The 144,179-nt window shown below is 44.2% G+C and overlaps 3 protein-coding genes across 8 annotated transcripts in view; 1 reads left to right on the top strand and 2 right to left on the bottom strand.

Moving 5' to 3' along the window:
• The window catches only part of LOC121530752 (Golgi phosphoprotein 3), a 25,217-nt gene extending 3,972 nt beyond the window's left edge, over nucleotides 1-21,245 (bottom strand). For both annotated transcript variants that reach the window (XR_006658030.1, XM_041835971.2), the window contains exons 1-3: nucleotides 20,351-21,245; nucleotides 16,949-17,080; nucleotides 6,924-7,038 (exon numbers count right to left, since the gene is read on the bottom strand). Coding sequence is in view for 1 of the 2 variants with exons in the window: in XM_041835971.2 (XP_041691905.1) it covers nucleotides 6,924-7,038; nucleotides 16,949-17,080; nucleotides 20,351-20,566 (463 nt within the window). In the remaining variant the exon portion in view is untranslated. The remainder of the gene's footprint in view (nucleotides 1-6,923; nucleotides 7,039-16,948; nucleotides 17,081-20,350) is intronic.
• Nucleotides 21,246-39,976: 18,731 nt separating this feature from the next.
• LOC121530751 (zinc finger RNA-binding protein) lies at nucleotides 39,977-89,178 on the bottom strand. Of its 4 annotated transcripts, none has more exons than XM_041835968.2 (21): nucleotides 89,085-89,178; nucleotides 88,785-88,866; nucleotides 75,702-75,981; nucleotides 74,483-74,663; nucleotides 70,403-70,723; nucleotides 68,460-68,608; nucleotides 68,232-68,318; nucleotides 65,424-65,624; nucleotides 62,798-63,074; nucleotides 55,835-56,010; nucleotides 54,423-54,542; nucleotides 51,288-51,433; nucleotides 50,805-50,979; nucleotides 50,281-50,495; nucleotides 49,614-49,764; nucleotides 49,221-49,380; nucleotides 44,861-44,958; nucleotides 43,820-43,915; nucleotides 43,477-43,588; nucleotides 42,466-42,563; nucleotides 39,977-41,589 (listed from the first exon to the last, which is right to left on the bottom strand). In XM_041835968.2, the coding sequence occupies exons 1-21, from the start codon at nucleotides 89,119-89,121 to the stop codon at nucleotides 41,407-41,409; spliced, it is 3,345 nt and encodes a 1,114-aa protein (XP_041691902.1). In that variant the 5' UTR covers nucleotides 89,122-89,178; the 3' UTR covers nucleotides 39,977-41,406. The 4 variants fall into 4 exon arrangements, with proteins under 4 accessions (XP_041691902.1, XP_041691903.1, XP_041691904.1 ...); XM_041835969.2 differs by having other exon boundaries at nucleotides 70,403-70,711; nucleotides 75,690-75,981; XM_041835970.2 differs by having other exon boundaries at nucleotides 70,520-70,723; nucleotides 75,690-75,981.
• Nucleotides 89,179-93,943: 4,765 nt separating this feature from the next.
• LOC121587290 (activated RNA polymerase II transcriptional coactivator p15) lies at nucleotides 93,944-103,188 on the top strand. 2 transcript variants are annotated; one of them, XM_041904202.2, is made up of 5 exons: nucleotides 93,944-94,064; nucleotides 101,257-101,332; nucleotides 101,442-101,573; nucleotides 102,402-102,509; nucleotides 102,726-103,188. In XM_041904202.2, exons 2-5 carry the CDS (start codon nucleotides 101,261-101,263, stop codon nucleotides 102,876-102,878), a joined length of 465 nt encoding a protein of 154 aa, XP_041760136.1. In that variant the 5' UTR covers nucleotides 93,944-94,064; nucleotides 101,257-101,260; the 3' UTR covers nucleotides 102,879-103,188. The 2 variants fall into 2 exon arrangements, with proteins under 2 accessions (XP_041760136.1, XP_041760137.1); XM_041904203.2 differs by having other exon boundaries at nucleotides 101,260-101,332; nucleotides 102,402-102,510; nucleotides 102,728-103,188.
• The last annotated feature ends 40,991 nt before the right edge of the window (nucleotides 103,189-144,179 follow it).

Genomic DNA, 144,179 nt, shown 5'->3' on the forward strand with positions numbered 1-144,179 from the left:
TTACATTTCAGTCATTCAGTCCCAAAATGTTTTGCTTGTCAGCACTCAAGTTTTCAAGATATGTAACTTTCAAAACACAGAAATCATCCCTGTATGGATTATTTTGTAAACCTATAGGGGGAGAAGAGTGGTGTTAAGACCTATAGGGGGAGAAGAGTGGTGTTAAGACCTACAGGGGGGAGAGAAGAGAGGTGTTAAGACCTACAGGGGGAGAAGAGTGGTGTTAAGACCTACAGGGAGGGAGAAGAGTGGTGTTAAGACCTATAGGGGGAGAAGAGTGGTGTTAAGACCTACAGGGGGAGAAGAGTGGTGTTAAGACCTACAGGGGGAGAAGAGTGGGGTTAAGACCTACAGGGGGAGAAGAGTGGTGTTAAGACCTACAGGGGGAGAAGAGTGGGGTTAAGACCTACAGGGGGAGAAGAGTGGTGTTAAGACCTACAGGGGGAGAAGAGTGGTGTTAAGACCTACAGGGGGAGAAGAGTGGTGTTAAGACCTACAGGGGGGAGAAGAGTGGTGTTAAGACCTACAGGGGGAGAAGAGTGGGGTTAAGACCTACAGGGGGAGAAGAGTGGTGTTAAGACCTATAGGGGGAGAAGAGTGGTGTTAAGACCTACAGGGGGAGAAGAGTGGGGTTAAGACCTACAGGGGGAGAAGAGTGGTGTTAAGACCTACAGGGGGGAGAAGAGTGGTGTTAAGACCTACAGGGGGGAGAAGAGTGGTGTTAAGACCTATAGGGGGAGAAGAGTGGTGTTAAGACCTATAGGGGGAGAAGAGTGGTGTTAAGACCTATAGGGGGAGAAGAGTGGTGTTAAGACCTACAGGGGGAGAAGAGTGGTGTTAAGACCTATAGGGGGAGAAGAGTGGGGTTAAGACCTATAGGGGGAGAAGAGTGGTGTTAAGACCTATAGGGGGAGAAGAGTGGTGTTAAGACCTATAGGGGGAGAAGAGTGGGGTTAAGACCTATAGGGGGAGAAGAGTGGTGTTAAGACCTACAGGGGGAGAAGAGTGGTGTTAAGACCTATAGGGGGAGAAGAGTGGTGTTAAGACCTACAGGGGGAGAAGAGTGGTGTTAAGACCTACAGGGGGAGAAGAGTGGTGTTAAGACCTATAGGGGGAGAAGAGTGGTGTTAAGACCTACAGGGGGAGAAGAGTGGTGTTAAGACCTACAGGGGGGAGAGAAGAGTGGTGTTAAGACCTATAGGGGGAGAAGAGTGGTGTTAAGACCTATAGGGGGAGAAGAGTGGTGTTAAGACCTACAGGGGGAGAAGAGTGGTGTTAAGACCTATAGGGGGAGAAGAGTGGTGTTAAGACCTACAGGGAGGGAGAAGAGTGGTGTTAAGACCTATAGGGAGGGAGAAGAGTGGTGTTAAGACCTATAGGGGGAGAAGAGTGGGGTTAAGACCTATAGGGGGAGAAGAGTGGTGTTAAGACCTACAGGGGGGAGAAGAGTGGTGTTAAGACCTATAGGGAGGGAGAAGAGTGGTGTTAAGACCTATAGGGGGAGAAGAGTGGGGTTAAGACCTATAGGGGGAGAAGAGTGGTGTTAAGACCTACAGGGGGAGAAGAGTGGGGTTAAGACCTATAGGGAGGGAGAAGAGTGGTGTTAAGACCTATAGGGGGAGAAGAGTGGTGTTAAGACCTACAGGGGGAGAAGAGTGGTGTTAAGACCTACAGGGGGAGAAGAGTGGTGTTAAGACCTACAGGGGGAGAAGAGTGGTGTTAAGACCTACAGGGGGGAGAGAAGAGTGGTGTTAAGACCTACAGGGGGGAGAGAAGAGTGGTGTTAAGACCTATAGGGGGAGAAGAGTGGTGTTAAGACCTATAGGGGGAGAAGAGTGGTGTTAAGACCTATAGGGGGAGAAGAGTGGTGTTAAGACCTATAGGGGGAGAAGAGTGGTGTTAAGACCTATAGGGGGAGAAGAGTGGTGTTAAGACCTATAGGGGGAGAAGAGTGGTGTTAAGACCTATAGGGGGAGAAGAGTGGTGTTAAGACCTATAGGGGGGAGAAGAGTGGTGTTAAGACCTACAGGGGGGAGAGAAGAGAGGTGTTAAGACCTATAGGGGGAGAAGAGTGGTGTTAAGACCTATAGGGGGAGAAGAGTGGTGTTAAGACCTATAGGGGGAGAAGAGTGGTGTTAAGACCTATAGGGGGAGAAGAGTGGTGTTAAGACCTATAGGGGGAGAAGAGTGGTGTTAAGACCTATAGGGGGAGAAGAGTGGTGTTAAGACCTATAGGGGGGAGAAGAGTGGTGTTAAGACCTACAGGGGGAGAAGAGTGGTGTTAAGACCTACAGGGAGGGAGAAGAGTGGTGTTAAGACCTATAGGGGGGAGAAGAGTGGTGTTAAGACCTATAGGGGGGAGAGAAGAGAGGTGTTAAGACCTACAGGGGGGAGAGAAGAGAGGTGTTCGATGTGACGTACAGTTGAAGTCGGAAGTTTACATACACCTTAGCCAAATACATTTAAACTCAGTTTTTCACAATTCCTGACATTTAATCCTAGTAAAAATGCCCTGTCTTAGGTCAGTTAGGATCACCACTTTATTTTAAGAATGTGAAATGTCAGAATACTAGTAGAGAGAATGATTTATTTCAGCTTTTATTTATTCCCAGTGGGTCAGAAGTTTACATACACTCAATTAGTATTTGGTAGCATTGCCTTTAAATTGTTAAACTTGGGTCAAACGTTTCGGGTAGCCTTCCACAAGCTTCCCACAATAAAGTTGGGTGAATTTTGGCCCATTCCTCCTGACAGAGCTGGTGTAACTGAGTCAGGTTTGTAGGCCTCCTTGCTCGCACATGACTTTTCAGTTCTGCCCACAAATGTTCTATAGGATTGAGGTCAGGGCTTTGTGATGGCCACTCCAATACCTTGACTTTGTTGTCCTTAAGCCATTTTCCCACAACTTTGGAAGTATGCTTGGGGTCATTGTCCATTTGGAAGACCCATTTGCGACCAAGCTTTAACTTCCTGACTGATGTCTTGAGATGTTGCTTCAATATATCCACATAATTTTCCTTCCTCATGATGCCAATCTATTTTGTGAAGTGCACCAGTCCCTCCCGCAGCAAAGCACCCCCACAGCATGATGCTGCCACCCCCGTGCTTCACGGTTGGGATGGTGTTCTTCGGCTTGCAAGATTTCCCCTTTTTCCTCCGAACATAACGATGGTCATTATGGCCAAACAGTTCTATTTTTGTTTCATCAGACCAGAGGACATTTCTCCAAAAAGTACAATCTTTGTCCCCATGTGCAGTTGCAAACCGTAGTCTGGCTTTTTTATGGCGGTTTTGGAGCAGTGGCTTCTTCCTTGCTGAGTGGCCTTTCAGGTTATGTCGTTATTGGACTCGTTTTACTGTGGATATAGATACTTTTGTACCCGTTTCCTCCAGCATCTTTACAAGGTCCTTTGCTGTTGTTCTGGGATTGATTTGCACTTTACAGAACGCGTCTCCTTCCTGAGCGGTATGACGGCTGCGTGGTCCCATGGTGTTTATACTTGCGTACTATTGTTTGTACAGATGAACGTGGTATCTTCAGGCATTTGAACATTGCTCCCAAGGATGAACCAGACTTGTGGAGGTCTACAATTTGTGGAAGTCTTGGCTGATTTATTTTGATTTTCCCATGATGTCAAGCAAAGCGGCACTGAGTTTGAAGGTAGGCCTTGAAATACATCAACATGTACACCTCCAATTGACTCAAATGATGTCAATTAGCCTATCAGAAGCTTCTAAAGCCATTACATCATTTTCTGGAATTTTCCAAGCTGTTTAAAGGCACAGTCAACTTAGTGGATGTAAACTTCTGACCCACTGGAATTGTGATACAGTGAATTATAAGTGAAATAATCTGTCTGTAAACAATTGTTGGAAAAATTACTTGTGTCATGCACAAAGTAGATGTCCTAACCGACTTGCCAAAACGATAGTTTGTTAACAAGACATTTGTGGAGTGGTTGAAAAACAAGTTTTAATGACTCCAACCTAAGTGTATGTAAACTTCCGATTTCAACTGTATGTCCATAACTCAATAACAGCCAAATAAAAAAAGGCCTTGGGGGAAGAGAGAGCGAGAGAGAGAGCAAGTAGTTATTCCATTGTATTGCCTTTTGTTTGTCTTATCTCAGTTGTTGACTTGTTTTTATTGTAAAGTGTCTCGCCATTATAAACACTTGGAAAGGCTAAGAGCTAGGTGTGCCTAACAAGTGAAAACATTTCTAATCAATCAAAACGGAGAACTTGAAGTTCTAGGGCAGCTTGTCTCAGATTATGGTTACGACGGCTACAGCCGACTGCCACACAATCTGGGCTTTGAATGTTTGCTATGACGACGAGTCAGGTCGTTTTCAGAGGAATTCTAAACAACAGAACCACAGCCAAAACATCAGATGTGCAAGTTGTGCAATCACACAACTAAAAATGGATAAGAGCAGCGTCTGGATAAGAGCAGCGTCTGGATAAGAGCAGCGTCTGGATAAGAGCAGCGTCTGGATAAGAGCAGCGTCTGGATAAGAGCAGCGTCTGGATAAGAGCAGCGTCTGGATAAGAGCAGCGTCTGGATAAGAGCAGCGTCTGGATAAGAGCAGCGTCTGGATAAGAGCAGCGTCTGGATAAGAGCAGCGTCTGGATAAGAGCAGCGCCTGGATAAGAGCGCCTGGATAAGAGCGCCTGGATAAGAGCGTCTGGATAAGAGCGCCTGGATAAGAGCGCCTGGATAAGAGCGCCTGGTTAAGAGCGCCTGGATAAGAGCGCCTGGATAAGAGCGCCTGGATAAGAGCGCCTTGATAAGAGCGTCTGGATAAGAGCGTCTGGATAAGAGCGCCTGGATAAGAGCGCCTGGATAAGAGCGCCTGGATAAGAGCGTCTGGATAAGAGCGTCTGGGTAAGAGCGTCTGGGTAAGAGCGTCTGGGTAAGAGCGTCTGGATAAGAGCGTCTGGATAAGAGCGTCTGGATAAGAGCGTCTGGGTAAGAGCGTCTGGATAAGAGCGTCTGGATAAGAGCGTCTGGATAAGAGCGTCTGGATAAGAGCGTCTGGATAAGAGCGTCTGGATAAGAGCGTCTGGATAAGAGCGTCTGGATAAGAGCGTCTGGATAAGAGCGTCTGCTAAATGATGTAAATGTAAAAAAAGGGTAGCCATAAACATTAGTTTAAATCTAGCTTCAGACATAAAACAGACCTGCCAGAGAGACTATAAAAACCGAATAAAGCCTACTATCACATTTACATTTTACATTTTAGTCATTTAGCAGATGCTCTTATCCAGAGCGATTTACAGTTAGTGAGTGCATACATTTTTCATACTGCCCCCCCACCGTGGGAAACGAACCCACTACCCTGGCGTTGCAAGCGCCATGCTCTACCAACTGAGCTACAGGGGACCTATCACAGATGGTAACTAGGCCGTTGTAGTACTCCGATCCAGGACTCGGGCTTTGGGACCACCAGGGGCTGGACTCTACCACAAGGTTGAGTGACTACATCACTGCAGTAGATCTGCCTGTAACATTTTAAAAAAACATGACATTTCAGATGTAAAACCCGTTGTTGGCTGAGCTGATTTTCTCCTGTGTTTTTCGACAACCCCAGACCCTTGAACCTTAACCCCTCCCCCAACCTTGTCCAGAAGCTGTTTATATGCCCTTTGACCTCAGAGATGCCAGCCAATAGAGTGCCACTTCCTCTTCCTCCTGAGCTCTCACGCAACAAAGCCTGTCCGTCTGGGTTAATTACTTAAATCAACACAATGTAAAAGATACTGTGTCCTGCGTCATCTTTACAGTAAGCGTACTTGGGAGTATGATCGTACTTGGGAGTATGACCGTACTTGGGAGTATGACCGTACTTGGGAGTATGATCGTACTTGGGAGTATGATCGTACTTGGGAGTATGATCGTACTTGATCGGTGGCATGATAAGAGAAGATGTAAATAATGATTCATTATTACCAAAAATAGAAAAAAACATGTATATATTACAGAGACCACTCTGTTAGTAGCTAACCTGTCTGTTTGGTGGTTAGCCTGGCTGAGACCACTCTGTTAGTAGCTAACCTGTCTGTTTGGTGGTTAGCCTGGCTGAGACCACTCTGTTAGTAGCTAACCTGTCTGTTTGGTGGTTAGCCTGGCTGAGACCACTCTGTCAGTAGCTAACCTGTCTGTTTGGTGGTTAGCCTGGCTGAGACCACTCTGTCAGTAGCTAACCTGTCTGTTTGGTGGTTAGCCTGGCTGAGACCACTCTGTCAGTAGCTAACCTGTCTGTTTGGTGGTTAGCCTGGCTGAGACCACTCTGTTAGTAGCTAACCTGTCTGTTCGGTGGTTAGCCTGGCTGAGACCACTCTGTCAGTAGCTAACCTGTCTGTTTGGTGGTTAGCCTGGCTGAGACCACTCTGTTAGTAGCTAACCTGTCTGTTTGGTGGTTAGCCTGGCTGAGACCACTCTGTTAGTAGCTAACCTGTCTGTTCGGTGGTTAGCCTGGCTGAGACCACTCTGTTAGTAGCTAACCTGTCTGTTTGGTGGTTAGCCTGGCTGAGACCACTCTGTTAGTAGCTAACCTGTCTGTTTGGTGGTTAGCCTGGCTGAGACCACTCTGTTAGTAGCTAACCTGTCTGTTTGGTGGTTAGCCTGGCTGAGACCACTCTGTTAGTAGCTAACCTGTCTGTTTGGTGGTTAGCCTGGCTGAGACCACTCTGTTAGTAGCTAACCTGTCTGTTTGGTGGTTAGCCTGGCTGAGACCACTCTGTTAGTAGCTAACCTGTCTGTTTGGTGGTTAGCCTGGCTGAGACCACTCTGTTAGTGGTAAACCTGTCTGTTTGGTGGTTAGCCTGGCTGAGACCACTCTGTTAGTAGCTAACCTGTCTGTTTGGTGGTTAGCCTGGCTGAGACCACTCTGTCTGTTAAAGTGTGGCTCTAACGCACTCACCACTGAGCAGCTCAATCCAGCTCTGCACCGTCTCTGGCGGCTGGGTCTCCTTTACGTGTTTGAGAGCCTCGTCCAATAGCACGTCCCCCGTCGGAGCATCTGACTTACAGATCACCTGGAGACACAACAGAACCACACAGTCAGAATCAGAACCCAACTAGGCTATAGGCTACATACAAACACGGTCAGAATCAGAACACAACCATACTGCCATTCAATGGCTTAAAGATCACCTTCATTTGTCTGAAATGTTCCATTGGAAATGTGTCTTCTGCTCTGCTCTCAACCTCCCAGCCCAACACAACACACATGCTGGAGAGGAGCACAGGGTCAGCCCCAGTGCAACAACCCTGGAGCTAATTTTGGGGTTAAGTGCCTTGCTCGAGGCCACAACTGTATCCTTACCTGGAGAGAGAGCGAGCCCTCTACACGGAGTGAACTGGCTTCATTTTGTTTGGGGAGAAAATTCGGAATAATTCAAGTACTGGATGCAATGCAGTGGTCTATCTTACTGTAGGCTATTTGAAATATGAAACAACTGAACTAAGCCTATACGAGTTAGTTTCAGATCTCCATTCCTGACCTCATCCATCAGGTCTGACGACTTGCCTGCCATTCATTCAAAATGCCTTGTCACTTCAGTTAACATGAATGTACTTATTTGTCTAGCTAAGCTGCTAGCTATTTGTTTTCCACTCCAGTGTCACAAAAGCTGTCTATTCTGTTAAAAGCTATCTATGCCACCCAAAAAGCTAACTTTGTGCAACAGGAAAATAAATCTGACTCAATGCGAGTGCTGTAACATCTCTAGCTAGCTAGCCAGTAGCTAACTAGCTAAGTCTCAACTCTAACTAGCTAAGTCTCAACTCTAACTAGCTAAGTCTCAACTCTAACACGCTAAGTCTCAACTCTAACACGCTAAGTCTCAACTCTAACACGCTAACGTTAGCTTGCTAACTTCAATATCTAATTCTGTGAGACACAATAATAGCTACATCCATGTATTGTTGGTAAGCTGCTCTCTGTGCCAACAACCATTATATAGCTATAGCTTTATAGCCCTGCAATGGACTTAGCTAGCTAGCTAACTAAAGTAGAGGACTTGGCTACATTATTTTCTATTATTAGGCAAGCTATCTAGCTAGACATCTATCAAGATGCTGTGGTGAATTATTATTAATGAACTGTAGAGTTTAATGGACTATGAGGAAGAACTGGGTTAATCAAGAGCATAAAGTTAGCATTCTTTGTTACTGGGCCAAGAATTGTATTGGGTCATTTAATTTCACTGTGTGGGTGAGTAGAGGGGGAACTTGCCCTAGAGTCAGATTGCTTGCTCTTACTTAGATCCATGGTTGTCTTATCTGATGAGACACTGAAACTAGCTTGTGGCCTATTGTCTCTCTCTTCAAAACACAGTGAAAGGAGCGGCACCAGGGATGAATGGAGTTTGGGCTAGACCTTTGTCTCCTTGGTATCTTCTTGACTGATTACAGCATGAGGGGGTGAGGTTTGTGTATGATTCAGGAATTTAGGGCCTTGTCATGTTTAAACTAAAACATGAGTGTGTGTGCAAGACAGGGGAGCGAGTGATTGGTTGAAGTAATAGTTCAGCCGTCCTCAGGGACAAAGGAAGTGGGGTGTGGAGTGATAAAGAGCGGGAAACTGAAGAGGGAGGGATTTAGAGCTAGAAGAGTTGGGGATGATGGTATATAATGAAGGGGGAACGGGGTGCCACTCTGCAGACTGGTATCGGCTTTGTTGAAATTTTAATAAAGTCATTACTTGATGCAACAAAAACTCTGTAAGACCTTATTTGTAATGAAGTATAGTGGTTGTTTTCCACAACAATGCCAGCCCATAATCCAAAAAAACCTAATATGTCTATTACTACTAGGTGAAAGTGGCATGCGTATCTGTCCATTATTGTTTTTATAATATCGATGAGGACGAGTATTTTAGAGGACGATTTGGCTTTAGACAATTCATTAGCCTAGCCATGGGCGTTCATGCACCGTCTGCTGCCTAGGCTAACAATTCATATTCCTCTTGGGGTCTGTGGGTTACAGTCAAAAGTGAAATGTGTCCCATCAACATTGTGCTGATACATTTCAACAAATGCCTGTGCAGTATGGAGGACTAAAAGTGCCACAATTAAATAAATAAATACACCATTAAATAATTACTTAAATGTGTCATTAATTAATTCAAATTAGAATTAAATACATAAGTGTAATTAAATGTATCATTAATTAATTCAAATACCGATTCATTTTATGTAAAATACATATATAATTATTTCACTATTTACATTTACATTTCATGATCCTGCATTGCAGTGATTCATGAATTACTTAAAACTGTCAAACTGACCCATCAAAGTCAGTGGGCGGGGCTAACGCGAATCTAGTCTGATCCATTGCTTTGGTCTGAAGTAGAGTAGGCCAACCTGGATAGAGACAATGGAGGATCTCCGTGAACTTTCCAGGGAGTTGGTTAGAGACATTTTAAACTTAGCAGAGGATGTAGAAGCAGGACCTGCTGACATTATCCGGAATTGATTTGTCTTGGCTTGATGCAGAGGGTAACCAATCAGGCGTTAGGTTCCGCCTACCAACTTTTGATGGGTCAGTTTGACAGTTTTAAGTAATTCAGGAAGCACTCCAACGCAGGACCATGAAATGTAAATGTAAATAGTGAAATTATTATATATGTATTTTACATAAAATGAATCGGTATTTGAATTAATTAATGACACATTTAATAACACATTTATGTATTTAATTCTAATTTGAATTAATTAATGACACATTTAAGTAATTATTTAATGGTGTATTTATTTATTTAATTGTGGCACTTTTAGTCCTCCATAGTGCAGGGGAGTAATGTGTTGTCCTATTTTCCAGACAATAATGCTCGACATTTTTCCTTGAGTGGACTACATGGGGAGCCAGCTAGTGTTGTCATGGCAGTCTATCAGTGGACTACATGGGGAGCCAGCTAGTGTTGTCATGGCAGTCTATCAGTGGACTACATGGGGAGCCAGCTAGTGTCGCCATGGCAGTCTATCAGTGGACTACATGGGGAGCCAGCTAGTGTTGTCATGGCAGTCTATCAGTGGACTACATGGGGAGCCAGCTAGTGTTGTCATGGCAGTCTATCCCTCTCTAGATGGACAATATACTGGATAAAAGACGTGGATGTCTCCAAAGAGGAATTTAATACAACTTTATAATCCTACTCCCTTTTCCAACACCAACAAATACACAGAAGTTGACACAGGGTCAGCAGCAGTGCAGAGCCCCTGGATGGAGAGCAATTGTGTGTGTGTGTGTGTGTGGGGGGGTTAGGTGCCTTGCTCAAGGGCACAATGACAGGAGATGGTACATGGGATCAATGACCAGTCTGCCTCTCAACCTCTGATTCCAGGTACTGTGGACCCAAAGGGTCCTAAGGCTACACTGTGATTGAAATGATCAACGTATCAAGCTTTGATCATTTGAATCAGATGTGTAGTGCTAAGGCAAAAACTAAAACGTGCACCACTTTGTGTCCCCGGGACCAGGAAAGTACGGATATTATCAACAAACTATCTGTTGATAATAGTGCTGAACGATTAGTGCTTTCTGAGGTCAACAAACTATCTGTTGATAATAGTGCTGAACGATTAGTGCTTTCTGAGGTCAACAAACTATCTGTTGATAATAGTGCTGAACGATTAGTGCTTTCTGAGGTCAACAAACTATCTGTTGATAATAGTGCTGAACGATTAGTGCTTTCTGAGGTCAACAAACTATCTGTTGATAATAGTGCTGAACGATTAGTGCTTTCTGAGGTCAACAAACTATCTGTTGATAATAGTGCTGAACGATTAGTGCTTTCTGAGGTCAACAAACTATCTGTTGATAATAGTGCTGAACGATTAGTGCTTTCTGAGGTCAACAAACTATCTGTTGATAATAGTGCTGAACGATTAGTGCTTTCTGAGGTCAACAAACTATCTGTTGATAATAGTGCTGAACGATTAGTGCTTTCTGAGGTCAACAAACTATCTGTTGATAATAGTGCTGAACGATTAGTGCTTTCTGAGGTCAACAAACTATCTGTTGATAATAGTGCTGAACGATTAGTGCTTTCTGAGGTCAACAAACTATCTGTTGATAATAGTGCTGAACGATTAGTGCTTTCTGAGGTCAACAAACTATCTGTTGATAATAGTGCTGAACGATTAGTGCTTTCTGAGGTCAACAAACTATCTGTTGATAATAGTGCTGAACGATTAGTGCTTTCTGAGGTCAACAAACTATCTGTTGATAATAGTGCTGAACGATTAGTGCTTTCTGAGGTCAACAAACTATCTGTTGATAATAGTGCTGAACGATTAGTGCTTTCTGAGGTCAACAAACTATCTGTTGATAATAGTGCTGAACGATTAGTGCTTTCTGAGGTCAACAAACTATCTGTTGATAATAGTGCTGAACGATTAGTGCTTTCTGAGGTCAACAAACTATCTGTTGATAATAGTGCTGAACGATTAGTGCTTTCTGAGGTCAACAAACTATCTGTTGATAATAGTGCTGAACGATTAGTGCTTTCTGAGGTCAACAAACTATCTGTTGATAATAGTGCTGAAACGATTAGTGCTTTCTGAGGTCAACAAACTATCTGTTGATAATAGTGCTGAACGATTAGTGCTTTCTGAGGTCAACAAACTATCTGTTGATAATAGTGCTGAACGATTAGTGCTTTCTGAGGTCAACAAACTATCTGTTGATAATAGTGCTGAACGATTAGTGCTTTCTGAGGTCAACAAACTATCTGTTGATAATAGTGCTGAACGATTAGTGCTTTCTGAGGTCAACAAACTATCTGTTGATAATAGTGCTGAACGATTAGTGCTTTCTGAGGTCAACAAACTATCTGTTGATAATAGTGCTGAACGATTAGTGCTTTCTGAGGTCGGTTCAGTTTCGGTTCTATTATTTTAAAAATAATCATTTTATTTTTTTTACATTAAAATGCACTGTGGGTTGAATGCTGCAACACAGAACAAAAATTATTAAAAAGTCCCTTGATGGTAGTGACTGTCCATTACTGCTTATCACTTATTAACCATCGGTTATTCACATTACTTTACTTTGAATAAAATATTTCAGTTGTTGTGTATATTACATTTGTTGACTTTATTATTTCATTCATTCAGGTTATTCCGTGTTTTTGTCCACCCACCTGTACCTTTGTAATACAACCGTAGAGAGGGAGATTTGAAACGGGCTTCAGATCATTGAACTGGTCTTCCTAAAGCCTAATTAACAAGAACAGCAGTACAGTAAATGTGAATCAGCTTTCAGATAATTCACAGAAAGTTGTGTCTGTCTGTTATGGTCTTTGTGCATGACATCTTATACACAGGAGGGCCTGTGTGGGTGCAGGTTTATGTTCTAACCAAGCAATAACACACACACGATTCAACTAATCATGTCTTGATTGACGTCTATGATTAGTTGAATCAGGTGTGTACTGGTTGGCAAGAACAGAAGTCCACACTGATCTCTGTGGATGTGATTGGACACCCCCCTGTTATGAGTGCTACTTTCATGATGAATAGCAATGATCAGTTCATTTTAATATCTTTAGGGGAGATTCATATAATATAATTGTGCATAAGAAATGTCAGTTTGTAAGTTAACATTTGAAAATGAATTCAAAATTGATTATTTAAAAAGGAGGTGGGCTTATTTGGGACACCTATGGGTTTAAAGGGTACATTTTATCAAATATGTTTCTGTCTTATTAAAAACGGTTGCAAGTGATGTCATAAAACTTCACAACACATTTAATTTTATCTCCACTTTAAAACGTATGTTAAAAATGTCTAAACTAAGATTCTGGTGAGCTTTAATGAGTACATTTACAGCCTCAATTTAAAATAGATTAAATTGAAATGTTGTGTCACTGATCTACACACAATACCCCATAATGTCAAAGTGGAATTATGTTTTTAGAAATTTTAATTTAATTATAAGTATTCAACCCTTTTGTTATGGCTAAATAAGTTCAGGAGTTCCATGGACTCACTCTGTGTGCTATAATAGTGTTTAACATGATTTTTGAATGACTACCCCATCTCTGTACCGCACACAGATATGGTGGTAGATAAAAAAAAAAAAAAAAAAAGCAGACATTGAATATCACGGAGCATGGTGAACTTATTAATTACACTTTGGGTGGTGTATCAATACACACAGTCACTACCAATACACGCAGTGTCCTTCCTAACTCAGTTGCCAGAGAGGAAGGAAACCGCTCAGGGATTTCACCATGAGGCCAATGATGATTTTAAAACAGAGTTTAATGGCTGTGCTAGGAGATAACTGAGGATGAATCAACAACATTGCAGTTACTCCATAATACTAACGTAATTTACATAAATGACTAAGTAAAAATATGGACGCCTGTACAGAATAAAAAATAATACTGGCCAAAAATGTGGCAAAGAAATTAACTTTTTGTCCTGAATACAAAGCGTTATGTTTGGGGCAAATCCAACACAACACATCAATGAGTACCACTCAATAACTTCAAGCATGGTGGTAGCTGCATCATGTTATGGGTATGCTTGTCATCGGCAAGGACTAGGGAGTTTTTTGGGATAAAAAGAAACAGAATACAGCTAAGCACAGGCAAAATCCTAGAGGTAAACCTGGTTCAGTCTGCTTTCCAACAGACACTGGGAGACTAATTCACCTTTCAGCAGGACAATAACCTAAAACACAAGGCCAAATCTACACTGGAGTTGCTTACCAAGACGATACTGAATGTTCCTGAATGGCCTAGTTACAGTTTTGACTTAAAATTAAGCTTGAAAATCTATGGCAAGTAGGGGTGTAACGATTCGTTTTAACAACGATTCGATTTGTATCACGATTCGTGGTTGTCGATACGATTCAAGGACGATATTGGTTCATTTAGAACGATACGATCCGAAACGATTCAGTGACTTGAAATCGATTCAGTAACCTTTTAGCCAAAAATTCAACCAGTGTGACTGAAATAAATACCTGGATACTGGACAGTGCAGGTGAAGTTTCCTAGATTCCTGTTTCTTGTAAGGACCGCAATGGTGGCTTGATAATTTCTCGCTCGTCGGCTTCTCCTCTGTTGTCCGCCATGCTTTGTTTTGTTGTCTTGGCGCCTTTGCGCTGCTGCTGGCGCGATGACATCACGGATAGGCAGACTGAATCGAGTAATGTTTAAAGCCTTTATCATTAAAAGTGCTAAGAAAAAACATCCATATAAAGTCTGACGTGCTTAAATCCAATGGGTTATTTCCTAGTATCGATACAATCGATTTATTACATTTTACATGTTAGACCGATATATGTTGTCCAAAAGGCCAACTCGCCGAGCACAGATCGATGCAGTTGGATCATAGGAATATAAATCGATACATCGATGTAGTAGATGGATCAATACACCCCTAATGGCAAGACATGAAAATCGCTGTCTAGCAATGATCAACAACCAACTTGACAGCGTTTGAAGACATTTTTAAAAAAAGAATAATGTGAAAATATTGTACAATCCAGGTGTGCAAAGCTCTTAGAGACTTACCCAGAAAGACTCACAGCTGTAATCACTGCCAAAGGAGATTCTAACATGTACTGACTCAGGGGGTTGAATACTTATCGAATCAAAATATATTCCATAATCTATTTAAAAGAAACTTTCGATTTTTGCTTCCACATTAGAGTATTTGGTGAAGCTCGTCGAAAATAATTGACAAATAAATCTGTTCGCTCCATTATCCTTGCCGCATTTTGACATTATTAGTATGTGTAGATCGTTGACAAAAAAAAAAAGACAATTCAATCCATTTTAATCCCACTTTGAAACAACAGGCCAGCGACAAAAAAATCTAAGCGTTATCCATTTAAAACTCAGGCTGTAACAACAAAATGTGGAAAAAGTCAAATGAGTGTGAATACTTTCTGAAGGCACTGTATCAGAGGTGTACGTCTAAACTAACGTGGACAGACATGTGACTAACTATCGGAGTGTAGCAGTATAACATTTAAGAGGAGTTCTAAGAAGAATTAGGAGAGTTCTAGACATTCTGAAGATTCCAGAGAGAGAGAGAGGCAGAGAGGCAGCGAGAGAGGCAGCGAGAGAGGCAGAGAGAGAGAGAGAGAGAGAGAGAGAGAGAGAGAGAGAGAGAGAGAACGACCTTGGATAAGGATAGAAGGGAAGGAGAGTACATCTGAAATGGCATCCTATTCCCTGTATAGCGCAATACCATTGGGCTCACTTTTCAGAACTTTCAACTGGAAGAAGTCGGTGTAAGCGCTGCTCTGCATTTTTAACAACGCTATCAACAATGCAGGTCCTACAGGCTCTAGTTTTGTCACACCTGGACTACTGTTCAGTCGTGTGGTCAGGTGCCACAAAGAGGGACTTAGGAAAATTGCAATTGGCTCAGAACAGGGCAGCACGGCTGGCCCTTGGATATACACACAGAGATCTAACATTAATAATATGCATGTCAATCTCTCTTGGCTCAAAGTGGAGGAGAGATTGACTTCATCACTACTTGTATTTGAGAGAGGTATTGACATGTTGAATGCACCGAGCTGTCTGTTTGAACTACTGGCTCGGACACCCATGCATACCCCACAAGGCATGCCACCAGAGGTCTCTTCACAGTACTACATAGAGCCATGACTACATGGAACTCTATTCCACAATGTTTAAAATAAATGCACACATTCACACACTCCTATTGAATAATACGCATTCACCTGTATTGTGGATAGACCAAGGCTACATCTTGATTTACCCAGTTTATCAATAGAGATTTACCATTCAAATTAATTATTACCATTATGTTGTTTTGTAGTTAGATTGGTAAAAACAAAGTCAAATTCATAGCATGATTGGTATAATTAATTAAATTAATGAATAAATGGCTGTCTCAAAAAAATGGACATTAAAATTTTTCAAATGTAATGATATTGAACTAAAAGATGCCCGACGATTGAACAGAGCAGTAGCTGAGTTTATCTGTCTGGATCTAGTGCCATTCTGGGACTTTGGCTAATATGCATTCTGTTTTCGTTTTGGTATCGAGTATCGTGATACTAAACCTGGTATTGAAGTCAAAATTCTGGTCTGGTAACAACACCTGAGCCCATACACCAGAACCAGAGACGTTTACATTTCTATGTAGGCTATTTATTTTGTTAACTCATCCAGCATAACGTGGCTTTATTTTGTTAACTCATCCAGCATAACGTGGCTTTATTTTGTTAACTAATCCAGCATAACGTGGCTTTATTTTGTTAACTAATCCAGCATAACGTGGCTTTATTTTGTTAACTAATCCAGCATAACGTGGCTGTATTTTGTTAACTAATCCAGCATAACGTGGCTTTATTTTGTTAACTAATCCAGCATAACGTGGCTTTATTTTGTTAACTAATCCAGCATAACGTGGCTTTATTTTGTTAACTAATCCAGCATAACGTGGCTTTATTTTGTTAACTCATCCAGCATAAGGTGGCTTTATTTTGTGAACTAATCCAGCATAACGTGGCTTTATTTTGTTAACTAATCCTGCATAACGTGGCTTTATTTTGTTAACTAATCCAGCGTAACATGGCTTTATTTTGTTAACTAATCCAGCATAACGTGGCTTTATTTAGTTAACTAATCCAGCGTAACGTGGCTTTATTTTATTTGCGCAACACAGGACAGAAGTGTTGTAATGTCATGTCGCCAGGGTTGTGGGTTCGATTCCCGCGGGGGGCCAGTATGAAAAAATAAATAATAATAATAATAAAATGTATGCACTCACTAACTGTAAGTCGCTCTGGATAAGAGCATCTGCTAAATGACTAAAATGTAAATGTAAATGTAATCCGACTATTGGCAAGGAAGTGCAACACCTTCGCTGGCCACACACACGCGAGATGATAATTGGTTAGTGAACATACACACAGAGCAGCCGTTTGGTCAGGATTCCCTACCTTCCTGGCGAGCAGGCTTTTCCTCCTCATGCCACAAGCCTCCAGCTGTAGGCGTCCTCGGACGGCCAGCTCTATCAGCATGCAGCCGCGCAGACCTGACGAGATGCAGTCGTTCCAGAACGACGTGTAGCCCTTAGAGAAGAAGAAGAGAAGAACAGGGGGTGAGCTCGCGTGTGTGGGGGGGCATGTATGAGAGCATACAACCACAGAGCCCTGATGAACGATGTGTAGCCCTCAGAGAGAACAGAACAGTCACTACACTGTAGAACTGGGCGATATGGACAAAAATCCATATCACGATAAATTGACTGAATTATCATGATAACGATAAATAGAATGATATGTACACTACCAGTCAAACGTTTTAGAACACCTACTCATTCCAGGGTTTTTCTTTATTTTTTTCTAATGTAGAAAATAGTCAAAATAAAGAAAAACCCTGGAATGAGTAGGTGTTCTAAAACTTTTGACCAGAAGTTTATTTTTTATTTTTTTATGATTCACGGGCCTACAAAAGGGGAGGGGCCACGGGACCCAGACTCCAGATTTCCGGACACTGCTCATCTCCATTCATAAGACTGTAGCTGATTGAATCAAGGTTTTGTACCACTCCTTTTTTAGGGGGTCACTCGTCAAAACGTTTGAAAACCACTGGAATTTCAAAATGTATGCACTCACTAACTGTAAGTCGCTCTGGATAAGAGCGTCTGCTAAATAACTAAAATGTAAAATGAATATATGATAGTGGCAACAAATGGAGTTGGGTTGGATATAGTAATGGTAGGCTACAGTATTTCTTACAATCTTCTATTTTGATTGGAATTGTGTTATTGTTAATAAGTGCAGAATTTATTCCACTTCAAAATAGTCTTGCAAAATACTTTACTCATCAGATGGTGCTGCTCAACAGTTAACATTAACCTAGCCCAGTGGTGGTCAGTCTGAGGGGGAGGGAGGGAGGGAGCAGCGGTGAGGCTGCCTCTCACCCGACTCACCGTCCCTCCTCTCTCCCTCCCTCCGCTGAGAAAAGGGGACACAGTCTTCCAGCTGATGGTGAAACTCAAGTCGCACTCCATTATTTCTGCCTCGTGCACCAATTCATGGTGTTACTCCTATGACCAGAGAAAGTGAAATATTCCTCGATATATAAAAAGACAAGCCGCTAATAACAACAGAAGCTTATCGGAACACTTTGCTGTACTCGTTCATTACAGCTGCAGTGCTGGAAGTAGGGAGAATGTGCTGAATATCAACTTAAACGTGAACTTATAAAAACAGCAGCTCTTCGCTGTATTCGTTGAGTCCGTCTGGTCATGGTTTTAAAATCTCACAGTATCAACTTTGCTGCGCGTTCGAGGCTTCTTTTTTACAGTCTATAGCTCGAGGAAACTGTGCAGACACGGTGATCTGTGTTATCTGATTTTGCTAGCAGTAGGCCTAGAGGTGCACTCGATTTGCTCTCTGGGCCTGCTGGGTAGGCAGAGTTCTACCTTCAGACACATGAAATGAACACTACCTTCCGGGCACTAGGGTTGCTGAATCAAGTGCACCTACCGTCAACAGTGCGAAACGAATAAAAACAAATATGAACGCAAAGGCTTTATCGTTGTTGTTTTTTTACAGAAGTGTTTGGTGATTGACAAAGAATGGAGACCGATCGGTTGGTGACCACTGGTCTAGAGCCTACCTTTTCTCCTTATGTTATATTCTGAGGTAGACTGGCTCTGCCAGCCAAAACAGCCAAATACTCCATCTAAAAGTGAATTGATTCTCAATTACAATACGGTTCTAGAAACATAACATGCCAGGTCGCAGTTGTAAATGAGAACCTGTTCTCAACTGGCTTACCTGGTTAAATAAAGGTGAAATAAAAAAAATAAAAAAAAATAAAGCCCTTTACTTTCATATCACATCAAAACGATGTAATAGTGTTGCTTTCGTCCCTCTCCTCACCCCAACCTGGGCTTGAACCAGGGACCCTCTGCACACATCGACAACAGTCACCCTCAAAGCATCGTTACCCGTCGCACCACAACAGCTACGGTCCTTGCAGAGCAAAGGGAAACATCTACTTCATGGTCTCAGAGCGAGTGAAAAGCGGTTTGCGGAGCTTTGTTTGAACAAAAGGAGAAAAAAGACCACCCACTAAGTTTAATCAAACTGCCCAAGGACCAGGTTAGATGAACCTCATGATTTCAGGCTATTATGCCACGATGATGATGGAAAGCTTTGGGCTCTGGTTACTCCATAGATCGGTGTGTTCGAGGCAATTCATCACCGGTAAGTCGATAACACGTGTATGCAGCTAACTAGCTATGTGTATTGCATCAAGCTTGCTAGTTAGCGTGTAGTAAAGGACTAGTGAGATGTATCCGTCTAAATAACAGCTATAATATTCTTCTGCATTTGGATATTTATGCAAACCTGGAGATTCCACCAAGTAGGTGTAGATATCGCCATAGGCTACTTTGGGCCATTAGCCCAGCTATTCTCCAGGAAGTTGAAAGAACATATAGGCAAGCCAACAAGAATCAACTTTTCTAAATCCCTTTCAAGGGCAGGTAAAGACGCAGTAGTAACGCAACATATCTAACTAGCTAATTAGATCGAGATGAACTTCTCTCGCTAGCCAGCCAGCTGACACATGTTAACTGGCAAAAGGACTAGGGGGTAAACAAACAGTGACGTAAGTATGGTGCGACAGCTTTACCGTCAGCAAGTCGAGTGACAAGTTAAGAGTGGCAGAATAAGTATCATGCAAATCATTTGTTGTTGTGACAGCCAAGTGTGTTTATAACGACACCCGAGGCTGCTGAAAACGTTTATTTAAAACAACAACAAAAAAGTCTTAGTAGTTTGCCGCCCAAGTTAGGCTAATTACATGGGAGTAAAGGGAGTAGCCTATTGCTGTACCCTACTGGTCAAGTTAAACCACGCCTCGCCGTGTGTATCTAGATAGTTTTTTGAAAATTGATTTATGCTGATATTATAAAAGAGGTTCCTTATGCTTCCAAAACCGTATCGCTAGCGTTGTTCAGACCAAGCGTCGGGGCTCTTAACAAAACTTCCCCCTTACAGAAGACGCCTTGGTCCAATGGCATGATCAAGGGCTAACGTTAGTCTCTTTTTGGCACTAAAAATTAACTACCTAGCTAAAACCTTGTCAATGTAGCCAGCAAGTCAATGTAAACGTAACTAGATAACTAAATAGGTAGGTAACGCTAGTTAGCTGTGCAGTTAACTAGCTAGCATTAGCTAGTAATAATTTGATGTTGACTAAATGTAACTAGCTATCGCATGTTAGTCCATTTTATTTGACGTATTTGAATAACGTTAGCTAACGTTACCCAACCAGCTAAATATGGTTTTAGTTATAAAATAAATACAAAAATGTAATTATACCTCGCGGTCCTTCAATCCCAAGAGTAGCACTTCTTCCATCAAAGTGAGTCGAGTTTCTTTGGAGTCTCCCTTGTCTTGTTCCTCCTGCTGCTCTTCCCCGCGGCGGGGCTCGAAGTCCTCATCCCCGGACCCTCCGTCCTTGTCGGCGGTAGCGGTACGAGAGGCCCCGGTCCGCCTCTGCACTAGGCCCGAGCTCCGCTGTGTCAGGGAAGTCATGTCTACAAGTTTCTAACGATAACGACGAAACCAACCCAGCTCACCTCGGGCCTCTCACTGCCCCGGCCGTGATTTAAACCACTTTAATTTGCCGGACACATACAGCTACCCGACTCCAATGATTGTTTTAGCCCTGGTAATGACAACTAGACCCCAACCAATGTAGCGACATATAAGCAGTATTTCCCTCAGCCTCCACTCTCCCCGTCCACTGGTAGTTTATCCAATATGGCGATGAGCGATGACGAGAGCAGTTGATGTGGCACTTGAGTTGAGGTAGTTAGAGCGTCCCACAGGTAAAGCCAGGGGAGGAGAAAACCAGACGTGTCGGGAGCAGGGGACAGGTTCCCATTTGGCCGACGACAGTCATTGGGTGACTTTCTCCAAAGTGCTAATTTTATGATGAAATAGAAGTCTGTAAGTCGCTCTGGATAAGAGCGTCTGCTAAAATGACTAAAATGTAAAAGTCAAATATGTGAACGCTTTCAGGTATGATGTCCCTAGGTCAACCTACAGATATGATATAGAGGTATGCCCCGCAGTGTTGCCAACTCCTCAGTAAGGAAAGTAGCTATTGGCTGTCCTAAAAGTCGCTAGAAGGCGCTAAATTTGCATAATTGGCCATGAGCATGTAACTGTGATGGACCCTGTAGGAGAGAGGAATAACGCTGTAGGAGAGAGGAATAACGCTGTAGGAGAGAGGAATAACGTCGTGGGAGAGACAAAAAGTGAGTAAAAAACACCCTAAATATGTTTAGAACTACAAATGAACTTTCTTCTGTCGATTTTTTATTTTTATGTCACAATTCCAACCCTCCTCCTTTATCCGGGCTTGGGACCGGCAAAAGGGACCCAAAAGAGACACTGGCGGAGTTACTTCGTTTTTTTTTTTTTTAGTTTAGTTTTCTTAAGTTTGGTTTGGTTTCTAACCTTATGGTCCACTTAGGAGCCTACAACAAGTCACAGTAAAACATGAACATTTTTTACCATAACATAAAAAAAAAAAATTTGTATACAATCTACATTAACAATCTAAATGGACCAAAAAGAGACAATATAAATTAATGGCAATGGCAATGTGAGAAAATGATGGTAACTAGTCTGGCCCTAATTCAGGTTATTTTTAATTTTTTCCAGACCCCCCTCCACACACACACAGGCTGTGCTGGCTCACAGAAAGAGTGGGTCATCGTCATTTTGGTCAAGGCTCTCTATGGCAGGTTCAGCAACTGAGGGAGCTGACTTAAATGAGTAAGCAGCTGATGTGCCAGAAAGCTGCAAAACAATATCAGGCAGCTGGTGCTCATAGCAAGCCTCACCAGACAGCTTCAGTCCATATTGAATGTACAGGATGGAGTTAAAGGGTCTGCAAGGACATTCGATTTCTAAGTTTGCTTTTTACCACACTCATCTGGCTGAATACTCTCTCGACTTCAGCATTCGAGTGTGGCAAGGACAACACAGACACAGCAGCCGTGGCAAGTTCTTGAAACGGGTTGATATCAGCTGCATCCCTGAACTTCCAAATCTCTCTCCAGAAGCCCAGTGTGTTTTTTGTCTCATTCCATTTACTAAGATGGATGGTACGCCATTGCTGGACAATCTTGTCTATCTCTGCAGGGGAGTAGCCAAGGAGCTTGGCTATTTTTTCTATTTCTCCAGGGCTCTTATTGTGCTTTAGAGTTTCCTCCACATTGAAAACTGACATGTACTGCAATGCTTCGATGTTGTCCGGCAGTCTCACCCTCAACTCATTAGTGAGGGAGATGGTGAAGGCTACACACCGCTTTCGGACGTTGTTTTCATCCTCAGGCGCAAGGTGGAGCTCAGCTGCCTTTGACTCAAAAAGGTAAACAAGGTACGGTTTGGGACTGATGTATATCCATCTATTGGCCCTTTGAGTACATCAACATTTGCCAGTGGATTCAGCACCCTGCTGCTCACAGACTTGATCAGGCTAACCAAGCTGTCAAGTAGCTTAAGAGGATATACTTGCTATCCTTCGAAAGCCTTGATGGCCAACTGTACCTCACCCAGCACTGACTTCAAAAAAGTCAGATACAATATGTTTTGAGGATCACTGTACATGGAGTATACAACCTCAGCCATGTAGCAGTGTTCACTGGACTTGGTGACTGCGAAATGCAGCCTAAGCTCCTCCCACTGGTCCAAAATACGTGAAACCGCGGGTTCAATGGAGAGCCAACGTGTGGCACACGCCTTGGTTATCTGTAAAGGTTTCTCCCCACAGTTGATGGTCTCATATATGGCCTTGTAGGCCTCCCTGCGCTTTGGAGACACTGAAAACCAGTTATAAGTCTCTCGTACCAAGTACTCCACACGACGGGGGATGGTGTCATTGGAAGCATGACTTACAGCAAGCTGCAGAGAGTGGCACACACAGCGAATAAGAAGCAGATCTTTGAGGCCATACTCCTCCTTCAGCACTTTATGGACCCCATTGTTAATCCCCGTCATAACAGAGGCATTGTCAGTCCATATCCCCAGGAGTTTCTCTTTTTTAAGACAACACTTCTCGAGGAAAGCCACAACAGCACAGGCTATATCCAACTCAACAAGCCCCAGAAATGTTGATACAATTGTCTGCTTGGTGTCACTAAAGTACCTTAACACAACCCCCCAGGTACTTAGAAACACTTACATCCGTGGACTCTTCAAGGAGGAGGCTGAAACGCTGGTCACCCACATCGGTAACCAACTTTTTCAGAAAGTAATTAATCATTTCTGTGCACTTAGTCCTGTGCATTTTGAAGTGGGTAGCAGCAGTGGAGTCTGAGAAAGCAGCTCTACATGCGTCTCCAATGTGATCACATGCCAGCATGGAACAGTGGTCAGCGATAGCTAATGCCATGGTGGCCTCAGCCTTTTATGCAGAGTCAATTTTTTAAACCATAAATGGCAGCTTGTTTTGGGTGGAACTGTTATAAGGCTTTGCCTTTTGAGAATGTTTTTGAGTTGTCATGTGTTTTCTTACATCACTAAGTTTGGCGTAGAAATCAGCTTTACAATACAGGCAGTATGCCCGTGTATCATCTCCAATAAACGTCTTTAACCAGCCTTTGAATTCAGGGTTTGATTCCCACTCCTTTCTGTATTTTTGAGTGTACAGTTTAGACTGAGACGTGATGAGCTAGCCAGCTAGATGTTTAGCTTATGTCACAGAGAGGCACACACACAGTGGACGAGGTGAGTAAGTGACTGAGGCTGTGGGAGTCAAATGCAGTGATTTATTTTTGTGCAGTGATTTATTTTAGACCAAGAACATTTTTACATTTAAATCCCGCCCTGAATGTAAGCCAGGGCGGGATCAGCCAGAGGCAGGTTCCCGCATGCGCGATTCATTTGCAGTCTGGACGCGGAGGGGTGAACATCTCCTGCTCTGACTGCAGCTAGGAGGGACTGGGCCGCCTGTGAGTGCTTTGGGACCGGGGGGTGGGGCCCACGGCAGCACCCACTGCTCGTTGAGAAGAGTAAGAACAATACGTGCTTTTTTAAGCCTTGAGACATGGGTTGTGAATGTGTGCCATTCAGAGGGTGAATGGGCAAGAAAAAAGTATTTAAGTGTCTTTGAACTGGGTATGGTAGTAGGTGCCAGTGTAACTGGTGTGAAATGGCTAGCTAGTTAGCGGTGTGCGCTAGTAGCGTTTCAATCGGTGACGTCACTCGCTCTGAGACCTTGGAAGTAGTTGTTTCCCTTGCTCGGCAAGGGCCGCGGCTTTTGTGGAGCGACGGCTAACGGTGCTTCGAGGGTGACTGTTGTCGATGGGTCCCCGGTTCAAGCCCAGGTTGGGGTGAGGAGAGGGACAGAAGCAACACTGTTACACCAGGCGCACCGGTTTGAGTGTGTCGAGAACTGCACCACTGCTGGGTTTTTCACACAACAGTTTTCCATGTGTATCAATAAGGGTCCACCACCCAAAGGACATCCAGCCAACTTGACAACTGTGGGAAGCATTGGCGTCAACATGGGCCAGAATCCCTGTGGAACGCTTTTGACACCTTGTAAAGTCAGTCCATGCCCTGACGAATTGAGGCTGTTCTGAGGGCAAAAGGGGTATTCCTGAATATGGTCCTTATTGGGACACCGTAGGCCTACATGAAGTCTCGGGGACAATATGGACAAGGGAAAACCTGTATGATGAGACAGTCATTAAGGTATGTACCTGACAAACGTCTCTCAACCTTTTCCAAAAAGTCCAAACATTTTAATCACAAATCAACTCATGAATCATAAAGCCTACTAGACGTACAGCATATTCTGTTTTGACATCATTTACGGTTTGATGAGATCACCTTTTTGGTCTAGAGTTTATCTGACTCCAGTATTGTGACAGATTGCAGGCCCAACTTTTATCCTTCAGGATTGCAGTTCTGATAATGTAGAGATCCACGCTGGCCCTAATCCTGATCAAATTACCCCTTATTTTTTTTTACGTTCCATTCTCAAATTTAAACCACAGCGCTATCTATGTGTGATGGTCTATTCCAGATACACACAGTATTACACAGAATAGACCCATCTATTCCAGATACAGAGTATTAGACAGAGTAGGCCTATCTATTGCAGATACACAGTATTACAGAGTAGGCCTGGAGGGAAGCCAAAGTAATTCCGCTACCCAAGAGTGGTAAAGCGGCCTTTACTGGTTCTAACAGCAGACCAATCAGCTTGCTGCCAGCTCTTATCAAGCTGTTGGAAAAAATTGTATTTGACCAAATACAATGCTATTTCTCCGTAAAGAAATTGACAACAGACTTTCAACATGATTATAGAGAAGGGCACTCAACATGTACTGGACTAACACAAATGACTGATGATTGGTTGAAATAAATTAATAAGAAGAAGATTGTGGGCGCTGTACTGCTAGATTTCAGTGAAGCCTTTTATATTAGTGACCATAACCTGTTGTTGAAAAAACATATGTTATGGCTTTTCAACCTCTGCCATATTATGGATTCAAAGCTATCTATCTAATAGAACACAAAGGGTTTTCTTTAATGGAAACTTCTTAAACATATAAAGTGTGGTGGACCGCAAGGAAGCTCTCTAGGCCCTCTACTCTTTTTATTTTTACCAATGACCTGCCACTGGCATTAAACAATGCCTGTGTGTCCATGTATGCTGATGATTCAACCATATACAGTACGTGTCAGCAACTACAGCTATTGAAGTCACTAAAACCCTTAACAAGGAGTTGCAGTCCGTTTTGGAATGGGTGGCCAGTAATAAACTGGTCCTGAACATCTCTAAAACTAAGAGCATTGTATTTGGTACAAATCATTCCCTAAGTTCTAAGACCTCAGCTGAATCTGGTAATCAATGGTGTGGCTGTTGAACAAGTTGAGGAGACTAAATTACTTGGTGTTGCCTTAGATTGTAAACTGTCATGGTCAAAACATATAGGTTCAATGGTTGTAAATATGGGGTGGCGTCAGTCCATAATAAAGAGATTTTCTGCTTTTTTGACATCACTACAAAGCAAGTCCTGCAGGCTCTAGTTTTGTCTTATCTTGATTATTGTTCAGTCATATGGTCAGGTGCTGCTAAGAAAGACATATTTAAGCTGCAGCTTGTCCAGAACAGAGCGGCACGTCTTGCTCTTCATTGTAATCAGAGGGCTGATATAAATACTATGCATGCCAGTCTCTCTTGGCTAAGAGTTGAGGAGAGACTGACTGCATCACTTCTTTTTATAAGAAACATTAATGTGTTGAAAATTCCAAATTGTTTGCATAGTCAACTTACACACAGCTCTGACACACACACGTACCCCACCAGACATGCCACCAGGGGTCTTTTCATAGTCCCCAAATCCAGAACAAATTCAAGAAAGCGTACAGTACTATATAGAGCCATTATTGCATGGAACTCCGTTCCATCTCATATAGCTCAAATGAACAGCAAACCTGGTTTCAAAAAACAGATAAAGCAACACCTCACGGCACAACGCCTCTCCCCTATTTGACCTAGATATGTTGTGTGTATGTACTGATACAGTGGCTTGCGAAAGTATTCACCCCCCTTGCCATTTTTCCTATTTTGTTGCCTTACAACCTGGAATTAAAATGGATTTTTGGGGGGTTTCTATCATTTGATTTACACAACATGCCTACCACTTTGAAGATGATAAATATTTTTTATTGTGAAACAAACAAGAAATAAGACAAAAAAACAACTTGAGCGTGCATAACTATTCACCCCCCCAAAGTCTGCAAGACTCTTGGGGTGTCTCTATAAGCTTGGCCATTCTTCAAGGCAAAACTGCTCCAGCTCCTTCAAGTTGGATAGATTCTGCTGGTGTACAGCAATCTTTAAGTTATACCACATATTCTCAATTGGATTGAGGTCTGGGCATTGACTTGGCCATTCCAAGACATTTAAATGTTTCCCCTTAAACTACTCAAATGTTGCTTTAGCAGTATGCTAAGGGTCATTGTACTGCTGGAAGGTGAACCTCCGTCACAGTCTCAAATCTCTGGAAGAATGAAACAGATTTCCCTCAAGAATTTCCCTGTATTTAGTGCCATCCATCATTTCTTCAATTCTGACCAGTTTCCCAGTCCCTGCCGATGAAAAACATCCCCACAGCATGATGCTGCCACCACCATCCATGGGGATGGTGTTCTCGGGGTGATGAGAGGTGTTGGGTTTGCGCCAGACATAGCGTTTTCCTTGATGGCCAAAAAGCTCAATTTTAGTCTCATTTGACCAGAGTCCCTTCTTCCATGTGTTTGGGGAGTCTACCACATGCCTTTTTATAACCCAACCCTGATCTGTACTTCTCCACAACTTTGTCCCTAACCTGTTTGGAGAGCTCCTTGGTCTTCATGGTGCCGCTTGCTTGGTGGTGCCCCTTGCTTAGTGGTGTTGCAGACTCTGGGACCTTTCAGAACAGGTGTATATATACTGAGATCATGTGACACTTCGATTGCACACAGGTGGACTTTCTTTAACTAATTATGTGACTTCTGAAGGTAATTGGTTGCTCCAGATCTTATTTAGGGGCGTTATAGCAAAGGGGGTGAATACATATGCACGCACCACTTTTCCGTTATTTATTTTTTAGAATTTCTTGAAACAAGTTATTTTTTTCATTTCACTTCACCAATTTGGACTATTTTGTGTATGTACATTACATTAAATCCAAATAAAAATCCATTTAAATTACAGGTTGTAATGCAACAAAATAGGAAAAACTCCAAGGGGGATGAATACTTTTGCAAGGCACTGATATGTAAGCTGTGTGCCATTTTAAAATGTACAGTATGTAGTTCTGTCCTTCAGCTGTTCCAGATTCCTGTTTCCCCAAACCCTGCTCTCTGCCTTTCCCATGTAGTTCTGTCCTTCAGCTGTTCCAGATTCCTGTTTCCCCAAACCCTGCTCTCTGCCTTTCCCATGTAGTTCTGTCCTTCAGCTGTTCCAGATTCCTGTTTCCCCAAACCCTGCTCTCTGCCTTTCCCATGTAGTTCTGTGTTTCAGCTGTTCCAGATTCCTGTTTCCCCAAACCCTGCTCTCTGCCTTTCCCATGTAGTTCTGTCCTTCAGCTGTTCCAGATTCCTGTTTCCCCAAACCCTGCTCTCTGCCTTTCCCATGTAGTTCTGTCCTTCAGCTGTTCCAGATTCCTGTTTCCCCAAACCCTGCTCTCTGCCTTTCCCATGTAGTTCTGTCCTTCAGCTGTTCCAGATTCCTGTTTCCCCAAACCCTGCTCTCTGCCTTTCCCATGTAGTTCTGTCCTTCAGCTGTTCCAGATTCCTGTTTCCCCAAACCCTGCTCTCTGCCTTTCCCATGTAGTTCTGTCCTTCAGCTGTTCCAGATTCCTGTTTCCCCAAACCCTGCTCTCTGCCTTTCCCATGTAGTTCTGTCCTTCAGCTGTTCCAGATTCCTGTTTCCCCAAACCCTGCTCTCTGCCTTTCCCATGTAGTTCTGTCCTTCAGCTGTTCCAGATTCCTGTTTCCCCAAACCCTGCTCTCTGCCTTTCCCATGTAGTTCTGTCCTTCAGCTGTTCCAGATTCCTGTTTCCCCAAACCCTGCTCTCTGCCTTTCCCATGTAGTTCTGTCCTTCAGCTGTTCCAGATTCCTGTTTCCCCAAACCCTGCTCTCTGCCTTTCCCATGTAGTTCTGTCCTTCAGCTGTTCCAGATTCCTGTTTCCCCAAACCCTGCCTTTCCCATGTAGTTCTGTCCTTCAGCTGTTCCAGATTCCTGTTTCCCCAAACCCTGCTCTCTGCCTTTCCCATGTAGTTCTGTCCTTCAGCTGTTCCAGATTCCTGTTTCCCCAAACCCTGCTCTCTGCCTTTCCCATGTAGTTCTGTCCTTCAGCTGTTCCAGATTCCTGTTTCCCCAAACCCTGCTCTCTGCCTTTCCCATGTAGTTCTGTCCTTCAGCTGTTCCAGATTCCTGTTTCCCCAAACCCTGCTCTCTGCCTTTCCCATGTAGTTCTGTCCTTCAGCTGTTCCAGATTCCTGTTTCCCCAAACCCTGCTCTCTGCCTTTCCCATGTAGTTCTGTCCTCGCCTATTATTGTTCTGTATTATGTCATGTTTCATGTTTCATGGACCCCAGGAAGAGTAGCTGCTGCTTTCATAACAGCTAATGGGGATCCTAATTGAATACCAAATCTATTCCAGATGCAGAGTATTAGAAAGAGTAGGCCCATTATTCCAGATACACACAGTATTACAGAGTAGGCCAATCTATTCCAGATACAGAGTATTACAGAGTAGGTCAATCTATTCCAGATACAGAGTATTACAGAGTAGGTCAATCTATTCCAGATACAGAGTATTAGAAAGAGTAGGCCCATTATTCCAGATAGAGTATTACAGAGTAGGTCAATCTATTCCAGATACAGAGTATTACAGAGTAGGCCAATCTATTCCAGATACAGAGTATTACAGAGTAGGCCAATCTATTCCAGATACAGAGTAGGTCAATCTATTCCAGATACAGAGTATTAAACAAAAATGCATTGTTCCATTCATAAAGCAATCTTTAATTACAAAATAATGTAATTAAGCTATGATTGGTTTTAAATTGTGTTGAGAGACACATAGATCTGACAAGTTAGATATGTTTACAGTATCAGACAGGGATGTGCAATTTAGGTGTGACAATTTCAGTTAACGACATAAGTAGTGAAAATAAAATATAAAAAAATGCAGTTAAGAAAATACTAAGTGACTAATTGTACTAATACCAGCAGCGACTATCAATGCAACTTCTTTTTTTCTGTATTACAGTGCTCTCTGGAATCTGCAGAAGGGGGTTGAACAACGCCACTGACCATCGAAGTTGTTGTTGAGCGTCACAGTACATATCCTGCTGTTCTATCGCGCGTGCAATGATGTCCGAGGGCGGAAAAACTTATTTTGCAATAACGTCTTTTTTGTTGTAATATCACAAAACGGACGTGGCAGTTTCACAATTAAGGATTACAGCTTTTTTTTTTTTTTTTAGCTTTTCTAAATAGCTCCATAACTATGGACATTATCAATGCTTCCTTGAAAAGGTGGGTGTAAGACATGCTATACATGAAAATGGATAAGATGTCAAAATGCATGCATTTCAATATGGACATTTACATTACCTCAATATTTGGGCATCAGTTTCAATATAGTTCAACCACCCCTTATTGCCACAGCCCAACCTTCAAATCCGAATCAAATTATAATTCCCACAAAAATGAACAGACGTTTGCCATAAACAGTCAGGACACTCATCTCAGTTGTGCAGCCACTAGAGTTTTCCTGAACTGACCAGTTTCAGTCATCAAGCTTATCTACTGTGTGGGCTAATATAATACTTGCTGCTCCTTACGTTACAGAGCGCAATTATTCTGGTCACCAGCAGAGGGCTCTGCATTGCAATAATAACCAAACATTCTGTACATTTTCCTGAAGAGGAAATCATCAAACCAGCCAAGAGCAATACAGTTATCAAGCCAAGAGCAATACAGTTATCAAGCCAAGAGCAATACAGTTATCAAGCCAAGAGCAATACAGTTATCAAGCCAAGAGCAATACAGTTATCAAGCCAAGAGCAATACAGTTATCAAGCCAAGAGCAATACAGTCCAGTAAATACTAATACACTATCATATTAAGAGCCTACTCGATGTTCATGTATTTACACAATAACATTTCATTAAACAACTCAATAATAATGGGCTCCCGAGTGGCGCAGTGGTCTAAGGCACTGCATCTCAGTGCTTGAGGCGTCACTACAGACCCCCCCGGTTCGATTCCAGGCTGTATCACAACCGGCCGTGATTGGGAGTCCCATAGGGCGGCGCACAATTGGCCCAGCGTCGTCCGGGTTTGGCCGGTGTAGGCCGTCGTTGTAAATAAGAATTAGTTCTTAACTGACTTGCCTAGTTAAATAAAGGTAAAGTAAAAAAATAAATCCAAATAAGAACAAATTGGGTATGCATGCAATAGTGGGGTCTGAAATGATTGACACCCTTGATAAACATTAGCAATGTAATGACTAACAAATAAGTCAAATAATGAGCTATATTGTATGCTCAAACAAATGTGGATGTTTTATTTTATACTAATACAATTGCTCAGAGAAAGATTTTGTTAGAGGTGAGAATGTTAGAAGGTCAAAGATCATACCCCTAAAACCTGCTAACCTCACCTGTTATTGGTAATGATGAGAGTTAGCATGTTTTGGGGGGTATGATCTTTGACCTTCTAACATTCTCACCTCTAACAAAATATTTCTCTGAGCAATTGTATTAGTATAAAATAAAACATCCACATTTGTTTGAGCATACAATATCGCTCATTATTTGACTTATTTGTTAGTCATTATATTGGTAATGTTTATCAAGGGTGTCACTTCATTTCGGACCCCACTATATCAAAGATGTAACGCTATTAAAATATATTTCATACAATACGGCAGGAGGACAACCTTTATATATATATATTAAAACTACTTTAGCTATAAGGGCTGTATCGTGAAGCAACTGAAGGCTGTTAATACGAAGTAGATCGCAGACGGTTACAGAAAATGATTAAAAGAGCACAGTAGCAATTTTCTGTCCAGTTATCACAGTAAATAATGTAAGATTGGACATAGTGCAGTAGATATGAGTGGCTGAGTGAGAATGACAGTAGATATGAGTGACTGAGATAATGACAGTAGATATGAGTGGCTGAGTGAGTGACTGAGATAATGACAGTAGATATGAGTGGCTGAGTGAGAATGACAGTAGATATGAGTGGCTGAGTGAGAATGACAGTAGATATGAGTGACTGAGATAATGACAGTAGATATGAGTGGCTGAGTGAGTGACTGAGATAATGACAGTAGATATGAGTGGCTGAGTGAGTGACTGAGATAATGACAGTATATATGAGTGGCTGAGTGAGTGACTGAGATAATGACAGGAGATATGAGTGGCTGAGTGAATGACAGAGAATGACAGTAGATATGTGTGACTGAGTGAGTGACTGAGAGAATGACAGTAGATATGAGTGGCTGAGTGAGTGACTGAGAGAATGACAGTAGATATGAGTGGCTGAGTGAATGACAGAGAATGACAGTAGATATGAGTGGCTGAGTGAGTGACTGAGATAATGACAGTAGATATGAGTGGCTGAGTGAATGACAGAGAATGACAGTAGATATGAGTGGCTGAGTGAGTGACTGGGATAATGACAGTAGATATGAGTGGCTGAGTGAGTGACTGAGAGAATGACAGTAGATATGAGTGGCTGAGTGAGTGACTGAGAGAATGACAGTATATATGAGTGGCTGAGTGAGTGACTGAGATAATGACAGTAGATATGAGTGACTGAGTGAGTGACTGAGATAATGACAGTAGATATGAGTGACTGAGTGAGTGACAGAGAATGACAGTAGATATGTGTGACTGAGTGAGTGACTGAGAGAATGACAGTAGATATGAGTGGCTGAGTGAGTGACTGAGAGAATGACAGTAGATATGAGTGGCTGAGTGAATGACAGAGAATGACAGTAGATATGAGTGACTGAGAGAATGACAGTAGATATGAGTAGCTGAGTGAGTGACTGAGAGAATGACAGTAGATATGAGTGACTGAGAGAATGACAGTAGATATGAGTGGCTGAGTGAGTGACTGAGAGAATGACAGTAGATATGAGTGGCTGAGAGAATGACAGTAGATATGAGTGACTGAGAGAATGACAGTAGATATGAGTGACTGAGAGAATGACAGTAGATATGAGTAGCTGAGTGAGTGACTGAGAGAATGACAGTAGATATGAGTGGCTGAGTGAGTGACTGAGAGAATGACAGTAGATATGAGTGGCTGAGTGAATGACAGAGAATGACAGTAGATATGAGTGACTGAGAGAATGACAGTAGATATGAGTAGCTGAGTGAGTGACTGAGATAATGACAGTAGATATGAGTGGCTGAGTGAATGACTGAGAGAATGACAGTAGATATGAGTGGCTGAGAGAATGACAGTAGATATGAGTGACTGAGTGAGTGACTGAGAGAATGACAGTAGATATGAGTGGCTGAGTGAGTGACTGAGAGAATGACAGTAGATATGAGTGGCTGAGTGAATGACAGAGAATGACAGTAGATATGAGTGACTGAGAGAATGACAGTAGATATGAGTAGCTGAGTGAGTGACTGAGATAATGACAGTAGATATGAGTGGCTGAGTGAATGACTGAGAGAATGACAGTAGATATGAGTGGCTGAGTGAGTGACTGAGATAATGACAGTAGATATGAGTGGCTGAGTGAATGACTGAGAGAATGACAGTAGATATGAGTGGCTGAGTGAGTGACTGGGATAATGACAGTAGATATGAGTGGCTGAGTGAGTGACTGAGAGAATGACAGTAGATATGAGTGGCTGAGTGAGTGACAGAGAATGACAGTAGATATGAGTGGCTGAGTGAGTGACTGAGATAATGACAGTAGATATGAGTGACTGAGTGAGTGACTGAGATAATGACAGTAGATATGAGTGGCTGAGTGAATGACTGAGAGAATGACAGTAGATATGAGTGGCTGAGTGAGTGACTGGGATAATGACAGTAGATATGAGTGGCTGAGTGAGTGACTGAGAGAATGACAGTAGATATGAGTGGCTGAGTGAGTGACTGAGAGAATGACAGTATATATGAGTGGCTGAGTGAGTGACTGAGATAATGACAGTAGATATGAGTGACTGAGTGAGTGACTGAGATAATGACAGTAGATATGAGTGACTGAGTGAGTGACAGAGAATGACAGTAGATATGAGTGACTGAGAGAATGACAGTAGATATGAGTGACTGAGTGAGTGACTGAGAGAATGACAGTAGATATGAGTGACTGAGAGAATGACAGTAGATATGAGTGGCTGAGTGAGTGACTGAGATAATGACAGTAGATATGAGTGACTGAGTGAGTGACAGAGAATGACAGTAGATATGAGTGACTGAGAGAATGACAGTAGATATGAGTGACTGAGTGAGTGACTGAGAGAATGACAGATATGAGTGACTGAGAGAATGACAGTAGATATGAGTGGCTGAGTGAGTGACAGAGAATGACAGTAGATATGAGTGGCTGAGATAATGACAGGAGATATGAGTGGCTGAGTGAGTGACTGAGAGAATGACAGTAGATATGAGTGGCTGAGTGAGTGACTGAGAGAATGACAGTAGATATGAGTGGCTGAGTGAGTGACTGAGAGAATGACAGTAGATATGAGTGGCTGAGATAATGACAGGATATATGAGTGGCTGAGTGAGTGACTGAGAGAATGACAGTAGATATGAGTGGCTGAGTGAGTGACTGAGATAATGACAGGAGATATGAGTGGCTGAGTGAGTGACTGAGAGAATGACAGTAGATATGAGTGGCTGAGTGAGTGACTGAGAGAATGACAGTAGATATGAGTGGCTGAGTGAGTGACTGAGAGAATGACAGTAGATATGAGTGACTGAGTGAGTGACTGAGAGAATGACAGTAGATATGAGTGGCTGAGTGAGTGACTGAGAGAATGACAGTAGATATGAGTGGCTGAGATAATGACAGGAGATATGAGTGGCTGAGTGAGTGACTGAGAGAATGACAGTAGATATGAGTGGCTGAGTGAGTGACTGAGAGAATGACAGTAGATATGAGTGGCTGAGTGAGTGACTGAGAGAATGACAGTAGATATGAGTGGCTGAGTGAGTGACTGAGAGAATGACAGTAGATATGAGTGGCTGAGTGAGTGACTGAGAGAATGACAGTAGATATGAGTGGCTGAGTGAGTGACTGAGAGAATGACAGTAGATATGAGTGGCTGAGATAATGACAGGAGATATGAGTGGCTGAGTGAGTGACTGAGATAATGACAGTAGATATGAGTGGCTGAGTGAGTGACTGAGATAATGACAGGATATATGAGTGACTGAGAGAATGACAGTAGATATGAGTGGCTGAGTGAGTGACAGAGAATGACAGTAGATATGAGTGGCTGAGTGAGTGACTGAGAGAATGACAGTAGATATGAGTGGCTGAGATAATGACAGGAGATATGAGTGGCTGAGTGAGTGACAGAGAATGACAGTAGATATGAGTGGCTGAGTGAGTGACTGAGAGAATGACAGTAGATATGAGTGGCTGAGTGAGTGACTGAGAGAATGACAGTAGATATGAGTGGCTGAGATAATGACAGGAGATATGAGTGGCTGAGTGAGTGACTGAGAGAATGACAGTAGATATGAGTGGCTGAGTGAGTGACTGAGAGAATGACAGTAGATATGAGTGGCTGAGTGAGTGACTGAGAGAATGACAGTAGATATGAGTGGCTGAGATAATGACAGGAGATATGAGTGACTGAGAGAATGACAGTAGATATGAGTGGCTGAGTGAGTGACTGAGAGAATGACAGTAGATATGAGTGGCTGAGTGAGTGACTGAGAGAATGACAGTAGATATGAGTGACTGAGAGAATGACAGTAGATATGAGTGGCTGAGTGAGTGACAGAGAATGACAGTAGATATGAGTGGCTGAGTGAATGACTGAGAGAATGACAGTAGATATGAGTGGCTGAGTGAGTGACTGAGAGAATGACAGTAGATATGAGTGGCTGAGTGAGTGACTGAGAGAATGACAGTAGATATGAGTGGCTGAGTGAGTGACTGAGAGAATGACAGTAGATATGAGTGGCTGAGTGAGTGACAGAGAATGACAGTAGATATGAGTGGCTGAGTGAGTGACTGAGAGAATGACAGTAGATATGAGTGGCTGAGATAATGACAGGAGATATGAGTGGCTGAGTGAGTGACTGAGAGAATGACAGTAGATATGAGTGGCTGAGTGAGTGACTGAGATAATGACAGGAGATATGAGTGACTGAGAGAATGACAGTAGATATGAGTGGCTGAGTGAGTGACAGAGAATGACAGTAGATATGAGTGGCTGAGTGAGTGACTGAGAGAATGACAGTAGATATGAGTGGCTGAGATAATGACAGGAGATATGAGTGGCTGAGTGAGTGACAGAGAATGACAGTAGATATGAGTGGCTGAGTGAGTGACTGAGAGAATGACAGTAGATATGAGTGGCTGAGTGAGTGACTGAGAGAATGACAGTAGATATGAGTGGCTGAGATAATGACAGGAGATATGAGTGGCTGAGTGAGTGACTGAGAGAATGACAGTAGATATGAGTGGCTGAGTGAGTGACTGAGAGAATGACAGTAGATATGAGTGGCTGAGTGAGTGACTGAGAGAATGACAGTAGATATGAGTGGCTGAGATAATGACAGGAGATATGAGTGACTGAGAGAATGACAGTAGATATGAGTGGCTGAGTGAGTGACTGAGAGAATGACAGTAGATATGAGTGGCTGAGTGAGTGACTGAGAGAATGACAGTAGATATGAGTGGCTGAGTGAGTGACTGAGAGAATGACAGTAGATATGAGTGGCTGAGTGAGTGACAGAGAATGACAGTAGATATGAGTGGCTGAGTGAATGACTGAGAGAATGACAGTAGATATGAGTGGCTGAGTGAGTGACTGAGAGAATGACAGTAGATATGAGTGGCTGAGATAATGACAGGAGATATGAGTGACTGAGAGAATGACAGTAGATATGAGTGGCTGAGTGAGTGACTGAGAGAATGACAGTAGATATGAGTGGCTGAGTGAGTGACTGAGAGAATGACAGTAGATATGAGTGGCTGAGTGAGTGACTGAGAGAATGACAGTAGATATGAGTGGCTGAGTGAGTGACAGAGAATGACAGTAGATATGAGTGGCTGAGTGAATGACTGAGAGAATGACAGTAGACTAAATCTAGGCCAGAAGGTTCCGTCTCGGGAAAGAGCCCTTAACAGGCCTTATAATAATAATAATAATAATGCCATTTAGCAGACTTTACCAGGTCTTCTTCTCATGTCCTGAGCCTTACTACCATCAGTAACAGTTACCTGGGCGGTAAGTATTTTTATTTTTCCCTTTATTTAACTAGGCAAGTCAATTAAGAACACATTTATATTTACAATGACGGCCTACACCGGCCAAACCCGGACGACGCTGGGCCAATTGTGCGCCGCCCTATGGGACTCCCAATCACGGGCCGGTTGTGATACAGCCTGGAATCGAACCAGGGTCTGTATTGCCTCAAGCACTGAGATGCAGTGCCTTAGACCGCTGCGCCCCCCGGGAGCCCAGACCGCTGCGCCACCAGGGAGCCCAGTGACAGTATTGGGTTTTGAGTTTAAGAGTAGAGTAAAATAATAAGCTCTGTTTCTGGAGGATAGAAACATATAAAGCTGTTGTCTTTTAGTTAAAGCTGCAATATCTCACTTTTTGGGCGACCCTGACCAAATTCACATAGAAATGTGATTTATAGATCTGTCCTTCTCATTGAAAGCAAGTCTAAGAAGCGGTTGATCTGTTCTATGTGCTCTGTTTCTATGCTTCCCGGTCTGAAGTTTCATTTTGCCTCATTTTGCCTCGTTTTGTACACCAGCTTCAAAACAGCTGAAAATACAATATTTGTGGTTATTGAAAATATATTTCAGAGGTTTAGATGGTACAATGATTCTCACAGCAGTTCAGATGGTACAATGACTCTCTAGACTACTGCTTGTTTAGTCACATGAACTATTAGAATTTTAGCAACCAGGAAATGGCGAAGCGATTTCTGTATATTGCACCTTTAAAACATACACTACATGGCCAAAAGTATGTGGGCGCCTGCTCGTCGAACATCTCATTCCAAAATCATGGGCATTAATATGGAGTTGGACCCCCCTTTGCTGCTATAACAGCCTCCACTCTTCTGGGAAGGCTTTCCACTAGATGTTGGAACATTTCTGCAGGGACTTGCTTCCATTCAGCCACAAGAGCATTAGTGAGGTCAGGCACTGATGTTAGGTGTTTAGGCCTGGCTCGTAGTCGGCGTTCCAATTCATCCCAAAGGTCAGGGCTCTATGCAAGTTCTTCCACACCAATCTCGACAAACCATTTCTGTATGGACCTCGCTTTGTGCACGGGGGCATTGTCTTGCTGAAACAGGAAATGGCCTTCCCCAAACTGTTGCCACAAAGTTGGAAGCACAGAATCGTCTATAATGCCATTGTATGCTGTAGTGTTAAGATTTCCCTTCACTGGAACTAAGGGGGCCTAGCCTGAACCATGAAAAACAGCCCCAGACCATTTTTCCTCCTCCACCAAACTTTACAGTGGGCACTATCCATTCGGGCAGGTAGCGTTCTCCTGGCATCTGCCAAACCCAAATACGTCCGTCAGACTGCCAGATGGTAAAGCGTGATTCATCACTCCAGAGAACGCATTTCCACTGCTCCAGAGTCCAATGGCAGCGAGCTTTACACCACTCCAGCTGGCGCTTGGTGATCTTAGGCTTGTGTGCGGCTGCTCGGCCATGGAAACCCATTTCATGAAGCTCCCGACGAACAGTTATTGTGCTGACGTTGCTTCCAGAGGAAGTTTGGAACTTCACTTTGGTAGTGAGTGTTGCAACCAATGAGAGATGATTTGTACGCGCTACAGCACTCGGCGGTCCCGTTCTGTGAGCTTGTGTGGCCTACCACTTTGCAGCTGAGCCGTTGTTGCTCCTAGACGTTTCCACTTCACAATAACAGCACTTACAGTTGACCCGGGGCAGCTCTAACAGGGCAGACATATGATGAACTGACTTGTTGGAAAGGTGGCTTCCTATGACAGTGCCACGTTGAAAGTCTCTGAGCTCTTCAGTATGGGCTATTCTACTGCCAATGTTTGTCTACGGAGATTGCATGGCTGGTGATTTATTTCACCAGGTAAGCCAGTTGAGAACAAGTTCTCATTTACAACTGCGACCTGGCCAAGATAAAGCAAAGCAGTGCGATAAAAAAACAACACTGTTACATATGGGGTAAACAAAACAAAGTCAAAAAAATACAACAGAAAATATATATACAGTGTGTGCGAATGTAGTAAGTTATGGAGGTAAGGCAATAAATAGGCCATAGTGCAAAATAGTTACAATTCAGTCAGCAACAGGTGTGGCTGAAATAGCAGAATCCACTAATTTGAAGCGGTGTCCACTTACGTGTATGTATACACACACATACACTGAACAAAAATATAAACATTTAAAGTGTTGGTCCCATGTTTCATGAGCTGAAATAAAAAAAGAACCCAGAAATGTTCCATACGCACAAAAAGCGTATTTCTCTGTCAGCAGAGGAAGCAGGCTATGGTCATTCCATTGTGTGGGGTCTTCCGGTCTTCAGAGGGATACAAAACTGATATGTCCTCATATGCCGTCGGACATATACCAGTCAACTGGCTTTTGCAAAGATCAATATTAATTTAGCCTATTCCATATAGACGGCTGACAATGTCACAAAATAATGCGCGCATCGATGGGGACGGAATCCATGCTTTATGATTCTGAAGGTTCAGACCACAATGACAAGCTGCCATGTGGGGAATCGGAGGTGGCTCGTTTCAGCTCGCTGTATCTCGTTACTGAAACCATGTCTTGTTTTGAGGTGTTGACAGATTTAATGTCTACGCTAATATAGCAAAAACTTTGCTAGCTAACCAACTGTAACGGTGCATTTGAGACAAAGTGCTCATTGTGCATATGTACGTTTTCAATAAACATTTGTAGACTAAATATAGTTTACATGTCAATAATCTAAGCCAACCATCCGTTTTGCCCCACGGTTGTGTTGCTAAACCACCATTCTGTTGTTTCTGATCATCAACAGTTACCCATCTGTCTGAAGGAAGCCTCACTGAAACACTTTTAAACATAGTTACAGCGTAGATTTCTTCTAGACTTACTTTACAATTAGGTTATCGTCTCAGAGCTTACCTTTTACTCTCAAGTCAGTGTACTAAACGAGACCTGCTGTTCAGTAGAGAGACGAAACTGCACTCAATCCTTCATTCAGGAAATGTCTTTATTCTGCCCGTGGTAAAGCAGGTGATGAGACAAGAGGCTGACGGTCAGGCGTCAAAGAATGGCTCTACATTTAAACCTCAATTACAACAAACATCAACGTTACACTTGTCTTTTTTTAACTGTTAGATTATTCAAATGAACTATTTACGCAGCATTAAACCAAGATTAGGGGGCAAGCCATTACATTTCCCCATTATAATTAATCTGTAAAACCAAAACGTGTTAAAAAGCCATAAAATAACAAAAAAAATCTGAAAACACGGCCATGCACTCTTCAATAAACCAAACACTTTTTGATCCATTGCAAGATTAAAGGTATATTTTCATATATTAAGAGAATAATAACTACTAACAACGAATTAGGAATCTGTTTTCTTCAGAAATGTAGTACATCAATGCCCCAGCTAAAGGGGTCTGTGTTAAATATTAGAACACATCGCAGTCCGGCCTTAATGGGACAAGACCACAGCTTTTACACCACTTTAAGCATTATGCCACTTAAAAGAAGAAACCATATTCAAAATTACAGCTTATAGGAAAATAAAACATTACTGGCGACTGATCGTATTATGGGCTTCACAATGGATATTAAAACTCTCACTAACAGCAAACACTGAATGTATGCAACTAGAAATAACATGCATGTTAGGCATTTACATTTATTATGAGTCTCCTGATTGATCAACTAACAAAATTAGATCTCACTGTCTTTTTCATAACTCGACAGACTGGAAAGACGGTCTCGAAAATAAGAAAACAAAAAAAAAAGGTCTAAGGAGTAGATGCTAAGGAAGCCCCGTTGTCATGGAGAAGCAGAGGGGTAAAAGTAGAATCGGCTACGAAAGAGAAGTTTAGGTCCCAACCACAGGTCATATTGATCAATAAGCCAAAACCGAACATCGTGGACAAACTGGGTTACTGCAGTATTCCTATACAGCGAGCTGCAGTCAAAACAGGGTCCTATTGTATTAGGCACCAAAATGGAAGAAAAACAGGCTGACATTATCTGGACTTGTCCAATAAGAACTCATTTTCTTTTTTCGTTGCAAAAAAAACTTTGCCCCTAAAGAATACAACCCTGTCCTACACAGCTTACAGAACCAGGCCCTATCCGATGTGGTCTTTTGATATTAACAAGGGGGTTTGTTTAGAATCTAGAGACAACAGAAAAAGGGTACACACAGGCAGCGTTCCAGGCCGACTACATTGCAGTCTTGCTGCCGGCATCAACCGCGTTATTGACTGTGCAAACTGGCATCAGAACAATGCTATATCATATGGATGCGGTTAGCTCACATCTTAAAAATGCCTTATCCGGGTGTTGTTAGATCTGGCAGGCGACTGCAACGTAGTCCGCCTGGAACGTGGCCACAGACTACTTTAAATGAATAAAAAGGGGGATAACTAGTCCTAGTAGCTACTGTCCAAATCTTTCTTGTCCTTCTTCCCTTCGCCCTCGAAGCCGTCCGCTCCGTCGATGTCTCGGCGACGCTTGCGGTTGTTGCGGACGTTGAAGCGAGGGTTCATCTGGGGCAATGGGTCCATGCCCAGCACCTTGTGGATCTGCCGGAACGCTAGCAGCCGCAGAGCAAACTGGACAGAGACACAGCGAGTTAGCGGAATAACTACGGTGTACCTCAAGGATCGGTCCTTGCGTCATTATTATTCAGATAGTGAGACGTCTCAATAGGAGGCACTGGAGGTCCAGTACCTCAGGATTACACATCAGACCCTTACTATATTCATGGCCAGTATCTCATCAGTTCCTCATCTTACTGGGTCATTCATATTTATAGAAATGATCTGGCAGAAGTATCAAGTACTTCCATTCTATCTACAGACGATTTCAAAATCAGGTTATACATCTTTCCAACAAGTCTTAAAACTTTTAAGGCAAAACCATTACTATACGTCTGACAATTACAATACATCTTTATGGCCAGTACCTTCTATTGATGGTGTACCTCAAGGATCTGTTATTGGGCTATTATAAAAAAGGTATACAGTGGGGAGAACAAGTATTTGATACTATTTGAACAAGTATTTTGCAGATTTTCCTACTTACAAAGCATGTAGAGGTCTGTAATTTTTATCATAGGTACACTTCAACTGAGAGAGACAGAATCTAAAACAAAAATCCAGAAAATCACATTGTATGATTTTTAAGTAATTAATTTGCATTTTATTGCATGACATAAGTATTTGATACATCAGAAAAGCAGAACTTTAATATTTTGTACAGAAATGCAAATTAATTACTTAAAAATCATACAATTTGATTTTCTGGATTTTTGTTTTAGATTCCGTCTCTCACAGTTGAAGTGTACCTATGATAAAAATTACAGACCTCTACATGCTTTGTAAGTAGGAAAACCTGCAAAAAAAATTTAATAAAAAAAAATCGGCAGTGTATCAAATACTTGTTCTCCCCACTGTACATGATATGATGTATTCTGTGCCTGTCAGTACCTGGGCACTTGAGGTGATGTCCTCCCTGTGCTGCTCGTCCATGGTTGTCAGGGTGTCGGTGGGGTTCTTCTCACACGGGTCGACCAACCCCGGACCACCTGGTGGACAGACAAAACACCCATCAGCATTCTGCTCACCCCACACAACACCAGGAAAAAAAAAGCTATGAGGATCGTCAAAAATAGTCGGCCATGATAGTCAAAATCATGACCTAAAATTAACACCCGCCAAATGCAGGTAAATGTAGGTACTGGCGGGTAAGAACGTCTATTTCACCAGCCACGCTGGCGGATGTCAATTTCAAGGGCTCTATAGTGCGAGCATTACATTAGAGAATAATAATCGTCAAAAAGTCAAGTATGAGCACGTGCTAATTGCAAAAAGAAATGGGGAACCTATATCCAGCCTCGCGCAGCAACTCTGCCTGCGCAATAAGTATAGCACTGGAGGTGCAGCACACAGACATAAGTGTCTAATTTACTCTCAAATCTACAAAATGAGACTTTGTCCTCGTGTTTCTTGGCTATTTACATCGTTCACAAGATCGGTTGTTTTTCAACGTTAGTTTGAGTCTGCTGCTTCAACTGATAGCGAAGAGTCAGATCCCAAATCTCAGAGACACACGTGACATGACGACTCGAGTGGCCCCGTTACCGTGGCAACCTCCAGTCCTTAAAAAGGGGCAGTTGAACATTTTGTCTGATATTCTTATTAAAAAGACCTTAGGTCACCAAAATGTTTTACGAAATTTAGCAATATACCACAATACCTTACTAATACATTTCTTGTTTTAGAAACATTACAAAAGCATTGTCACTAGTTTTTATTTTATTTTATGCAATTATGGCAGAAACTAATTTGGCTGGTAAAACACCCGAGTGGCTGTTAAATGTTTAAATCAACCGGCCACAGTGACTGGTGGACCACAAAGTACATTTCAGGCCCTGGTCAAAACAGTCTATCACGATCAGTCGAGAAAAAAAATACAAAATTGATCATGGTTAGACTTACCGGGGAGCAGGATCCCGGAGGAAATACATTCAAAGACTCGTCTTAACGCGTCGCCTGGGCTCAGGGGGCCGGAGGCACTGCTGATGGCCTTCTCCACCAGCAGCTCCATGGCCTGGAGAACAGGGAGGTGGAGACCAATCAGAGGAAGGGAGCATGTACAGGGCAGTAAAACAGGGGCACATTTCTGGTGCTTCTGGCTTTTCAATTCTAGGTCGGGAAAGACTCGGGATGCAAGAGAAGTATTTCCTATTACTCTCCTTCAAAACATCAGAGGGAACATCGCCGACGTCACTTAATGTTGAGTAATATTAACTGGTGTGTATCAGCCTGGCGATGAACTCACCCAGCTGGGGAAGGCGGACCACGTGGGAACCCTCTGACAGAGGTCACGCAGGATACGAATAACAATCACACAGGATTGGAGTCCGTTGGCCCTAGCCTTGTGGTGCAATAACACGTTCAGTTTAGTGACAGTCAGAGACAGGAGCAGACAACAGGGATCATAGTACACAATACATACATTACAACAGGTCTGTCAGAGGTCAAAACACTACTGTACACAATGGAAGCTTGTGATTGGGTGATTTGAAGTATTGTTAAAAAGGGGGCCGTAATTGGTTGGAATCAGCTGCCATTTCCAGGAGTATTTCACCTCGTCGGGAACGTTAGTAAAAAAAAAAAAAGAGAGTTCACAGTTTGCAAGATGAAACAAGAAAAGTTTAGGTTTCGTTTCCTTGTCATCTTATAAACCCTGACCTCTCAGGGTTGGGTGTCACAGACAGTCCGGTACTTATAGTACACAGTGTGTTTGTAAAGGAGATTGAGCGTAAGGGACTGGGAGAGTGGAGGGAATCTGCTTTACTTTTGGGACATAGCAGTGACAGAGTAAACTAAATCAGATGTCCCTTCTCTCAATCCCCATTATTCTACCAACAGAAAATAAAAAGCTACAAACGCTCAACATGGAAGCTCTTATCGGATGCCAAAGATGCAAAGATATCTCTGCAGCCTTATGGAATCATGTTTTAACACTAAGAAAAAAGTCTGGTAAAAACAAAAGGAATACAAGGATGCCAGTTTCTGTTTTTTTTTTTTTTTTTTTTTACCAGAAAATTATTACCATTCTGAAGTTCATCTGAATAAATATCATAAATAAAGATTGGATATTCAATCTGGTCAAAACATTATCATTACAAGGGTGGCATCCTTGAATATTATAATTTTTAAATATATTTTTTATATTATACAAAATATGGTATTACTGCGTTTTTTGTTTGTTAAAAATTAAATACTAATTCCTTCATAAAAAAACAATTCAAACAAAGGAAAGAAAAAAAAAAATGCATCTCATAAGGCTACAATAAGTAAAAGGATGTGTCCGAACCTGGAACCACTTAGCGTGGCGGAGAGCCGCTAGACCGTCAAGGCATTTTAGCCTGTCCAAGACGTCCGCCGGGTCTCGCACCAAGCCCCCGGTTACATCTACAAATGGATGAGTCGAATTGTCAAAATGGTGGACGGTTGGTTGGTTGGTGGTTGAGGTGGTGAGGAGGAGGAACGGGTGTTTGACCAGGTACAGCAAGAGTCATTGGCGAGAAAACACAAACGCATTGCCACACATACCAAGATAGGGTTTCAGGAAGGAACCAAGAAGTGAACTAACTAGTCTTGATTGTTCCTTCTGCCAAATGAACCAATGAATGACCAGCAACCTGACCTCACCTCGAAATGACTAGTGTTTGGATATGTAGTGAGTCATGAATGTAACATTAGGTTCACGTTGGTGTTCGGTTATACGTTGGGTAAAGGGGAATGTGAATTATGAGACTGGCGTAAAATGCTGACCAAACCTTGCAGGAGAAAATAGAAACGGGATGAGTGACTTCCATAGAGCTTCGGCAGCCTGAGAATTATCCAACACCTCTTGCTTAGGTCTTGTGTGAAGGCTGACCTAGTCGTCAAAAAAATAACTAAAACTGTATGTATTGGTAACGCGTTGAAATGTAAGACCTCACAGAGAAGTTTAAAATCTCTGAAAAGCTGAGATAAGTCAGCTTGTTTAAGTAAGCAATGTTACGCCAATCATTTGTCACTTTCAGTCTTAATATCATCTATGGAGTTGATACCGTAGGTGGATTCCAACAGGTCACATGGTGTGTTAGTATAAACAACAAACAAAAGGAGAGAAGTCAGAAGTCCAGTGGTGAACTGTAATGACAGTGTGAAGGCAATGGCTAAATGGTAGGTGTGGCAGAGTGTTTAGGTGGTGGGGTGGAAAACCTTGGTCAAAAATCCTTCCGCAGGAACTGGTTGGCCGGGGGTTCGAACCCTCTCCTGGACACGTTTTATTATTAAACAATTCCAAAAGAGGGCTTTGGGCTGGACCAGTTAGAAAGCTACACATTATGTGACAGCAGCAGTTGGAAACAAAAAAACAAACATGTAAGCTCCTCCCAGCAGCAAAAAGAATGGTTAGGTTGGACATCACTGCATGCATGGCTGGTGTGAGTCACTCCTGGCTGGTAGGTTGGTACTACTGCTACTACTACTGCTACTGCTGCTACTACTACTACTACTACTACTACTGCTACTACTACTGCTGCTGCTGCCTCTACTACTGCTACTACTGCTGCTGCTGCCTCTACTACTGCTACTACTACTACTACTACTACTACTACTACTACTACTACTACTACTACTACTACTACTACTACTACTGCTGCTGCTACTACTACTACTGCCTCTACTACTACCACTACCGCTACTGCTACTACTGCTACTACTACTACTGCTACTACTGCTACTACTACTACTACTACTGCTACTACTGCTTCTGCTGCTACTGCCTCTACTACTACTGCTACTACTACTGCCTCTACTACTACCACTACCGCTACTGCTACTGCTGCTACCTCTACCGCTACTGCTGCTGCTACTACTACTGCTACTGCCTCTACTACTACCACTACCGCTACTGCTACTGCTTCTGCTGCTACCTCTACCGCTACTGCTGCTGCTACTACTACTGCTACTGCTACTGCTGCCTCTACCGCTACTGCTACTACTACTGCTGCTACTGCCTCTACTGCCTCTACTACCACCTCTACCGCTACTGCCTCTACCGCTACTGCCTCTACCGCTACTGCCTCTACCGCTACTGCCTCTACCGCTACTGCCTCTACCGCTACTGCCTCTACCGCTACTGCCTCTACCGCTACTGCCTCTACTACTGCCTCTACCGCTACTGCCTCTACTGCTGCTACTACTGCTACTACCACTACCGCTACTACTGCCTCTACCGCTACTGCTACTACTACCTCTACTGCTACTACTACGTACTCAGGTCCAACCACAGAGTCCTCTGCCAATCACTTCCTGGCCTACTGAAGGCTGGTCACGTTGCGTCCCCATTTTGCACTTTTCTCATGAAGTGTGTACTTGCTCACTTTCTGACACTGGATTCAACAAAATGGTGGATACTCGCTGCGGCCAATACTCTCCAGCCTACACCAATCCTATGCTTTTAAATCCATTGACAAGAGTGCACAAGTGCACACTTCTGGAAAGGGTGGAAAATTGGCACAAAACAAAACATAAGTTGCGTGCTAGACGTGCTCAATAGAGACATAAGTGTTCCGATGTTGAAACAGTCCACCTCAGCCTAAACGGTCCACCTCAGCCTGGCGGCCCTCCCTCCCTCAACCGGCCCTCCCTCCCTCCCTCAACCGGCCCTCCCTCCCTCCCTCCCTCCCTCAACCGGCCCTCCTCCTCCCTCAACCGGCCCTCCCTCAACCGGCCCTCCCTCCCTCAACCGGCCCTCCCTCCCTCCCTCACCCGGCCCTCCCTCCCTCAACCGGCCCTCCCTCCCTCCCTCCCTCCCTCCTCCCTCAACCGGCCCTCCCTCCCTCCCTCCCTCAACCGGCCCTCCCTCCCTCCCTCCCTCAACCGGCCCTCCTCCCTCCCTCAACCGGCCCTCCCTCAACCGGCCCTCCCTCCCTCCCTCCCTCGGCCCTCCCTCCCTCCCTCCCTCGGCCCTCCCTCCCTCGGCCCTCCTCCCTCCCTCCTCGGCCCTCCCTCCCTCGGCCCTCCCTCCCTCCCTCGGCCCTCCCGCCTCCCCTCGGCCCTCCCTCCGCCTCCCTCCCTCGGCCCTCCCTCCCTCCCTCCCTCGGCCCTCCCTCCCTCCCTCCCTCCCTCCCTCCCTCAACCGGCCCTCCCTCCCTCCCTCCCTCCCTCCCTCAACCGGCCCTCCCTCCCTCAACCGGCCCTCCCTCCCTCCCTCAACCGGCCCTCCCTCCCTCAACCCTCCAACGTCAACGAATGCAAAGACAACGGATAATAACGTGATCGATATGGCTTCAAGTCTGGATTTTTTTCCTCCCTGTTGACAGAATGATTAGTTACAATAAGGAAATGGAGCCCGATCTTTCTGTGCACTAGGCTTTGGTGTGACACCAGTTCACTCAGGGAGCGCTTTAGAACAGAACACCGCCAGACAAAAGTAAGATTTGTTTCCTGTGGGGACATGTGACCCTTCTTCACATTTTCCTGTCCGTCTGCCTGTGTCCGAGAACTGTCTCTGTGTTCTGAAGCTAGTCATTTGGCCAAATCCTCATTTGACAAAAATCAACTAAAATTTCAGCTGGAAATCTCCCCGGTGACGTCAATCTACGATCTGTGCACATTCCTTAATAGATTCGCTTCCCTGACCAACGGGGCTAATTTATTTTGGGTATCTGTAGAGAAAATGTTCCTCTGATGTGTGTAGTTCTGAGCTAAATAACGATTGACCCGGTAGGGTAATTGGTTTAACGTAGTGGTGTAACTGAAAACAACCCCCCCCGTGAAACAGGAAACAAAAATTAATCTTACCTGGGAACTAAAAAACTAGAGAGACTGACAACGCAAAACACTGTTCATGCTTTGTAAATGGTACAGCTTTTCAAAAGAGAAGAAGAAGAGTTCAAGACCTAAGAGCTACTCTGCTGGCACTAGGCTATAGGATCCTAACTTCACTAAGAGTGCTGAGCTAACCATGACTAGAAACAAGGTTGTTTTCAAATTTAATTGATACGTCAGATTTTCCTTAGGGCACAGGTTTAAAATAATAATAATAATAATAATAAAAAAAGATGGCTTCTCTGCCTTCAAATAAAAGTATGTTGGACAATCTAAAATGCTTCCCCTTTATGATATGTGGATCCTAACCCGTGAGTTAAAAAAAAAAACACTGAGCTAAATTAGAATTCCCACCCCAAGGCTGTATTTAGAAGGCACGAGTACTGTTTTTAATAATGAACGAACCAGCTTCTTCCGTCATGACATGCTCCAGCACCTCCTTGGTTGAAGTTTAAAACAAGTGTTTCTAAAAAGACAAAACCATGAGCGAGAGACTTGGATGCCCAACAGATTAAAAATCTACTTTAGTGGCCAGTGCTATACAGCTGCATCTCAGAACAATCTAGAAACTCGTTTAAAAAAAAGTGCCACCAGGGTAGTTCTCTTCGAGACCCAATCAAAAAGATAGAAATTGATCTTACAGGGTTGAATTCATTTTTTGCTTGCCCAGTGCCCCCCAAGGTGGGCAGAGATTTCACATTAGGACCATTTGAAAACAGCCCACAACATGCAAACTCCGCCCACCCCAGTGCATCCTGGACAAACTAAACTAATGCACCCATAAGCAAGGTGGCAGAGAGAAGGAAAGGGGTGTGGAATGGAGGAGAGGGGACGACGTCTTTCCAAACCTCCTTCCCGTGGCGGGGGTGTGGCAGGGGTCTCCTCCTCTCGGATGATGGGGGAGGTCAGGGTCACGGTGACTGTCATTTTGGGGTCGGCTCCAGACGTCAGGACGACGGAGCAGTCCTGGATGGAGCCCTTCACCTCGTACTTCTCTGGGGTCACCAGCTGTCAAATCAATCAAATCAAAAGCTTGCACACAGGAAGGAAGTATGTGTAACTGTTCGAGGTGGGATGTGTTGGAGAGATGCTTCTTGATTTGGTTAAGTAGCAGTTACTGGAAATTGTGTGTGTGTGTGTGTGTGTGTGTGTGTGTGTGTGTGTGTGTGTGTGTGTGTGTGACTCAGCAGTGTGGATAATGTGTGTGTGTGTGTGACTCAGCAGTGTGTGTGTGTGTGTACCAGAAGCTGCTTGGGTAGGTGTTCCACTATGCGACTCAGCAGGGTCTTGGTGGGTTTGTCTGAACAGAGCAGGACCAGGTTTACGTTCTTGTCTCCACGGAGAAGCAGTCCTTTAGCCAACACCCCCACCCTCATCACTCCTTTCAGAGCTCTACGGGACACAGGAGGGAGGTGTTCATTAGGTATCTAACGTTAAAAAACAGACTGAAACAGAGCAGCAGTCCTTTAGCCAACACCCCCACCCTCATCACTCCTTTCAGAGTTCAATGCTTGGGCAGGTGTTCCACTGTGCAGCTCAGCAGGGTTTTGGTGGGTTTGTCTGAACAGCGTAGGACCAGGTTAACGTTGTTGCCTCTGCGGAGCAGCAGTCCTTTAGCCAACGGCAACAGCTTGAAAGGCAATAGCTCAGATACACACCAAAAAAATGAAATGATGCCGGCAAACGATAGAACATCGCTCAGATGCACAAAAACAATCACATTCAAAAACAGGTGAATCTTTCCTTTAAGTCCATTGGTATCCCTACCTTGGCCTCTCAACAACCCCCACCCCCCCCTCCGTCTCTCACCCTTCCCCCTCTCCTCCCCAGACACCTTGGGTTTAGCCTACCCCCCTCCCTCTCTCTCCCTCTCTCTCCCCCTCCCTCTCTCTCCCCCTCTCTCCTCACCTGTCTTGGGCAGTCTTGGGGACCTCCTCCTCCTTCTCCTCCCCAGTAGTCTCCTTGGTCTTCTCCTGATCGGTGATGTCCGAGACCAGTTTGAGGGCTCTCTCTGTGATGGAGACGATCTTCTGGATGGCCTGCAGCTCGTCCTCAGAGGGGTAGATGGCTGCGTGCTTCGTCATCACGTAGCGGTCGTCTGACGAGTCCGGGCGACGGGGAGGCTGCAAGGGAACGCAAAAAACAAAATGGGTCAAATAGTCTGTATAGTGAAAAACATCAAGGGGTGTGGGCCAAAGAAAACAAGTAGAAATGTATAATACTACCACCACCTACATGGTCTCAATGCACGGCTTTTCTGACCGGATTGATGACTCACAGGTTACTGTGGCTGAGGTGTGTGTGTGTGTGTGTGTGTGTGTGTGTGGACTGGTATGCTACCACAGGTCCTTGTGGCTGAGGGATGGGCATGCTGTGTGTGTGTGTGTGTGTGTGCGTGTGCGTGTGCGTGTGTGTGGGGACTGGTATGCTACCACAGGTCCTTGGGGCTGAGGGATGGGCATGCCAGGTCGGACCCCCAGTAGTCCAGGAGGTCCAGGGGGCCCCTGGGGGTAAGGTCCATCCCCTGGCATCCTGGGTCCCCCACGTCTCTCGTCCCAGTGGTGGTCCTCCTCCATACGACGCCAGTACATGTCCTCCTCGTAACGTCTAGAGAGACACAGGCGAGAGAGAGGGTCACTACAGTTTCTTTCCCTCTGACGTGTTCACTCGGTTAACGTAAGCGAGGACTAGCTAGGGAGATGTGTCGCCTTTTACGAGTTGTGTGTGTGTGTGTGTATATAGACTTCGGCTACCGAACTTTTGACTTTGAAAATTGTACAGAAAGAAAAAAAAAACAGCCAAACACCACAACGAACAAAAAAACATCACCATTTTGTCATAATGTCTGTGTGAACGGTTTCAACTGGGAAGCATGCAACAGGTTTTAGTGCGTGTCCCACCCCATCTCTCCGTACCTCATCTCCATCCTCCATCTCTCCTCCTCCTCTCTCCTCCTCCAGTATTCCTCCTTCTGCATCTGTTTCCTCATCTTCTCTTCCTGGATCTTCCTGGCTCTGATAGAGGGCTTCACCTCCACCTGCAGCTCTGGGTTCACCTTTTTCTACAAGGGAAACGTGTTCAGAACGGCAGTTTAAAAATGGGCTCCTGGCCGTTTAAAATGGGCTCCTGGCCAATTATTGAGCTCCGTTCCAGACTATCCTAGCAACGGGACCTGAAGAACTGTAATATCCTATTTTTCACGGAGTCATGGCTGAACAAGGACAATATACATCTAGCTGTTTTTTTTTCTATGCAGGACAGAACAGCAGTATCGGCTCAAGGGAGGATGTGTCTTTGTTAACAACAGCTGGTGTACAATCTCTGATATTAAGGAAGTCTCGAGGTTCTGCTCGTCCGAGTTATAATACCTCATGATAAGCAGTAGACCATGTTATTTACCAAGAGAGTTTTAATCTATATTTATCGTAGCCGTCTATTTACCACCACAAATCGATGTTGGCACTAAGACCGCACTCAACGAGCCGTATAAGGCCATAAGCAAACAAGAAAATGCTCATCCGAAAGGCAGCGCTCCTAACGGCCAGTGATATTAATGCAGGGAAACAAATCAGTTTCACCTCATACAAGCAAAAACTCACAGGAAGTATCAGTGACACGCTCAAAAATGGGAGTAGTCCGATGAAGTGGATACTAAACTACAGGACTGTTCCGCTAGCGCAGACTGGAATATGTTCCGGGATTCATCAAAATGGCATTGAGGAGTACACCACATCAGTCACCGGCTTCATTAATAAGAGCATTGATAAGAGCATTGAAAGCCATGGATTACAGGCTAAATCCGCACTGAGCTAAAAGGCTAGAGCCGGACACTAACCCTGACACCCTCCGACAAACCATCAAACAGGCAATGTGCCAATACAGGACGAAGATCAAATCCTACTACACTGGCTCTGACGCTCGTCGGATGTGGCAGGGCTTACAAACTATCACGGATTACAAAGAGAAACCCAGCTGCGAGCCGACTAGTGATGCGAGCCTACCAGATGCGCCAAATGCCTTTATGCTTGCGTCGAGGCAAGGAACACTGAACCATGCATGAGAGCACCGGCTGTTCCGGACGACTGCTTGATCACGCTCTCCGTGATTGATGTGAGTAAGACCTTTAAAACAGGTTAACATTAACAAGGCCACAGGGACAGATGGATTACCACCTCCCTCTGCAACTTGATTCTGGACTTCCCGAAGGGCCGCCCCCAGGTGGTGAGGGTAGGCAACAACACATCAACCAAGCTAACCCTCAACACAAGGGCCCTTCAGGGGTGCGTGCTTAGTCCCCTCCTGTACTCCCTGTTCACCCATGACTGCGTGGCCGGGCACAACTCAAACACCATCAAGTTTACAGACGACACAACAGTGGTAGGCCTGAGCACTATAGGGAGGTCAGAGACCTGGCAGTGTGGTGCCAGAACAACCTCTCCCGCAACGTCAGCAAGACAAAGGGAGCTAATCATGGACTACAGGAAACTGAGGGCAGAGCACACCCCCATCGACAGGGCTGTAGTGGAGCGGGCTTCAAGTTCCTCGTTGTCCACATCACTAAGGTTCTATCATGGTCCAAACACACCAACAGCCATGAAGAGGGTACGACAATCCACTCAGGAGGCTGAAAAGATTTGGCATGGGCCCTCAGATCTTCAGAAAGTTCTACAGATACACCATTGAGAGCATCTTGACTGGCTGCGTCACCGAGTGGTATGGCAACTGCTTGGCATCCGACCACAAGCCGCTAGAGAGGGTAGCGCGTACAGTCCAGTACATCACTGGGGCCAAGCTTCCTGCCATCCAGGACCTCTATACCAGGCAGTGTCAGAGGAAGGCCCTAAAAGTATTTTTTACTTAAGTACTTTACACCACTCGGTCCTCTGTAGCTCAGCTGGTACAGCACGGCGCTTGTAACGCCAAGGTAGTGGGTTCGATCCCCGGGACCACCCATACACAAAAATGTATGCACGCATGACTGTAAGTCGCTTTGGATAAAAGCGTCTGCTAAATGGCATATTATTATTGGTGGAGTGCTGCAGAGATGGTTGTCCTTCTGGAAGGTTCTCCCATCTCCACAGAGGAACTCCGGAGCTCTGTCAGAGTGACCATCAGGTTCTTGGTCACCTCCCTGACCAAGGCCCTTCTCCCCCGATTGCTCAGTTTGGCAGAGCGGCCAGCTCTAAGAAGGCTCTTGGTGGTTCCAAACTTCTTCCATTTAAGAATGATGGAGGCCACTGTGTTCTTGGGGACCTTCAATGCTGCAGACATTTTTTGGTGCCCTTCCCCAGATCTGTGCCTCGAACACAATCCTGTCTCGGAGCTCTAAGGACAATTCTTTCGACCTCTTAGCTTGGTTTTTACTCTGACATGCACTGTCAACTGTGGGACCTTATATAGACAGGTGTGTGCCTTTCCAAATCATGTCCAATCAATTGAATTTACCACAGGTGGACTCCAATCAAGTTGTAGGAACATCAAGGATGATCAATGGAAACAGGATGTGCCTGAGCTCAATTTCGAGTCTCATAGCAAAGCGTCTGAATACTTATGTAAATAAGGTATCCGTTTTTTATTAATACATTTGCGAAAATTTCTCAAAACCTGTTTTCGCTTTGTCACTATGGTGTATTGATGAGGGAAAAAAATTACTTAATCCATTTTAGAATAAGGCTGTAACGTAACAAAATGTGGAAAAGGGAAGGGGTCTGAATACTTTCCGAATGCACTGTAAGCATTTCGCTGTTAGTCTACAACTTGTTTCCGAAGCATGTGACGAATAAAATTGGTTTTGAGCTCAGCTCTGATAGAGGGCCTCCACCTGTAGCCCTCTAACGTCTCATTTAAGAGGCTATACAGAACTCGGGGGGTGCTCGAGACAAAAAGGGGACATCCGAAATGGACAGAATTGTCCAGAAATGACCTCATTGGACAGACAGGCACACCTTCCAACACCCATGAGCAAAAGCATATTGTTTTCCTAAAACTTGTGAGTTTCATTACCGTGGCCAACATAAGGTCGACATGTTAAAAAAAGTGACTCCACTAACCTTGTACTGCAGGCGGTGTCTCCTGCCCTTCAGATGCATCTCTTTGGCGTTGGGATCGTTGAAGCTGCATTCACACAGCTTACAGTGGAACCGGATCACCTTGCCTTCGTCGTTACGCACCTACAAATAGGAAATACATTTATTTTTAAAAGATGGCTATAGAAGTAAGTAATGTTTCAGATACTGCTTCATTATTCAACAGGCAAGACCGAGGTCTCTTTTTCAAATGCACCCTGGATAATAAAACAAATAAACATTATACCCAAAATGATTGGAATTGTGTGTAATAAAAATATATACACACACACACACATTCAAACGTTTGGGGTCACTTAGAATGCCAAAGGTTGTAATTGCTGCAAATGGAGGATTCTTTGACTAAAGCAAAGTTTGAAGGACAATTATTTATATTTAAAAAAATTATATATATTTCTAACCTTGTCAATTACTACATTTCCTATTCATTTTGCTATATTTCCTATTCAAACTAATTTCATGTATGTTTTCATGGAAAACAAGGACATTTCTAAGTGACCACAAACTTTGAACGGTAGTGCACACACACACACACAAATAAAATACACATTAAAATACCAAAACAGTCATGGGAAGCACAAATAAAATCACAAATCATCCAGAAAAACATCCATTCCTCCACAAATAAGTCCCCAATCAATACTTTGAATTGCCCAAACGGCACCAGAACTTAATACTGTAAAACCTTAAAAACCCAGAGTCTCAAATAGCCGGGCAACAGCAAACATCTCAGTACAGACCCCCAGAAAGCATCTCAGTACAGACCCCCAGAAAGCATCTCAGTACAGACCCCCAGAAAGCATCTCAGTACAGACCCCCAGAAAGCATCTCAGTACAGACCCCCAGAAAGCATCTCAGTACAGACCCCCAGAAAGCATCTCAGTACAGACCCCCTGAAAGCATCTCAGTACAGACCCCCTGAAAGCATCTCAGTACAGACCCCCAGAAAGCATCTCAGTACAGACCCCCAGAAAGCATCTCAGTACAGACCCCCTGAAAGCATCTCAGTACAGACCCCCTGAAAGCATCTCAGTACAGACCCCCAGAAAGCATCTCAGTACAGACCCCCAGAAAGCGGTCTCTCACTAGTTGCGAAAGTAATAACTGCCTAAAATGTAGTCAATTATTCGGTCCAGGAAACGTTTTATTTTTATATATATATATATATATATATATTTTTTTTTTAAGAGTAATACTAAGACAAAACATTTGTAAATTATAACAGTTCAGAAAATGAAGAAATTGATTTAAATGCTGGAAGTGAATGCTGGAATTAAACAATTAACTATGCAAATGAGCAAAAGCCTGTTGTGTTTTACATATGACATTCTACTACACCCGGTCAGTCATTCGGCCGTTCTGGATGTCAACCGTACCTCTTCCACATAGTCATGTCCAACAGGCTGCACGTCACTCTGCAGGGCGGCCAGGGAATCGGAGGACTCGTTCTTGGACTCCTGAACCTGTGGGACCAATGAGGGCGGAGGAGGTTTGGATGCCTCCATCTTGGCTTCCTCCGTCACCTTCCCAGTAGTCTGGAGCTTGTTTCCAGCTGGAGACGGAAGAATTCCAGAATCAGAAGAACCAATGACTTGCAGCTTTACAGGGAACAGAGGAGTCATCCCATATAAATTTCAGCAAAGCCATGACACCCATCATCTCAGTTTGTTCTGAAATCGTTCCTGTAGTTAAAAAACGGTAGGATTGGCATTCCTGAAACATTGTTCAAATGTTATTTCGGAGAAATTAAGCTAATTGATTGCACCCAAATTGCCCATTTTAATTTAAAATTTAGGATTCAGATTATATTCAATAAATACAGTACCAAACATCTGATTTGGACCAAACTTCGCATAGTTCCCAACAATCAGATGTTGGGTACTATATTTTATCTGAAGCTTATACATTTTTAAAAAATGGCCAATTTGGGTGCATTCAATTAGCTTATTTCTCAGGAGATATATATATATATATTCAACAATAATGTTTAAGGAATGCTAATCATAAAATCGGTTACTAACTACAGAAACTATTACAGAACAATCTGAGATAGGTATCGAATCCTCTTTCTGGTGATTTCTGAGGTGGAATGACCCAGATGTCAAAGAGTCTAGATCATCATAGATGAAAGCCTACATTGCTTATTAAGAAGCAACTAGATGGTAAATAGTATCGGTTTGAAGTTGGGGCATAAACAGGAAGTCAGAGAGCTATCCTCCACCAGAACAGAGCAGGGTTTTCCTTAGCCGGTAATAGCAGGCTTTTGGCCTATTCGTTTATTTGAAAACCAAAATCAATAAGATTGGTGCTTGTCAATTGTCAGAGAGGAGATGGAAAAAAATGTGATTGTGAAATAATGCTTTTTAGCCTCTTGACTGATGGAAATACATTTGACTGTCATGTCTATCGGTCTTTTCCCCCGTGCTTTGAGGCCGGTTCGGTTTGATAAGAAAAAATGTAATCACAGTTTGATTTCCCCCTGTGAACCATTAGTGCTAGAAAATCGTAATTTAAGTAAATCAAAAGTTATTGATTTGGCAAATGGCCCTTCTAAATGTTCCATTCATACGTATTGAACGACCCCTGACCTCCAAAATATGAAGACTTAGTAGTAGAGACGTGCTTTGGTGTTTAAAGTAGCTAAACTATCTTGTTCCAAACCCAAGAAATGTTTAAAGATCTCCTAATTACCACATCGCCATACCACTTTGGGCTAAGTCAACCTAGGTACTGCAGTTCCATACAGATAAATTGAACATTTTGAAGGGCCATTTGCCATATCAATAACCTTAAAATTCCACAGAGAAATTTGATGCGGTTATAAGTTACAGATAAGTCAGTAGTTGATTAGTGAAAAGGTTTTGGAATGTTAGCCATTGTTAATTTTGTGGCGTTGTCTGCTTGGTGCAGTCAAGGCTAGTTATAGTTAGGGTTAAGAGCGGTTTCAAAGAGTTATAGTGGGCTCCCGAGTGGCGCAGCGGTCTGGGCTCCCTGGTGGCGCAGCGGTCTGGGCTCCCTGGTGGCGCAGCGGTCTGGGCTCCCTGGTGGCGCAGCGGTCTGGGCTCCCTGGTGGCGCAGCGGTCTTAAGGCACTGCATCTCAGTGCTTGAGGCGTCACTACAGACCCCCTGGTTCGATTCCAGGCTGTATCACAACCGGCCGTGATCGGGAGTCCCATAGGGCGGCGCACAATTGGCCCAGCGTCGTCCGGGTTTGGCCGGTGTAGTAAATAAGAATGTGTTCTTAACTGACTTGCCTAGTTAAATAAAGGTAAAATAAATATATATTTTTTAATAGTTAGGGTTAAGAGCGGTTTCAAAGAGACCCTATTGGGATGTAAACGCATGACTATCCGAAGAAAAAATAAATAAACGTAGTTGTCATTCACACTTCACATACTCTGTAATAGCATGTTTTAAAACAGACATCAGACTAGAATGATACTGTTAAGATATAGTTAGAGTTCATTTTGTAAAACAAGATTAGGGTAAAGAGGATGCGTGATTATCTGAAAACAAAAATGAAATTGTCGTTCACAATGTTCTACACTGAACAAAAATAAAACGCAACATGTGAAGTGTTGGTCCCATGTTTCATGAGCTGAAATAAAAGATCCCAGACATGTTCCACACGCACAATACAGTGTGATTCTCTCAAATGTTGTGCACAAATTTGTTTACGTCTGTGATAGTGAGCATTTCTCATTTGCAAAGATAATCCACCTGACAGGTCTGGCATATCAAGAAGCTGATTAAACAGCATGATCATTACACAGGTGCACCTTGTGCTGGGGACACTAAAAGGCCACTAAAATGTGCAGTTGTGTCACAACACAATGCCAAAGATGTCTCAAGTTTTGAGGGAGCGTGCAATTTACATGCCGACTGCAGGAATGTCCACCAGAGCTGTTGCCAGAGAATTTTAAAATGTTAATTTCTCTATCATAAGCCGCCTCCAACGTCGCGCAGACATTTACATTTACGTCATTTAGCGACTTACAAATTGGTGCATTCACCCTATAGCCAGTGGGATAACCACTTTACAATTGTTTTGTTTTTTTTAGAAGGATTACTTTATCCTATCCCAGGTATTCCTTAAAGAGGTGGGGTTTCAAATGTCTCCGGAAGGTGGTGAGTGACTCCGCTGTCCTTGCGTCGTGAGGGAGCTTGTTCCACCATTGGGGTGCCAGAGCAGCGAACAGTTTTGACTGGGCTGAGCGGGAACTATGCTTCCGCACAGGAAGGGGAGCCAGCAGGCCAGAGGTGGATGAACGCAATGCCCTCGTTTGGGTGTAGGGACTGATCAGAGCCTGAAGGTACGGAGGTGCCGTTCCCCTCACAGCTCCATAGGCAAGCACCATGGTCTTGTAACAGATGCGAGCTTCAACTGGAAGCCAGTGGAGTGTGCGGAGGAGCGGGGTGACGTGAGAGAACTTGGGAAGGTTGAACACCAGACGGGCTGCGGCATTCTGGATGAGTTGTAGGGGTTTAATGGCACAGGCAGGGAGCCCAGCCAACAGCGAGTTGCAGTAATCCAGACGGGAGATGACAAGTGCCTGGATTAGGACCTGTGCCGCTTCCTGTGTAAGGCAGGGTCGTACTTTCCGAATGTTGTAAAGCATGAACCTACCACGTGTGGGCAAGCGGTTTGCTGATGTCAACATTGTGGAGAGTGCCCCATGGTGGCGGTGGGTTTACGGTGTGGGCGGGCATAATCTACGGACAACGACATTTTATCAATGGAAATTTGAATGCACAGAGATACCGTGAGGAGATCCTGAGGCCCATAGTGGTATGGCATATCTGTATTCTCAGTCTGAAATCCATAGATTAGGGCCTAATTTATTTATTTCAATTGACTGATTTCCTTATATGAACTGTAACTCAGTAAAACCGTTGAAATTGTGTAGCATTTATATTCTTGCTCAGTATAAAATAGCCATCAACATTATTCTAGAAAACACTTTAAATATAGGTTGAGTTTACTTTGTAAAACTGGGTTAGGGTTATGGTTTCAAAGAGACCCTAGTTATTCAGTGTTTAAAAAAATATATAATATAAGTTTACAGTTGTTTGTCATGAACATGGAATGTGTCTAGTCATTTCCTACAAAAAGTTAATAAATTCCCCCAATAGATAAAGCATAATAATTAAATTATATGTATTTTTGGTACAGCCGACAGGGACTCTTACCTACGACTCAGTTTGAAATTGTCATAAATCCAAGAATAAAAATGAGAAGCCATTGTACAGTTAACAGAGGAGGCTGTAGGAACATTACTATAAAGGCCCCGCGCGACAGGCCCAGAGCGAAGATGAGAAACAGAGAGATAGAGATGAGAGAGAAGCGTGGAAGAGAGGAGAACCTCGGTCAGAACAGTATCTGTCAGAATGCTGGCCTTCGCTTAACCGGCCTCAGCTTGGCCTGGCTTCAACCTCAGAGACTGGCAGTGATTAATCTCCCCATTGGCATGGACTGCCAACTAGGGCTGACCTCATTTAGTTGACTGTTTGGTCGACATATTTTCTTAGTCGGGAAGTGGTAAATATATATGAATAATTTATGGCATAGGAGACACCCGTCTGATTCACGCCTGTCTCAGTGGACTAATCCAGACACCCGTCTGATTCAGGCCTGTCTCAGTGGACTAATCCAGACACCCGTCTGATTCACGCCTGTCTGAGTGGACTAATCCAGACACCCGTCTGATTCAGGCCTGTCTGAGTGGACTAATCCAGACACCCGTCTGATTCAGGCCTGTCTCAGTGGACTAATCCAGACACCCGTCTGATTCAGGCCTGTCTCAGTGGACTAATCCAGACACCCGTCTGATTCAGGCCTGTCTCAGTGGACTAATCCAGACACCCGTCTGATTCAGGCCTGTCTGAGTGGACTAATCCAGACACCCGTCTGATTCAGGCCTGTCTGAGTGGACTAATCCAGACACCCGTCTGATTCACGCCGGTCTCAGTGGACTAATCCAGACACCCGTCTGATTCAGGCCTGTCTCAGTGGACTAATCCAGACACCCGTCTGATTCAGGCCTGTCTGAGTGGACTAATCCAGACACCCGTCTGATTCAGGCCTGTCTCAGTGGACTAATCCAGACACCCGTCTGATTCAGGCCTGTCTCAGTGGACTAATCCAGACACCCGTCTGATTCAGGCCTGTCTCAGTGGACTAATCCAGACACCCGTCTGATTCAGGCCTGTCTCAGTGGACTAATCCAGACACCCGTCTGATTCAGGCCTGTCTCAGTGGACTAATCCAGACACCCGTCTGATTCAGGCCTGTCTCAGTGGACTAATCCAGACACCCGTCTGATTCAGGCCTGTCTCAGTGGACTAATCCAGACACCCGTCTGATTCAGGCCTGTCTCAGTGGACTAATCCAGACACCCGTCTGATTCACGCCGGTCTCAGTGGACTAATCCAGACACCCGTCTGATTCAGGCCTGTCTCAGTGGACTAATCCAGACACCCGTCTGATTCAGGCCTGTCTCAGTGGACTAATCCAGACACCCGTCTGATTCAGGCCTGTCTCAGTGGACTAATCCAGACACCCGTCTGATTCAGGCCTGTCTCAGTGGACTAATCCAGACACCCGTCTGATTCAGGCCTGTCTCAGTGGACTAATCCAGACACCCGTCTGATTCAGGCCTGTCTCAGTGGACTAATCCAGACACCCGTCTGATTCAGGCCTGTCTCAGTGGACTAATCCAGACACCCGTCTGATTCAGGCCTGTCTGAATGGACTAATCCAGACACCTGTCTGATTCACGCCTGTCTGAGTGGACTAATCCAGACACCTGTCTGATTCACGCCTGTCTGAGTGGACTAATCCAGACACCTGTCTGATTCACGCCTGTCTGAGTGGACTAATCCATTGCGGATGCACACCAGTAGTACCATTAATTAACATAATATATAATCTACAAATGTTTGTTTACGGTAATTTCTGTTAATGCATTCAATATATTATTATTATTATTATTATCTTACCGTTGTCATTGTAGGAGTGGACACGTTGTTTGCAGAGCGCACAACCTAGGCTACACTTGAGATTATTATTATTATTTATTTTTTCATTCCATTTATGTGCTGTCAATTTATTAATTGTCTTTTGTTTGGAGCGCTTCTGTCAATCTTGAGTAAGGACACGCACCTGATTACGCATTGAAGTAGGTCTGGGCTACCTGGCCTATAAAATGTGCCAATTTGGGGGGGGGAAAGTGTAATGCTCTGATACTGTGGAAACGTCAACAAAATAGGCCTACCTGATTATTTGCGCAAGGGATAAGAAGTAGACTACAGCTGTATGTCTGTCCGAAGCTCACTGGTGAGGGAAACTGAGGGCCAGGGAATATTTTCTACAATGTTGCAAGTTTGCTAACATAAACTTCGGGCCAGACCAAGTTAATAGTTGATACAATGTTTTAAGTTCCATGCAGACAGGCCTGCGTAGCCAATGTGATTTATAGGATATTTATTTTCATCAGGATATTTTCGACCTGCAGTCTGCAAAGTTTTTATTTGTTGGCTTTATGTAGGCTAATTTTACACAGTTGGCAATAGAAGTTACTTTTGGATTTGTATTATTTTTATTTAGATATAATTTTTGATTAACCACGTGACAATGATTTTGAGATATGAAGACTATTATAAATTAAATGAAACTAAACTCCACAAAAATGTACATATGAAAATCATAACTGGCACTCCTAATGGAAAAGGTTGCCGACCGCTGGTGTCGCCATTACCGGCAACTTCAGGAGCGTAATGGTAGAATCTGCGAAGGCCAGCAGCGCGGGGGGGGGACGGACATTTTTCTCTTCTGGTTAGGCTATATTGATCTCTGGTTCCCTCTTTAGTAATTTGTGCGTCTTCATTATTTCAAATCGCAGTGCTTAACGCATCAGACAAGCTGCGTAGCCTACATATAGTTGATTTTATTAAAACATAGGGTGTGTCTATATGGAAAAATGCACGTTTAAAAATGTAGACCAATTGTTCGAAGGAACAGACTCTCGGTCGCCCAATATTAATATGTTTTTTTGTCGGGACAGCCCTACTGCCAACATTGCTTGGCTACACAATCCCATCCAGACTAAGCCCCTTTTCATTAGAATTTCATCAGGGACCATGTTCCACATTGCAAAGCCTATTTCAATAGGGGGCAAAACGGTCATATAAAATAGCCTATGGTTTCTTGAAAAGAGAAAAGACTAAATGAAATCCTATATTAAAGTCTTTCAGTGCTTGATTATAATTTTAAAAAACGTTTTAAAAAACAATTTATACAAGATATGTAACACAGAGAAGAAAAACAGCCCCTTCTTACCAACAAAGTTGATCTTGGGGGTGTTGACTTTCTTGACAGCTACGGATAGGCTGTTGACGGCTGGACCCTTCCCTAGCCCAGCCCCGACACTACCCTGGCTGACAATGTTGACCGGTTTCAGGTAGGAAGAGTTAGAGGTGGTGGAGCCTGTGAGGGTGGTGGAAGAGGAAGCAGGGGTCTTGGAGGGGGCGGCCGTGGTGGACGAGGGGGTCTGGGTCACTACACTGGGCTCCGTAGAAGGGATGGGCTTCCCCAGCTTGGTGTGGAGCTTCACGACCTTAAAAAGATAACACAGGGAGCAGTAGAGACATTTTAGCAGTACTTCTCAACCAGCGGGCCTTAGAAGTTTCAGAGAGTCCTGAAAAAGATAAACATTTAAAAGCTTTTCAGTGGGCTTCAGCACAAAACCTGCCTGATCCTATAGAATGTCAGCTGCATCAAAACCTGACTGATGATATGTAACGGCAGCAGTGAAAAAAATAAAAATAAAATGGGGTTTGACTGACTGGCTCAGGATTAATATATTAGAAGACGTGACCAACACGGCACTGCAGATAGAGGTCGTGTTCCCCAGCCCAGACCTTACAATGCCTGGATAGGTATTTTATGAAGTAAATCACATCAAGCAATCTGGTGCCCGATGGCGTGGCACGCAACAATTGGTTGACGCAATGCAACGTCTGAGCAGGGGAACATGACCAGATGAGTGGACTTCATAGACTGAGTGAGTGCCATTGGGTGACCAAAGAGCTTCCTCCTCCTCTAATCCGCCCTTTGGAGGTCTGGAAGTATTTGATAGGGGTTTTTGCCCCATTACGCAGACAGACGCCAACAATAACAGACAGCTACAGCTGAAATCGGAAGTTTACATACACCTTAGCCAAATACATTTAAACTCAGTTTTTCACAATTTCTGACATTTAATCCTAGTAAGAATTCCCCGTCTTACGTCAGTTAGGATCACCACTTTATTTTAAGAATGTGAAATGTCAGAATAATAGTAGAGAGAATTCTTTATTTCAGCTTTTATTTCCAGTGGGTCAGAAGTTTACATACACTCAATTAGTATTTGGTAGCATTGCCTTTAAATTGTTTAACTTGGGTCAAACGTTTCGGGTAGCCTTCCACAAGCTTCGCACAATAAGTTGGGTGAATTTTGGCCCATTCCTCCTGACAGAGCTGGTGTAACTGTTTTGTAGGCCTCCTTGCTCACACACACTTTTTCAGTTCTGCCCACACATTTTCTATAGGATTGAGGTCAGGGCTTTGTGATGGCCACTCCAATACCTTGACTTTGTTGTCCTTAAGCCATTTTGCCACAACTTTGGAAGTATGCTTGGGGTCATTGTCCATTTGGAAGACCCATTTGCGACCAAGCTTTAACTTCCTGACTGATGTCTTGAGATGTTGCTTCAATATATCCACATAATTTTCCTTCCTCATGAGGCCATCTATTTTGTGAAGTGCACCAGTCACTCCTGCAGCAAAGCACCCCCACAGCATGATGCTGCCACCCCCGTGCTTCACGGTTGGGATGGTGTTCTTCGGCTTGCAAGCCTACCCCTTTTCCTCCAAACATAACGATGGTCATTATGGCCAAAAAGTTATATTTTTGTTTCATCAGACCAGAGGACATTTCTCCAAAAAGTACTATCTTTGTCCCCATGTGCAGTTGCAAACTGTAGTCTGGCTTTCTTATGGCGGTTTTGGAGCAGTGGCTTCTTCCTTGCTGAGCGGCCTTTCAGGTTATGTCGATATAGGACTCGTTTTACTGTGGATATAGATACTTTTGTACCCGTTTCCTCCAGCATCTTCACAAGGTCCTTTGCTGTTATTCTGGGATTGATTTGCACTTTTCGCACCAAAGTACGTTCATCTCTAGGAGATCGAATGCGTCTCCTTCCTGAGCGGTGTGACGGCTGCGTGGTCCCATGGTGTTTATACTTGCGTACTATTGTTTGTACAGATGAACGTGGTACCTTCAGGCATTTGGAAATTGCTCCCAAGGATGAACCAGACTTGTGGAGGTCTACAATGTTTTTTTCCTGAGGTCTTGGCTAATTTCTTTTGATTTTCCCATGATGTCAAGCAAAGAGGCACTGAGTTTGAAGGTAGGCCTTGAAATACATCCAAAAAGGTACACCTCCAATTGACTCAAATGATGTCAATTAGCCTATCAGAAGCTTCTAGAGCCATTACATCATTTTCTGGAATTATACAGGCTGTTTAAGAGCACAGTCAACTTAGTGGATGTAAACTTCTGACCCACTGGAATTGTGATAGTGAATTTTAAGTGAAATGATCTGTCTGTAAACAATTGTTGGAAAAATGACTTGTGTCATGCACAAAGTAGATGTCCTAACCGACTTGCCAAAACTATAGTTTGTTAACAAGAAATTTGTAGAGTGGTTGAAAAACAAGTTTTAAATCACTCCAACCAAAGTGTATGTAAACTTCCGACTTCAACGGTAAGTAAAGCCTAGTACCATGACTCAGTATTTCTGGAACTCCCCTCAGTCTGGTTCTTTGGGTCTAGGTCAGGAAAATGTAAAGCACTGTGACAACTCCTTTATAAATGGATACAAAGGGCTTAACACAAGCATTTAAAAAAAATCCTGCAGCCTACCTTCTGGTGCTTGGCCCCTCTGATGTGTGCAGCGTACGCATCGGCGCCGGTGCAGGAGACGTCACAGAGCTCACAGTGTAGCTGGTTCTGAGTCCCCCGGGCCGAGCCCACCCCTCCACCACCACTGCTGCTGCTCTGGGACACCTTTAGGGCGGTCTCCTTCTTCTTGTGCTTCTGGCCCTCCAGGTGCTCCTTGTAGGTCTGGGTAGAGGAGAGGGAGAAACAGAGTTCAGGTGGGCCTTCACATCAATACACTGCAGACTGAGTTCAGGTGGGCCTTCACATCAATACACTGCAGACTGAGTTCAGGTGGGCCTTCACATCAATACACTGCAGACTGAGTTCAGGTGGGCCTTCACATCAATACACTGCAGACTGAGTTCAGGTAGGCCTTCGCGCTTCAACAAACAAAGGAACGGAGGGTTGCTCAACAACGACAAAAATCATGGGAAGGGCTTACTAAAGAAAAACATCCAAAAGGACTAATTTGCGGTAGAAAGGAGTTGGCGCGCTCCACAAAAAAAAAAAAGCAGATTGATGTATTTTAGCTCACTTTAATCCATTGCAAAGGATGTGAACAGGTGACCGACATTAGGACATCCCTCAGAGTGACCTGACCATTGCGCTTAGCTCCTATTTCTAGCCCAGTGGCCCATTGAGACAAGGTAACAAAATAATGATAGGTTTCAAGGTAAATTATAGCACAAAATAACACTAATAACAAAGAGCAAGTGTGTCCGGTTAATCAATAGGCCATGACAAAATATACACAGGTGATTATTTGAATCCAGAGAAGCAGAGACCCCATGAATGGCTCTACTTTAGATGCCACCTCCTCTTGGTGAAATTTGGACGTGTTCCAATGGCTACAACGTGCCGGAGGAAGGGGGTTGGCTTCTACAATAGTCTGTTTTTATTACTAACAGCAGCCTTATGTTCTGAGATGGGGAGATTCAACGCACGTTTATTTTGACCAATAGAAGCAGACCCTCAGATGCATTTGACCATGTACACACAAAATATGTGGACACCCCCTTCAAAATTAGTGGATTCGGCTATTTCAGCCACACCCGTTGCTGACAGGTGTATATACATCGAGCACACAGACATGCAATCTCCATAGATAAACAAACATTGGCAGTAGAACGGCCTGTACTGAAGAGCTCAGTGACTTTCAACGTGGCACCGTCATAGGATGCCACCTTTCCAACAGGTCAGTACGTCAAATTTCTGGTCAACTGTAAGTGCTGTTATTGTGAAGTGGAAACGTCTAGGAGCAACAACGGCTCAGCCGCGAAGTGGTAGGCCACACAAGCTCAGGGAACGGGACCGCCGAGTGCGGAAGTACATAGAGCGTAAAAATCTGTCCTCTGTTGCAACACTCACTACCGAGACCCAAACTGCCTCTGGAAGCAACATCAGCACAATAACTGATCGTCGGGAGCATCATGAAATGGGTTTCCATGGCCGAGCAGCCGCACACAAGCCTAAGATCACCATGCGCAATGCCAAGCGTCGGCTGGAGTGGTGTAAAGCTCGCCGCCATTGGACTCTGGAGCAGTGGAAACGCGTTCTCTGGAGCGATGAATCACGCTCACCATCTGGCAGTCCGACGGACGAAACTGCCATTAGGGCCTGGGGGCAGCTGTATGTCGTGTGGAATTGGCTAGATTGCACGCACTGCGAAAACAAATGCGAGGGGGCAATGTTGTGAACTCCGGTAGATTTGAGGATGTTCGTGACCGGCACATGGGCTGTACTCCGTGGAAAAACAGTTTCTATTAGTGCCAGTGAGTTGGATTTGAATTGCTGTTTCTCTAAAACACAGGTATAGGCCTGTTCAATGACACTTACCATACCGAGTTGCAGGAACCTGGTGTGCATATCATTAGCTCTGTGCTCCAACTCCACGTCTGCACTAGAGTTAGGTTTTAGGTTTAGCAGAGGGGAGCTGAGGCTAGATCCTGACCTGCCAGTCATTATAAATCATTATCATGGTGAACCTTTAAATGTACTTTCTCATCAAGTAGCACACAGTAGTATCAGTCTCTGTGCTAACCTACGGACAGGTAAGGAGAGAGGGCTGAAAGGATGGCCAGAGAGGGCTGAAAGGATGGCCAGAGAGGGCTGAAAGGATGGCCAGAGAGGGCTGAAAGGATGGCCAGAGAGGGCTGAAAGGATGGCCAGAGAGGGCTGAAAGGATGGCCAGAGAGGGCTGAAAGGATGGCCAGAGAGGGCTGAAAGGATGGCCAGAGAGGGCTGAAAGGATGGCCAGAGAGGGCTGAAAGGATGGCCAGAGAGGGCTGAAAGGATGGCCAGAGAGGGCTGAAAGGATGGCCAGAGAGGGCTGACAGGATGGCCAGAGAGGGCTGACAGGATGGCCAGAGAGGGGGACAGACCCAGAGAGGGGGACAGACCCAGAGAGGGGGACAGACCCAGAGAGGGGGACAGACCCAGAGAGGGGGACAGACCCAGAGAGGGGGACAGACCCAGAGAGAGCTGAAAGGATGGCCAGAGAGGGGGACAGACCCAGAGAGAGGGGGACAGACCCAGAGAGAGGGGGACAGACCCAGAGAGAGGGGGACAGACCCAGAGAGAGGGGGACAGACCCAGAGAGAGGGGGACAGACCCAGAGAGAGGGGGACAGACCCAGAGAGAGGGGGACAGACCCAGAGAGAGGGGGGACAGACCCAGAGAGAGGGGGACAGACCCAGAGAGAGGGGGACAGACCCAGAGAGAGGGGGACAGACCCAGAGAGAGGGGGACAGACCCAGAGAGAGGGGGACAGACCCAGAGAGGTGTTCTGACCTGTGGTCCGGCACAGCTGATCTTACAGACGTCACAGTAGTGGATCTGTGGTGGTTTGGCCGGCAGCTTGGGCTTCAGCTGCTTGCTCTGGGGGGTGGAGGTCAAATGTATTTTAATCTTAAGAATAAAATATATAACACATGGAGATATATATATATATACACACACACACACACACACACACACATATGTACACACACACACAGAAAACACTAATAGAAATATGACCTGGAAGGGAGGTTTCTTGGTGAAGGAGCTGCCTGTCCAGGCTGAAGCTGCCACGGCCGCCACGGCCTGTTTCTGCTGCTGCTGCTGCTGGTGGTAGTAGTTGGAGGCAGCCGAGTACACCGCCGCTTCATACCCAGAATACGACGTGCCTTGGGGAGGAGGGGAGGTTTTAGACGGGGACACAGGGAGAAGAGGAGGGGAGGATTTAGACGGGGACACAGGGAGAAGAGGAGGGGAGGATTTAGACGGGGACACAGGGAGAAGAGGAGGGGAGGATTTAGACGGGGACACAGGGAGAAGAGGAGAGGAGGTTTTAGACGGGGACACAGGGAGAAGAGGGGAGGTTTTAGACGGGGACACAGGGAGAAGAGGAGGGGAGGTTTTAGACGGGGACACAGGGAGAAGAGGAGGGGAGGTTTTAGACGGGGACACAGGGAGAAGAGGAGGGGAGGTTTTAGACGGGGACACAGGGAGAAGAGGAGGGGAGGTTTTAGACGGGGACACAGGGAGAAGAGGAGAGGAGGTTTTAGACGGGGACACAGGGAGAAGAGGAGGGGAGGTTTTAGACGGGGACACAGGGAGAAGAGGAGGGGAGGTTTTAGACGGGGACACAGGGAGAAGAGGAGGGGGAGGTTTTAGACGGGGACACAGGGAGAAGAGGAGGGGAGGTTTTAGACGGGGACACAGGGAGAAGAGGAGGGGAGGTTTTAGACGGGGACACAGGGAGAAGAGGGGGGGAGGTTTTAGACGGGGACACAGGGAGAAGAGGAGGGGAGGTTTTAGACGGGGACACAGGGAGAAGAGGAGGGGGAGGTTTTAGACGGGGACACAGGGAGAAGAGGGGGGGAGGTTTTAGACGGGGACACAGGGAGAAGAGGAGGGGAGGTTTTAGACGGAGACACAGGGAGAAGAGGAGGGGAGGTTTTAGACGGGGACACAGGGAGAGGAGGCGGGGAGGTTTTAGACGGGGACACAGGGAGAGGAGGCGGGGAGGTTTTAGACGGGGACACAGGGAGAAGAGGGGAGGTTTTAGACGGGGACACAGGGAGAAGAGGAGGGGAGGTTTTAGACGGGGACACAGGGAGAAGAGGAGGGGAGGTTTTAGACGGGGACACAGGGAGAAGAGGGGAGGAGGTTTTAGACGGGGACACAGGGAGAAGAGGAGAGGAGGATTTAGACGGGGACACAGGGAGAAGAGGAGGGGAGGTTTTAGACGGGGACACAGGGAGAAGAGGAGGGGAGGTTTTAGACGGGGACACAGGGAGAAGAGGAGGGGAGGTTTTAGACGGGGACACAGGGAGAAGAGGAGGGGAGGTTTTAGACGGGGGACACAGGGAGAAGAAGAGGGGAGGTTTTAGACGGGGACACAGGGAGAAGAGGGGAGGTTTTAGACGGGGACACAGGGAGAAGAGGGGAGGAGGTTTTAGACGGGGACACAGGGAGAAGAGGAGAGGAGGATTTAGACGGGGACACAGGGAGAAGAGGAGGGGAGGTTTTAGACGGGGACACAGGGAGAAGAGGGGAGGAGGTTTTAGACGGGGACACAGGGAGAAGAGGGGAGGTTTTAGACGGGGACACAGGGAGAAGAGGGGAGGTTTTAGACGGGGACACAGGGAGAAGAGGAGAGGAGGTTTTAGACGGGGACACAGGGAGAAGAGGGGAGGTTTTAGACGGGGACACAGGGAGAAGAGGAGAGGAGGAGTAGAAGAGGACACAGGCCATGAGCCAGACAGTCGGGTAGGCAGTGGTGAAGTTGGTTACAAAATTACGGTAACAATCCCAAAATTCATAGAGGTTTTCCAGAAATCCCAAATCCTCGCTTAATCCCTCCAGATTCCAGGAATCCTCCAACTGAGGATTTCTGGAAACCTGGGTGGGAATTTTGGGGGAAAAAAAAGTTGCCAAATTTTGCAACCCCCCCCTAGGTGTATTTGAATGCTTACCAGAGTAGGCGACTGGGTTGGTGCTGTACGTGGGGCTCTGGGAGTACGTGACTGCGTTGGTGGAGTAGGTGGTCGGCAGGTAATGCATACTGGTCACAGCTTGCATGTCGTGCTTACCAGAGTACGTGGTGGGGCTCTGGGAGTACGAGGGGACGACAGAGGCGGCGGCGGCCACAGGCTGAACGGTGGAGGAGACGGGGTAGATGGAGAAGGTGGAGGTGGCGGGGGAGGGCGCGGCAGGCTTGACGGCCGTCACCTGCCTGGTCTGCTGGGTCTGTGTGTAGGGGGTCAGACTGGCCTGGCTGTAGCCTGTTTTAGGAGCTGCAGAAGCAGAGACATGAATATCTGCACGCCGACATGCTGCATTGCTAGGTTTCCATCCAATTGCCGACATTTCCATGCAAATTTTTTAAAATAAAATCTGCATAAAAATAAACCAATATGCACATTTTCCCACTACAGATGTTTACATCAAATTGACATGCTGCAGGTAAAAAGCCTGTGAGTGATGTTCAACTTTACTGATCCTAAAAAATAAAAAAAGGTGTTATATAGCGAATGTGCCCACTCTGGAATTGGGAAGTGCGCTCTAGCCAACAGTTCACTGACAAATTAGCCGTTTCCATCAGGCCTGTAGTGAGAACTTTATCCAAGACGTAATTTTACTTGCAAAAAAAGTTGCTGGAAACCTGGTTTATGATACACAAAATAATATGCTAACAGATACAATAATGACATCGCCAAAGTCCAAGTAAATTCAGTCAACTGTAAGCCGTTCTGCACGGCTATATTCATATTCAATTGAAGAGACTTCGTGATAATATCCTTTACAGTAAACGAAACAATATCATTGTTTTCTTGAAGAATTTACTAAAATGGCACAGACATGCAAAAAAATAAAGAAAAAGGGAGTGATTATCCACCTCATATTTGAACACTTAAAAAACACGGAAGCCAAAACGCTGAAAACTATGGATACAACTTCTTCCACGCTCCCGCATTATCATAATTCACATGCACGCCACTGGAAATCCAGCCTATACTGGAGTTTTGTACTGAATTGGAAACAACATTCTTCATTACATTGTGTTGTTGTAGACTACGTAGGATAAATGTTTTTTTTTAACCTAAAAATAGATTTTGGAGCTGGTACCAGTGGACTGGGGAGAGCGTAGCTCCCTAGGATTTATTTCTGATCAACTTTTTTTCCCCCCCTCTCCTTTCACTGTGTAAATTGACTAGATATATTTCACTGCAGTATTAAGCCTAACATTGAGCTAATGAATTATGGGCTAATATGCAAACGCTTCTGACTTAGGATATATCTGGAGCCTGTCTTCATTGTTCTGTTGCGCAATTACTCTTGAGCAATGAGGCAATGACATGCTATTAAAGATGCACAGGCTAAACGGCGTTTGTTATTTAAATGTAAATACAAGCTGTTATATTGGTTTTCATTAGGCCTACATGTACATTGAAGTATTATTAGCAGTTGTCACTATGACAATGAACACCCCCTGAAAGCACTGAATGGTCTGAACCAGTGTCTGTGGGTTAGAGACCTCATGAATGGTCTGAACCAGTATCTGTGGGTTAGAGACCTCAAGAATGGTCTGAACCAGTATCTGTGGGTTAGAGACCCCATGAATGGTCTGAACCAGTATCTGTGGGTTAGAGACCTCATGAATGGTCTGAACCAGTATCTGTGGGTTAGAGACCCCATGAATGGTCTGAACCCGGTATCTGTGGGTTAGAGACCTCATGAATGGTCTGAACCAGTATCTGTGGGTTAGAGACCTCATGAATGGTCTGAACCAGTATCTGTGGGTTAGAGACCTCATGAATGGTCTGAACCAGTATCTGTGGGTTAGAGACCTCATGAATGGTCTGAACCAGTATCTGTGGGTTAGAGACCTCATGAATGGTCTGAACCAGTATCTGTGGGTTAGAGACCTCATGAATGGTCTGAACCAGTATCTGTGGGTTAGAGACCTCATGGTCTGAACCAGTATCTGTGGGTTAGAGACCTCATGAATGGTCTGAACCAGTATCTGTGGGTTAGAGACCTCATGAATGGTCTGAACCAATATCTGTGGGTTAGAGACCTCATGAATGGTCTGAACCAGTATCTGTGGGTTAGAGACCTCATGGTCTGAACCAGTATCTGTGGGTTAGAGACCTCATGAATGGTCTGAACCAGTATCTGTGTGTTAGAGACCTCATGGTCTGAACCAGTATCTGTGGGTTAGAGACCTCATGAATGGTCTGAACCAGTATATGTGGGTTAGAGACCTCATGAATGGTCTGAACCAGTATCTGTGGGTTAGAGACCTCATGAATGGTCTGAACCCAGTATCTGTGGGTTAGAGACCTCATGAATGGTCTGAACCAAGTATCTGTGGGTTAGAGACCTCATGAATGGTCTGAACCAGTATCTGTGGGTTAGAGACCTCATGGTCTGAACCAGTATCTGTGGGTTAGAGACCTCATGAATGGTCTGAACCAGTATCTGTGGGTTAGAGACCCCATGAATGGTCTGAACCAGTATCTGTGGGTTAGAGACCTCATGAATGGTCTGAACCCGGTATCTGTGGGTTAGAGACCTCATGAATGGTCAGAACCAGTATCTGTGGGTTAGAGACCTCATGAATGGTCTGAACCCGTATCTGTGGGTTAGAGACCTCATGAATGGTCTGAACCCGGTATCTGTGGGTTAGAGACCTCATGAATGGTCTGAACCAGTATCTGTGGGTTAGTGACCTCAAGAATGGTCTGAACCAGTATCTGTGGGTTAGAGACCTCATGGTCTGAACCAGTATCTGTGGGTTAGTGACCTCAAGAATGGTCTGAACCAGTATCTGTGGGTTAGAGACTTCATGAATGCTCTGAACCCGGTATCTGTGGGTTAGAGACCTCATGAATGGTCTGAACCCGGTATCTGTGGGTTAGAGACCTCATGAATGGTCAGAACCAGTATCTGTGGGTTAGAGACCTTATGAATGGTCTGAACCAGTATCTGTGGGTTAGAGACCTCATGAATGGTCTGAACCAGTATCTGTGGGTTAGAGACCTCATGAATGGTCTGAACCAGTATCTGTGGGTTAGAGACCTCATGGTCTGAACCAGTATCTGTGTGTTAGAGACCTCATGAATGGTCTGAACCCAGTATCTGTGGGTTAGAGACCCCATGAATGGTCTGAACCAGTATCTGTGGGTTAGAGACCTCATGAATGGTCTGAACCCGGTATCTGTGGGTTAGAGACCTCATGAATGGTCTGAACCCGGTATCTGTGGGTTAGAGACCTCATGAATGGTCTGAACCAGTATCTGTGGGTTAGAGACCTCATGAATGGTCTGAACCAGTATCTGTGGGTTAGAGACCTCATGAATGGTCTGAACCAGTATCTGTGTGTTAGAGACCTCATGAATGGTCTGAACCAGTATCTGTGGGTTAGAGACCTCATGAATGGTCTGAACCAGTATCTGTGGGTTAGAGACCTCATGAATGGTCTGAACCCAGTATCTGTGGGTTAGAGACCTCATGAATGGTCTGAACCCAGTATCTGTGGGTTAGAGACCTCATGAATGGTCTTGTCTTACCACGTTATTAGGCAGCATGCAGTCGGATGTGTTGATCAATTGATTGACAGGTGCAGAACAGTAAACTATAATCTTTCCTCTAGTGTGGATGCTCACCAACGCTCTATAGTAATGTAGCCTATAGTTTCTCATTATAGTTATCGGCTTGGTGGATGGCCTTAATAACGTTAGTTGTGGTAGTTAATTATCACAACAGAACTAGCCTACTAAGTAGGTCTAGCTAACGTTACCGAACTTGAATTAAATAAATATGAAATTACACGTAGACTTGTTCACTTGAATTTTATACTTTATAAAATTGACTCTTTCAAATAATTGACTCTGGCAAGTGAAGCGGAAGTCTAATCCGTCACTTCCGTTGTTTGGCTGTGCCCCGTCGCAACGTTCAAAAATGGAGGTGGATAGTACGATGAACACGTATTAATTGAACGTCCAAATCAAAGGAAGGACTATATCTAGTAAATGTAAGGCCGCCATCACCTGGTAGGGTTTTCTTCCACGTGGTGTCCCAGGATGTGTTAAGGGAAGCGGTCTGGTAGTAAGCCTCGGCCGTGGGTTGGGGCTGTACGGCTACCGCAGCGCTAGCTACGGGTTGCTGGTAGTACTGCTTAGGGTCGTAGGTTACCGCCGGCGCCGTGGACCGCACGTAGGAGTAGGAGTCCTGAATGGGGCGGGGAGAGCACAGGGGAGTCTGTCAGGAAAAACATCAAATACGGGAGGTTTATTCACCTTTATTTAACCAGGTAAGCCAGTTGAGAACAAGTTCTCATTTACAACTGCGACCTGGCCGAGATAAAGCAAAGCAGTGCGATAAAAACAACAGAGTTACATATGGGGTAAAACAAAACATAAAGTCAAAAATACAACAGAAAATATATATACAGCGTGTTCAAATGTAGTAAGTTATGGAGGTATGTAGCTAAAACTACATTCATGGTTTAAAAACATTGGATTGGTGTTCACACATGGTAGGAGGGAGGTTAAGAGTGTTGTGCCAGTAACCAAAAGGTCGCTGGTTCTAATCCCCGAGCCGACTAGGTGAAAAATCTGTCGATGTGCCCTTGAGCAAGGCACATAACCCTAATTGCTCCTGTAAGTCGCTCTGCTAAATGACTAAAAATGTAAATGCATGACGGGGAATCTGCAGGTGCAGGAGTGCAATAAGAAACTTATTTTGACGTAATTTGCAAAGTTATTCAAACATATTTAGCCCCGATCTAACATCACAGCAGCGCCTGCACAGTAGGCCTAATTGAAAACATTGGCAGGAGTTTTGATCACAGCTGACAGGAGTACAGGGGGTAAAGACGATCCCAAGCTGCAGTTTAAAGTCTCTCCCCCCCAATCATTCAGCTGTTCTGTGATAAAAAAAACTAACAGAATCTGGGCTTAAAAATAAAATGAGACTTTACAATAATGGAGAAAAAAAAAAAAGGATTTTGATTCAATCTGTCTTGAGAAAAGTTTAAAGCCTAAAACCTGAGGTGACGCTCCAAAATAACGAATGAAATGGGGACCCTTATCAACGCTTCTGAAAAATAAGTTAAAGAAGCTTAGAGGGGAAAGAAGTCTATTAGCCATTTCTACACCAACCATTTCCTTGTTCGTTATTACCCAGGGTACATTTCAGCATGAAAAAAAATTAATAAACACTCAAACAATGTGTTGAATTAAAACAATGAGTTACCTGGTAACCCACCTGGTAGTTCTGGGAGGTGACCGGGGGAGGCGGCGGGGGGACGTCCGGCTGGCGTTGGGCGTAGCCGTAGTCGGCGGTGGCGTGCGCCGGCTGGTACCCTCCGTAGGCCGCGGCGGTGGCTGCTGCTGCCACGGCGACGGGGGCGGGCCTGGCTACGGCAACTGTGGCGCCGGTGGGAGCGTAGGCTGCTGCCACAGTGTGGGCCGCCACCGGCGCCTGGTGTACCGTGTAGCTGGCCACAGTGGTAGGGTGGGAGTAGGCCACCGGGCCCGCCTGCTGACTGGAGAAGGAGGGAGGAGAGAGAGAGAGAGAGATCAGGTGTGGTGTGACTGTTGACTGGAGAGGGAGGGGAATATTAAGGGTGAGGCAGAGTTCTGATAGCAGGTCATGTCTGCAGGATTTTCCATAAGCGCGCCCGTCAGCTAAATAGGTTTTCAGACTCATTGTAAGACGGCTTCTTTTTCCACTTCATAAATGAACTAGGCTTCTTTTCAATTTGAAAGTTTTAAATTCGCTGGGTCGTAAAAAAAGTCTGTGACCTTCTCCCGCTAGAATGAACGATATGCATCTTCTAGTGATCTATTGATAGGACAGGGGTCTGTCAGTCACGAAGCCAGCGATGACAGGGACACACTGCAGGTTTGACAGTGTACCGTTTGTCCCACCTCTCAGTACCAGTGTTATTTTTTTGTACGCTGTGGTTGGCTGCAGTCAACATGTATTTTCACGGAAGAGGGAGAGCATTATGCTTCTTCATTGTCTACTGTGAGTGAACTTACATGGCTCGTGTAATGGATGAGTTGAAATCCACTTCATTGTTGTTTCACAGGCCTATACAGCCACTGAGTCGGGCGCAAAGGCTATTTACTGTGCTTTGATTGATGACCGAACAGCAAGTGTGGACTTGTTTATGTAAAATGGTGTCGAACTGACTGAATAAAGACACTTTCCTATATCCCTTTGCTTTTCATAAATCATAGAGCGTAGTTATGCCCATGGTATCACGTCGGGACAGTAAACCAAAAAGATCTTTGTATTTTCCTAGGATTCGAAGCCCATGTCCAGACTTGCCAGTGACCGCTGAAGTGACTCAACGGTGATGGGTTGTTCGCGAACGAACGGCTCTTTTTGAACGGATCTGTTCATTTGGCTCCCTAATTTGCAGGCTACTGTGATGGTCCTCCGTAGCTCAGCTGGTAGAGCACGGCGCTTGTAACGCCAGGGTAGTGGGTTCGATCCCCGGGACCACCCATACACAAAACATTTATGCACGCTTGACTAAGTCGCTTTGGATAAAAGCGTCTGCTAAATGGCATATTATTATTATATTATTATTACTACTGCTGCTTTTTGGCGATTATCTGCAGATAAATTCTGAAAACATTCGATGAAGACGTTGAAGCCTCACTGCAGGAACAATACATAGTGAGAGAGCCTCATTCTGGTGCAAAATATAAAATCTAATGTAATGATACTTATATGGTATTGTTAAAGATATTGATATAGGTCTACTGATTTGATTAGTGTCAACGATGGAGTAATCAACTGCTGCTTTCTGTGTAACAAAGCCATGTTTAACACCTGCTTCAATCTTGAACACGTTGGTCTATTGATGGACGCCTGACAGGAAATCCATGTTGACTTCACAGAACAACATTTTTTTTTTTTGGTTTTAGCCTCAAAGTAAAATTGAAAGAGTAAACTGATCTACAAACTTCCCTCAAAGTCCCACAGTGATTGATTGACAGGTGTAAAACCCTACCAACTCCGTGACGCAAACATCCTGCCCCCTCCCCCTGACAATCCACTCACAGTGATTGACAGGGCAAATGTAAAAGGGATAGTTTGGTTTCCTTACACTAAATATCAGAGCAGCAAATCATTCATTTGAAGGACATCACTGTGGCTGCCTCTCTTCATCCACTATACACACAAAAGTATGTATATTTCAATGCGAGAACAGGTTCTGAGTCTGACGACACTGATGCGGGAGGTAACCACCACATATTTGGACACCCCTCCTTGTACAGTAGCCCTATTATAAATTATAGAAACAGTCCTGACCAAATACTGAACCAAAACGGGAAGGAGTTAGTGCATCTCTGTCGAGCCTTAGGCCTGTACATGCTTAATGGTAGAATCAGAAGGGACTCTTTAACATGAACCAATCGTACAGATGGGCTCCAAACAGTGCAAAGAAATTAATTGAACTCAAATGAAATGATGAACTCTATACAGACAGAGAGAGACAGCGAGAGAGGCAGCGAAAGAGAGAGGCAGCCAGACAGACAGCCAGCGAGAGAGGGAGGCAGCCAGCCAGACAGACAGCGAGAGAGGGAGGCAGCCAGCCAGCCAGCCAGCGAGAGAGGGAGGCAGCCAGCCAGCGAGAGAGGGAGGCAGCCAGCCAGCCAGAGACAGAGACAGAGGGAGCTACTTTTATGCATAGCCTATAGATCAAGGAACCAAGCAACAACCATACAGATCCTATTTATTACTAGAGGGGCCATGTCATAAACCCGCAACGTTCCAGAATGGGTCGAAAACGGCAGCCATCTTCGTCAGGGAGAAATCCAAAAGAATGAATGGCAGTAGAGGTAATGCATTTCCTGCTTTTACTGATGCAGGACAATATGGCATGTGCTCTGTTAGAAATGTGTCATAGTTATAAATACTGTCAATGACTTTTATACAGATTCTGTATAAATAGGATCTAAATGTAAAACAGACCATGTCTCAGATTTTGTTTTCTTGGAAAGCTGTGAGTGTTATATATATATATATATATATATATGATACAATATCAGTACTTGCTGCATTTACAAGTCGTCTAAATCCTATCATCAACTGATTTCAGCCAGTGTGTGGCTGTGGATTGACTGCATTGTTTGAATGAAATATGTTGGCATATTGGCAGTTAATTTGAACAATTAATGGAATCATTCATCCAAAACTGTCTAGCTAGTTAACACAGTGCAGGCAAATTCTTCACATTGATTGTTTTACACAATATCTAATCACAGCACTGGCAAACCATGGTTGACCATCTACCTGACAGAAATGGCTGACTTTTATCCCATCATAAGGTTTATGACCATTCTAGTATTCTAATTCTATGGCGACAACACTGCCCCCAACCGCTCCCCAAGGAATAGTATGGCGCGTCTCAGATTCCAGGTAGCACAAAAGTATGTTGAATGCCGGAGCATATTACAAAGAGCCGCCCGTTGGTGACGTAAACAATAGCATTGCACTACTCTCCTTTTCTACTAGGGGTGTAACAGCTGTGAACCACAGTTCGGGACATATTGCAGTTTTGGGGGGGACACGGTTTGGTACAGCAGGAAAATGAAAAGCCAACTGTTGCTGTAGTGAATTTGTTTATTTAAGAAAATATTTTTAAAAAGTGTTGGTTTTCCTGATTCCATATATGATCATGAGTTATGATGAGCGCACCATCAGGAATTAACACTTTTCTTAAAATGAAAACATGATTATGAAGTGCAACATGGATGTGAAATCAATATGTAAAACATTTTATAGGCCTACGCCTATAGATAAAAATATGCGCACTTGTGCGACTCTCACAAAGGAGGCGTGTCTGTAGCATGGTACTTCTCATTTCCCACTCCTGGGGTCACGTTGACATCCCCTCCCGGGGTCACGTTGACATCCCCTCCCGGGGTCACGTTGACATCCCCTCCCGGGGTCACGTTGACATCCCCTCCCGGGGTCACGTTGACATCCCCTCCCGGGGTCACGTTGACATCCCCTCCCGGGGTCACGTTGACATCCCCTCCCGGGGTCACGTTGACATCCCCTCCCGGGGCCACGTTGACATCCCCTCCCGGGGTCACGTGACATCCTCCCGGGGTCACGTGACATCCCCTCCCGGGGTCACGTGACATCCACTCCCGGGGTCACGTGACATCCACTCCCGGGGTCACGTGACATCCACTCCTGGGGTCACGTGACATCCCCTCCCGGGGTCACGTTGACATCCCCTCCCTGGGGTCACGTGACATCCCCTCCTGGGGTCACGTGACATCCCCTCCTGGGGTCACGTGACGGACTTTCACTGTTAAGTAGCTCTCTGTAGCCCTGCAGGTCCATCCAGCTGTGGTAAGCTCAACACAGTGTGCGTTACCCAATTCATTGGCAACGACAACGTCGGCTTTAGCTTGCTTATATAGGAGTGGGTACTACCCATTCGCTGAAATGGGTGCAAGGGGGAAGTTTAACGTGGCTCGACCACTTTTCACGGTGCTGAAACCCCTTATTCTACTCAACCGTCGAGAACGGGCTCTACTCAACCGTGTAGGATAATTGTTATCGCAACGCACCGACAAACAATGCCTTTATAATTGACCCTCATGTATTAGGCTAATAAAGTCTATTTGAATAGTACTGCGCTTCACTTCATTCAAAGCCTACTCCTCTATTCTAAACTCCAGCTGGTGCGGCTGGCTGTAGTCTGAGAATATGATCTATTTCTAATGAGTCGGTTAATAATTCAAAGCGGCTGGTGAGAATTCAATAAGACTACATCCTCAAGCTGCCTGGTCGCCATGGTTCCCAACATCCCGCCGAGCTCCAACCGACCGATCTGTAAGTCACAGCTAAACAATGTGTGGAGTCGGTGTGTGTGTGTGTGTGTGTGGGGTGAAGTGGATAAGCGTCACCCATTATAAAAATTACCTGACGCACCCAAGGAGGCAAAACGGTGGTATCAGCCACAGAACAAGTGCCACCTCCAACACAGGCCTTGAGCTACTCCTCTCTCCCACTAACACATGGAGAGGCTCACGCCAATGAGCTCAGCGCCATAACCTACAAAGAGGTTCCAAAACTTAAACGTCAACACATTACATGACTGAGGCTTGTGCCAGCAACCCTGCAGTAACAAGGCATGTCATCTACCTCCTGTGCCTGGTTTTGTGCACAAACCACGTTGGTGACATTGGTGGGATGCAAAAAACAAACAATCATGGGGAAGAGGCCCTTTCATAAAACGTTTACAAAAATAAAAAACACATTTAATTTCCACTGGCGTGGTGATGATCCCATACTACCACCACATAAGAGGTGGATTTATGGCTGGGCAATATATTGAATTACTACATTACATTTACGTTTTAGTCATTTAGCAGACGCTCTTATCCAGAGCGACTTACAGTTAAGTGAGTGCATACATTTTCATACTGCCCCCCCCCCGTGGGAAACAAACCCACAACCCTGGCGTTGCAAGCTCCATGCTCTACCAACTGAGCTACAGGGGACATAATGTTCAAAATGCCTGTATCGCAAGAATCAAGTTGTTTTTAATTAGCATTTGACTTTTTGGTCTTCACCACACTGACACCAGGCCTCTCACCCTGCCACTCACAGATGAAAGATCACTTCTTCCTCTGACAAGCAGTTTCAACTCATTATTTGCATCTAAGGTTTGGTCCAACCAAGGTTATTATAGTAAACTAAAACTAAATCATAAAAACCAATTTAGTAAACAGAAATAAAATTAACAAATAGTTGAAAAACTAAAAGACTATCGTCGACTCCAAACCGAAATAAAATGAAAACCATGAATTATGTTCAGCTTTAGTTTCCTTCCTTCAATTTTGGGCAAAGATTTGAATGGAGTTTAAGCTTCCCCCCCCCCGAATGGAGTTTAAGCTTCTGAATCTGGCGGGTCACATTGAGATTGACTTGAATTTAAAAGAACGTAGACTCAGCGAGATGACGTTGCCACGAGCAGCAAGTCGAGTTCCCCTGCTCAGACGTTGCATGCATCAACCAAGGGGTTGCGCATCACGTTGTCGACTGTGCAGTCGGGCACCAGATTGCGATAACGTGTCGGTCGTGTTCCTCTGCTCAGACGTTGCTGACCTTACAACGCCTAAATAGGTATTATACGCATCAGCTAACTACATATGGTATAGAAGTCTGGTGCTCGACTGTACAGTCGTTGACGTGCCACGCAACCTACAGTGAGGGAAAAAAGTATTTGATCCCCTGCTGATTTTGTACGTTTGCCCACTGACAAAGACATGATCAGTCTATAATTTTAATGGTAGGTTTATTTGAACAGTGAGAGACAGAATAACAACAACAAAATCCAGTGAAACGCATGTCAAAAATGTTATAAATTGATTTGCATTTTAAATGAGGGAAATAAGTATTTGACCCCCTCTCAATCAGAAAGATTTCTGGCTCCCAGGTGTCTTTTATATAGGTAATGAGCTGAGATTAGGAGCACACTCTTAAAGGGAGTGCTCCTAATCTCAGCTTGTTACCTGTATAAAAGACACCTGTCCACAGAAGCAATCCATCAATCAGATTCTAAACTCTCCACCATGGCCAAGACCAAAGAGCTCTCCAAGGATGTCAAGGACAAGATTGTAGACCTACACAAGGCTGGAATGGGCTACAAGACCATCGTCAAGCAGCTTGGTGAGAAGATGACAACAGTTGGTGAGATTATTCACAAATGGAAGAAACACAAAAGAACTGTCAATCTCCCTCGGCCTGGGGCTCCATGCAAGATCTCACCTCGTGGAGTTGCAATGATCATGAGAACGGTGAGGAATCAGCCCAGAACTACACTGGAGGATCTTGTCAATGATCTCAAGGCAGCTGGGACCATAGTCACCAAGAAAACAATTGTAACACACTACGCCGTGAAGGACTGAAATCCTGCAGCACTCGCAAGGTCCCCCTGCTCAAGAAAGCACATATACAGGCCCGTCTGAAGTTTGCCAATGAACATCTGAATGATTCAGAGGAGAACTGGGTGAAAGTGTTGTGGTCAGATGAGACCAAAATCGAGCTCTTTGGCATCAACTCAACTCGCCGTGTTTGGAGGAGGAGGAATGCTGCCTATGACCCCAAGAACACCATCCCCACCGTCAAACATGGAGGTGGAAACATTATGCTTTGGGGGTGTTTTTCTGCTAAGGGGCAGGACAACTTCACTGCATCAAAGGGACGATGGATGGGGCCATGTACCGTCAAATCTTGGGTGAGAACCTCCTACCCTCAGCCAGGGCATTGAAAATGGGTTGTGGATGGGTATTCCAGCATGACAATGACCCAAAACACACGGCCAAGGCAACAAAGGAGTGGCTCAAGAAGAAGCACATTAAGGTCCTGGAGTGGCCTAGCCAGTCTCCAGATCTTAATCCCATAGAAAATCTGTAGAGGGAGCTGAAGGTTTGAGTTGCCAAACGTCAGGCTCGAAACCTTAATGACTTGGAGAAGATCTGCAAAGAGGTGTGGGACAAAATCCCTCCTGAGATGTGTGCAAACCTGGTGGCCAACTACAAGAAACGTCTGACCTCTGTGATTGCCAACAAGGGTTTTGCCACCAAGTACTAAGTCATGTTTTGCAGAGGGGTCAAATACTTATTTCCCTCATTAAAATGCAAATCAATTTCTAACATTTTTTACATGCGTTTTGCTGGATTTTTGTTGTTATTCTGTCTCTCACTGTTCAAATAAACCTACCATTAAAATTATAGACTGATCATGTCTTTGTCAGTGGGCAAACGTACAAAATCAGCAGGGGATCAAATACTGTTTTTCCTTCACTGTATGATCAGGAGCACTTCACACTGCCACAACGTGGTAGCTACTGTCCCAAAACAGCAGAGAAGTTTAGCCTCGCGCTCCTGGTTGTTGAGGAAATGTACCCACTACGACTGTTTACTTGTTGGATCTTTGTCATCTCGCTGAGTCTACCTTTAAACCTAACCTATGACCTGACACACCACTGTGGGGCAGTATAAGGTGCTAAGAACTGACGTCCAAAAACACAACTATAACAGATGGGAGGCTATACGGACACGCCTGGTTCTCAAATTGATGTTGCGCAGTTGAAAGTCGAGTGAATTAGGTTCAATTAGTTTAGTCACTCGTCCTGATGATCCCTTCCAAGCCAGTGTGTTTCCCAGCTAGCTAGTTTATGGCGCTAGTTAAACCTAATAGTTATTTTACTTTGATGGGCGACCAACTAATAACTTTTACTATTGATCCCCATCTGGACGTCACCGTGACATGCCAATTCGCTAACTTTAAAGACAATCCAGTGCGAATGGCCAGTGCAACGTTGTTGTATCGGAGGTGCTTCCCACCGGGCAGCTGCATCACATCGTCGGTAGCCCATTTTATTTTATTTGGAGTAGAATAGCAGCCTACATGAGCAATCACTTGTAATAATTGGTAGTAACCATATGGATGTCACCGTGATTCAGTCTACTGCTGAGTTTGAGCACCATGGTGCAGTGTCCTTCGCTTGTCAAGCTGTTACGTAAAGGAGAGGGAAGTAGCTAAATAGTTTAGCTAATATCAGGCCAGGAAGGAGAGGGAAGTAGCTAAATAGTTTAGCTAATATCAGGCCAGGAAGGAGAGGGAAGTAGCTAAATAGTTTAGCTAATATCAGGCCAGGAAGGAGAGGGAAGTAGCTAGATAGTTTAGCTAATATCAGGCCAGGAAGGAGAGGGAAGTAGCTAGATAGTTTAGCTAATATCAGGCCAGGAAGGAGAGGGAAGTAGCTAGATAGTTTAGCTAATATCAGGCCAGGAAGGAGAGGGAAGTAGCTAAATAGTTTAGCTAATATCAGGCCAGGAAGGAGAGGGAAGTAGCCCAGATAGTGTAGCCAATATCAGGACAGGGCGACAGCTAAAGCACATTTATTGTACCGATATTCACAGAAAGTGTACAACTACAGCATTCATATCTACATTAGTGTTAAAAAAAAAAAAAACGAACAATTACTCTGATCAAAACGGAATGATTCTGAACCCTCAAGTGTTTCAAATTCTTGCAGAAATATCTAGCCACAACCATAGACTAAGCTAGCTGGGAAGGTCTCATCAGGACAACTGACTGAACTGAATCCGTTAGTCTCCACTCTCAGCTGTGTCCAAATAGCCTCCGCTCCTAGCCTCCCACGCATAGGCTACTTTCTGTCCCGAACAATAAATCTAAAAACAAAATAGAAATGTTTTTATAAAACTAAATTAAAAATAGTTACCTCAGACCTGAAATCTAACTTATGATTTTTATTTGAAATTCAGTTTAACTAAAATAAAAACCCAAACGATTATAACCTGGACACCAAAATACTGATGTACTGTAATAGAGGATAACTTAACCTTTCTAAACGATACCCTTGTGTCTCAAATCCCAAAATTCAGAACAGAGGAGACCCTACTAAAACCGAGAGTATCAATGAACATGATTGCTCAGTTTGTTGTTACATGCAGCATCTAAACAAAGTGAACAGGCTGTTGTTCCAACAGTTGGAGACGGACAGGAGAGTGTATTCATAACAGTTCAACCTTGCTGGCAGACTTTATAAAAGATTAGCTTGCTACTCACTAGCATGTGGGCTTGTGCTTGAGATTATTTAGAAAACGTGTCAATTTTCTATAATGCCTGTTACCAGAAGTTGGTAATTATTAATGGATTGTGCATGGTTCTGTATTTTTTTTTTTTTTTATAACAAAAAAAAATGGCATTTTCATAGACTTGAAAGCCAGATCAATTACTGGAATAAAAGCTGGTTAACCTATTTTTATATAAATAATTACATTATTACTGGATCTTATAGTTGTGGAAGGCTTATATTTAGCAAGTCCTGAATTAATTAGATTATTCCTGGGTGTTTGAAGAGCAGTGTATTGACCTTTAAATTGTGCAACAAAGCTTATTTAGAGAAAACAAAATTGAGATCGTGAATTTCCCCTAAGTTTGAAAATAATATAAATTGAGATAATAAATCGAGATAGGCCTAAAAATCTAATCACCCATGTGGATTTAGCCAAGACATCCTAGTGTCCGTCATCCCTGATTCCAAACAGGAAAGAAGCCTCGGCGTAACCTAGACAACCGTTTGGGTCATGAACTCCCAACTAGGTCCATATGAAATCCATCAACCTTGTAGGATAGTCTTTGAAGCCCAACCCAAAACAATGTCGTATCACAGCTGCAAAATGTCGTTCGCTCACGCGCTGGCTCTCCCCCAAAGCACCGAATCATCATAACACCAACATCATTCCTCAATTCAGTCAGACAAATTCTGGTCTAGAAACATGTTCATTTAGATTTGTCAAAATTAATTGGGTGCCAATTCCTCATAGTTAGCCAGACTCAGTAAGTCTTAAATAAAATAACATTTAATTTCTGGTTTAATAGGCTACATCTCAATTAAAGCTTTATTTGGCTTTGTGTCACTTCCAACGTTATTAAAATGAAGTTTTTGCACACAAGAAATGAATCACTGAAGATGCTGCTGCCCATTTCCTTCATTATGGATGCTTTCTGTCACACAGTTGGTTTCCATGACCACTAGGGATGGGAATTGCCAGTGACATCACGATACAATATCATCACCACACCTAGGTGCCGATAAGACACGTATTGCGATTCTCACAATTCGATACTGATTTTTATTTGCGATTCGATGTTCCAAACACCATAAGTCTGCTACAGAGGGACAAGACAGCCGTGAGAAAACTAGTTTTGATCAGTCAGTTCAGAGCACAGGAGGCTGGTGGTACCTTAATTGGGGAGGACGGGCACGTGGTAATGGCTGGAGTGGAATAGGTATCGCCACATGGTTTCCATGTGTTTGATGCCATTCAATTCGCTCCGTTCCAGCCATTATTATGAGCCGTCCTGCCCTCAGCAGCCTCCACTGGTTCAGAGGGTTGGCATGGCGATGGCGTTTTGTCTAGCGGCCAGCCAGCCGACAGGGAAGAAAGGGAAACCATGCTCTGCCTGTTAATGCCATGAAGAACAGCCTTGGTCTAAATGTATTGAAAGTTTAAAGTAAATAACAGCACAACTAAAGTATGTTGTCATTAAACATGTTACCTGAGCACCTACGTTGTAAACTTTCATTTGTAGGCTAGGTTGTAGCAACCTCATGATGGGTATAGGGAAAATGTGAGTATCATGTAGTAGCCTAAACCTATGGATGTTACATTGAACTGGGTGAATGGAATATGGATGACGGTCATCCGATATGCTCTATTCTATCAACATATTGACTGTAGCACTCGCGCTGGAAAAAAGCTGGACCATTGTTACAGTAATTTCCACTATCTGACCACGACTCCATTTTGCTCCTCCCTTCCTATAGGCAGACACTCAAAACAGGAAGCACCCGTGATTAGGACTATTCAACGCTGGTCTGACCAATTGGAATCCACGCTTCAAGATTACTTTGATCACGCGGACTGGGATATGTTCTGGGTAGCCTCTAAGAATAATGTAGACATATACACTGAGTGGGTTTATAAAAGGAAGTGTATAGGAGAGGTCGTACCCACTGTGACTATTTAAACCTAGCCTAACCAGAAACCGTGGCTTTAAGTTTCTCTGCGTACATATCACTGACAAACTGAAATGGTCCACCCACACAGACAGTGTGGTGAAGGCGGCGCAACCTCAGGAGGTTCAACAAATTTGGCCTGTCACCTAAAACTTTTTACAGATGCACAATTGAGAGCATCCTGTCGGGCTGGCTCACCGCCTGGTACGGCAACTGCACCGCCCGCAACCGCAGGGCTCTCCAGAGGGTGGTGCGGTCTGCCCAACACATCACCGGGGGCAAACTACCTGCCCTCCAGGACACCTACAGCACCTGATGTCACAGGAAGGCCAAAAAGATCATCAAGGACAACTACCACCCGAGCCACTGCCTGTTCACCCCACTATCATCCAGAAGTCGAGGACAGTACAGGTGCATCAAAGCTGGGGACGAGAGACTGAAAAACAGCTTCTATCTCAAGGCCATCAGACTGTTAAAAACAGCCATCACTAGCACCGAGAGCCTGCTGCCTACATACACTTGAAAAATCACTGGCCACTTTAATAAAGGGAACACTAGTCACTTTAATAATGTTTACATATCTTGCATTACCCATCTCATATGTATATACTGTATTCTATAGTATCTATTGCATCTTAGACTTTGATAATGACATTGCTCATCCATATATTTATATATTCTTATTCCATTCCTTTACTTAGATTTGTGTGTATTGGGTTTTCGTTGTGGAACTGTTAGATATTACTTGCTAGATATTGCTGCACTGTCGGAACTAGAAGCACAAGCATTTCGCTACACTCGCAATAACATCTGCTAACCATGTGTTTGTGACCAATAAATTTGAAGTCATACTAATACGAGTGTCCCGGATTTAGATTTAGTCTATGAGACCAGGCTGTCTCCCCATCTTGGCACTCCCTCACAATTGTAAAAAATATTTCGGAAGCTGTAGAAATGCATTTATTAAAGGTCTATATTCGTTTTTTTGCCACATTTATTCTATTACAGACACCTTATTGCATTATTTTTAATTATGTGAGCTAAACATAAGATATATAAGAACATTGTCCTTAAAGTATCATTTTTTTAAGATGACCAATGTTACTGTCCCCACTACAACAACAAAAAATACATGTAATTTTGTCCTTGAAACATTGAATTGAAATACTGTAGAATTCCATTCATACCTATGGAGGACTACTCCTACTGGGGAGTGACAATATGGCCGACAGGTGGCTTCAAAACCTCTCATGACCAATTCATAGCATCAGCAATCCAGGATTTAGATACACATTGCTTACTACCCCCTTGAGAAAATTCAGACAAATTACTAGACAAACTTGATCCGCGCAATCAGTATACGACATCTGACAGAAGCAGCAAAAGTAATAAATTCTATTACCGAAGTGTTCTTGTACCGAATTTCGGTATACCGTAACAGTACTACAATCTGTAGCTACTGTTGGGAGAGTGTCATTCGTGACCTCCGTCGGAAGCGTAGGAGACGTGAGAAACTTACACGTTTTTCAAGAATCGATACCTCTCGAAATTCTCATCGTTGAGAACAGACCCTTGTTCTTAGCTGGCCAGCCACTGGCAGATGTCTGCTCTGCACAATCCTTACTATTCCCCCCCTCCCCCAACTTGAAACAATAGCAACCTAGCTACGGGGCCATCACAGCGGCTACACAACCGTAAATTGGCCTCGAGCGGTGATGGATCGCATATCTCCCAAACGAGTCGTTTCTTACCTGTACTGCGCAGCAGCACCGTGGGTAAATCCAAAGTAGTTGCCGGTAGCCATTTTGGCATCTTCACCAAGCCGGCTGGGCACTGCAGAGAAGGAACAGATACATTGAGGGTAAACGGTAGGCTAGCTAGCTAGTTACTGTTAGCAGCGATACCCCCGCATATTAGTGCAGAGGCGTAAAACAAGCAAAGATAGCACCTTAAGACACACCCGACCAAACCCAGCTTTCCCCGTAAACATGATAAATAATTAATAGTCTTGAAATGTATTTATTTGTTTGTTTTTATAAACATTTACTCACCATAGGTGAAGGAGACCACTGGACATATGGGAATCATTTGGTTCGTGTTTCTCAGACGACGAACTCTGACTCATAACCCTGCGTATGCGTTTTATATGAGGTCGGACCAGGAAATGGACCCGCACATGCGCGCTACACGCAGACGTGATGGGAATTGTAGTTCTACTAGGCCGATCGATTTCTTTTCCTCAAGGTCGACTGACTGTGCCATAATATGATATCAAATCATAGACAATATGAAATGTGTCTATATGCATTGGGTCTAACTAACTGTTATAAGGAAGTAACACCATTCATTGGTTATATTAAAATAGTATAATATGCCATAGCAGATGCTTTTATGACATAGGTGGTTCGGAGCCTTGCATGATGATGAGTAACCTTGCCGGAGAGCTGAAGACAGCTTTAGCTCAGTGGGATAACAGTCAGGGAGATTTTCCTGGCCACTGTGCTTCTGCCTCTGCATTGCTTGCTCTTTGGGGTTTTAGACTGGGTATCTGTAAATCACTTTTGTGACAACTGCTGATGTAAAAAGGGCTTTATAAAATACATTTGATTGATTCATGTGAATAGCAGGAGACCTGGGATGCGTTCAGTTCAACGTTTAATTCAACGAAACGGTAATGTACTGAATGCCAGTTGAAGAACGGTGTGAATATGGTGGCACAGAGGGAGATTGTGTATGGTGTGTGCTGCACAAGTCAAAAATCGAATCAAATGTTATTTGTCACATTCTTCGTAAACAACAGGTGTAGACTAAGAGTGAAATGTTTACTTTCAGGCCCTTCCCAACAATGCAGAGACAAAGAAAATATAGAAATAATAGAAAAATAAAACACATAATAATAGAAGTAATAATAAATACACAATGAGTAACGATAACTTGGTTATATACACGGGGTACCAGTACTGAGTTGATGTGCAGGGGTATGAGGTAATTGAGGTAGATATGTACATATAACTAGGAATAAAGGGACAGATAATAAACAGTAGCAGCAGCATATGTGATGAGTAAAAAAATATATATCAAAAAAGGCTCAATACAGATAGTCTGGGTAACTATTTGGTTAACTATTTAACTAATTATTTAGCAGTCTTATGGCTTGAGGGTAAAAGCTGTTCAGGGTCCTGTTGGTGCATCGGTACCGCTTGCCATGTAGTAGCAAAGATAACGTTCTATGAATTGGCTGGCTGGAGTCTTTGACAATTTTTAGGGGCCTTCTTCTGACACCGCCCGGTATAGAGGTCCTGGATGGCAGGGAGCTCGGCCACAGTGATGTACTGGGATTTATACACTACCCTCTGTAGCGCTTTGCGGTCGGATGTTTAAGCAGTTGCCGTACCAAGCGGGGATGCAGCCAGTCAAGATGCTTTCGATGGTGCAGCTGTAGATCTTTTTGAGGATCTGAGGGCCAAATCTTTTCAACCTCCTATGGGGAAGAGGCATTGTCGTGCCCTCGACTGTGCTGGTGTGTGTGGACCATGATAGGTCCTTAGTGATGTGGACACCGAGGAACTTGAAGCTCTCGAGCCACTCCACTACAGCCCCGTCAAAACAAATCAAAGTTTATTGGTCACGTACACAGTTTAGCAGGTGTTATAGCGGGTTCAGCGAAATTCTTAATGTTACTAGCTCATAACAACGCAATAAAATGTCAAACAAGTACGCAAATAATTTAAATGTAAAAAAAAAAAAAAAGTTACAAAATAAATCAATAAATCAAGAACATCAGGACGAATCCAATTAACAACCCAAATAGCAATGTAGCAGTAATCAAAATGCATATGTACAATCTATACGTATATACACCGGGAGAATTTACACAGGATCAGCTAAGAATGATATGTCCGGCACAGGAGGTTGGTGACACCTTAATTGGGGAGGACGGGCTCGTGGTAATGGCTGGAGCGGAATAGGTGGAATGGTATCAAATATAGTACATCACATGGTTTGATGCCATTCCATTTGCTCTGTTCCAGCCAATAATATGAGCCTCCACTGATGTCCAGCAGTAGATATATTACAGTAAGATGTATATTTACAGCAGTAGATATATTACAGTAAGTCAAGACTCCAGTATAGAATAAATATGTGGTGTGTATAAACAGTGGAAATAAATACAATGTACAGCAGTAGAACTATTAGAATGAGCGATGTTGGGGATATAGTATGGAAATAAACAGTATGGAAATACTCAGTGGGAAACGGGACGTGACCCGTGGTTCAATGTCTCTATGACATGGGACAGCAGTGTTGGCTGTATGTGTGTGTGTGAGTTTGTGTGTAAGTGCGTGTGTTTATGAGTATGAGGTGTGTGTGTTTTTTGTGTGTGTTTTGTGTGCATTACCTGGTAGATGGCCAGTGATGGAGTTTTGAGTTTTGAGTTTTAATATTGATCAGGCCACACCTCACCACACCCACCAAACAGGAGCAAACGTACCTCAAAAGCAGTTGAAGAGCGGTGTGAACCGTTTTTGGGGGAAACGTGTCGTTCAGTACAAACCATCACACAATGTAGCAAGCGTTGAATCGAACTGAACGCACCCCCAGTTTCAAACCCTCTTGGTCACATTAGTGCTGTGAATTTGATGGGTCTCTGTGAGGAGGAGGTCAAAGGGGGTGAAGACTAACTCGTAAACTCATGTGACCACATGCCTGAGATTTTGAAGACTTGCATTGCCTAATGCCAAGGCTTTAGCTCAGTGGGGCACAGGAAACTAAGGTTTGAACCAAGACATTGTTTGAACTGATCAGTCAGCTAGAAAAGTGGTCCAGCAGCCAGAATGTTGCTGGTTCAAGCCCTAGTGTGTGTCTGGGGGTGTTGGGGAAAGGCAGAAGACAGGTTGTCTTCAAATTGACAATAAAGTCTATATTATATTCAATTATATTCTATATTATAAACTGGGTAGTTCGAGACCTGAATGCTGATTGGCTGACAGCCGTGGTATATCAGACCGTATACCATGGGTATGGCTAAGGGCTGTGTCCAGGCACTCCGCGTTGCGGCGTGATTAAGAACAGCCCTTAGCCATGGTATATTGGCCATATACCACACCCCATCCGGCCTTATTGCTTAAATATACAACCGCACTACATACATAAAATGTATCCAAATATGATTTAAAAAAAATATATATATATACAGTGGGGGGAAAAAGTATTTAGTCAGCCACCAATTGTGCAAGTTCTCCCACTTAAAAAGATGAGAGGCCTGTAATTTTCATCATAGGTACACATCAACTATGACAGACAAAATGAGAAATTTTTTTGAGAAATTTTTATGAATTCATTTGCAAATTATGGTGGAAAATAAGTATTTGGTCAATAACAAAAGTTTCTCAATACTTTGTTATATACCCTTTGTTGGCAATGACACAGGTCAAACGTTTTCTGTAAGTCTTCACAAGGTTTCACACACTGTTGCTGGTATTTTGGCCCATTCCTCCATGCAGATCTCCTCTAGAGCAGTGATGTTTTGGGGCTGTCGCTGGGCAACACGGACTTTCAACTCCCTCCAAAGATTTTCTATGGGGTTGAGATCTGGAGACTGGCTAGGCCACTCCAGGACCTTGAAATGCTTCTTACGAAGCCACTCCTTCGTTGCCCGGGCGGTGTGTTTGGGATCATTGTCATGCTGAAAGACCCAGCCACATTTCATCTTCAATGCCCTTGCTGATGGAAGGAGGTTTTCACTCAAAATCTCACGATACATGGCCCCATTCATTCTTTCCTTTACACGGATCAGTCGTCCTGGTCCCTTTGCAGAAAAAACAGCCCCAAAGCATGATGTTTCCACCCCCATGCTTCACAGTAGGTATGGTGTTCTTTGGATGCAACACATCATTCTTTGTCCTCCAAACACCGACGAGTTGAGTTTTTACCAAAAAGTTATATTTTGGTTTCATCTGACATTCTCCCAATCCTCTTCTGGATCATCCAAATGCACTCTAGCAAACTTCAGACGGGCCTGGACATGTACTGGCTTAAGCAGGGGGACACGTCTGGCACTGCAGGATTTGAGTCCCTGGCGGCGTAGTGTGTTACTGATGGTAGGCTTTGTTACTTTGGTCCCAGCTCTCTGCAGGTCATTCACTAGGTCCCCCCGTGTGGTTCTGGGATTTTTGCTCACCGTTCTTGTGATCATTTTGACCCCACGGGGGAGATCTTGCGTGGAGCCCCAGATCGAGGGAGATTATCAGTGGTCTTGTATGTCTTCCATTTCCTAATAATTGCTCCCACAGTTGATTTCTTCAAACCAAGCTGCTTACCTATTGCAGATTCAGTCTTCCCAGCCTGGTGCAGGTCTACAATTTAGTTTCTGGTGTCCTTTGACAGCTCTTTGGTCTTGGCCATAGTGGAGTTTGGAGTGTGACTGTTTGAGGTTGTGGACAGGTGTCTTTTATACTGATAACAAGTTCAAACAGGTGCCATTAATACAGGTAACGAGTGGAGGACAGAGGAGCCTCTTAAAGAAGAAGTTACAGGTCTGTGAGAGCCAGAAATCTTGCTTGTTGGTAGGTGACCAAATACTTATTTCCCACCATAATTTGCAAATAAATTCATTAAAAATCCTACAATGTGATTTTCTGGATTTTTTTTCCCTCAATTTGTCTGTCATAGTTGACGTGTACCTATGATGACAATTACAGGCCTCTCTCATCTTTTTAAGTGGGAGAACTTGCACAATTGGTGGCTGACTAAATACTTTTCCCCCCCACTGTATTATGTTGACTGTTTATATATTCATTAATATGCTGCAGATACATGATGTGAGTGTGACCATTCAGAATTGAATCCCCTTCGATCAGAATCAATGCGTGCGTTGGAAACAATGAAACTACATTTCCCACAATTGCGTCAGTTAGTACAAACCAAAAGCACAAGCTGCCGGCCCTCGCTTGCTAAATGAACCAACCATAAATCTTTAGCATCTCTCCGAACTCCCTGAATCAACTGAGCCTGCTAATTCATCAAGCCATGTAAGTTGTCTTTGTCCTGGGTAAAGAAATGCAATTTACAGGCATCATCTGCCTCATAAAAATAAAAAAAGGAAACAAACGCTACGCAGCTGCTCAAGTCTACTTTGGCTAGCTAACGTGTCCTGTCGTGGAAGCTATGCTAAGCTAGCTAACCAAGTGAGGTGGCAGTCAGCACTAACGTTCGTTCTCTAGCTAGCTGGTAATTCGTGCATTGTGTTGAGTTGCTTAGCGATATCCCGTTATTGATTAGCTAACCTCCTAGTTAGCTTGTTAGATCATTAAGATGGCTAACTAGGTTAGCTAACTAGTTAACGTATGAGTGTTGAGTAATCTTCCCTACTGAGACCTACCTAACTAAGTTAGATGCATACATTCAACTCAGAGGCACATATCTTAAGTTTTAATTTATTCAGTCACCTAAAATCAAATGTTATTCGTCACATGCTTCGTAAACAACAGGTGTAGACTAACAGTGAAATGCTTACTTACGGGTCCTTCCCAACAATGCAGAGAGAAAGAAAATAGAGAAATAATATTAAAGTAATAATAAATACACAATGAGTAACGATAACCTGGCTGCATACACGGGGTACCAGTACCGAATCGATGTGCGGGGTACGAGGTAATTGAGCTAGATGCACTACATTACCAAAAGTATGTGGACACCTTGTCATACATCTCATTCCAAAATCATGGGCATTAATATGGAGTTGGTCCCCAGACCATTATTCCTCCTCCACCAAACTTTACAGTTGGCACAAAAAATAAACCAAGCCAATAGGCCTTCAGTGGTGAACCTATAGGCCTTCAGTGTGTGATCAGTGGTGAACCAATAGGCCTTCAGTGGTGAACCTATAGACCTTCAGTGGTGAACCTATAGACCTTCAGTGGTGAACCAATAGGCCTTCAGTGGTGAACCTATAGGCCTTCAGTGTGTGACAGTGGTGAACCAATAGGCCTTCAGTGTGTGACAGTGGTGAACCTATAGGCCTTCAGTGGTGACAGTGGTGAACCTATAGGCCTTCAGTGGTTACAGTGGTGAACCAATAAGCCTTCAGTGTGTGACAGTGGTGAACCTATAGGCCGACAGTGGTGAACCTATAGGCCTTCAGTGGTGACAGTGGATAACCTATAGGCCTTCAGTGGTGACAGTGGATAACCTATAGGCCTTCAGTGGTGACAGTGGTGAACCTATAGGCCTTCAGTGGTGACAGTGGTGAACCTATAGGCCTTCAGTGGTGAGAGTGGTGAACCAATAGGCCTTCAGTGTGTGACAGGTTGGTGATTCTGAAAGGACAGCAACCGTAATACCAGTGCACTCATATATAGGAGAGTGAACTTTATGTAAAACACAAAGGGCCAGTGGTGTAGTGGAGGGGATAAGGCGTATCCCCACTTTCCTTTCAGTGGGCATAGCTTAAACTCACTAGTTAATCCCTACTGATGCTTATCAAAGTAGTGGAGTGGAGGTATGCGATTTATCAATGATGTAGTACAATAGAAAAGTCACGCACAAAGTAGCCTACACAATCGCAAAACACGTGAAATATATTCACATGCGAGCCAGACGCAGCCTAGTTTCTGTGGAATATCCTCTGCAGGCAGCAAGAGTGGGCAGCTCTCAACTGGTTTTGGCATGGAGCAGCTCACAGAAGAATGACATCGGTGGCCGGTAGGGTAGGAAAGACGTTTCAACTCATATCTACCAGTAAACGCTAACTAGGGCAACAATGGGTATGCAAACCAGGTATTGAAAAGTTTAGTCCGAAGTGTTGGTTAGGAGGCTATTTATGATGTGCAATTTTCATCATGCGCTGTTTGCATGAGGGGTTTAGACATGGATGGGCCTGGGTGGACAGAGGCGCACCAACTGGGGAGCCATGCCCACCCACTGGGGAGCCGGGCCCTGACAGGCCCACCCACTGGGGAACCATGGACAGTCGTCCTGTCCCCTTTGCAGAAAAGCATCCCCAAAGAATGATGTTTCCACCTCCATGCTTCTCGGTTGGGATGGTGTTCTTGGGGTTGTACTCATCCTTCTTCTTCCTCCAAACACGGTGAGTGGAGTTTAGACCAAAAAGCTATATTTTTGTCTCATCAGACCACATGACCTTCTCCCATTCCTCCTCTGGATCATCCAGATGGTCATTGGCAAACTTCAGACGGGCCTGGACATGCGCTGGCTTGAGCAGGGGGACCATGCGTGCGCTGCAGAATTTTAATCCATGACGGCGTAGTGTGTTACTAATGGTTTTCTTTGAGACTGTGGTCCCAGCTTTCTTCAGGTCATTGACCAGGTCCTGCCGTGTAGTTCTGGGCTGATCCCTCACCTTCCTCATGATCATTGATGCCCCACGAGGTGAGATCTTGCATGGAGCCCCAGACCGAGGGTGATTGACCGTCATCTTGAACTTCTTCCATTTTCTAATAATTGCGCCAACAGTTGTTGCCTTCTCACCAAGCTGCTTGCCTATTGTCCTGTAGCCCATCCCAGCCTTGTGCAGGTCTACACTTTTATCCCTGATGTCCTTACACATCTCTCTGGTCTTGGCCATTGTGGAGAGGTTGGAGTCTGCTTGATTGAGTGTGTGGACAAGTGTATTTTATACAGGTAACGAGTTCAAACAGGTGCAGTTAATACAGGTAATGAGTGGAGAACAGGAGGGCTTCTTAAAGAAAAACTAACAGGTCTGTGAGAGCCGGAATTCTTACTGGTTGGTAGGTGATCAAATACTTATGTCATGCAATAAAATGCAAATTAATTACTTAAAAATCATACAATGTGATTTTCTGGATTTTTGTTTTAGATTCCGTCTCTCACAGTTGAAGTGTACCTATGATAAAAAATACAGACCTCTACATGCTTTGTAAATAGGAAAACCTGCAAAATCGGCAGGGTATCAAATACTTGTTCTCCCCACTGTATATATATATATATAAAAAGGTGATTTTGACAGTGAAAATCTTAATTTATAGGAAAACACATTAAAAAACCCATAGGAAAACATAGTATTTTTCACACAGGGTGCCTTTCAGTCGCTGGGCGGGCCGTTTGGGAACTTTTTGGCAAAATTTCAGTATACTCACTTCTCCAGGCACCACTACACCACTACACCACTACACCACTACACCACTGACTGGGGCTGATGGAAAGACAGCAGTCACACAGCATGATGTTAAAGGATAAACAGTCACACAGCATGATGTTAAAGGATAAGCAGTCACACAGCATGATGTTAAAGGATAAGCAGTCACACAGCATGATGTTAAAGGATAAACAGTCCATCAACTCAGACATAATAAGCCCATAATAAGGTCCCAATCATAAGAATACAAAAACACAACCTTTAAGCATTTCCCAATCGAACTGTACAACTATTACTTCCCATTGCAAAGTAACCGGTGACCTAAAGTTTAAAGTGGAACTGACAACTTTAACTACTTTGCCGATATGAAACAAACAGACAATCATGTCAGTAAAAAATATCAAATTCCCAGTTTATGCTACAAACCCAACTTTATAAAGAGGTTATAAAAATAGGTTATATTTGACTCAACGTTCCATGACGTACACTAAGACATTGTTGGCAGAATAGATGGATGCAGTTCAATGCATCATTTAATATAATTCACCAATACGTTTCTTGGTAGTCCAAAAAATATTGCTATCATCTTGTAAATCACAGCTGGCCTGGTACATTGTTTGCTGCCTCCATTCGGGATGCACTGTTTTAGTGACTCAATATTCAGGACAAAAACGGACGAATGTAACTAAGGCTTGGAACGTCAATACAGTCAAACTAGCAAGGGCAATGATCACAAGTCAGTCATAACGTGGCTAATAGGCTAGCGTATCTATTTATGTAGCAAGCTAAAAACACGGAGCCTAACGTTAGCTAGATAGCTAGCTGCTAGGAGGATGTCATGTCATTGGAGGAGTGGGTGAGTGACTGACTTTTTCCCCTCATTGTTTTTTGGTGGCTATACACAGCTAGAGATGCAGGTGTCATTTAGTTAGCTAGCAAGAACTTGAACGACTGTTATACAGTTAGAATATCTCTTGTGTTCGCAAATTCACTCTGGCTACCTACTCCGAATTTCAGAGCATGTAGGCAAAAAAAGTGGTTAGTCAAGAACGCTCTAGATAACACGTAAACAGCCTAACCAGCTCTGCTACGATGAGTAAAATGGTCAGAGTGAGGTGTTCTCTCATTTGTCTGGAAGTAGCTAGCTAGCATGCTAGCCAACTTTAGCCAGTTAGCTTGGGTGCTTGGTTGGGACAAGCATGCATTGGCAGGCAAGCTGCAGAAAGACGAGGAGGCTACAATTCCCCATCGTTTATCAGTGCAATCTTGACGGCCAACTAGCTGAAAAAGTTTGAGAGGGTTTATCTAATGTTCCTTCGTTAGATTTGAGCTCATCTTGCTCTGGCTAGCATTAGTTGTTGATCTTGTTGATGTGCATATCCGAGGGAGAGAGAAACTACCTTTTTTCATGGGTATTTGATCAATAGGACTGTGAAGTTCCCAAATGTAAGAGGACTCCCGTGGTGTTTTACATATTTTCAGAAATCCGTTCAGGTGTATTTTGTGGCTTTTTGGCGAATGCGTTCTGATTATCTAAAGTCGCTCTGTTGCTGCTGCCTGTAAACACACAGTCCAGTTCAAAGTGAATGATGGCAGGCCCGTGTGGCAAATGGCTTGTTTGTATAAAGGTCTACTGTAGCTGTGATTGACTATAGCGCACTGGTCTGTGTAGACTCCGGTCCTGGACAAGACACGTTTTTTTTTAAATTCGGTTTTATTTACTGCAGTGTCTATTAATTGTCCAAACGCACGGCCGCTTTCCCACTATATTTCAATAGGATTTTCACAAATGCTTTAGTATACGTAATTCCCAAACTTTCTAAGAATTTATGAAAATGTGAAAATGACCATATCTAAGTGGTCGCTTGTCAGATTATTTTAAATTTTTTAGTGTCATATTCTTCCTGGGTTTTATTAAGATTTCATGTTGCTAAAATGCTGTCCGTTCCACTTTTAAATGCAACAATGTTTCACGCAAGTTATTTTCAAAGAGATGGCTAACAGCAAGCCCACTGCAATAAAAAAACACTGTTCCACTCACCAGATGATGATAATTTGAAACTTAACTTCTTGTTGAAAGTTATTATTGAAAAGGGAGAAGCTAACAAATGAGCAACAACATCCTCTTTGATAACACCTGCTGCAGCTGCTGCAAACTAGCCGACAACAAAAGCTAGCTAGCTAAGCTAATACAGTTGCCCTAATACAGTTGAATAGCAGATGCCTTTTATCTAGCTTCTGATGGCCTAGCCAATGGCTGACTTAGCTAGCTAGATTGATCTCCCCAGAGCCCAGTAAAGAAGAAATCCTGATTGGATCTTTTTTTTCTCTCTTCAATGTTAACCCTTTTCTTTCCAACAAAAACTGAAGAGATTAAATCAGAACATCATTGAACATAATATAATTATAGTTTATATTAATCATAATTTTTTTTTATAAATCCTTAGCCCTTCTCTGAAGAAGGTCCATTGTTCCCCACTGTGTTTGGGTTAGTAATCATTTTTAGAGTGGCTCTATTTTCCCTCAGCATGCATTTTTTTTCACTATTCTGAATGTCTAAAGAATCCATATGATGTTCTGTAATATGAACACAGAAATACTGGACATTTTGAACTATTATGGTGGTGATCGGACAAAATTGCGATCATGGTAGTGAATTGGACTCACATTTTTCTGGTCTCGGTCTTGACTCTTGTCTCAGACCCCTTGTTCTCGACTCGGTCTTGACTCTGACTCAATTTACTCCGGTCTTGGTCTTTTGACTCGGTCTCGCTGTAGGTGGTCTCAAACACAACACTGCCATCGCATGAATCCCAGAACATATTCCAGTTTGTGCAAGGCGAAACAGTCCTGTAGCTTAGCATCCTCTTCATCAGACCACTTCCGTATTGGGCTGGTACTATCTGTTTTTGAGTTTTTGCTTGGAAACAGGAATTAGGAAGGTAGTTAATGGTCAGATTTTTTTCAAATGGAGGATGAGGGAGAGCTTTGTATGCGGTTGTGTGTGGAGTAAAGGTGATCTGAAGACTCGGGAGACCTGGGTTCGGACCCAGTCAGTCACAAATGGAGGATGAGGGAGAGCTTTGTATGCGGTTGTGTGTGGAGTAAAGGTGATCTGAAGACTCGGGAGACCTGGGTTCGGACCCAGTCAGTCACAAATGGAGGATGAGGGAGAGCTTTGTATGCGGTTGTGTGTGGAGTAAAGGTGATGTGAAGACTCGGGAGACCTGGGTTCGGACCCAGTCAGTCACAAATGGAGGATGAGGGAGAGCTTTGTATGCGGTTGTGTGTGGAGTAAAGGTGATCTGAAGACTCGGGAGACCTGGGTTCGGACCCAGTCAGTCATATTTGTGCCGTGACCTGGATGGGTCTCTGTAAGGAGTAGGAGGTTGAAGGGGGTGATGTGTAACAAATGGAGTTTAGTGAACCATGCTTCCGTGATGATTAACCTTACATGATAATGCCTTTAGCTCAAAGGTCTTACAGTCTTCTGGTGTGTAGGAGACCTGGGTTTGAACCCAGTCTTCTGGTGTGTAGGAGACCTGGGTTTGAACCCAGTCTTCTGGTGTGTAGGAGACCTGGGTTTGAACCCAGTCTTCTGGTGTGTAGGAGACCTGGGTTTGAACCCAGTCTTCTGGTGTGTAGGAGACCTGGGTTTGAACCCAGTCTTCTGGTGTGTAGGAGACCTGGGTTTGAACCCAGTCCTCTGGTGTGTAGGAGACCTGGGTTTGAACCCAGTCTTCTGGTGTGTAGGAGACCTGGGTTTGAACCCAGTCTTCTGGTGTGTAGGAGACCTGGGTTTGAACTCAGTCTGTCACACCTAACACCAATATATTGGAGGTTAATGTGGATTGAAGCTTTAATCCTGCAGTAAACAAGGCAAGGGGACTATTAACTTCCTCCTATGCCATGAAAACCTTTTGGTAGGTCGTATGATTGATAAGTCTGTAATGTACTGATGGACGGCCATTACAGACCACTGTGTCTATGAAGTATTCTGTGAAGTGTTTTAGTGTTGGTATACACAGTACTCTATGTGGATACCTGGTGGCCGTGTTGAACTTCATATGGCAGCAACTGTAATAGTGATGTCCTTTGTTTCCTAGCAGAATGCCCAAATCGAGGGAAGTGTTGTCGTCCACGTCTGGCAGTGACTCTGACAGTGAGGTGGTGAAGACCAAGGTGCGTGTGTGTGTGTGTGTGTGTGTGTGTGTGTCTTGGAGGGGTTGAGATGGAGTGCTGTGGCTACTGAAGCCCTCCTCTCTAACTGAACATGTATTTCTTGCCCAAGAGGAAGAAGCCCAGTGTGCCACCAGAGAAGCCAGTGGCCAAGAAACAGAAGCTGAGTGGAGAGAGCTCTAGACCTGGAGCAGGAGGGTCCTCCAAGGCTGCAAACACCAAAACGGAGGATGGCATGTTCCAGGTTTGTCATCTCTGGGTCACAGATGATTACAGACACAGATAATGCTGTTACACCTACATGATCAGACTGTTACAGACACAGATAATGCTGTTACACCTACATGATCAGACTGTTACAGACACAGATAATGCTGTTACACCTACATGATCAGACTGTTACAGACACAGATAATGCTGTTACACCTACATGATCAGACTGTTACAGACAGATAATGCTGTTACACCTACATGATCAGACTGTTACAGACACAGATAATGCTGTTACACCTACATGATCAGACTGTTACAGACACAGATAATGCTGTTACACCTACATGATCAGACTGTTACAGACCGATAATGCTGTTACACCTACATGATCAGACTGTTACAGACAGATAATGCTGTTACACCTACATGATCAGACTGTTACAGACCGATAATGCTGTTACACCTACATGATCAGACTGTTACAGACACAGATAATGCTGTTACACCTACATGATCAGACTGTTACAGACACAGATAATGCTGTTACACCTACATGATCAGACTTAGATGTGATGTCAACACTGTTCCTGCTTAGCAGTATATCCCTATCTAGAGACACTGTCTGTACAGCTGAACTGGGCCCTCTGCCTTCGCAAACACACGGGACTGCCAGCTTGACTATGTACTAGCCAGTCGCGCCACCGAAAAGCCAGCAATTCGGCAACGCGATTTGGAGACGCTTCAAGCTGTGGAGTGAGCACACGGGTCTTAACTGTGTTTAGTCACAGACTATTACAGACAGTTAGACACGTCTTGAAGAAAAGAGTGTGACTGATTTGTCTCTGTTTGTGTGTTCCAGATTGGGAGAATGCGATACGTCAGTGTGAGGGATTTTAAAGGGAAGTGTTTAGTTGACATCAGAGAGTACTGGACGAACCAGGATGGTGAAATGAAGCCTGGCAAAAAAGGTACGTCCCTCACTTCAAATGGTAGGCTGCTGAGGGTACTGTCAGATTGTGATATCCTGTCTGTGACAGACATTCAAGGCCTTTATTACAGTGTCCTAGTCACCCTCTTCTGTCACACCTCTGTGTGTGTGTGTCTCCGTCTGGATAAAACTAAAAGACTAATGTCTTTTATTGTGGCTGTTTTATTAAAGTGTATTTTTGTCGATTTTGTTTCCAGGTATCTCCTTAAACCCGGAGCAGTGGACCCAGCTCAAGGACCAGATGTCAGAGATCGACGACGCGATCAAGAGAATATGATGACCATTCCCAGGGTGCTGACAGTCCAGCTTGCCTATCTAGTGATCTTAGACGTCGCCACTGACTTTTAGGATGAGTCACAAATTGCACCCTGTTCCCTATATAGTGCACTACTTTTGACCAAGGCCCTATGGGGAATAGGGTGCCATTTGGGACGTACACTTACATTTGGCAGAAAAATGTTTTTGTGAAAGGACTGAATTATTTTATAATTCTATGTTTGCTGTTCTGGGTGAATTAGTTATTTTGCATGTGCTGTTTTAGTTTGCTCAGTGCAAAAAATTTTTGTTTTGTTTTGAACTATGAAGATGTGTATTTGGTTAGTATGGTTAAATGATGAACACTTGAATAAATGTTTGTATTAAAATGATTTAAAAGCCATGTAAAGTTCTCACTTAAGTGATTGTCTCTATGGTATTTTTCTTTCGTCACCATGTTCAGTGTCATTTCAGGCTGTAATACACATCGGTATACAAAGGTTAGATAATGAATCATGGTGCCACAAGACTGTTAGCCCACTGAACTAAAGCCTTTAGGCATTAGCGCAGGGATCTAAAACAAGTCTTAGGGTCTCCGGCAAGGTTAGGCTTCTCACCAAGCCCCAGTAGGAGAGCAGTCACGTATCTGTTATCTAGATACAGACCAGACCAGCTGGTAGCACCACCGTTTTATTCCCTGAGTGGAGACGAGAGATGAGACTGTACTGCATCAATTACATTTGATGTCCAAATCAGATCAGAGCCTTTTGTTGAGTCGCCTGGCCAGGAAAGACCTGGCACAGCACACGCTGGGTGACATGGTGGATCTGAGCGAGACGGGCTGAACCACGCATCCGTGATGAGTTTTTTTTGTTTTGAAGCTGCTGCTAGGACAATACTAACCACACTGTGCTAAGCTGTATAAAGTATTGTAGTGAAATTGTTTCCCAATATACATACTTTCATACAGTGGGGGGGGGGGGGAAATCCAGAAAATCACATTGTAGGATTTTGAATGAATTTATTTGCAAATTATGGTGGAAAATAAGTATTTGGTCACCTAAAAACAAGCAAGATTTCTGGCTCTCACAGACCTGTAACTTCTTATTTAAGAGGCTCCTCTGTCCTCCACTCATTACCTGTATTAATGGCACCTGTTTGAACTTGGTATCAGTATAAAAGACACCTGTGGGAGCAATTATTGGGTACAAGACATACAAGACCACTGATAATCTCCCTCGATCTGGGGCTCCATGCAAGATCTCACCCCGTGGGGTCAAAATGATCACAAGAACAGTGAGCAAAAATCCCAGAACCACACGGGGGGACCTAGTGAATGACCTGCAGAGAGCTGGGACCAAAGTAACAAAGCCTACCATCAGTAACACACTACGCCGCCAGGGACTCAAATCCTGCAGTGCCAGACGTGTCCCCCTGCTTAAGCCAGTACATGTCCAGGCCCATCTGAAGTTTGCTAGAGTGCATTTGGATGATCCAGAAGAGGATTGGGAGAATGTCATATGGTCAGATGAAACCAAAATATAACTTTTTGGTAAAAACTCAACTCGTCGTATTTGGAGGACAAAGAATGCTGAGTTGCATCCAAAGAACACCATACCTACTGTGAAGCATGGGGGTGGAAACATCATGCTTTGGGGCTGTTTTTCTGCAAAGGGACCAGGACGACTGATCCGTGTAAAGGAAAGAATGAATGGGGCCATATATCGTGAGATTTTGAGTGAAAACCTCCTTCCATCAGCAAGGGCATTGAAGATATAACATGGCTGGGTCTTTCAGCATGACAATGATCCCAAACACACCGCCCGGGCAACGAAGGAGTGGCTTCGTACGAAGCATTTCAAGGTCCTGGAGTGGCCTAGCCAGTCTCCAGATCTCAACCCCATAGAAAATCTTTGGAGGGAGTTGAAAGTCCGTGTTGCCCAGCGACAGCCCCAAAACATCACTGCTCTAGAGGAGATCTGCATGGAGGAATGGGCCAAAATACCAGCAACAGTGTGTGAAAACCTTGTGAAAACTTACAGAAAACGTTTGACCTGTGTCATTGCCAACAAAGGGTATATAACAACGTATTGAGAAACTTTTGTTATTGACCAAATACTTATTTTCCACCATAATTTGCAAATAAATTCATTAAAAATCCTACAATGTGATTTTCTGGATTTTTTTTCTCTCATTTTGTCTGTCATAGTTGACGTGTACCTATGATGAAAATTACAGGCCTCTCTCATCTTTTTAAGTGGGAGAACTTGCACAATTGGTGGCTGACTAAATACTTTTTTCCCCCCCACTGTATATCACCATATAAACTATGAAGGGATACAATGGCCTAGTATACTAGTCAATATCTATTCATACTATAAAGTACATTAGCAGAGCATGCTGACTGACATTGGTCTATAGAGTACATTAGCAGAGCATGCTGACTGACATTGGTCTATAGAGTACATTAGCAGAGCATGCTGACTGACATTGGTCTATAGAGTACATTAGCAGAGCATGCTGACTGACATTGGTCTATAGAGTACATTAGCAGAGCATGCTGACTGACATTGGTCTATAGAGTACATTAGCAGAGCATGCTGACTGACATTGGTCTATAGAGTACATTAGCAGAGCATGCTGACTGACATTGGTCTATAGAGTACATTAGCAGAGCATGCTGACTGACATTGGTCTATAGAGTACATTAGCAGAGCATGCTGACTGACATTGGTCTATAGAGTACATTAGCAGAGCATGCTGACTGACATTGGTCTATAGAGTACATTAGCAGAGCATGCTGACTGACATTGGTCTGGTCCAGACTCTCTATGTACACCATGAAACTAAATTAGCTTGAAATAAACAACACTTGAAATTCAGAGAATATTTTGCACCAACCGAGACTGCCTTAATCACTAGATGGTACCAGAGACTAAATTACTAGATGGTACCAGAGACGTAATAACTAGATGGTACCAGAGCATAAATCGCTAGATGGTACTAGAGACTGACTAAATCACTAGATGATACCAGAGACTGTCTAAATCACTAGATGTTACCAGACTGTCTAAATAACTGGATGGAACCAGAGACTAAATCACTAGATGGTACAGAAACTAAATCACTACATGGTACCAGAGATTTATTCACAAGATGGTACCAGAGACTGACTAAATCACTAGATGGTACCAGAGACTAAATCACTAGATGGTACCAGAGACTTAATCACTAGATGGTACCAGAGACTGAATCACTAGATGGTACCAGTCTGTCTAAATCACTAGATGGTACCAGAAACTGAATCACTAGATGGTACCAGACTGTCTAAATCACTAGATGGTACCAGAGACTAAATCACTAGATGGTACCAGACTTTTTAAATCACTAGATGGTACCAGAGACTAAATCACTAGATGGTACCAGAGACTAAATCACTAGATGGTACCAGACTTTCTAAATCACTAGATGGTACCAGAGACTGACTAAATCACTAGATGGTACAAGAGACTAAATCACTAGATGGTACCAGACTTTCTAAATCACTAGATGGCGCCAGAGACTAAATCATTAGATGGTACCAGAGACTAAATCACTAGATGGTACCAGACTTTCTAAATCACTAGATGGTACCAGAGACTGACTAAATCACTAGATGGTACTACACTGTCTAAATCACTAGATGGTACCAGAGACTAAATCACTAGATGGTTCCAGACAGTCTAAATCACTAGAATGTACCCGAGCCTGTCTAAATCACTAAATGGTAACAGAGACTAAATCACTAGATGGTACCAGACTTTCTATATCCCTAGATGGTACCAGAGACTGACTAAATCACTAGATGGTACCATACTGTCTAAATCACTAGATTTTACCAGACTGTCTAAATCACTAGATGGTACCAGAGACTGAATCACTAGATGGTACCAGACTGTCTAAATCACTAGATGGTACCAGAAACTGAATCACTAGATTTTACCAGAGACTAAATCACTAGATGGTACAGCGATTAAGTCATTGGATGGTACCAGAGACTATTTTACTAGATGGTACCAGACTGTCTAAATCACTAGATCGTACCAGTGACTAAATAATTAGACGGTACCAGAAACTAAATTGCTAGATGGTACCACACTGTCTAAATCACTAGATGGTACCCGAGACTGTCTAAATCACCAGATGGTACCAGAGACTGAATCACTAGATGGTACCAGAGACAGAATCACTAGATGGTACAAGAGACTGACTAAATCACTAGATGATACCAGAGACTGTCTAAATCACTAGATGTTACCAGACTGTCTAAATCACTAGATGGAACCAGAGACTAAATCCCTAGATGGTACAGAGACTAAATCACTACATGGTACCAGAGATTTATTCACAAGATGGTACCAGAGACTGACTAAATTATAGATGGTACCAGAGACTAAATCAGTAGATGGTACCAGAAACGTAATCACTAGATGGTACCAGAGATGAAATCGCTAGATGGTACCAGACTGTCTATATCACTAGATGGTACCAGACTGTCTAAATCACTAGATGGTACCAGAGACTGAATCACTAGATGGTACCAGAGACTGAATCACTAGATGGTACCAGACTGTCTAAATCACTAGATGGTACCAGAAACTGAATCACTAGATGGTACCAGACTGTCTAAATATCTAGATGGTACCCGAGCCTGTCTAAATCAATAGATGGTACCAGAGACTAAGTACTAGATGGTACCAGACTTTCTATATCACTAGATGGTACCAGAGACTGACTAAATAACTAGATGGTACCAGACTGTCTAAATCACTAGATGGTAGCAGAGACTAAATCACTAGATGGTACCAGAGACTAAATCACTAGATGGTACCAGACTGTCTAAATCACTAGATGGTACAAGAGACTAAATCACTAAATGGTACCAGACTGTCTAAATCACTAGATAGTACCAGACTGTCTAAATCACTAGATGGTACCTGAGAATGTCTAAATCACTAGATGGTACCAGACTGTCTAAATCACTAGATGGTACCAAAAGACTGAATCACTAGATGGTACCTGAGAATGTCTAAATCACTAAATGGTACCAGACTGTCTAAATCACTAGATAGTACCAGACTGTCTAAATCACTAGATGGTACCAGACTGTCTAAATCACTAGATGGTACCAGAGACTGACTAAATCACTAGATGATACAAGAGACTGTCTAAATAACTAGATGGTACCAGAGACTGTCTAAATCACTAGATGGTACCAGAAACTGAATCACTAGATGGTACCAGACTGTCTAAATCACTAGATGGTACCAGGGACTAAATCATTAGATGGTACCAGACTGTCTAAATCACTAGATGGTACCCAAGCCTGTCTAAATCAATAGATGGTACCAGAGACTAAATCACTAGATGGTACCAGACTTTCTATATCACTAGATGGTACCAGACTTTCTAAATCACTAGATGGTACAAGACTTTCTAAATCACTAGATGGTACCAGACTGTCTAAATCACTAGATGGTACCAGAACTGAATAAATCACTAGATGATACAAGAGACTGTCTAAATCACTAGATGGTACCAGAGACTGACTAAATCACTAGATGATACAAGAGACTGTCTAAATAACTAGATGGTACCAGAGACTGTCTAAATCACTAGATGGTACCAGAAACTGAATCACTAGATGGTACCAGACTGTCTAAATCACTAGATGGTACCAGGGACTAAATCATTAGATGGTACCAGACTGTCTAAATCACTAGATGGTACCCGAGCCTGTCTAAATCAATAGATGGTACCAGAGACTAAATCACTAGATGGTACCAGACTTTCTATATCACTAGATGGTACCAGACTTTCTAAATCACTAGATGGTACAAGACTTTCTAAATCACTAGATGGCGCCAGAGACTAAATCATTAGATGGTACCAGAGACGAAATCACTAGATGGTACCAGACTTTCTAAATCACTAGATGGTACCAGAGACTGACTAAATCACTAGATGGTACAAGACTGTCTTAATCAGTAGATTTTACCAGACTGTCTAAATCACTAGATGGTACCAGAAACTGAATCACTAGATGGTACCAGACTGTCTAAATCACTAGATGGTACCAGAGACTAAATCACTAGATGGTTCCAGACTGTGTAAATCACTAGAATGTACCCGAGCCTGTCTAAATCACTAGATGGTAACAGAGACTGACCAAATCACTAGATGGTACCAGACTGTCTAAATCACTAGATTTGACCAGACTGTCTAAATCACTAGATGGTACCAGACACTGAAACACTAAATGGTACCAGACTGTCTAAATCACTAGATGGTCCCAGAAACTGAATCACTAGATTTTACCAGAGACTAAAACACTAGATGGTACAGCGATTAAGTCATTAGATGGTACCAGAGACTATATAACTAGATGATACCAGACTGTCTAAATCACTAAATCGTACCAGTGACTAAATAATTAGATGGTACCAGAGACTAAATCACTAGATGTTACCAGACTTTCTAACTCACTAGATGGCACCAGAGACTAAATCATTAGATGGTACCAGAGACTAAATCGCTAGATGGTACCAGACTGTCTAAATCACTAGATGGTACCAGATACTGACTAAATCACTAGATGGTACCAGACTGTCTAAATTGCTAGATGGAACCAGAGAATGTCTAAATCACTAGATGGTACCAGACTGTCTAAATCACTAGATGGCACCAGAAACTGAATCACTAGATGGTACCAGACTGTCTAAATCACTAGATGGTAGCAGAGACTGAATCACTAGATGGTATCAGACTGTATAAATCACTAGATGGTACCAGAGACTGACTAAATCAATAAATGGTACCAGATACTAAATCGCTAGATGGCACCAGAGACTGAATCATTAGATGGTTCCAGATACTAAATCTCTAGATAGTACCAGGCTGTCTAAATCGCTAGATGGAACCAGAGACTGTCTAAATCACTAGATGGTACCAGACTATCTAAATCACTAGATGGTACCAGAGAATGTCTAAACCACTAGATGGTATCAGACTGTCTAAATCACTAGATGGTACCAGAGACTGATTCACTAGATGGTATCAGACTGTCTAAATCACTAGATGGTACCAGAGACTGACTAAATCACTAGATGATACCAGACTTTCTAAATCACTAGATTTTACCCAAGACTAAATCACTAGATGGTACAGATATTTAAATCATTAGATGGTACCAGAGACTATATCACTAGATGGTACCAGACTGTCTAAATAACTAGAGCGTACCAGAGACTAAATAATTAGATGGTACTAGAGACTAAATCACTAGATGGTACCAGAGACTAAATTAGTAGATGGTACCAAAGACTAAATCACTAGATGGTACCAGACTGTCTAAATCACTAGATGGTACTCGAGACTGTTTAAATCACTAGATGGTACCAGAGACTAAATCACTAGATGTTACCAGACTTTCTAAATCACTAGATGGCACCAGAGACTAAATCATTAGATGGTACCAGAGACTAAATCGCTAGATGGTACCAGACTGTCTAAATCACTAGATGGTACCAGAGACTGACTAAATCACTAGATGGTACCAGCCTGTCTAAATTGCTAGATGGAACCAGAGACTGACTAAATCACTAGATCGTACCAGACTGTCTAAATTGCTAGATGGTACCAGATTGTCTAAATCACTAGATGGTACCTGAGACTGTCTAAATAACTAGATGGTACCAGACTTTCTAAATCACTAGATGGTACCTGAGACTGTCTAAATCACTAGATGGTACCAGAGACTAAATCACTAGATGGTACCAGACTGTCTAAATCGCTAGATGGTACCAGACTGTCTAAATCATTAGATGGTACAAGATACTAAATCACTAGATGGTACCAGATTGTCTAAATCACTAGATGTTACCAGAGACTGAATCACTAGATGGTATCAGACTGTCTAAATCACTAGATGGTACCAGAGACTGACTAAATTGCTAGATGATACCAGACTTTCTAAATCACTAGATTTTACCCAAGACTAAATCACTAGATGGTACAGAGATTTAAATCATTAGATGGTACCAGAGACTATATCACTAGATGGTACCAGACTGTCTAAATAACTAGAGCGTACCAGAGACTAAATAATTAGATGGTACTAGAGACTAAATCACTAGATGGTACCAGAGACTAAATTAGTAGATGGTACCAAAGACTAAATCACTAGATGGTACCAGACTGTCTAAATCACTAGATGGTACTCGAGACTGTCTAAATCACTAGATGGTACCAGAGACTAAATCACTAGATGTTACGAGACTTTCTAAATCACTAGATGGCACCAGAGACTAAATCATTAGATGGTACCAGAGACTAAATCGCTAGATGGTACCAGACTGTCTAAATCACTAGATGGTACCAGAGACTGACTAAATCACTAGATGGTACCAGACTGTCTAAATTGCTAGATTGAACCAGAGACTGACTAAATCACTAGATCGTACCAGACTGTCTAAATTGCTAGATGGTACCAGATTGTCTAAATCACTAGATGGTACCTGAGACTGTCTAAATAACTAGATGGTACCAGACTTTCTAAATCACTAGATGGTTACTGAGACTGTCTAAATCACTAGATGGTACCAGAGACTAAATCACTAGATGGTACCCAATTTGTAAGTCGCTTTGGATAAGAGCGTCTGCTAAATGACGAAAATGTAAAAATGTAAATGTACCAGACTGTCTAAATCACTAGATGGTATCAGACTGTCTAAATCACTAGATGGTACCAGAGACTAAATCACTAGATGGTACCAGACTTTCTAAATCGCTAGATGGCACCCAATTTGTAAGTCGCTTTGGATAAGAGCGTCTGCTAAATGACGAAAATGTAAAAATGTAAATGTACCAGACTGTCTAAATCACTAGATGGTACCAGACTGTCTAAATCACTAGATGGTACCAGACTGTCTAAATCACTAGATGGTACCAGACTTTCTATATCCCTAGATGGTACCAGACTGTCTAAATCACTATATGGTACCAGACTGTCTAAATCACTAGATGGTACCAGAGACTAAATCACTAGATGGTACCAGATACTAAATCACTAGATGGTACCAGAGACTGACTAAATCACTAGATGGTACCCGAGACTGTCTAAATCACTAGATGGTACCAGAAACTGAATCACTAGATGGTAACAGACTGTCTAAATCACTAGATGGTACCAGAGACTAAATCGCTAGATGGCACCCAATTTGTAAGTCGCTTTGGATAAGAGCGTCTGCTAAATGACGAAAATGTAAAAATGTAAATGTACCAGACTGTCTAAATCACTAGATGGTATCAGACTGTCTAAATCACTAGATGGTACCAGAGACTAAATCACTAGATGGTACCAGACTTTCTAAATCGCTAGATGGCACCCAATTTGTAAGTCGCTTTGGATAAGAGCGTCTGCTAAATGACGAAAATGTAAAAATGTAAATGTACCAGACTGTCTAAATCACTAGATGGTACCAGACTGTCTAAATCACTAGATGGTACCAGACTGTCTAAATCACTAGATGGTACCAGACTTTCTATATCCCTAGATGGTACCAGACTGTCTAAATCACTATATGGTACCAGACTGTCTAAATCACTAGATGGTACCAGAGACTAAATCACTAGATGGTACCAGATACTAAATCACTAGATGGTACCAGAGACTGACTAAATCACTAGATGGTACCCGAGACTGTCTAAATCACTAGATGGTACCAGAAACTGAATCACTAGATGGTAACAGACTGTCTAAATCACTAGATGGTACCAGACTGTCTAAATCACTAGATGGTACCTGAGACTGTCTAAATCACTAGATGGTACCAGAAACTGAATCACTAGATGGTAACAGACTGTCTAAATCACTAGATGGTACCAGATACTAAATCACTAGATGGTACCAGACTGTCTAAATCACTAGATGGTACCTGAGACTGTCTAAATCACTAGATGGTACCAGAAACTGAATCACTAGATGGTAACAGACTGTCTAAATCACTAGATGGTACCAGATACTAAATCACTAGATGGTACCAGACTGTCTAAATCACTAGATGGTACCAGATTTGGAATCACTAGATGGTATCAGACTGTCTAAATCACTAGATGATACCAGAGACTGTCTAAATCACTAGATGGTACCAGACTGTCTAAATCACTAGATGATACCAGAGACTAAATCACTAGATTGTACCAGATACTAAATCACTAGATTGTACCAGATACTAAATCACTAGATGGTACCAGAGACTGTCTAAACCACTAGCTGGTACCAGAGACTGTCTAAACCACTAGATGGTAGCAGACTGTCTGAATCACTAGATTTTACCAGACTGTCTAAATCACTAGATGGTACCAGAGACTAAATCACTAGATTGTACCAGACTGTCTAAATCACTAGATGGCGCCAGTTTCTCATCTTTACTTTTGGTCTTCCTCTATACAGCTTTATTCATTTGGGACTAAATTACCACTTAAATATGAGTAAATCCAAGATGGAGGCTGATATTAATGTCATAATTCACAGACTATGGAGGTGAAATCATATTTTATACCATTGCGTTGTTAAATACTCATTTCTGATTGGCTTGAAGGGCCTTCTAGAGCGTGCATTATTTAGGTGATAATGCCCTCAAAGCCGGTTTTTGGAGGATATATTGGCACGGGTGTTGTTAGGCCCTAGACAAAGTCGAGGGTCGACAAACCATGCCAATATATCCTCCAAACACCCGCTTCGTGGGCATTACCACTTTAATACAACGGGTTACCAACATATTCAAATAATGATTGACATATTTTCATTAAAAACATTATTTTTATGAATTTAATTATACTATTTCATCCTTCCACAAGATATAGTCCCGACAAAGATCTAGGGTTGCTACCCAAGCCGGCTGGTCGTTCGTTCTATCGGTTTGGTTGCCAGAGACGCGACCCAGTCGTTCAGTCTTTATGTTCTGTATCTATGGACGCGACCCAGTCGTTCGTTCTAAATGTTCCATTGCCATACTGCCTGGCAACGTTCTTATCCCTTGCTTGCTAGCTAGCCAACTACGGCTAACTTACAGTCACGTCAAAAAGTGTAGCCAGAATAACAGCAAAGTAGCTCCATTTGCATTTGTTTAAGCCTTTTTCTAGTGACATTTATTTGGATACATCCATAACAATGAGCTAATGAGGCACGAAATTCGCCTGGCATAGAAAATGTGCTCACTGGTCAGGACACTGTTGTTCAGAGGAGCTAGCCAACAACACAGCTAACACAATCACTTCAAACTGAAGCTGGAAAGACTGCAAACTAGCTGCACTTTGTTTCGTTTAACCTTTTTTCAACTGACATTTATTTGTATATATCCATAAAAATGATGCCAGCTGATTCATGATTTCGACTGGCTGAGAAACGTTGCCTGTCTGTCTGTCTGTCTCATCCCGACTCCCGACACGTTCATTACTATGGGACAGCTGGAGATCGAATTTGAATATTGAAACAATTTGCAAATGTCGGAGTGACAGACAGCAAGGTTTATACAAATCTCCGCTGTTGAAAACTAAATGTTAGTCTAAATGAAATGCGAGATAATGTCTTGACACAGTGGATTGCATAGTCAGATGGAAGTAAATAGGTATTTTAACTTCAGATTTAGCCGGTGGTAATTTCTGGAATAGACACCGGTTGGAATGTGGTTTTAACCAATCAGCATTCAGGATTAGACCCACCCGTTGTATAATTCCCTTTATAAACTGGGTGGTTTGAGCCCTGAATACTGATTGGCTGACAACCGTGGTATATCAGCCCGAATACGTATAACACGGGTATGACAAAACATTTATTTTTACTGCTCTAACTACGTTGGTAACCAGTTTATAATAGCAATAAGACACCTCAGGGGTTTGTGGTATATGGCCAATATACCACGGCTAAGGGCTGAGTCCAGGCACTCCGTGTTGCGTCGTGCTAAAGAACAGCCCTTAGTTGAGGTATATTGACCATATACCACACCCCCTCGGGCCTTATTGCTTAAATAATGCATGGAATATCAGGTATAATTCAATGGCTATAGTTCATTCTTACATGTTGTATTGTGCTGCTTTTGAAAGCAGATGTCGAATTGAAAACATTGGCATTGTTGAATTCGATTTTCATAATATCAAGCTAGGACTGACTAGCAAGTCTGTTTGTTTGGTTACCAAGGCAACTACTGTAGCTATCTAGTAAATTTACTAGCAACTTAAGTGGATGTTGAACACATTTCTACCGGTAAAATGAACACGTTTGTAGCGGCAAATGTGTTAAATTATATCCATGGTATAAAAGGGATATGCGTTCTCTGGAAAATAATGCACCTCCGTGGAAGGTTTCCTGTTCCACTGCTTGAGCGCGTAATGGAACGCACCTTCTACGTCGTTCATTGTTTTCCAGAGAACGCATTAGCCCGTCGTTGATTATCCCTTATGTAATATCAGTGGAGAACAGCGCACTCTAGAACAGGTACACTGCTTTGTACCAGTTATTCACAATACTGACCCACTGGGGAGGACGCTAGGCTGAGAGATCTCTGCTTACTTTCCTATAATTATCCTCTCTGATATGGTCCTGTGTTTCTCTGTTGGTACAAACGTGGCACTACTAGTAGTGATGATCAACTTGTGGTTTTTGCAGGGGATCACATACTCAAACAAAAAAAATGTATGGACTACTGTATAACCTACTTAGGTTTTTAAATAAAAGTGTCTGTTAAGAGTTGCCACTGTTTGGGGACATAATTGATCTCTCAGGCACTGTCTGCTCAGACCCACTGAGCCATCCACTCAACATGTGCTAATGGACATTCAGAAGTGTGCAATGAATTTAATAATAATATGGGTACTTATATTTGTCCTGTTTCACACATGTACAAGTGTGTATTTTACATATCCCAACTCCCCCTGAGAGTGGGGTCACAGCCAGAGTCGGCCATTACCAATGGTTAGGGTTAAGTGCCTTGTTCAAGGGGCACGTCGACAGATTTTTCACCATGTCGGCTCAGGGATTTGAACTAGCTACTGTTTCGGTTACTGGCCCAACGCTCTAACCACTAGGCTACCTGCCGCCCAAATTTGTTTCAGATTTGAGGCTGACCTTTTTTTTTTTAGGTTTTATTTTATGGTCATGTAGGTGTTTTTTTCCTGGTGCTGATTGCTTACACACAAATTAATGACATGGTATTATTTAAACACAATGTATGTATTAACTGCTGTTTTGGAAACTATCATGATAACAGCACATATAAGCAGGACGTACTGTAAGAAACAGAGAGGGTTCATTTGTTTCCAGTGGTTGAATCATTCCAGCCGTGGAAATGATGGCCATTATGAAGTATTAAACGGGAGTGGGGGAGTTGTGTTCTAATGGAAATGAGATGTTTTATGTTACACACGCAATGCACATCCCTTTAAATCCATCTTCTGGAGGGGATACTCCTTCTAGCTTGAAGTGGTTTGGAGGGACCGGTCGACCGTGCAACCCGCACCTGGGCGCTTGACGAAACTAGACTGGGCCCGCCAGGATAGTGGGCTCTCAGGAAACGCTGCGTTTCTCACTCTAACGAACCATAGAACACTTTGATAGTTTTATGATGGATCGAGGCATGCGAAGTGTATCCTGGCCCCAAAAAAAGAGTGAGTGAGGGAGAGAAAGAGGCGAGACGGGAGGGTGTGTGCTCCAATAGCGTGGGTCACTGATGCCTCTGAAGCTGTGAAAGTTCCCCGACCGACATCTGCTTCCATTTCAGGGCCCTGAAATAAGGCGATCTGACGGTCGGTGCGTCGCGCCCTGAAACATCCACAGCCTTCCTTGTGGTTGTTGGACCGCAGAGGCTCCTGTCAATCGAGACCCCAGGATTCCATCCATGACTGGTGTTCCATCGCTAGTCGCTACACTCGCTACCTCAAACCCAGGTTAGGGCCTGTCTGCCCCTCTCTCTCTCTCTCTCTCTCTCTCTCTCTCTCTCTCTCTCTCTCTCTCTCTCTCTCTCTCTCTCTCTCTGTCTCTATCTCTCTGCCTCTCTCTCTCTCTCTCTCTCTCTCTCTCTCTCTCTCTCTCTCTCTCTCTCTCTCTCCCCCCTCTCTCTGTCTCTCTCTCTCTCTCTCTCTCTCTCTGTCTCTCTCTCTCTCTGTCTCTATCTCTCTCTCTCTGCCTCTCTCTCTCTCTGCCTCTCTCTCTCTCTGCCTCTCTCTCTCTCTCTGTCTCTCTCTGTCTCTCTCTGTCTCTCTCTCTCTCTCTCTCTCTCTCTCTCTCTCTCTCTCTCTCTCTCCCCTCTCTCTCTCTCTCCCCCCCCTCTCTCTCTCTCTCTCTCTCTCTCTCTCTCTCTCTCTCTCTCCCCCTCTCTCTCTCTCTCTCCGGTTCCCTGGAAGGAATGTGTTGGTCCATTGAGATGTGAAGTGCATATTGATTATGGGTCTCCTTCCTGTCTGTGATGCCGATGCTACTGGCACGACCCACTGTGATTATTAACTAGCCTACCCAGCATGCCAATTCGTCTTAACCTTTATTATCTTAGAGACGGACAAATGATATCTGAAAATGAACAGCCCAGAAATCACTTCACCGGAGAGAGAAAGAGAGATGGGGAGAGAAAGAGACAGAGAGGTAGAGATGGATGAAGAGATGGAGCGACAGCGAGAGAAGGAGTCTTTGGCCTGTCGGTGGGAGACGTCTTTTCTTTATATGACGGCTGCTGCAGCATAATACAGTTATATACGACAGACACCACGTCTCATCATACACCACGTCTCATCAGACACCACGTCTCGTCAGACACCACGTCTCATCAGACACCACGTCTCGTCAGACACCACGTCTCATCAGATACCATCAGATACCACGTCTCATCAGATACCACGTCTCATCAGATACCACGTCTCATCAGACACCACGTCTCATCAGATACCATCAGATACCACGTCTCATCAGATACCACGTCTCATCAGACACCACGTCTCATCAGATACCATCAGATACCACGTCTCATCAGATACCACGTCTCATCAGATACCACGTCTCATCAGATACCATCAGATACCACGTCTCATCAGACACCACGTCTCATCAGATACCACGTCTCATCAGATACCATCTGATACCACGTCTCATCAGATACCACGTCTCATCAGATACCACGTCTCGTCAGACACCACGTCTAATCAGATACCACGTCTCATCAGATACCACGTCTCATCAGATACCACGTCTCGTCAGACACCACGTCTCATCAGATACCACGTCTAATCAGATACCACGTCTCGTCAGACACCACGTCTCATCAGATACCACGTCTAATCAGATACCACGTCTCGTCAGATACCACGTCTCATCAGATAACACAACTCGTCAGATACCACGTCTCGTCAGATACCATCAGATACCACGTCTCATCAGATACCACATCTCATCAGATACCATCAGATACCACGTCTCGTCAGATACCATCAAATACCACGTGTCATCAGATACCATCAGATACCACGTCTCATCAGATACCATCAAATACCACGTCTCATCAGATACCATCAGATACCACGTCTCATCAGATACCACGCCTCGTCATATACCACGCCTCGTCAGATACCATCAGATACCAAGTCTCATCAGATACCATGTCTCGTCAGATACCACGTCTCGTCAGATACCATCAGATACCACGTCTCATCAGATACCACGTCTCGTCATATACCACGTCTCGTCAGATACCATCAGATACCAAGTCTCATCAGATACCAAGTCTCATCAGATACCACGTCTCGTCAGATACCACGTCTCATCAGATACCACGTCTCGTCAGATACCATCAGATACCATCAGATACCACGTCTCATCAGATACCATCAGATACCACGTCTCATCAGATACCATCAGATACCACGTCTCATCAGATACCACGTCTCGTCAGATACCATCAGATACCATCAGATACCACGTCTCATCAGATACCATCAAATACCACGCCTCGTCAGATACCATCAGATACCACGTCTCATCAGATACCACGTCTCATCAGATACCACGTCTCATCAGATACCACGTCTCATCAGATACCATCAGTTACCACGTCTCATCAAATACCACGTCTCGTGGTCCTCTGTAGCTCAGCTGGTAGAGCACGGCGCTTGTAACGCCAAGGAAGTGGGTTCGATCCCCGGGACCACCCATACACCCCAAAAAATTTATGCACACATGACTGTAAGTCGCTTTGGATAAAAGCGTCTGCTAAATGGCATATTATTATTATATTATTATACCATCAGATACCACATCTCATCAGATACTATGTCTCATCAGATACCATCAGATACCACGTCTTATCAGATACCACGTCTCATCAGATACCATGTCTCGTCAGATACCACGTCTCATCAGATACTTTAAGATACCACGTCTCGTCAGATACCACGTCTCGTCAGATACCACGTCTCATCAGATAACATGTCTTGTCAAATACCACGTCTCTTCATATACCACGTCAAATCAGATACCATCAGATACCATCAGATACCACGTCTCATCAGATACCACGTCTCATCAGATACCACGTCTCGTCAGATACCACGTCTCATCAAATACCATCAGATACCATCAGATACCACGTCTCATCAGATACCAGGTCTCATCAGATACCACGTCTCATTAGATACCATCAAATACCACGTCTCATCAGATACCACGTCTCGTCATATACCACGTCTCGTCAGATAACACGTCTCGTCAGATACCACGTCTAATCAGATACCATCAGATACCACGTCTCGTCAGATAACATCAGATACCACGTCTCATCAGATACCATCAGATACCACGTCTCGTCAGATAACATCAGATACCACGTCTCATCAGATACCACGTCTCGTCAGATACCACATCTCATCAGATACCATCAGATACCACGTCTCGTCAGATAACATCAGATACCACGTCTCATCAGATACCATCAGATACCACGTCTCGTCAGATAACATCAGATACCACGTCTCATCAGATACCACGTCTCATCAGATACCACATCTGCAGTTAGAGCTACAAGTCTCTTGGGGTATGTCTCTATTAGCTTGGCACATCTAGCCACTGGGATTTTTGCCCATTCTTCAAGGCAAAACTGCTCCAGCTCCTTCAAGTTGGATGGGTTCCGCTGGTATACAGCAATCTTTAAGTCATACCACAGATTCTCAATTGGATTGAGGTCTGGGTCTTGACAAGGCCATTCCAAGACATTTAAATGTTTCCCCTTAAACCACTCGAGTGTTGCTTTAGCAGTATGCTTAGGGTCATTGTCCTGCTGGAAGGTGAACCTCCGTCCCAGTCTCAAATCTCTGGAAACAGGTTTCCCTCAAGAATTTCCCTGTATTTAGCGTCATCCATCATTCCTTCAATTCTGACCAGTTTCCCAGTCCCTGCCGATGAAAAACATCCCCACAGCATGATGCTGCCACCACCATGCTTCACTGTGGGGATGGTGTTCTCAATTTTAGTCTCATCTGACCAGAGTTCCTTCTTCCATATGTTTGGGGAGTCTCCCACATGCCTTTTGGTGAACACCAAATGTTTTGCTTATTTTTTTTCTTTAAGCAATGGCTTTTTTCTGGCCGGTCTTCCGTAAAGCCCAGCTCTGTGGAGTGTACGGCTTAAAGTGGTCCTATGGACAGATACTCCAATCTCCGCTGTGGAGCTTTGCAGCTCCTTCAGGGTTATCTTTGGTCTCTTTGTTGCCTCTCTGATTAATGCCCTCCTTGCCTGGTCTGTGAGTTTTGGTGGGCGGCCCTCTCTTGGCAGATTTGTTGTGGTGCCATATTCTTTCCCTTTTTTAATAATGGATTTAATGGTGCTCTGTGGGATGTTGAAAGTTTCAAATATTTTTTTATAACCCACCCCTGATCTGTACTGTAGCTCAATTGGTAGAGCATGGCGCTTGTAACTCCAGGGTAGTAGGTTTGATCCCTGGGACCACCCATACGTAAAAATGTATGCACACATGACTGTAAGTCGCTTTGGATAAAACCGTCTGCTAAATGGCACATTATATTATTATACTTTGTCCTTGACCTGTTTGGAGAGCTCCTTGGTCTTCATGGTGCCACTTGCTTGGTGGTGTTGCAGACTCTGGGACCTTTCAGAACAGGTGTATATGTACTGAGATCATTTGACACTTAGATTGCACACAGGTGGACTTTATTTAACTACTTTTTGTGACTTCTGAAGGTAATTGGTTGCACCAGATCTTATTTAGGGGCTTCATAGCAAAGGGGGTGAATACATATGCACGCACCACTTTTCTGTTATTAATTTGCTTCAAATGTTTTGAAACAAGTTCTTTCTTTCATTTCACTTCACCAATTTGGACTATTTTGTGTATGTCCATTACATGAAATCCAAATCCAAATCCATTTAAATTACAGGTTGTATTGCAACAAAATTGGAAAAACACCAAGGGGGATGATTACTTTTGCAAGGCACTGTATGTAATCTTTTCCTATTTACATTTTAGTCATTTAGCAGACACTCTTATCCAGAGCAACTTACAGTTAGTGAGTGCATACATTTTTCATACTGGCCCCCCGTGGGAATCGAACCCACAACCCTGGCGTTGCAAGCACCATGCTCTACCAACTGAGCTACAGAAGGGGCTACAGAAATGGTGCAAATTGCAATCCTACCCTAAAAAAACAATGAAAAAAACAGCTAAGTCTCCAAACTTAGTACATTTATCTCCCGAGTGGCGCAGTGGTCTAAGGCACTGCATCGCAGTGCTAGTGCTAGCTGTGCCACTAGAGATCCTGGCTCGAATGTCTCTGTCGTAGCTGGCCGTGACCGGGAGACCCATGGGGCGGCGCACAATTGGCCCAGAGTCGTCCAGGTTAGGGGAGGGACTGGCCAGCAGGGATGTAGCTCAGTTGGTAGGGCATGGTGTTTGCAACGCCAGGGTTGTGGGTTCGATTCCCACGGGGGGCCAGTATGAAAGAAAAAAAAATAAATGAATGCACTCACTAACTGTAAGTCGCTCTGGATAAGAGCGTCTGCTAAATGACTAAAAATGTTTTTTTTTTAATGTAAATTTATTTACAGTGCCTTCAGAAAGTATTCACACCCCTTGAATTTTTCCACATTTTGTTGTTACAACCTGAATTTAAAAAGGATTACATTGAGATTTTTGTCACTGGCCTAATCACAATACCCCATAATGTCAAAGTATAATTATTGTTTTTGACATTTTTACAAATTTACATAATTACAAATAAAAAGCTGAAATGTCTTGAGTCAATAAGTATTCAACCCCTTTGTTATGGCAAGCCTAAATGGTTCAGGAGTAAAAATGTGCTTAACAAGTCACATAATAAGTTGCATGGACTCACTCTGTGTGCAATAATATTGTTTGACATCATTTTTGAATGACTACCTCATCTCTGTACCCCACACATACAATTATCTGTAAGGTCCCTCAGACGAGCAGTGGACTTTAAACACAGATTTCAAACAGTTACAGAGTTTAATGGCTGTGATAGGAGAAAACTGAGGATGGATCAACAACATTGTAGTTACTCCACAATACTAACCTAATTCACTGAGTGAAAAGAAGGAAGCCTGTACAGAATACAAATATTTCAAAACATGCATCCTGTTTGCAATAAGGCACTAAAGCAATGCTGCAAAAAATGTGGCAAAGAAATGAACTTTTTGTCCTGAATACAAAGTGTTATATTTGGGGCAAATCCAACACAACACATTACTGAGTACCACTCTCCATATTTTCAAGCATAGTGATGGCCGCAACATGTTATGGGTGTCCTTGTAATCGTTTCAGGATAAAAAAAATAACGGAATGGAGCTAAGCACAGGCAAAATCCTAGAGGTAAACCTGGTTCAGTCTGCTTTCCAACAAACACTGGGAGATGAATTCACCTTTCAGCAGGACAATAACCTAAAACACAAGGCCAAATCTACACTGGAGTTGCTTACCAAGACAACATTGAATATTCCTGAGTGGCCGAGTTACATTTACGTCATTTAGCAGACGCTCTTATCCAGAGTGCATATATAATTGTTTCATTTTTTCATACTGGCCCCCCGTGGGAATCGAACCCACAACCCTGGCATTGCAAGCACCATGCTCTACCAACTGAGCTACATCCCTGCTGGCCATGCCCTCCCCTACCCTGGGCGAATTGTGCACCACCCCTTGAGATCTCTAGTGGCACAGCTAGCACTGCGATGCAGTGCCTTAGACCACTGCGCCACTGAGTTACAGTTTTGACTTAAATCTGCTTGAAAAATCTATGGCAAGACCTGGAAATGGTTGTCTAGCAATGATCAACAACCAATTTGACAGAGCTTGAAGACTTTTTTGAAGAATATTGTGCAAATATTGTGTGGAAAGCTCGTAGAGACTTACCCAGAAAGACTCACAGCTGTAATCACTGCCAAAGGTGCTTCTACAAAGTATTAACTCAGAGGTGTGAATGTAAATGTAAATGAGATATTTATGTATTTCATTCTCAACCAATTTGCTAAAATTTCTAAAAATAGGTTTTCACTTTGTCATTATGGGTTATTGTGTGTAATCCATTTTGAATTCAGGCAGTAACACAACAAATGTGGAATAAGTCAAGGGGTGGATCATGATATGTTCTAATTCAATCCAAGTCAATAACAAAACATATTGTTACATTAATATCAAATCAAATCAAATTTTATTGGTCACATACACGTGTTTAGCAGATGTTATTGCAGGTGTAGCTAAATGCTTGTGCTTCTAGCTCTGACAGTGCAGTAATATCTAACAAGTAATATCTAACAATTTCACAACATTTACCCTGTACACACAAATCTAGTAAGGAATGGAATTGAAGAATATATACATATATGGACGAGCAATGACAGAGTGGCATGGACTAAAATACAGTAGAATATTATAGAATAGAGTACAGAATATACAGTTGAAGTCGGAAGTTTACATACACTTAGATTGGAGTCATTAAAACTCGTTATTCAAGCACTCCACAAATGTCGTGTTAACAAACTATAGTTTTGGCAAGTCGGTTAGGATATCTACTTTGTCCATGACACAAGTAATTTTTCCAACAATTGTTTACAGACAAATTATTTCACTTATAATTCACTGTATCACAATTCCAGTGGGTCAGAGGTTTACATACACTAAGTTGACTGTGCGTTTAAACAGCTTGGAAAATTCCAGAAAATGATGTCATGGCTTTAGAAGCTTCTGATAGGCTAATTGACATAATTTGAGTCAATTGGAGGTGTACCTGTGGATGTATTTCAAGGCCTACCTTCAAACTCAGTGCCTCTTTGCTTGACATCATGGGAAAATCAAAATAAATAAGCCAAAACCTCAGAAAAAACATTGTAGACCTCCACAAGTCTGGTTCATCCTTGGGAGCAATTTCCAAATGCCTGAAGGTACCACGTTCATCTGTACAAACAATAGTACGCAAGTGTAAACACCATGGGACCACACAGCCGTCATACCGCTCAGGAAGGAGACGCGTTCTGTCTCCTAGAGATGAACATACTTTGGTGCGAAAAGTGCAAATCAATCCCAGAACAACAGCAAAGGACCTTGTGAAGATGCTGGAGGAAACAGGTACAAAAGTATCTATATCCATAGTAAAACGAGTCCTATATCGACATAACCTGAAAGACCGCTCAGCAAGGAAGAAGCCACTGCTCCAAAACCGCCATAAAAAAGGCAGACTACGGCACATGGGGACAGAGATCGTACTTTCTGCAGAAATGTCCTCTGGTCTGATGCAACAAAAATAGAACTGTTTGGCCATAATGACCATCGTTATGTTTGGAGGAAAAAGGGAAATGGTTGCAAGCCGAAGAACACCATTCCAACCGTGAAGCACAGGGGTGCTTTGCTGCAGGAGGGTCTGGTGCACTTCACAAAATGGATGGCATCATGAGGAAGGAAAATTATGTGGATATATTGAAGCAACATCTCAAGACATCAGTCAGGAAGTTAAAGCTTGGTCGCAAATGGGTCTTCCAAATGGACAATGACCCCAAGCATACTTCCAAAGTTGTGGCAAAATGGCTTAAGGACAACAAAGTCAAGGTATTGGAGTGGCCATCACAAAGCCCTGACCTCAATCCTATAGAAAATCTGTGGGCAGAACTGAAAAAGCGTGTGCGAGCAAGGAGGCCCACAAAGCCGACTCAGTTACACCAGCTCTGTCAGGAGGAATGGGCCAAAATTCACCCAACTTATTGTGGGAAGCTTGTGGAAGGCTACCCGAAACGTTTGACCCAAGTTAAACAATTTAAAGGCAATGCTACCTAATTCTAATTGAGTGTATGTAAACATCTGACCCACTGGGAATGTGATGAAAGAATTAAAAGCTGAAAAAAATAATTCTCTCTACTATTATTTTAACATTTCACATTCTTAAAATAAAGTGGTGATCCTAACTGACCTAAGACAGGGAATTTTTACTAGGATTAAATGTCAGGAATTGTGAAAAACTGAGTTTAAATGTATTTGGCTAAGGTGTATGTAAACTTCCGACTTCAACTGTACGTATGAGATGAGTAGTGCAAGATATGTAAACATTATTAAAGTGACTAGTGTTCCATTTCTTAAAGTAGCCAGTGATTTCAATAGGCAGCATCAGCCTCTAATGTGCTAGTGATGGCTATTTAACAGTCTGATGGCCTTGAGATAGAGGCTGTTTTTCATTCTCTCGGTCCCAGCTTTGATGCACTTGTACTGACCTCGCCTTCTGGATGATAGCGGGGTGAACAGGCAGTGGCTCGGGTGGTTGATGTCCTTGATGATCTTTTTGGCCTTCCTGTGACATCGGGTGCTGTAGGTGTCCTGGAGGGCAGGTAGTTTGCCCTCCAATGTGATGGGCAGACCGCACCACCCTCTGCAGAGCCCTGCGGTTGCGGGCGGTGCAGTTGCCGTACCAGACGGTGATACAGCCCGACAGGATGCTCTCAATTGTGCATCTGTAAAAGTTTGTGAGGGTTTTAGGTGCCAAGCAAATTTCTTCAGCCTCCTGAGGTTGAAGAGGCTCTGTTGCGCCTTCTTCACCACACTGTCTGTGTGGGTGGACCATTTCAGTTCGTCAGTGATGTGTACACCAAGGAACTTGAAGCTTTCCACCTTCTCCACTGCGGTCCCGTCAGTGTGGATAGGGGGGGTGCACCCTCTGCTGTTTCCTGAAGTCCACGATCATCTCCTTTGTTTTGTAGTACAAAGTCGTTGTTTATACACATTTCTATTGAGAGATCCCAAACCCTGACTCCTAAACTTCATGTTTGAGAATAAAGCAATTAATGATTTTTTTGAAAAATGGCCGCCCCTCTGGAAAACTCTTTCTCAAAGCTAATGATCCTGTTTTACACATTTGTTTTTCGTTCCTCCCTGCCTTCTGAACCACAATGATTGTCTCTGCCTCATATTTCTGAACAGCTGAAATAAAAAAAAACAGCGGGGATATGAACAAACATTCCAAAATATATACTGTGTATTATGAAGGCTACAACCTATTGTCTGTTGTATACTGCAGGACGCAGTCCCTACACATTGCATTGGAGCAAAAAAACTATCCGCGTTCGTAGTTAACTACTGCTTTAGACCGTCTCCTATTGGTGATGATAATCTTCATACAGTGGGGGAAAAAAGTGCCAACAAAGGGTATATAACAAAGTATTGAGAAACTTTTGTTATTGACCAAATACTTATTTTCCAATATAATTTGCAAATAAATTCATGAAAAATCCTACAATGTGATTTTCTGGATTTATTTTTCTCAATTTGTCTGTCATAGTTGACGTGTACCTATGATGAAAATTACAGGCCTCTCTCATCTTTTTAAGTGGGAGAACTTGCACAATTGTTGGCTGACTAAATACTTTTTTCCCCACATACATACATACATACATACACATACATATCCTTTAAAAATATATATTCCCCTTTATTACTTTCCAACCCCACCACCCTTTCCCTAATTGGAGTAAACTAGTGAACAACAATGCTTAGGCCTCTACTTCCAGCTTATACTTACTATATACATTTTATGGACACAATCCATTTTACAATAATTATATTTTGTTTGTTTTTTTCTCCTGAACTTCTTCTACTCTCAACCTCTCCGATCATTTTCATGATGTCCATCCGGTTTGCTTCTATATGCCATATCTTTCTAACTGTGCTCCTTCCCAAAAGCTCCCAACCCACAACCTATATACTTATTATGGACACAGTATGCTTTACATTATTAGTTATCTTGTTATTATTTGTTGTTAGTTGTTATTAGTCCCATCCTTCAACTCCATTCAACACCTCCTCCTCTCTCTTTTAACACCATCCATGTAGGATTTCTATTTGCCATATATATTTAAACTGTACTGTGATGTTTTACAAAAGTTCTGAACCTTTCTATTATCATTGTTTCTACAGATTGTAAATTGAATATAAACATTTTTGCTAAAAGTATTATTATATTATTGATCGATTGACTATGACTTTTCAGATCACCCAGTAATGCTATCTGCAAGGTTAGCTCCAGGTAAATATCACAATCCTTTAGCCATTCCTGGACCTGTGTCCAAAAACAAGCTACAAATGGACAGTACCAAAACAAATGATCTAATGATTCTGTCTCTTCGCAGCAAAATCTGCAGAGCTGGGAAGATTGTATCCCCCATATAAATAACATTCTATTGGTAGCAAGAATTTTGTATAATAATTTAAATTGAAAGATTCTAAGTTTTGAATCCGGTGTCGTTTTGCATATCAGTTCATAAACACTATGCCATGGGATCGGTACGTCAAAAATTTCTTCCCAACTATTTTGCAATCTATATGGGACGGCTGTCAATCCTTTGGTCCTTAAATGAAACTGATATACTTTTTTATTTATCACAGTTCTCTTTAACCAATTATGTTCTTTAATGCAGGGCCGACAGACAAGTTCCTTACTTTCTCCCCCTTCCACTTTCCTCTTCCATTTTTGCGGTAAGGCTGTAATTATTTGGTTATAATTTTGGATAGAGCAGACATTTCCATATGTTTTTGTTAGCTGCATGTGCGACATAACTCCACCAGTCCTACCGATGATATCATTTACGAAGATTATACCTTTTTTAAGTATTTTGTCAATTAGTATATTTGAGTTTAACCACAATATTTGTTGCATTATTTGTTCTGTCGTTTCTGGAGGATTAAATTGAAATTACAACCAACTTTCTGTGGCTTGTTTTAGAAATAGTGATATTTGGGAGATGATTTCCTTTTCAAATAACTGAAAGTGAGAGGTTGTAATCTGAATAAAGGGAAAAAGGCCATTCTTGAACATTGGGTGAGACAATCTTACTAATTTGCTAGAGAACCAGTTCGGATTTAAGTATAACTTTTGTATGACTGAAGCTTTTAGTGAAAAGTCTAATGCTTTAATATTTAATCATTTCTGTCCTCCGAATTCATATTCATTATATAAATAGGCCCGTTTAATTTTGTCTGGCTTGCCGTTCCAAATAAAATGGAATATTTTTTTTCTCATATAATTTAAAAAACTGTTCGCTAGGCGTAGGCAAGACCATAAGCAAATAGGTAAACTGGAATAATACTAAAGAGTTAATCAGGGTGATTTTTCCACAATTTGACAGGTATTTACCTTTCCATGGTAGCAAGCTCTTATCTTGTGGTCCTCTGTAGCTCAATTGGTAGCACATGGTGCTTGTAACGCCAGGGTAGTAGGTTCAATCCCCGGGACCACCCATACGTAAACATGTATGTGCACATGACTGTAAGTCGCTTTCTGTTCAGAATAAAAAAGATTGGAAAATTATTATTATTTTTTGATTCAAACCGAGGCATTTCTGAGGGCATTACGTTCGTTCTGCCATCAAAAGCTCCTGACTTCATGTAGGTTAGTCTTGGTTTTAACTGGAGACGTGTTGTGAGTGTTTTAATGTGGACCAGTGTGACGGGAAGCTCTGAGCTTGTCTCTGTGTTGCACGGCTGTGTTAAATTCCCCAGTCAGCCCTGTCTGCTGTGTTTGTGTGGTGGCTACTTTACCGACGCCACTCACACCCACCGTCAGATTTACATGCTGTCAAACATCCCCCCCTGGGAAACACACTGGTTGAATCAACGTTGTTTCAACATAATTTGTCAATGTATTGTGACGTGGAATCAACGTGAAAAATACATTGGATTTGAAAAATGTAATCAACCAGTACTGTTTTAATCTAATTTCAACCAGCGTTGCAATAATTGAAATTAGGGTAAAACTTGAACTGAAATACATTGAGTTAACCTGACTAACAGGTTGTTACATTAAAGTCATTGTTCAAACGCCATCAACCTAAATAAAGAGGTACTGTATATTGAAAAAAAATGTGACGCCACATTCCAACAATTCCTGCCTGAACAGTGACTCCTACTGGTCTGTGTACAAGCTGTGTACGTTTCAGCTGAGCTATCCTGTCAACACATTTATACATTGATCAGCTTCCATACTCATTTGCGTAGACTACCTAAATAACATTGAATAGTTGAAAGCAGTGGCGGCTCCTGAAAAAATTCTCAGGAGGGGCAATTTTTCTGATGATTTAGGTGACCTACACACGTGCACGAGTCCGTGCACGCGATTCCAGATATCTTTACCTCTGAATAAACTGCCTTTATTATACCATATCCACCCTGTCCAAAGTCTCTACTTGGTCTCAGTTCTCCAGTAAACGTGTGATTATCAACAGTACACAACGGTAACAAACAATTGGGGGAACTCACAGGGCAGATAGTAACCACTTAAAAGGAAGCGATTCCCAAACCTTCCATAACAAAGCCATCACCTACAGAGAGATGAACTTGGAGAAGAGTCCCCTAAGTAAGCTTGTCCTGGGCCTCTGTTCACAAACACAAACAGACCCCACACAGCCCCAGGACAACAACAACAACAACAACAACAACACAATTAGACCCAACCAAATCATGAGAAAACAAAAAGAGAATTACTTGACACATTGGAAAGAACAAACAAAAAACAGAGCAAACTAGAATGCTATTTGGCCCTAAACAGAGAGTACACAGTGGCAGAATACCTGACCACTGTGACTGACCCAAACTTAATGAAAGCTTTGACTATGTACAGACTCAGTGACCATAGCCTTGCTATTGAGAAAGGCCGCCGTAGGCAGACCTGGCTCTCAAGAGAAGACAGGCTATGTGCACACTGCCCACAAAATGAGGTGGAAACTGAGCTGCACTTCCTAACCTCCTGCCAAATGTATGACCATATTAGAGACACATATTTCCCTCAGATTACAGCGATCCACAAAGAATTCGAAAACAAACCCAATTTTGATAAACTCCCTTATCTACTGGGTGAAAAACCACAGTGTGCCATCACAGCTGCAAGATTTGTGACCTGTTGCCACAAGAAAAGGGCAACCAGTGAAGAACAAACACCATTGTAAATACAACCCATATTTATGTTTATTTATTTTCCCATTTGTACTTTAACTATTTGCACATTGTAACAACACTGTATATATACATAATATGACATTTGAAATGTCTTTATTCTTTTGAAACTTCTGAGTGTAATGTTTACTGTTAATATTTATTGTTTATTTCACTTTTGTTTACTATCTACTTCCCTTGCTTTGGCAATGTTAACACACGTTTCCCATGCCAATAAAGCCCTTAAATTGAATTGAATTGATAGTAAGGTCGCAATGACACAGAAAGCAGTTCAATGTCGGGGTACAGAGTCGCTCTCTTACCAGGATCGCGGTCCGCTCTGACCAGGGTGAAGGTGGCCGGCTCCACTTCTCTGTCCGGGACTCATCCAGCCAAGTCTCCCAGCTGTATTGGGATTCAGCTGCCAGCAGCGTTTTCATTATTTAGTCCGTTCGTAGCGGGTATGTACACGATCAACAAGATCAGTCCAAAACCAACCACTGGAAATCCATGGTTGGCAGAATGTTTGTAAACTAAGTCTACAAATTAAAAACATAAAATAACGCCGCACTGCAGGTCGCAACAGAGACGCTTCTAGCCGCCATTGTCTTAGTTACGTTCAACGTTACGTCACGTATGACGAAAGCGCGTAAGTGCAAGCCCACAGACACCCATAGAGAATGTATTGAAAGCTTTGAAATGTGAAAAAAATAGATTTTACATGACAGGCTATGAGAGACTTCTGGGCGATTTTCAACTTGACTGAAATCGCCCCAAAAACGGGCGGGGCCATTTGAAGCACGACTTTAGCCTGATTTGACATTTAGTGGCTGGCAGATCAGACGTGAACACTGATAACTGCTGTTGCCGTGATATAATTGATTAGAAAAAAAATCCCTTCCTTTTCCCGTTTGGCAGTGCGTCGCCCATATCGCCCTATTGAACAAGCCGTCCCTGGTTGAAAGTAACTTCTCTAACTTGTCTTACACAAGCTGTATGTGAAAGTAAATTCGGTGTGAGGTTGGGTTTATGTAGGCTACATTGACATCTGATTGGCCCAAAGGACACAATTTCAACGTTAAGGTAAGTATGCTATCATTCATCCATGGTAGAAGTAGTTACCACTATCCCTATAGATATGGTGCCAAATTCATGATATTAATAAGACAGTTTTACGTTTTTGCTTTTTTTACCTATTGCATTTATGTCAGTTCTTACTTTCGCCACTAGAGGGCAATTGGCCAATTTCTGGGGGCCTGTACTCCCTAAGTTGCTGACTGCTTGCCAGTTCTCAGCTGTTTGCAGCCAATGGCTAGCAGTTCTCAGCTGTTAGCAGCCAATGGCTAGCAGTTCTCAGCTGTTAGCAGCCAATGGCTAGCAGTTCTCAGCTGTTAGCAGCCAATGGCTAGCAGTTCTCAGCTGTTAGCAGCCAATGGCTAGCAGTGTCTCACTGGTGATAAAAACAGATGATTGACATATCTTTTTTGGAGTCATTACTGAATTATTTAATGAAACATTAAACCTCGTAAACAATTACCTTTAGACCTGCTGTTTATTTGAAACGGGCATTTATTTGCTGAAAAGGGACAAGTGGCTATTTGAGACTTTGCGTATAATTAAAGTTTTTCAGTACATTAAGGGCTCAGACACACCAATAGCATTTGCTGGCCGAGAACAGAATACTTAGCACCTCTGAACAGAGTACTTAGCACCTCTTAACAGAGTACTTAGCACCTCTGAACAGAGTACATATCACCTCCGAACAGAGTACTTAGCACCTCTTAACAGAGTACATATCACCTCTGAACAGAGTACTTAGTACCTCTGAACAGAGTATTTAGCACCTCTTAACAGAGTACATATCACCTCTGAACAGAGTACTTAGCACCTCTTAACAGAGTACATATCACCTCTGAACAGAGTACTTAGTACCTCTGAACAGAGTATTTAGCACCTCTTAACAGAGTACATATCACCTCCGAACAGAGTACTTAGCACCTCTTAACAGAGTACATATCACCTCTGAACAGAGTACTTAGTACCTCTGAACAGAGTACATATCACCTCTGAACAGAGTACTTAGTACCTCTGAACAGAGTACATATCACCTCTGAACAGAGTACTTAGTACCTCTGAACAGAGTACATATCACCTCTGAACAGAGTACTTAGTACCTCTGAACAGAGTGCCGGCCATAATTTGCGAAACGAGTTTTACATGTAGAATCGTCTGAAAATGACGTCAGTCAGACGTGTACAGCGGGTGGTCTCTAAAACACCGAACGCTGAACACTTGGCAGACAAATGCTAGATGTGTGAGCCTTAACATTATTAAACCGTATGATGAATAAAACGTAACTACATAAACACACGCGCACACACACGCAAGCACGCACACACACACACACACACACACACACACACACACACACACACACACACACACACACACACACACACACACACACACACACACACACAGCCAGACATACAGGTCTCCATGTGTCAGCGAGGGACTTGGGGCTCCAGTGTGTAGCGTATGCAGAGCGTGACCACACATCAGTGTTAGGAGGTTGTTGGGTCCGGCCCAGCTCCGGCCCAGTGGCACATCCAATGGTACATGTGGTGGTTGGGGGGAGCCCTCAAACCCCGGCTCCTCCCGTGGCACATCCAATGGTACATGTGGTGGTTGGGGGGAGCCCTCAAACCCCGAGGCTCAGCACGGCTCCTCCCACTGGGGGCTGAGGCATCAGCAGCAAGGCCCCTAGCCCACAGTCCTGCTGGTTAGCTGCCAGGATGGGGAGAGTAGGGGGCCGGAGCCATGGAGCCTCTCTCTCTCTCTCCCTCTCTCTCTCTCTCTCTCTCTACCTCTCTCTCTCTCTGTATTTCTCTTTATCGCTTCCTCTCTCTCTCTTCCTCTCTTCCTCTCTACCTTTCTCTCTCTCTCTCTCTCTCTCTCTCTCTCTCTCTCTCTCTCTCTCTCTCTCTCTCTCTCTCTCTCTCTCTCTCTCTCTCTCTCTCTCTCTCTCTCTCTACCCCTCTCTCTCCATGGCTGCCTGCTGTTGATGTTGGCCTGGGCACAGCTGTGTGGATTGAAATGTAGAGGGCTTGTTGATCGCCTTGGCCCTCTAAGCCCTCCACACTCCACACCTCAACCTCCTCCCACACCTCACCCCACGCCCCCCTGAGGCCAGGCTTTCACCGTCAGACCCTGTAGAGACCATCCTCCCTGAGGCTCACCTGGAGGTTTCCCCAAACCACCCTCGCCCCAATACACACACACACACACACACACACACACACACACACAAACACACACACACACAGACACACACACACACACACACACACACACAACGTTCGCTGAAGTCTGCATATAGTATTCTGCCAAACCAGCCTTGTATGAACAGCTATCATTCACAGCTATAGCCAGAGGATACTCTGTTTCTACCTTCCCTCCCTCCCTCCATCCCCCCCCCCTCCCTCCCTCCCTCCCTCCCTCCCTCCCTCCCTCCCTCCCTCCCTCCCTTCCTCCCTCCCCCCTCCCTCCCTCCCTCCCCTCCCTCCCTCCCTCCCTCCCTTCTACCGAGAGAAGAGTGTTGGTTTCTGAATCCTCAGCATTTAGGCATCCAGGAAAGTGTTGTTCTTCTTCAGGGCTCTTGGCTTTATCAGTTAATTAGCCACTTTATCAGTTAATTAGCCACTTTATCAGTTAATTAGCCACTTAGATCACTATGCAGTTGGAGGGGTGACGGTGGCCTTGAGGTTAGAGAGGCGGGTCCAGCAGCTGGAGGGTCGCCGGTTTGAATCCCATGTGCAACAGCACAACTGTGGGAAGTGGGCCGGCAACCAGAGGGTTTTTGGCATCTGTGTATCCGAAATGCCAGGAGCTGCTCCTAGCCTGTCGTGTGTCAGGTTGAGACAGGCTGGACAGCCCAAAACAATCTAGAATTTCCGTATAAATACAGATTGTATTGTAGGACAGTAAGGCTCAGCTCTGCCTGCTCTGAGAATAGGCACTGTGAGACTGACTAGCGTTTCTCACAGATTGGCTGACTGGGGATGAATCTAGTATGTATGTAGTCAGACTCATTATGCAATAAGTTACATACCTTCCTACCTTCCTTCCTTCCTTCCTAATAGGCCAGTGCTGTGTTGCTTCCGTCCCTCTCCTTGCCCCAACTTGGGCTTGAACCAGGGACCCTCTGAACACATCGACAACAGTCACCCTCGAAGCATCGTTGCCCGTCGCACCACAAAAGCGGTGGCTTCATGGGAGGCAGTTGTTGTTGATGGGTTCAGAGGGTTCCTGGTTCAAGCCCAGGTTGGGGAAAGGAGAGGGACGACATCGCGCTGCGGCCACACTGGCTCTGTAGTGGGGCAATATTTGATATATGCATATTATATATATACCTCAAATGCGACTCGTAATAAGACTAAGTAATTAGACCATTAAAATGTTTATCTGACTCCATAAAGATTATTAAAATATACAAGCAAGCATTAAAGTCAATGAGTTGACGTTAACTAGCAAGAATTGGCCTGAAAATTGTCTATATCAAAGGCAGATATTTAATTAACTTTGTACAATAAATTTATTCACATACAAGGCATAAAGCTTAAGTTACAAAGCATTGACACGCATTACAGAGCATACTTCTAGGCATATAGATCCTGACAAGACAAAGCATGAACAAAGAGATGCCTAGTAGGCCAGAGGCCCAGAAGCCTAGAAAATAAGAACTGATGATACAACCTTCCTCCATGGACTGGATACAGGATAAGAGAGAGATGATACAACCTTCCTCCATGGACTGGATACAGGATAAGAGAGATCATACAACCTTCCTCCATGGACTGGATACAGGATAAGAGAGATCATACAACCTTCCTCCATGGACTGGATACAGGATAATAGAGATCATACAACCTTCCTCCATGGACTGGATACAGGATAATAGAGATCATACAACCTTCCTCCATGGACTGGATACAGGATAAGAGAGATAACATACAACCTTCCTCCATGGACTGGATACAGGATAAGAGAGATAACATACAACCTTCCTCCTGTCACGGTTCAGACAGACGACAAGAGGACCACAATTGCGTCACACCAGAAAGTTTATTAAAGCTTAAGGGAAAAGGGAAGTAGGGAGTGAGTGAAGGCTCCAGGGGTTATCCCGTCCAATGTGCTGGGTCTGTGCCCCCCCCCAGTGGCAGCGATGCGTCCGATGACGCCGGTGGTTGGTGGTCCAGAAGTCCTGGGGGGGGAGGAAACACAGACACAACGGGGCGGATGAAACAAGGCAGAAGTACAGTTCAAGGGAAATCCCAATACGTTGTAGCAAGGCAGAAGGCTGGTCAGAGTTACCGGGGTCGAAGAGTAGTCAGGAGTCGTAATGGCAGAAAGCAGGTCTGGTTTTCCTGGGGCAGAAGAGTATCCAAGAATCAGGCAGGTCCGGGGTCACAAAACAAGGGTGAGCCAGAAGCACGAGCACACAGGTTCCGGGTGTGAGCTTTGCAGACGATCTGACAAAGGAGAGCTGAAAGACAGGACTCTAAATACTGGGAGAGGTTAGTGGGTAATGCAGCGCAGCTGGCAGAGTAATTAGAGCTGAGCAGAGCAGGGACAGGTGGAGCTAGTTAGGCTGAGTAGAGAGAGAGAGATGAGCAGAGTGGAAGATAGTGGAAACACATTAAGGTGGTAACCCGGTGGAGTGAGAGGGCTCATGACAGAACCCCCCAAGGGACGGCCCCAGAAGTCCCAAGAGCAACACCACGCCGGGCGGGAGGAGGGGAGCCGGAGGAGGGCTAGAACTCCTCCGAACGGTCCGAGCGAACGCCCTCATCCTCGGAGGAAGCCGGAGGGCCGTGGTCGGGGAGATGGGACAGGTCCCGAGACAGGATCAGGCACAGGACAGGAAGCCGAGCGGGCAGGACGGTTAGGGATCCCTCTGGGGCGGCCCCTACGGATTGCAGGTTGATCAGGATGCCGTTGGTGGAAGGCGGTGATGAGAGTCCTATCCACAATCCGACTAGCTGGCACCCAGGTCCTTTCCTCAGGTCCATAGCCCTCCCAGTCAATGAGGTACTGGAGACCCCTACCCCTCCGTCTGGACCGAAGCAGGCGGCGGACGGTGTAAACCAGACCACCATCGACGAGCTGTGGAGGAGGAGGACAAGGCGCAGCAGGGACCAGCGGACTCTCATGAATGGGCTTAATCTTAGACACATGGAAAGTGGGGTGCACCCTCATGGAATTAGGCAGTTGGAGCCGGACAGCAGTTGGGCTAATCACTCTTATGATAGGGAATGGGCCAATGAACCGAGGTGCCAACTTCTGCGACTCCACCCTGAGTGGCAGGTTCCTTGACGACAACCACACCCTTTGACCGACATGGTAGGTGGGAGCAGGGATTCTCCGACGGTTGGCCCCGGTAGTGTAGCTGGCAACGGATCTGAGAAGTGTGGCTCGGGCCTGTGACCAGGTGCGGCGACATCGACGGGCAAACGCAAGTGCAGATGGGCAAGTAACCTCCCCTTCCTGACTGGCAAATAGAGGAGGCTGGTATCCATAAACACATTGGAAAGGGGACATACCGATGGCAGAGCAGGTCAGAGAATTGTGTGCGTACTCCACCCATGTCAATTGCTGCGACCAGGAGTGGGGGTTGCGTGAGGTCATGCATCGCAGTGCCTTCTCGAGCTCCTGATTTGCCCGCTCTGACTGCCCATTGGATTGGGGATGGAATCCGGAAGTCAGACTGACTGTGGCTCCCAGCAGGTGACAGAACTCCTTCCAAAAAGCGGAGGAGAATTGTGGACCACGGTCAGAAACTACATCCTTTGGCAGTCCGTGGATCCGGAAGACGTGTTCCAGGACCACCTGGGCGGTCTCCTTGGCGGTTGGGAGCTTGGGGGAGGGGAATGAAGTGTGCCATCTTGCTGAATCGGTCAACTATGGTGAGAATGACGGTCTTGCCCCTTGAAGGGGGCAGCCCCGTGACAAAGTCAAGGGCGATGTGAGACCAGGGACGTCTGGGCACAGGCAGGGGCTGCAGCAATCCGGCTGGGGGCTGGCAGGACGACTTGTGTTGGTTGCAGATGGGGCAGGCTTGGACGAATTCCCGTACATCCTTTCTCAGAGCGGGCCACCAGAACCTCTGGGCGAGCAGGTTGTAAGTGCGGGTGGAGCCAGGGTGACAAGCTAGGCGGGAGTCATGTCCCCACTGAACGACCTGGGACCTTAGGTTTTCGGGGACAAAAAGGCGGTCAGCTGGGCAAGTGCTGGGACCGGGCTGGTTACGGAGAGCTTCCAGCACCTGTTCCTCAACAGCCCAGGTCAGAGCTGCTACGATGCAGGGACTTGGCAGAATCGGCACAGGATCCTTGGAGGGGTTGTCATCCTTCTGGAATTGACGGGAGAGGGCGTCTGGCTTGGTGTTGCGTGATCCAGGCCGGTATGACAGAGTGAAATTAAACCTGGTGAAGAACAGGGCCCAGCGGGACTGCCTGGAGTTCAACCGTTTGGCCGTGCGGATGTACTCCAAGTTCTTATGATCGGTCCAAACGAGAAATGGAATGGTGGACCCCTCCAGCCAGTGACGCCACTCCTCCAAGGCAAGCTTCACAGCCAGCAGCTCTCGGTTCCCTATGTCGTAATTGCACTCAGAGGGGGACAACCGACGTGAGAAAAAGGCACAGGGATGGAGCTTCCTATCCTCCGCAGCCCACTGAGAAATCACAGCACCAACTCCCACATCCGAGGCGTCCACCTCCACAATGAATTGCCGGTCCACGTCAGGCATCTGGAGGATGGGAGCGGAGGTGAACCTTACCTTGAGGGTACTGAAGGCCTTGTCGGCTGCTGGGGTCCAGGTGAAGGGTTGCTTGGTGCTGGTTAGAGCAGTGAGAGGGGCAGCAACGGTACTGTAGTTCCGGATAAACTTTCTATAGAAGTTAGCAAACCCCAGAAACTGTTGCAGCTTCTTTCTGTTCTCCGGAACTGGCCATGAAGTGACTGCTGATACTTTGGCAGGATCCATTTGGATACTTCCCTCTGCCACTATGTACCCCAGGAAGGCCACTGTCTTGACGTGAAACTCACATTTCTCTGCCTTGGCGTAGAGGGAATTCTCCAGAAGACGATGAAGGACTTGCTGGACATGGCGGGTGTGTTCAGACAGGTTTCTGGAGTAGATTAAGATGTCATCCAGGTAAACGAAGACAAACTTGTTTAACATGTCCCGCAGTACATCATTCACTAGAGCCTGGAACACAGCAGGAGCATTGGTGAGGCCAAAAGGCATAACCAGATACTCGTAGTGGCCTGTTGGTGTATTGAATGCGGTCTTCCATTCATCTCCCTCCCGGATCCGCACTAGGTGGTAAGCGTTTCTGAGATCCAACTTGGTAAAAACAGTGGCTCCCTGGAGCAACTCAAAAGCAGAGGTGAGCAGAGGGAGAGGGTAACGGTTTTTCACTGTGATGTCGTTGAGTCCCCTGTAGTCGATGCAGGGGCGAAGAGATCCGTCCCTCTTCCCCACAAAGAAGAAGCCAGCACCAGCCGGAGATGAAGATGAACGGATCAATCCTGTGGACAGAGAGTCATTGATGTAGTCCTCCATGGACCTTCTTTCAGGAGCAGACAACGAATAAAGACGGCCCCTTGGAGGGGCTGTTCCAGGGAGGAGGTCGATGGCACAGTCGTACGGTCGGTGAGGGGGCAGAGATGTGGCTCTTGCTTTGTTAAACACTTCTCTGAGACCATGGTAGCATTCTGGGACATGGGAGAGGTCAGGAGCGGAGTTAGTAGGTACTGGCCGAGGGGGTAGTGCGGCAGCAAGCAGGCAGGTTCGGTGGCAGTCCTCTCCCCACTCCCTGATCACCCCGGTCACCCAGTCGAGCTGAGGGTTGTGCCGGGCGGAGCCATGGGTAACCCAGGATGAGGGGTTGGCCTGGAGAGGGGGAGCAGGTGAAACTGGATAGTTTCTTGATGGTTTCCGGACAGACCCATCAAGACCGGGGCCGTGACATGAGTGACCGATCCGAGTAAGTGTCCGTCCAGTGCCCGGGCAGGAATAGGAGGTGTCAAACGGAGGTTCTCCAGTCCCAGTTGGCGTGCCAGCTTGATGTCCATTATGTTGGCTTCGGCGCCCGAATCCACCAGAGCAGCCAGGGTGTGAGTTGAGTCAGAGAGGCGGAGGTGAACTTGCAGCAAGGGTTTGCGGTCGGAGGACTGGATGGTCATTGAGCTCAACCGGACTCCCCCTATGCCCGGTGAGCTTCGGCTTTTAAAGGGCAGGTTACCACACGATGTCCATCACCTCCACAATAGAGGCAGAGGTTTGAGGTGAAGCGGCGCTGGCGCTCTGCAGGAGTGAGAGAGGCTCGCCCAATCTCCATAGGCTCAGACTGATCAAGCTGACTTGGGTGAGTGGCAGTAGCTGACAGGAGCCCAGTCGGATCTCTCCGAATGCCGGTAGTTGGTGGACCTTGGCGCCCCCTCTCACGACGACGGGTCTGTATCCTTCTGTCGATCCGGACAGTCAGTGCGATGGCTTCATCAAGAGTGGAAGGCAGTTCATGGGAGACCAACTCGTCCTTGATATAGTCAGCCAAGCTATGGAAGAACGCGTCCACCAACGATGGTGTGTTCCAAGAACTTCGTCTTGCCAGGGTTCGGAAGTCGATGGAATGGTCTGCGACTGTACGTCTGCCTTGTCGAATACTGAACAGTTCACGAGACGCCTCTGCGGTTGGTGAATCCAGGTCAAACACCTTCAGCATCTCCTCAGCAAACAGGTCGAAGGTTGCACATGCGGGGGTTTGACGTTCGAACTCTGCTGTTCCCCAGAGTCGAGCTCGGCCCGTCAGGTGAGTGATGGCATACCCGACCCTAGCCCCCTCCGTGGCGAAGGTCCTTGGCTGCAAGGAGAACTGAAGTCGGCAGCTAGTCAGGAATGGCCGGACCTGGGTAGAATCGCCGTTGAACCGCTCGGGGTTTCCAATCTTGGGTTCCGGGGCAGCGGCTGCAATGACCGGGGCAGGTAACTCGGAGGCAGGGCTGGTGGGCAGACTGGCTGGGGTAAGGTTGGTGAGGAGTTGGATGATCCTGGCGAGTTGTTGTTGCTGCTGCTGGGACTGCTGCTGGTGCTGCTGGAACTGCTGATGCTGTTGGTGGCCGACCTGAAGCAGAGAGGTGATGTCGCCGCTCATGCGGCCTAGCTCTCTCTCAGTGTGTTCCAGGCGTAGCATGGCGGTGGGTTGCTCAGGTTCTTCGGTTTCCATGTCGGGGGAAGTGTGCGCTGAGTCCATGATGGTCAGATCGTACTGTCACGGTTCAGACAGACGACAAGAGGACCACAATTGCGTCACACCAGAAAGTTTATTAAAGCTTAAGGGAAAAGGGAAGTAGGGAGTGAGTGAAGGCTCCAGGGGTTATCCCGTCCAATGTGCTGGGTCTGTGCCCCCCAGTGGCAGCGATGCGTCCGATGACGCCGGTGGTTGGTGGTCCAGAAGTCCTGGGGGGGGAGGAAACACAGACACAACGGGGCGGATGAAACAAGGCAGAAGTACAGTTCAAGGGAAATCCCAATACGTTGTAGCAAGGCAGAAGGCTGGTCAGAGTTACCGGGGTCGAAGAGTAGTCAGGAGTCGTAATGGCAGAAAGCAGGTCTGGTTTTCCTGGGGCAGAAGAGTATCCAAGAATCAGGCAGGTCCGGGGTCACAAAACAAGGGTGAGCCAGAAGCACGAGCACACAGGTTCCGGGTGTGAGCTTTGCAGACGATCTGACAAAGGAGAGCTGAAAGACAGGACTCTAAATACTGGGAGAGGTTAGTGGGTAATGCAGCGCAGCTGGCAGAGTAATTAGAGCCGAGCAGAGCAGGGACAGGTGGAGCTAGTTAGGCTGAGTAGAGAGAGAGAGATGAGCAGAGTGGAAGATAGTGGAAACACATTAAGGTGGTAACCCGGTGGAGTGAGAGGGCTCATGACACCTCCATGGACTGGATACAGGATAAGAGAGATAACATACAACCTTCCTCCATGGACTGGATACAGGATAAGAGAGAGATCATACAACCTTCCTCCATGGACTGGATACAGGATAAGAGAGATCATACAACCTTCCTCCATGGACTGGATACAGGATAAGAGAGAACATACAACCTTCCTCCATGGACTGGATACAGGATAAGAGAGATCACATACAACCTTCCTCCATGGACTGGATACAGGATAAGAGAGAGATCATACAACCTTCCTCCATGGACTGGATACAGGATAAGAGAGAGAACATACAACCTTCCTCCATGGACTGGATACAGGATAAGAGAGAGATCATACAACCTTCCTCCATGGACTGGATACAGGATAAGAGAGATCATACAACCTTCCTCCATGGACTGGATACAGGATAAGAGAGAGAACATACAACCTTCCTCCATGGACTGGATACAGGATAAGAGAGCGATCATACAACCTTCCTCCATGGACTGGATACAGGATAAGAGAGAGATCATACAACCTTCCTCCATGGACTGGATACAGGATAAGAGAGAGATCATACAACCTTCCTCCATGGACTGGATACAGGATAAGAGAGAGATCATACAACCTTCCTCCATGGACTGGATACAGGATAAGAGAGAGATCATACAACCTTCCTCCATGGACTGGATACAGGATAAGAGAGATAACATACAACCTTCCTCCATGGACTGGATACAGGATAAGAGAGAGATCATACAACCTTCCTCCATGGACTGGATACAGGATAAGAGAGAGAACATACAACCTTCCTCCATGGACTGGATACAGGATAAAATAAAATAAAATCAAATTTTCTTTGTTACATACATGTGTTTAGCAGATGTTATTGCGGGTGTAGCGAAATGCTTGTGCATCTAGCTCTGACAGTGCAGTAATATCTAACAAGTAATATCTAACAATTTCACAACATATACCCTTTACACACAAATCTAGTAAGGAATGGAATTTAAGAATATATATATGGACGAGCAATGACAGAGCGACTAAGATACAGTAGAATATTATAGAATAGAATACAGTATATACATATGAGATGAGTAGTGCAAGATATGGAAACATTAATAAAGTGACTAGTGTTCCATTTCTTAAAGTGGCCAGTGATTTCAATAGGCAGCAGCAGCCTCTAATGTGCTAGTGATGGCTATTTAACAGTTTGATGGCCTTGAGATAGTATCTGTTTTTCATTCTCTCGGTCCCAGCTTTGATGCACCTGTACTGAACTCGCCTTCTGGATGATTGCGGGGTGAACAGGCAGTGGCTCGGGTGGTTGATGTCCTTGATGATCTTTTTGGCCTTCCTGTGACATCGGGTGCTGTAGGTGTCCTGGAGGGCGGGTAGTTTGCCCCCGGTGATGCGTTGGGCAGTACGCACCACCCTCTGGAGAGCCCTGCGGTTGCGGGCGGTGCAGTTGCCGTACCAGGCGGTGATACAGCCCGAATGGATGCTCTCAATTGTGCATCTGTAAAAGTTTGTGAGGGTTTTAGGTGCCAAGCCAGATTTCTTCAGCCTCCTGAGGTTGAAGAGGCTCTGTTGCGCCTTCTTCACCACACTGTCTGCGTGGGTGGACCATTTCAGTTTGTCAGTGATGTGTATGCCAAGGAACTTGAAACTTTCCACCTTCTCCACTGCGGTCCCGTCAGTGTGGATAGGGGGGTGCACCCTCTGCTGTTTCCTGAAGTCCATGATCATCTCCTTTGTTTTGTTGACGTTGAGTAAGAGGTTATTTTCCTGGCACCACACTCCCAGAGCCCTCACCTCCTCCCTGTAGGCGGCCTCGTCATTGTTGGTAATCAAGCCTACTACTGTTGTGTCGTCTGCAAACTTGATGATTGAGTTGGAGGCGTGCTTGGCCATGCAGTCATGGGTGAACAGGGAGTACAGGAGGGGGCTGAGCACGCACCCTTGTGGGGCCCCAGTGTTGAGGATCAGTGAAGTGGAGATGTTGTTTCCTACCTGGGGGCGGCCTGTCAGGAAGTCCAGGACCCAGTTGCACAGGGCGGGGTTCAGACCCAGGGCCTCGAGCTTAATGATGAGCTTGGAGGGTACAATGGTGTTGAATGCTGAGCTATAGTCAATGAACAGCATTCTTACATAGGTATTCCTCTTGTCCAGATGGGATAGGGCAGTGTGCAGTGTGATGGCGATTGCATCGTCTGTGGATCTATTGGGGCAGTAAGCAAATTGAAGTGGGTCTAGGGTGACAGGTAAGGTAGAGGTGATATGATCCTTGACTAGTCTCTCAAAGCACTTCATGATGACAGAGGTGAGTGCAACGGGGCGATAGTCATTTAGTTCAGTTACCTTTGCTTTCTTGGGAACAGGAACAATGGTGGCCATCTTGAAACATGTGGGAACAGCAGACTGGGAAATGGGGAGATTGAATATGTCCGTAAACACACCAGCCAGCTGGTCTGCGCATGCTCTGAGGACACGGCTAGGGATGCCGTCTGGGCCTTAGCGGGGGTTAACATGCTTAAATGTCGGCCACGGAGAAGGAGAGGCCACAGTCCTTGGTAGTGGGCCTCGTCGGTGGCACTGTGTTATCCTCAAAGCGGGCGAAGAAGGTGTTTAGCTTGTCTGGAAGCGAGACATCGGTGTCGGCGACGTGGCTGGTTTCCCTTTTATAGTCTGTGATTGTCTGTAGACCCTGCCACATACGTCTCGTGTCTGAGCCATTGAAATTCGACTCCACTTTGTCTCTATACTGATGTTTTGCCAGTTTAATTGCCTTGCGGCGTGAGTAGCTACACTGTTTGTATTCTGCCATATTCCCAGTCACCTTGCCATGGTTAAATGCTGTGGTTCGCACTTTCAGTTTTGTGCGAAT

Source organism: Coregonus clupeaformis, unplaced genomic scaffold (genome assembly GCF_020615455.1).
Source record: "Coregonus clupeaformis isolate EN_2021a unplaced genomic scaffold, ASM2061545v1 scaf0002, whole genome shotgun sequence".
NCBI classification, from domain to species: Eukaryota; Metazoa; Chordata; class Actinopteri; order Salmoniformes; family Salmonidae; genus Coregonus; species Coregonus clupeaformis.

What these genes read in the sequence shown, in the direction of transcription:
- LOC121530751 (XM_041835967.2), bottom strand. Translation starts at nt 89,121, where the DNA reads ATGATTCCCATATGTCCAGTGGTCTCCTTCACCTATG. An exon ending in GACATGACTATGTGGAAGAG is followed by an intron (nt 54,543 to 55,834) that starts GTACGGTTGACA and finishes TCCTATTTGTAG; the next exon opens with GTGCGTAACGACGAAGGCAA. An exon ending in GCCACGCTAAGTGGTTCCAG is followed by an intron (nt 43,916 to 44,860) that starts GTTCGGACACAT and finishes TTGCACCACAAG; the next exon opens with GCTAGGGCCAACGGACTCCA.
- LOC121587290 (XM_041904202.2), top strand. Translation starts at nt 101,261, where the DNA reads ATGCCCAAATCGAGGGAAGTGTTGTCGTCCACGTCTGGCAGTGACTCT. An exon ending in GTGAGGTGGTGAAGACCAAG is followed by an intron (nt 101,333 to 101,441) that starts GTGCGTGTGTGT and finishes TTCTTGCCCAAG; the next exon opens with AGGAAGAAGCCCAGTGTGCC. An exon ending in CGGAGGATGGCATGTTCCAG is followed by an intron (nt 101,574 to 102,401) that starts GTTTGTCATCTC and finishes TGTGTGTTCCAG; the next exon opens with ATTGGGAGAATGCGATACGT.